General features: G+C 43.1%; 3 protein-coding genes and 1 pseudogene across 3 annotated transcripts; 1 reads left to right on the top strand and 3 right to left on the bottom strand.

The window, feature by feature from the left end:
* Positions 1-37,354: 37,354 nt before the first annotated feature.
* Positions 37,355-39,063, bottom strand: LOC100768774 (annotated as a pseudogene).
* Positions 39,064-39,315: 252 nt separating this feature from the next.
* LOC100768480 (60S ribosomal protein L12) lies at positions 39,316-95,519 on the bottom strand. The gene is made up of 2 exons (XM_035448082.1): positions 95,513-95,519; positions 39,316-39,936 (listed from the first exon to the last, which is right to left on the bottom strand). The coding sequence occupies exons 1-2, from the start codon at positions 95,517-95,519 to the stop codon at positions 39,350-39,352; spliced, it is 594 nt and encodes a 197-aa protein (XP_035303973.1). The 3' UTR covers positions 39,316-39,349.
* Positions 95,520-98,247: 2,728 nt separating this feature from the next.
* On the top strand, positions 98,248-127,854 carry C7H16orf72 (chromosome 7 C16orf72 homolog). The gene is made up of 4 exons (XM_027423918.2): positions 98,248-98,772; positions 99,409-99,489; positions 109,836-110,111; positions 125,476-127,854. Exons 1-4 carry the CDS (start codon positions 98,547-98,549, stop codon positions 125,718-125,720), a joined length of 828 nt encoding a protein of 275 aa, XP_027279719.1. The 5' UTR covers positions 98,248-98,546; the 3' UTR covers positions 125,721-127,854.
* Positions 103,090-103,245, bottom strand: LOC118239144 (60S ribosomal protein L39-like; the record flags this gene model as incomplete). The annotated part of the gene is made up of 1 exon (XM_035447568.1): positions 103,090-103,245. A coding segment is annotated over one exon (156 nt), but the record flags the coding sequence as incomplete, so codon positions are not given.
* Positions 127,855-130,533: the final 2,679 nt, after the last annotated feature.

Genomic DNA, 130,533 nt, shown 5'->3' with positions numbered 1-130,533 from the left:
TACACTCCGTTGCACTGTGTGGTGTTATACAACAGAACTAAGCTCCAACACCACTGCTACATAGCCAGGCTTGGGTGCAGCTCTACAAAAGAGCACTTGCTTAGCTTGGGTGAGGCCTTGGGTTCAATCCCCAGCAGTGCAAATATAAATTACATAGCAGGAAGGATTGAGTTACTGTCACTGCAGTTAATAAATTGGCTTTAAGAAAGGATTACTCATCAGTCTTACCCAGCTGTATGCAACCCTGTGAACTATATAACTACTGGTCTGGCAGGACGCACCCCCTGGTGCCGTAGTGATGAATATTATAGGAGTAATCGACTGGTCTGATTGGATTTAAAGGTCCACAAGACAGGACTTGTGCCTGGCACTGTTAACTGGGCCCTGAAGTTGTGGCTGGCTAGGTGATAGATCCTAGGGAGAACCCAGTACCCTTTTTCTGCTAAATGGACATAATAAAACTGTCTCCCCACACCCACCCAACTGAATGCTTATCTTTATACCCATAGATTAGTACGCTGCTCAAAGAAGCTTATTTCGGCAGTAGATGGTGATTGGTACAGAAATCTGTGACTGGTCAGCATGCAGAGAACAAGAGACTCTATGCTCAGCTCTAAAAGACAAACCTATAGCACACTCCTTCCCTCCAGGCAGTGACAAGGCTAAGGAGAGAAGACAGGAGCAAACACCTGTGTGAAATCGTATCTGTGACATGACAGGGTTTGCTCCACACATGAAATCACAGCAGCTGAAACGGCACGCACACACAATCTAGCCCCCCCAAAAGCCCAACCAAAGCTTGGGTCGGAAGGGCCTCAAGAAGATCTAGCTCTGATATTGGCAATTGATGGCTGTCTGGGGAGGGAGGGTGGGCTAGTATTCCTCCAAGGTGTAAGCCCTGAGAGACTTGTTCCAAGATGATTCCATAACATCATGAACATATAGACATATAGGCACTACTAAATGGACTCATTGTGTTAAAAATAAATAAATAAGCATGAAATTGAGAAGGGAAAGGTCATGGGTGGTAAGAAAATATGGGAAGGTAGACTTAGTCAAAACATTCTATGCATGTGTGAAATTCTCAAAAATACCGAATAGTGACTTTAAAAAACAAAGAAAGGAAGGTTAAACCAGAATAAGTGCCCCTCCCCTTTAATCCCAATATTCCAGAGGCAGGTGGATTGCTATGAGTTCAAGGGCAGCCTGTTCTACAGTGAGACCATTGCCAAAAATAAACCACATGAAAAAAGGCTAATCCAGTTAAGTCTCTCATAATTATATTGGCCTTTAAGCAGATCCCTAGGACTGGGTATGTAACTCAGTTGAACTGCCCAGCATGTCTCCACATTGAATCAAAAGAACAACACCTAACCCCTGCAAAAGAACTAGAGAAAACAAACTCCAGGTCTGAATCACACAAACAGCCCAGTGAGATGGCCTCCATATGAGCACCCATCCCTGGCTTGTGCTTTGTGAAACCCTTTAAAGAGAGAAAGCGCTAGAGTCCATGAAGATTCTGGTCCACAGGACTAGAGCTAAAGATGCTAAATTTATACCAATTTATTATTGGGGCTGGAGCAATGGCTCAAGGGGTGATGGCACCTGCCACCAGGTCTCATGGTCAGGGGTTTGGGTGTGGTAGAAATAGAGACCATACTCCCCTAAGTTGTCCTTTGGCCTCTGTACCCACACTGTAGCACACATGTGCACATACATATACCCTCTACCAAAAACTGTAATAAAAAGTAATTTTTAAAATCTTGTGAGGCAGCCAGGACAGCACTAAAGTGGATCTGTAAGTTTGAGGCCAGCCGGGTCTACAGAACAAGTTCCAGAACATCCAAGGCTATACAGAGAAACCCTGTCTCATTAAAGCAAAGCAAAACAAACAAGAAAAAACAAAACAAAACAAAAACAAAAACAAAAAAAACACCAAACTACTGGCTGCTCAAGATGGCCCAGGTTTGATTCACAACACCCACATGGTAGCTCATACCTGTCTATAACTCTGACACCCTATTCTTTCCTCCCCAAGGACTGTACATACATGTGGTAAACAGACAAGCATGCAGGCAAACATCCATACACATAACATATACACACCTAAGTACCCTGAGAAGAGAAACTTGCTCGAAGCTGTTCTTAGTCCCAGCACACAGTAGTGTGAAATCTACATTACTTCCTCACAGCTAATGTTTACTGTTGGCTGGAAGCTAGGAGCTCCCAGAGATACAATGGTGAGAACACAGGTGCCTGCAGCCTGGGCAGGCCTCATACCACAGCACTTCCTTGCTTTTTCCTGTCAGGTCCGTTCATCCCCTTCAGATGTTGGCTGCAGATGCAGATCTATTTCCAGGCCACCCTAGCTTCTAGAAAAGCAGTACTATGGGCAGGAAATACAGCTCTGTGAGTACAGAGCTCACCTGACATGGGCTGGGAGTATACTTAAGTTAGTGGAATGCTTATGTAATACACACAAAGTCCTGAATTCAGTCCCAGCTCTGCATAAACCGGGTGTGGTGACAGAACCTTGAAGGTGGGTCTGGTGTGGTAGCTCATGTCTGTAATGCCATCACTTGGTGGCAAACGCCAGCCTGAGCCTCAGAGTGAGATCCTGTCTGAAATAGAAAAGAAATTGAGGAAAAATGATAAAAAGGAAAAGAAGATCATACCAACACCACTGGAGACCAAAAACCCAAGCCCAGATCCAACAACTCTGGACCACACTTCTGGCCTGGTGTCAGTATTGGCTAGCTAGAATTCTAAGTCCATTATGTGCAAAGCCCATTTGCACACTAAGGGATATGTGGAAGGATGTTGGGCCTCCTTGGAGCTTTAATGATAAGATGCCTCCAAAGATCTGGGAAAACTCTGGAAGGAGAGGACTAGGGCTCCATTCCTGACCACTGCTAATTTTTTAAAAATTAATAACCTTTACGCTAGTTCAACAACTGAGGCCTGAAGAGGCAGAACACCCAGGAGATAGGAACCATGGGAGATGCTGACTTGTCATTAGAGCCACTAAGTGCAGGGAGGGGCTACCCTATCATTAGGCTGTGGGCAAAACACATTTTGTAGCTCCTGGGATGGTGCCATGATTCAGCATAAATATCGGGCAGGGTTTTCTTCTACAGAACCAAAATATTTACCTACCTAGAAGCCATGTTGATAAGAGGTGTCAGAGTAGAAATGGGTCTGACAGGACTTGTTTCTTTTACCCACCCCAAATAACGAAATTCTCCAGTATCCACAAGGAAGCAAGACCTAACCCCATACCCAAGATTAGGGATGAGGTTTAGTCTTAGGAGCTAAGTGGTATGGCCAAGGTCAAGACATATGGACTCCATAGAAAGACTGAAAGTGAATTGGGAGAAGTTTTGTGTATTTTTCTTGGGTCTTGCCAAGCCCTGCCTGGCCTGGAAATCACCATGTAGCCCAGGCTGGCCTCTGCTTCCTAAGTGGTGGGAGCACCGAGTGAGCCACCATATGAGATCCAAACTCAAGATTCTGCTCATGGGAATGGGGAGGAAAGTTTGTATATGAAATGGTAAGAGGTGGAACTCTTCCATGTCCAGGTTTCAGTAACACCCTTGTTCCTTAGCTCAAGCATCTCCTTCAATTCTCTGTGTAGACTTAATGTGTACTGGAAGATAAGTAAAATGACAACTCTGCCAAGCATGTCAATGCATGCTTGCATTCCTAGCACTTGGGAGCTGCAGGAAAGATGGTCTGAGTTCATAGCCAACCTAGGCTACATGTAAATTTGAGGCCATTCTAGACTGCATGAGACCCAGGCTCAAAACAAAAACAAGCAAAGTCACCAGATGGCTCGAAAGCCTGTGATCCTACTGTGGTGTTGGGGATGCTGAGGCAAAGAAGGGTATGAACTCTGAAGACAGCCTGGGCTATATAGAACAAGACATGGCTGGGAATACAATTCAGTGGTAGAATGTATGTTTATCCCAAACGAGTTTCTGGGTTTATCAGCGCCAACCCTAAATAAAAACCCACACAAGAAAGCCAGGTCATTCAGCAGGCAGAGTCAAGCAGATCTCTTGTGGCTGCCAACCCATACAGGTGGTAAAATTGAGTGAAATCCTGTGACTAACATTCTTTCAGGATGTTGGGAAAGTACGACACCAAATGATAGATTAGCCAGGTGTGTGGAGAGGCTAAGTTGCTATTTCCTTTGCCATTTAATTATTTTTAAATTTCTCTGTAGCTCTACAGATGGAAACCAGGACCTTATCCATTTCAGGGACAAGAGCTCCATGAAAAAGAGCCACCCCCAACCTCAGAGTTTTACATTTTTTAAACAGCTTGCAAAAAATGGTTCAGGACAGTAATCCCACTGAACCAAATCGGAGCAAAGATGCCAATAATAAAAGGTAATAAAAATGTGGGTGGCAGGAGCCCTACTATATACAGACGATAAATGGACTGAGAAAGAAATCAGAGAAACATCACCCTTTTTCAATAGTCAAACATAAAATATCTTGGGGTAATGCTAACCAAACAAGTGAAACTCCTGTATAACAAGAGCTTTGCGTCTTTAAAGAAAGAAACTAAAGAATATACCAGAAAATGAAAAGATCTCCCATACTCTTGGATAGGTAGGATCAACACAGTAGAAATATCAATCTTGCCAAAAGCAACCTACAGATTCAAGGCAAAATACCAGCACAATTCTTCACAGACCTTGAAAGAACAACACTCACCTTTATATAGAAAAACAAAAAACCCAGGATAGCCAGAACAACCCTGTACAATAAAGGAACTTCTGGAGGCATCACCATCCCTGACTTCAAGCTCTACTATAGAGCTATAGTAATGAAAACAGCTTGGTATTGGCACAAAAACAGACTGGTAGACCAATGGAATCAAATTGAAGACCCTGATAGTAACCCACACACCTATGAACACCTGATTTTTGACAAAGAAGCTAAAACTATACAATGGAAAAAAGAAAGCATCTTCAAACAAATGGGTGCTGTCATGTAGAAGACTGCAGATAGATTCACATCTATCGCCATGCACAAAACTTAAGTCCAAATGGATCAAAGACCTCAACATAAATCCAGCCATACTGAACCTCTTAGAAGAAAAAGTGTGAGGTACTCTTGAATAAATTGGTACAGGAGACCACTTCCTGAACATCACACCAGTAGCATGGACACTTAGACAGACAATTAATAAATGGAACCTCCTGAAAGTGAGAAGCTTCTGTAAGGCAAAGGACATAGTCAACAAGAAAAAATGGCAGCCCACAGAATGGGAAAAAGATCTTCACCAATCCCACATCTGACAGAGGAATGATTTCCAAAATATACAAAGAACTCAAGAAGCTAGTCACCAAAACACCAAACAATTCAATTAAAAAGTGAGGTTCAAGCCAGGCAGTGGGGGCGTATGCCTTTAGTCCCAGCACTCGGGAGGCAGAGGCAGGTGGATCTCTAAGTTTGAGACCAGCCTGGTCTACAAGAGCTAGTTCCAAGACAGCCTCCAAAGCCACAGAGAAACCCTGTCTCAAAAAAAAAAGAAGAGAAAAAAAAAAAAAAAAAAGAAAAAAGAAAAACAAAAAAAATAAAAAGAAAATCGATTTTTTAGGACAACAGAGGCCTAGAGATGTGTTCTAGGTCCTTTTATTAAATTTTCTGTAATGAAAAAAAAAAAAGAACACACAGGAGAGGAGGATGCACTGGACATGTTGGCATCACACACTGTCTATTTCTCTGAATAAAATTCAATGTTTTCGCCGGGCATTGGTGGCACACGCCTTTAATCCCAGCACTCGGGAGGCAGAGGCAGGCGGATCTCTGAGTTCGAGGCCAGCCTGGTCTCCAGAGAGAGTGGCAGGATAGGCTCCAAAGCTATACAGAGAAACCCTGTCTCGAAAAACAAAAAACAAACAAATCAATGTTTTCTTTTTAATGTAAATCTTCATTTATTATTACATTTGATTAGTGTGTTTGTGTGTGCATGCATACACTGTGGTGTACATGCAGAGGAGAGGACAATTATGCAGAAGTTTTCTCCTTTCATGTGGGTCCCAGGAATCAAACTGGGGTCATCAGGTCATCAGACAGCATGGGACTTTTACCCATTCAGTTTAGGCCTGAGATATTTAAAATTTGTGTATGTTTGGAACAAACAAACAAACAGCAACAACAACAACAACACACACACACACACACACCTTAAATATTTTTTGAGCAACAACAAAAGCAATGGGAATTTAGCTTTTTGGTTTTCTGTGTTCAAGTGCTGGGGAAGGAAACCAGGCTTTCCTAGGGCCTGGCATCCCTCTACCCCTAGAAATCACTGTGGTGGGAAAAGCAGAGGTTTCTGTTTTGCTCTGCTTTGTGATGCTGAGGGTGGAACCAAGGACCTTTCTCATGCAAAGCAAGCACTCCACTCTCCAGGTTGGGTTTAGAACTGGGAGCAGGATGACATCTACGCTAGGACATTGAAACTGGGTTGACGGGTTGAAGTTTTGCCTTGAAGACAGAAAGCAGGTTTTTGTAGCTATTAACAGATAGGAATGAAGATGGAAATGGAGAAATCAGGGGAAGTGTGGCAGCTCCACCAATAATCACAGCATTCAGAGGACTGAGGCAGGAGAACCGCTATAAATTGCAGACCAGCCTCCGGCTATATAGTGAACACTCGTCTCAAGCTGAGAGATCATATAAAATTATATGTAGGTTACTGGGGTGTGGGACTGACTGCCCAAGATGACTGATACCCTCTCTCTATCTCCCTCTAGACTTGTGACCTATGACGTTCACTCTCGTGAACTGTGCGATCACTAAAAAAAGGGGGGTGTGTGACACCCCAACCCCACGAGCAGTACATGCACATGATACAGACATGTATGCAAGTAAAACAGTCACACATAGAAAATAAAAATAAATCTTTTAAAACAACAGGGACCTGAAGTTGTGGCTGAGTGACAGTTTAGATTTTGTGCTTGGCCACATTCATAGCTATATCCTGGTCCACAAGCAACCCATTCCTCTTGGGTTGGACACTCCTGCCTGTGACTGTGGTTTCGAGGGGTTTTGTTTGTTCTTGAGATAAGATCTTACTTTGTAATCCTGGATGATCTGGAACCCATTACTTAGAACAGCAGAGTCTAGAACTCAGAGATCCACCTTTGAGAGCAGGAATTAAAGGTTTGTGCTACTATGCCTAGCCAGGGGTTGGGTGTTTAGCTTGGTGGTATAAAACTTGCCTATCAGGAGTGAGACCCTGGTTGGGCTCCATCCTCAGCAACAAAAAGATGAAACAAGACAACATTAAGCTTAACAAAGAACCTGGACACAAAAGATCACACACTACAGGATACAATGGTACATGTCTATAATCCCAGGCATGAAGATTGCATGTTCCAGACCATCTTCAACTACACAGTAAGACCCTGGTATCCCTGTAGTACACCACCTGCCTAGGATATGTAACGCCCTGGTGCCACAAGACAAAGTGAAAGATCACATATTGCTCAATTCAGTTTGTATGAGACACCCAGAATAGGCCAGGCCATAGAAATTCATGGCTGCTGGTGGCTGGTGGAGAAAGGAATGGGGAGTGAGAAATGTGGCTATGGTATCTCAGGGGGGGGTGAGGAAAATGCAGGCAAAACAGCTCAGCTTTTAACTTCTAGGCCTGGTGACCTGAATTCAAACCCCAGAACCCATTCAAATTTTATGGATGTTCTTTTTTTTTTTTAAGATTTTATTTATTTATTTATTATGTATGCAAAATACTGCTTCCATGTATATCTGCACACCAGAAGAGGGCACCATTCTCATAACGGATGGTTGTGAGCCACCATGTAGTTGCTGGGAATTAAACTCAGGACCTCTGGAAGAGCAGTCAGTGCTCTTAACCTCTGAGCCATCTCTCCAGCCCCCTTATGGATTTTCTTTAATCCTTATTTTTATTGTCCCAACTACTTTTTCAGGTATTTTTACAAAATGATGAAAGTGTACCATACTTTAAACAATTTCTTCTCTTCATATATATCATAAATACATAAATTAATTATAACCATGTTAAAAATAAAGGAAAAGGATCTCAATGGTGGATGAATGCAAATAGCATGAATTAATATAAAAGGGGGAAGAGAGAAACAACTCAAAAGCTATCCTTTGACCTCCACATATGCATCATGGCAGTATTTCTAAAATTATTATTATTATTAATTGAGGGGAGGGGCTCCAGACAGGATTTCACTGTGTAGCCCTGGTTGTCTTGGAACTCAGATCTACCTGCCTCTGCCTCCCCAATGCTGGGATTAAAGGTGTACAACACAACTGCCTGGCTGCTTGTTTTTGTGACAGGACCTCACTCTGTAGCCACAACTGGCCTTGAGCTCACTATGTAGACCAGGCTGGCCTTGAACTCAGAGATCTTCCTTTCTGCCCCTGAGTGTAGAAGTTAAAGGCATGTGCTACTTTATCTGGCCTACAAGTCCAATTTTTAGTGTTAATTTAAGTAATTTCATTTGGTGCCATCTTTGGACATAAAAGACATTTATTTGGGGCCCATGTATGAAGACATCGCTAAAACAGCTACTTCAATAGTACTCAAAATAAATAGATCTGTTTCTACCTGGAAAAGACTTGGGATGCAAGATTACAGAGTAAACCTTTGAGTTACAAGATTACCGTGTGAGGCTTGAGGCCAGTTTGAGACACACTGAGTACCAAGCCAGCCAGGACTACCAGCTCAGACCACATAACAATGGAAAACCTATCTCAAAGGAACAACAAAGACCTCAAAGTGACTGAGGGAAATGTCAAGATTAAACATCAGTCCTGAGGCCTTCAACTCATCTTACTAAAATTGAGAACAGAGCACCCTGCATCGCTGCCTACCTTAGTTAACCCTCTGCTCACTATATGTTCAAAACTCTAACCTTATTCTCAGGATCTGAAATGACTGCAGCCAACACTGTCCAACTCAGTGAAAGGTACAAAGACAGAACACAGTTTCAACTCAAATGTCCATTTGTAAATGACATGTGTTTTTACAACTAATACTCTCAAGGGGGAAAAAAAAAAGCCAGAGAAATAATTTTTTAAGGTGGCCAATAGCAGCATTTGCAAGCTTTTTTTGTTTTTGTTTTTTTGAGACAGGGTTTCTCTGTGTAGCTTTGGAGCCTATCCTGGGACTCTGGAGACTCTGGAGACTCTTGAACTCACAGAGATCAGCCTGTCTCCATCTCACAAGTGCTGGGATTAAAGGCGTGCGCCGTCACCAAAGCCGGGCTAGCATTTGCAAGCTTTAGGAACCAGTGATAAAAAGTGGAGAAATATGCTGGGCATTGGTGGCATATACCTTTAATCCCAGCACTCAGAAGGCTAGCCTGTTCTACAGAGCGAGTTCCAGGACAGCCAGGACTACATAGAGAAATGTAGTCTTAGAAAAAATAGAAGACGAAAGACATTGGTAGTACACGCTTTAATCCCAGCACTTGGGAGGTTGGGAGGCATGGTCTACAGAGTGAATTCCAGGACAGAGGAAACCCTGTCTTGAAAAACCCAGAGAGAGAGAGAGAGAGAGAGAGAGAGAGAGAGAGAGAGAGAGGGAAGGTGATGGTTCATGCCTTTAATCCAGCACTTGGAAGGCAGAGGCAAGTGGATCTCCGTGAGTTTGAGGTTAGCCTGGTCTACAAGAGCTAGTTCCAGGACAGCCTCCAAAGCCACAGAGAACCCCTGTCTTGAAACCCCCCCCCAAAAAAAAATTTGTTAATCCTGACACTGTAATTCAGTAATCTGGGAGACTGAGGCAAGCGAATTCCTTAAACTTAGGACTTGAAGACCCACCTAGGCAAAATAAGGAGACCCCCCACCTCAAAAAATTCATACCTTGTTTTTTGCTGTTTTCATTCAGTAGAACTCTGGATATGAAGCTGGTGGTGGGGACATTTGGGGAAATATACCTCAGGCACCTGGGGAGAAAAGGGATTGTATACCGAGCAGGCTTCTTCCTTGAAGATGACCTTGATCGTGAAGTGGAAGATGCCATCAAAATGGTTCTCCAAGGTTTCCCCAGGCTTCTTTGGCTTGCTCAGTCAGTACATGCTAGCAAAGAGAAGAAAGCAGCCTCAAACCTGTGCCTCGTCCCTCCAGACTTTTATACTCTGCCCACATTTCCCCACCCATCAATCCCACCCAGTAGGTTAAAAAGCTGAATCTAGAATCCCTCCTCTTTTGCATATTCTTAAAACTTAATCTAGGCAAGGTCAAAAGAAAAGACTATACCAAATTAATTCCCAGGTCCCCGCCTTTCTCAAAGCAGAGCACAGGAATCCCTCTTGCATTCAAGACACACTAATTGGGCATGGTGGCTTCTATGTACTCAGAGGCTGAGCATGGTGGTGAATTTCAGGCCAGCTTGGGCTACAAAGTGAGATATGATCTCAAAAAGAGGGAGGGCAGCTGGGCGTTGGTGGCACAGGCCTTTAATCCTAGCACTCGGAAGGCAGAGGCAGGCAAATCTCTTCAAAGCTAGCCTGGTCTCCAGAGCAAGTGCCAGGATAGGCTCCAAAGCTACACAGAGAAACCCTGTCTCCAAAAACCAAAAAAAAAAAAAAAAAGAGGGAGGGCTAGTAAGGAGCCCAGTAAGTAAGGGTGGTTGCTGCCAAGCCTGTCAACCTGAGTTCAATACCCACAACTCACAGTAGAAGCAAAGAACTGGCCCGGTGTTGGTGGCACATGCCTTTAATCCCAGAGCTAGGGAGGCAGAAGCAGGCGGATCTCTGTGAGTTCGAGACCAGCCTGGTCTACAAGAGCTAGTTCCAGGACAGCCTCCAAAGCGACAGAGAAACCCTGTCTCAAAAAACCAATAAATAAATAAATAAAGCAAAGAACTAACTCCCACAAATTGTCCTCCAGCTTTCACTAGTGTGTTATGGCAGTTGTGCACACACAAACATACATACATACAATAAAATAAATGTTGAAAAATTAAAATGAAAGAATGGTGGAAGGTGGTAGCCTAGCAAGGCAGGAGGAGCAGTGCCAGCCACACAGGGAGGTAGAAGGCAGCAGGAATACATGAGACATTGTCATAGAAAAACCAATCCAAGCATCAAGCTCGCCAAATACTACTTCTGACATTTCAATGATTGACTAACCAAATGTATTAGTGATGAATAAGTACGTAATAAATGTAGCAAGTGTATGAATAAGTATCATTTAAATATTGTAAAATATGAAGGGTGGTGGCATACATCTTTAATCCTAGCACGTAGTAGGCAGAGGCAGGTGGAGCTCTGTGAGTTTGAAGACAGCCTGATCAATATAGCAAGCTTCAGGCTACATAATGAGACCCAGCCTCAAAACAAAGCAAAAAAGGAATTGCAGACAGAGATGTGGCTCACTGGTAGGTAGACCATGTATGAAGAGGTAGTAGGATCAGTCCCCAGCAGGGCAAAAGATAAGTAAATGTAAATTTTGTCCTGTGCATTTTTAAAGTGCAGGTTTAGCCTTCTTGGGTGTCTTGAAGGCTACCGGGTTAGGACAGATCCACTGGCTTTTATTGTTTTGTTTTTATAGGAGGCCTCACTATGTAACTCTGGCTGGCTTGGAACTCACAGCCTTGGCTTCCTGATTGCTGTGATTAAAACTACAATATACTACAGCTGGGCATGGTGGCACACATCTTTAATCCAAATGCTCAGAAGTCAGAGGCAAGTGGGTCTGAGTTGAAGGCTAGCCAGGTCTACAAAGTGAATTCCAGAACACCCAGGACTACACAGAAAAAGCCTGTCTCAATAAACAAGCAACAAAAAAAGATGTGTCCTACTATACCCTGCTTCAGATCCAGTTTTATAGGCATGATAAGACATGACTACAAAAGTCGGGCATGCTGGTGCACACCTCTAGTCCCAGCTCTTGGGAGGCAGAGGCAGACAGATCTTAGTGAGTTCAAGGCCAGGCTGGTCTACAAAGTGACTTCCAGGACAGCCAGGACTGTTACACAGAGAAACCCTGTCTCGAAAAACAAAAACAAAAAAAAAGACATAACTACAAAACATTGACAGCTGTGGGGGCTGTGGGATCCCCTCTATTACCCAGCATCTTTAGAGTAGCCTGTATATCACCAGCCATGAAATAGATCAAAATCCAAGATTCAGTGCTGGTGAGATGGCTCAGCAGTTACATGCCTACCTGTTTTTCCAGAGGACTTAGGTTCAATTCCCAGCATCCATATGGCAGATCACAACCATCTCTCACTCCAGCCAGGTCCAGGAGCCATGCCCTCTTATGGCCTCCATGGGCACTGACACATACAAGGTACACAAACATGCATGCAGACAAAACAACACCCATATGCATAATAAAGTAAAATAAAAATCCAGGATTCAACTGGGCATAGTGGTGCATACTTTTAATCCCAGCACTTGGGAGGTAGAGGCAGGTAGATCTTTGTGAGTTTGAGACCAGCCTGGTCTACAGAGCGAGTTCCAGGACAGCCTCCAAAGCCACAGAGAAACCCTGTCTCCAAAAACCAACCAACCAACCAAACAAACAAACAAACAAAAAAGATGTTAATAAGTTAAAAAAAATAGGCTGAGGATATAACACAGTGGCAGAATATATGTCCACTGTGCCTAAGAATCTAGGTTCAGTCTCCAGAATTGAAAAATAAAAAAAGACTTTAGTTATCACCCATCTAATGTTGTCCACCACACCTGCCTCAAACCATCAGCATTCCAGATGGATGTTTAATATTTTCTTATTTTTGAGACAGGGTTTCATGTACCCAGGCTGGGCTCCAATTCACTATATAATTCTAGTTGGACTAGAACTCCTGAGTCTCCTGCCTCCGCCAACGTTCTGTGATTCTAGACCTTCACTGCCACACTTGGGTTAGAATGTTTTTCTCTTCTCTCCTCCTATCGATCCTGCTTCCTCTTCCTTCCTCAGGTCTTTGGGTTGAACCTAGGGTTTTACATAGTGCAAAGTCTCTACTGAATTATTCCCCAAGCCCCCTTAAGAATATTTTCATGAGACTGGAGAGATGATTCAGCAGTTAAGCGCACTGGCTGCTTTTCCTGAGGTCCTGAGTTCAATTCCCAGCAACTACATGGTGACTCACAACCATCTATAGTGGGATCTGTTCCCCTCTGCTGGCATAAAGACATACATGCAGATAGAGCACTCATGCATAAAATAAATCTTTAGAAAGAATATTTTCATAGTTTGGTGGATATGGCTCAGCTGAAAGAATGTTTGCCTAGCCTACTCAAGCCCTGAGTTCAATCCCAGGCATATGGGAAAATGGATGTTGTGCAACATACCCTATAATCCTAGGGTTTTTATTTTACTTTATGTATATCTGTGTACGACTGAGTGACATGTGAATTACCTGTGTCCAGGAGCCCGTGGAGGCCAGAAGAGGGTGTGATGCCTAGAACTAGAGTTCTAGGAGATTATGACCCACCCAGTGAGCTCTGGAAACCAAACTTGTTTTGTTGAGACAGTGTCTTGAACTGTCAGCAGTTCTCAACCTATGGGTCTTGAGCCCTTTGGGAGTCTAATGACCCTTTCACAGAGGTTGACTAAGACAATTGGAAAACACAATCATAAATTCACACTATGATTCATAACAGTAGCAAAATCACAGTTATGAAGTAGCAATGAAATAATTTTATGGTTGGGGTCACCACAATTTGAAGAACTGTTTTAAAGGGTCACAGCATTAGGAAGGTTGATAATCACTGACTACTCCTGGTTGTCCTGAACTCACGCTGTAGACCAAGCTGGACTAGAACTTGGAGGAGATCCACCTGTCTCTCTTCCCGGAGCTGGGATTAATGGCATCTGCAACCACACCTAGTCAATTCTTTTTTTGTTTTGCTTTGTTTTTACAGAGCCCTGTGTAGCCCTGGTTGTCCTTGAACTCACAAAGATCTACTGACCTCTGCCTCCTGAGTGATGGGATTAAGGTGTGATCCACCACTGCCCAGCTTTTTGTTTTTCCTTAAGATTTCTTTTACTTTTATGTATTGTATGTGGGTGACGTGTCTTTGGAGGCCAGAGGCACTAGATCTCACTGGAAACTGGGGTCACAGGCTGTAGTGAGGCATCCAGTGTGGGTGCTAAGACCTGAGCTTGGTTGCAAGAGCTGTAGGCATTCTTTTTTTTCCCCAGATTTTTTAAAATTTGAATTAGAAACAAGATTGTTTTACATGACAATCCCAGTTCCCTTCTCCCCCCCCCTCCTCTCCTACTCTCCTACCACTCCCCCACAACTAAAACCCTACCTATCACATATCCTTTCTTCTCCCCCTGGATGGTGAGGCCTTCCATAGGGTGTCCTCAGAGTCTGTCGTATCATTTGGGAAAGGGCTTAGCCGCCCGCCCCCCCCCCCCCCCGTGTGTCTTGGTTCAGGGAGTATTCCTCTATGTGGAATGGGCTCCCAAAGCCCACACCTATGCTGGGATAAGTATTGAACTACTACAGCAGGTCTCGTAGATTTCTGAGGTTTCCTCACTGAAACCCATGTTTCTGGGGTCTGGTTCAGTCCCATGCTGGTATCCCAGCTATCAGTCTGGGAAGCTAGAGTTCCCTGATGTTTAGGTCAGCTGTTTCTGTGGGTTTCGCCTGGTCTGGACCCCTTTGCTCTTCACTCGTCCTTCTCTGTATCTGAATTCCAGTTCAGTTCAGTGATTAGTTGTGGGTGTCTGCTTCTACTTCCACTAGCTGCTGGATGAAGGCTATAAAATGGCATATAAGTCAGTCATCAATCTCATTATCAGGAGAGGGCATTTAAGGTAGCCTTTCCTCTGTTGCTTAGATTGTTAGCTGGTGTCATCTTTGTAGATCTCCAGACATTTCCCTAGTGCCTGATTTTTCTGTAAACCTAAAATGTTTCCCTCTATTATGGTATCTCCATTCTTTTTTTTTTTTTCTTTTCAGTTTTTTGTTTTATTTGAATTAGAAACAAGATTGTTTTACATGACAATCCCAGTTCCCTTCTCCCTCCCGTCCTCCCCTGTCACCCCCCACCCCCAACTAAAACCCTACCTATCACATATCCTTTCTTCTATTCTTCCCCTGACTCAAGCTTTCTGCTCCCTCATGACCTGGAGCAGTAGGCATTCTTAACAGCTGAGACATCTTCTCCCCATTCCCGTGAGTTGATTCTTTTTTTTTTTTTTTTTTTTTTTTTTTTTTTTTTTGGTGTTTTGAGACAGGGTTTCTCTGTGGCTTTGGTGGCTGTCCTGGAACTAGCTCTTGTAGACCAGGCTAATCTCCTACTCACAGAGATCTGCCTGCCTCTGCCCCCTGACTGCTGAGATTAAAGACATGTGTTACCACTGCCCAGCTCCATGAGTTGATTCTTACTATCGAAGTCGTCAATGAGGAGACAGGGCTGGCGATGTGGCTCAGTTGCTAGAGAGCAAACCTAGCATGCACAAAGTCCTAGGTTCAACCCCTAGCAGCATGCAACCTGGATGTGGTGGTGTAGACCTCGAATCTCCAGCACTCAGGAGATGGGGCCAAGAATCAGAATGGAGGTCTTGTCAGCTGCATAGCAAGTTTGATGCCATTACAGTCTGGGGTATATGAAACCCTGTCTATAAATAAATAAATAAACAAATAAATAAATAAATAAAATGACTGCCTATACAGTCACCATGCACATTGCATTAGCAATTAACCTTTAGTCCTGAGGAAATTATTAAAAATGAATCGAAGTGGGACTGAAGGAAAGCCTGGCAGTCAAGAGTATTACTCTTCCAGAGAGCCCACATCAGGAGGCTAACAACTTTCTGGGACCCCAACTCCAGAGTATCTGGTGCCTCTGGCCTCCTCAGACACCTATACACAGACACTTAGGGAAGCAGAGGCAGGTAGATCTCTAGGAGTTTGAGGACAACCTGGTCTATGTGGCAAGTTTCAGGTCCACCAGGGCTGCAGAGTGAGACCTGATCTCAAAATCAAAGAAAAAACAAGGCAACTGGCAGCTGAGCAAGCATCCCCACCAGCTCCCCAAAAGGCAAACTGGTTTCAGTTCTTAGCCCGCACCCCCACCTCAAAAGGTGAGCTGGTCTTAGTTCCTACACAGCTTCAGGATCTAAGCAAAGCCTCCCTCTGGCTGTCTCATGTCCTCCCTCCTCCCTCTTCTTGCATATCTCTCGCTCCCACACGTCTCTGAGGACATGACATTTAAGCTGAGCCTTGAAGCCAGATGAAAAGGGAGGGAGGATCAGAGACAGAAACCTGGAGGCAAGGGGAGGGCAAAGGCCACGAGGGCAGCTACTGCTCTGTTGTAGCTGTGACTAACATGTACAAGGCCCAGTTACATTCCCAGCTCCAGAAAAACAAACAAAAAGGAAGAAATACAGATAACAGACCTGAAAGTGGTACTAGTTGCATCTTTGTCAACTAGGATGGGTACCCTAGAACAGTGTGATCATATCTTCAGCTGCTGAGTAGGAGTGGATTACTTGATATTATATATTATTGTGACCAATTACCACACTTCTGGGGTATTCCATCACAGTGGGGAGGCCATCACAACCTGAGTGCAAGGGAGTTGGCTATATAGAACTGTGGTGTTCAGTCCCCCCCTCTCTCAACAGTATTTTGTGTACCCAGGCAAGCCTCCATCTCACTATGTAGCTAAGGCTGGCCTTGAACTCCTGATCCTTCCCCCAGCTCCCAAGTACTGGGATTACAGGTGTGGCACCATGACGGACCACTTTATTCTTTTGAGTCTGGGACTCAAGTATGGTGTTGTGCTCCACCTTTAATCTTTTCTAAAATTCACCCACACACACACCCAGAGGTCTCTTTCCATGGTATTTTAAAATCCTTGAAAGTTGACAAGATTAATTATCAGTGTATGTGCATTTTTTTTTTTGTTACTGTTGTTATTTTGTTGTGCTAGAAAGGGTTTCTCTGTATAGCTCTGGCTGTCTGGGAACTCCTGTAGATCAGGCTGGACTCGAACTCAAAGAGGAGACCAAGAGGCATTGGATCTCCCTGGAGCTGCCTCTGCCTCCCTAGTGCTGGGATTAAAAGGACTGTGCCGACCACCATACTTGGCTTGAGGTGTGTGCACACAAGTGTGTGTGTGTGTGTGTGTGTGTGTGTGTGTGTGTGTGTGTGTGTGTAACTTTTTAAATGGGGTTTCATGTAATCCAAGCTGGCCTCCAACTTACTATGTAGCTGTCAGGTCATCTTTAGGTACAGTTTGCTGGTTTTGTGTGCATGGATGGGCCTGTAGTCCCAGAGCTTTGGAAGCTGAGGCAGGAAGATCAAGAGTTTTGAGGCCAGGCTACATAGTGAGACCCTGTCTGACAAGAAAAGAAAAACAAATGTAATTTCAGCACTTGGAAAGCTGAGACATTAGATGAGGAGTTCCAAGCCACTCTAGGCTAAGTATCAAGGTCAGGACTAACCTGGGCTACATAAGACTCTGCGTGGATTGGGGTGGTGGTGGTGGATATCAGTTAGGCAAAAAACAATCCCTGGGAAGTTTTACACACACAGTTTGCTCACCCCACACTGGTAGGTTCCAATAACTCCTTCCTCTCCCAAGCCTCCCTCAGGGACTGGTCTTAAGCCACCCTTTGAGAAACCCTATGAATGGTTTTATTTATTTATTTATTTATAGATATGGTCTTATAACTGGCCTCCAGCTTACTATGTAGCTGAAAAAGACCATGAACTTTTGAAGCTTCTGCCTCCACGTGTGCCACTTGGCCCATCTTATTTAGCTATGGAGACAGAAGCCAGGGCTTTTCATGTGCTAGGCAAGTACTCTTTCTCTAACTGAACTACAATCCCAGCCACCTCACTCCCCTTTATTCTTAGACTGAGTCTTGCTATACATGAAGCCCCAGCTGGCCTTGAACCTACTGCCCTCCTGCTCCAGGACTCCTGCCTGGATGCTGTGACTGTTGTAGGGGACACAGGGCCTATGCTATACCCTGCCCCCTTGCTTAAGTGAGCTCATTCCTACTCAGCAGATGCCTGAAAGTGAAGGAAGCCTTTCCCTTCAGCCAAAGCTAACAGGGAGGGGGCTCTTGCCAAGCACCTGGGAATTTTGCCCTTTTCACTCAGGTGCTATACTCAGGGGCTGCTGCTGGTGGCTCTGGGTATCCTTGGAGGAAGAGATGAGCCTTGTATTTGGCTCCCTGTAGTTGATGGATGAGGATGTGATACAGCGACACTTCCACCCCCCATTGCAGCTATTCTAGGAGAGTGGTTCTGGTAGCAGGGAGCTTCTTCAACAGAGAGATGGCTCTGAGCCCCTATTAACAACAACAACAGCAAAACAATCCCTTCAATGAGCCCTAAAAGCACCCAGCAACCAGTTTGAGTCCCTGTGATTCCATGCTTGTCAGTGTGGAGGTTTCCTTGCTCTGTAGAGTCTATTAGAAGAGGAGGGGGTATTACCTGTTTCAGGCCCCTGATGTCCTGATACTGACCCACCAGCTTCTTGTGCAGTACATAGGCCAGCACTCAGGAAACTGAGATAGGATCTTGGAAAGTTTAAGGATAGCCTGGGCAACATAACAAATGCCAGGCCAGAAAAGATTACTTGACAAGATCCTATCTCAGAAAAAAAAAAAAAAAAAAAAAAAAGAAGAGAAAAAAGGGAGAGGGTTGTGAACAGTGGGTAGTGCTCGTCTGGTGAGAACCCTTGGCCTTGATGGTCATCCAGCACCACACAGACAGGTTCTAGGTCAGCTTGGGCTATGGTCTCAAAAGGAGAGACCTAGGGAAGGTCTCTGTGCCCAAGCTTCCTCTCCGCCCCTTGCAGGTCCCTCCATTTACTGCCTTAGGAACATTCTGTTACCTGGTTTTGCCGATGGCTTATTTCTGGATGTAACTTTGGATCAAGTTCAACTCTGACACCTGAGTGTACTGGACTAGGACCTCTCTGTCAAGTGTCCATCCACTGCCAATGCTTGAGGAGGCCCACGCTCTATTCCTGTTAATCGCACTGAGAAGGAAACCCAGTCCTCCAGGCACTCACAAGGTCCCTCTTTGGAAACCAATTTAGCTGTAACAGGATTGATTCAATTTATCAGCTTCTGAGCAGCCTGATAGCAGGTGCAAGGCACTGTGCTAATGCGCTCAGGCCTTACTGGTTGAAGCTGCTTGATAACCCACCAACCCTGTGCAGCAGCCCCTGGAACTCCCCACACTACATCTACTCTACAAAGTCTCACTGTGTAGCCCTGTCTTGTCTGGAACTTGCCATATAGACCAGGTCGGCCTTGGACTTGCATCTACCCTTCTTCCTCAGTTTCACCAGTGCTGAGATTACAGGTGTACATGGCACCAGGCTTCCACTCTAAATTTTCTTTTTTTAAGATTTTATTTTATATGTATGAGAATTTTGTTGTTGTTGTTGTTGTTGTTGTTGTTGTTTTGAGACAAGGTTTCTCTGTGTAGCCCTGGTTGCCCCAGAATTTGATCTGTAGAACAGACTGGACTTGAACTCAGATCCACCTGCCTCTGCCTCCCAAGTGCTGGGATGAAAGGCGTGCCCCACCACCACCCAGCTGAGCATTTTTATTTTTATTTTATTTACATCGCTATCTTGCTTGCATGTGTGTTTGTGTGATGGTGTTGGATCACCTGGAACTGGAGTTACAGAAGTTGTGAGCTGCCACATGGGTGCTGGGAATTAAACCCAGGGCCTCTGGAAGAGTCACCAGTGCTCTTAACCACTGAGCCATCTCACCAGCCCCCCTTTTTGTTGTTGGTTTTTGTTTTGTTTTGTTTTGTTTTGTTTTTGAGATAGGGTTCCTCTGTGTAGCCCTGGACATCCTGGGACTAGCTGTTTAGACAGGTTGGTCTTGAACTCACAGAGATCCTCCTGCCTCTGCCTTCCAAATGCTGGGATTAAAGTTGTGCACCACCACAGCCCAGCTCAGCGGAGCATTTTTATTTTTATTTATTAACATTTTTATTTTATCCGTGTGCAACTATGTGTACCACATGTGTGCCTGGCAAGAAAAGAGTGTAGGATTCCCTGGAACTGAATACAGGTAGCTGTGAGTCACTGTGTGGGTGCTGATAACCAAACCTGGGTTCTCTGGAAGAGCAGCAAGTATTCTTAGCTACTGAGACATTTCTCCAACCCCATATTTTTATTTTTTTTAAGGACACTAAATTCTTTGTTTTGAGACAGGGTCTTACCATGTAGCCCTGGCTGGCCTTAAACTCCCAGATCTCTGCCTGCCTCTTCCTCCTGAGTTCTGGGGTTGAAGGTGTGTGCCACAATGCCAGTTTCTTTTTGTATGTGTCTGTGGGGTGCTGGTCCCACAGCATGCATATTAAGTCAGAAGCTGACTTGTGGGAGTCAGTTCTCTCCTCCTACCATGTGGACCTTGGGGGTTGAACTCAAGTCCCCAGGCTTGGCAGCAAGTACCCTCACCTGCTGAGCTATTTCACAGCCTCCCTAGGGGGTAGGTTTTGAGAGACCCATGACTGAGGAGGTGACTCAGTGGTTATGAGCCCATGAGCACACAATTTCAGTCCCTAGCACCCAAGATGAGCCACTCACAACTAACTAGGGAATCTGCAGGCACCTGCACTCGATTGTAGATACTCCTACCAACATACACACAAATAATTAAAAGTAATAAAAAATATTAAAAACATAAAGAATGGCTCTAGCATTCAAGGCAGGCATGGGCGGTGCATTCCTATGACACCAGCACCCCAGAAGCAGAGGCAGGTGGATGTCTACATGGGGAGACCCTGTGGCAAAAAAAGGTTCCATTTCCCTCCTGTAATTGGTTCAGGGAGCAAGCTTAAACTAACCAGCTTTGGGCATTCTGGAGACGCTGAGTTCTCAATATAATCACGGGCTGATGTTTTGATTGGATCAGTTACACTGAGGGAAGGGATTTTATTCCTTCAGCAGAGGAGAACCCTATTATTCATTAGATATAAGCAGAAACAAAGTGGAATTAATTTCCCTGAAAAGACTAGGCAACCGGGAAAAAGCCTTTAGGCCCAAAAGAAGAAATTGCTCACAGAGACACACACCTTTAATCCCAGCACTCAGGAAGCAGATACAGGTGGATCTCTGTGAGTTTGAACTCAACCTGGTCTACATAATGAATTCTGGGCTAGCCAGGGCTATATAATGAGACCCTGTGTCAAACCAAACCAACCAAACTAACCAAAAACAAAGAAAGAACAACAAAAACAAATAAGGGACCTTGGATAGAGCAACAGTGAGTGGCTAGCTCGGTCTTACTACTTCTCTGACATGATTTCCTTTCCCTAAACCTGTTCTCTGTCTCTCCCCATCCCCCCCTGCCTCCCCCCTCCCCCCAGACAGCTCTGGCTGTCCTGGAACTTGCACTGTAGACCAGGCTTGAACTTACTGAGATCTGCCTGCCTCTGCCTCCCAAGTGCTGGAATTAAAGGCGTACACCACCATGCCTGCCCCAAACATTCAGATGATGCATGTGTCCCCTCAACTCAAACTTGAGAAGAGTGACTCCAAGAACTTACATAATATCAATGAATCACCAAGCCAGTAAGTGCCAGAGCAGAGTCTGTTTGGCTTCTATGCTAATGCTCCTCCTAATCATAGCAGCTTGAGGATCCATGCCCCACCACCATTTCTGCAAAGTGAATATTAGTCAATAATAACAATGACTGCAATAATCACGCTGGCTACAAGCAGGTCTGATATGTCAGGCCAGTGTTTCTTCCTTTTTAAAAATATCTTATTGTTTATTATTATTATTATTTGTGTGTGTGTGCCAGGTTGCTTGTGTCAAGGTCAGAGGGCAGCTTTCCAAAGTTGATTTCACCTTTATTTGGGCTCTAGGGATTGAACTCTAGTCATCTCCGAGTGCTTTAGCCTACTGAGCCATTTCACTGGCCCTTCTCTCGCTCCTCTTTTTCTCTTTCTTTCCCTCCTTTTCTCTTTAGGAGATTTATCTTATTTTTAATTCTGAGTATATATTTGTGTATGTGTGTGTGTGTGTGTGTGTGTGTGTGTGGTGTGTGTGTGAGTGCAGATTCCCTTCATGGTTCAGAATTGGGGCTCAGATCACTGGAGCTAGAGTTACAGGTGGCTATGAGCCACTCCGTGTGGGTTCTGGGAATTGAACCTAGGTCCTTTGGAAGAATAGCAAGTGCTTTTAACTACTTTGCCATTTCTCCAGCCCTCCCTTCTTGCTTCTTTTCTGTCATGTTTTTCATTTGTTTTCTAAACTCCTTTTGAATTAATTTTTATGTGCATTGGTGTTTTACCTGCATGTAAATCTGTGTGAGGGTGTCAGACCTTGGAGTTACAGACAGTTGTGAGCTGCCCTGTGGTTGCTGGGAATTGAACCCGGGTCCTCTGGAAGAGCAGTTGGTGTTTGTAATCTCTGAGCTGTATCTCCAGCCCCTCTGGCATGTTTGTTGTGACAGGATCTTGCTTAGTTGACTAGGCTGGCCTGAAACTACTGTATAACCCAGGCTGGCCTCCAAGTCACATCCTCCAGAGTACTTGAGTATCTACTAGCATTCCTTCTTTAATAGTTACCATTATCCCTAATTAACAAACGGGGAAACCAACACACAACAGATTTACGCAACGAGTGTGAGGTCCCTCGGCCAACAAGGCTACATTGTAAATGCCCCTGTTCTGTGCAGAAGGCAGCTCAGATAGTGTGCTATTACTTTGCATAACCAACCACCTCCGGCTGTCATTTGAGATTCCTTCCCTGGGTGTGGTGGCACACACCTGTAACCCCAGCTAGGGAGGAAGGAGGATCTTGACTACCAAACCAAACCAGCCCGGGCCACAGAGTTACAGAATGAGGCCCATGTCAAAAAAAAAAAAAAAAAAAAAAAAAGCAAACCGACATTTGACTCTGGACCTCGGTGCATAGCAAGGAGGGAAAATATGGAGGCCATTGTTTCTCTATGTCTGTGCCCGTTCATTTTCTGGTTTCCTTTCTTTGGTGGCTAAATTTTCTAGTTTGCTTTTCTATCTGCACTGCCACCCACTTCCTTATGCTAAGACTTTAAAATGAATTACATTCTGGGCACATTTGCTTCCCTTCATCTCTCTGCTTTCTGAAGCTCAGGAAACCCAGCTGGAAGCAAACAGGCTTATCTTTAATTTTTTAAAGTTACATTTATTTATTATTTGGTGTGTGTGTGTGTGTGTGTGTGTGTAGGTGTGTGAACACATTCAATGACCTTGGAATTCAGAAGACAATTTGTGGAAGTTGGTGGTTCTCTGGGTATGAACACATGTCATTATGTTTGAATACAGGTTCCTTCACTTTTTTGTTGTTTTGTTTTGTTTTTCGAAGCAGGGTTTCTCTGTGTAACAACAACCTTAGCTGTCCTGGATCTTGATCTATAGAGCAGGCTGGCCTTGAACTCACAAAGATCTGTCAGCCTTTGCCTATGGAGAGTTGGGATTAAAGGTGTGCACCACCTCACCATACTAAAGTGCCTTTACTTGTGGAGACATCTTGCCAGTCCATCATACATTTGTTTTTTGTTTCGTTTTTCAAGACAGGGTTTCTCTGTGTAGCTTTGGAGCCTATCCTGAAACTTGCTTTGTGAACCAGGCTGGCCTTGAACTTGTGGCATATACCACACTGTACAGATCTTCTGGTGTTGGGGATGGAGCCATTCCATGTTCAAGAGGAATAAATTGAGAAGGGAAGGATTAGAATGCAGGTGGATGGCAGCTGGGTCCTAACCAGGTCTGCAGGCCCTTGGCATTTACAGGGCTATTGCCCTACCAGGCTCATTACATCTTCTCTGGGATACCCTGTTTGTGCCAGCCAATGACTGGCTACCATTGAGCCTACTCTAATTGCTTGCTTTGTTTTTGTTTGTTTGTTTGTTTTTTGAGACAGGGTTTCTCTAGGTAGAAATGACTGGCTACCATTGAGCCTAATCTAGTTGCTTGCTTTGTTTTTGTTTTTTTTTTTTTTTTTGTTTGTTTTTTGAGACAGGGTTTCTCTATGTAGCCCTTACTGTCCTGGAACTTGCTCTGTAGACTAGGCAGGCCCCGAACTCTAAATTCTGCCTGCCTTTGCCTCTGCAATGCTGGGATTAAAGGCTTGCACCACCACCACCTGTGCTGCTGCTTTAAGGAAATTCCAGCTCTCCCTCTTCCTCCTTTCACTCTTGTGGCTCATTGGAGAAGCAGGATTGTTTACAGTAAATGGAAACCAACCTTGTCCAGGAAGCGCTGCCTGATGCTTTACAAAGTTATTCTAGCCTGTAATGTACCTACCTTCGGGCTTTCAGATATAGCCAGGATATCTGGAGAAGAGCCCCCCGAGGGTCTCAATCTGTATTTTGGGGTCAGGGCTAGAGAATGCAGAACCCAGGGTACTCTTATGGTCCCCCTGGAACTTGTAACCGTGTATGCACCAAGACAACTGACTGGCTTAGAAGTTATGAGGCGCTGGGGTGTGGGGACAGTTACCTGAAGACTTAGGTTTCCCAAGGTTTGATAGGGCCTTCACTGCTGTATTTCCAAAAGTTCTGGTACCTACTCCCAGGGCTAGACCAGAATTTAACCTGAGCTCACCATCCGTGCGCCCTCTCGTGGTCATTGGAGAAAGTAGTAGCTCAGGGGAGATGGGGGAATCAGGTCTCCTACTTGGACATTACCGGGTAAAAACAGAGAGCAGATGAGAATGGAAAGCTCCCGATCAGGCACCTCATTCCAAAGAGGTGTTCTAAATAAAACACTGGTGTCTTCCAGGAGCGGTGGTGAGCGCTTAGTCTCAGCTGCATGAAGCAAGCCAACTTAAGCAACGTAGCAGAACCCCTGACTCAGACACACTCCCATCACACACAATTTTTAAAAAGGGAGCAGCAGGGAAACCCGGCGTAGTGGCAGTGGCTTTTGCCTTTAATCTGAGCACTCGGGAATCAGAAAGCATGAGGGTCTGTGTAAGTTCAGGCTAGCCTGGTGTACATAGTGAGTTCCAGGGCAACCAGAGCTACATAGCGGGACCCTGTCTCTAAATAAACAAACAAGAAAAAAGGAAAGAAGAGAAGAGGACAGGAGAGGAGAGGAGAAGGGAGGAGAGGAGAGGGGAGGGGAGGAGGGGAGAGAAAAAGAGAGAAGAGAAGAGAAGAGAAGAGAAGAGAAGAGAAGAGAAGAGAAGAGAAGAGAAGAGAAGAGAAAAGAAAGGGAGGGCTTGTAGAGATGCCTCAGTGGTTAAGATCATTTGCTAGCTGAGCGGTGGTGGCACTCGGGAGGTGGAGGCAGGTGGATTTCTGTGGGTTAGAGCACAGCATGGTCTATAGAGCGAGTGCCAGGACAGCCAGGGCTACACAGAAAAACCCTGTCTTGGAAAAAAAAAAACAAGAAAGAGAAAGAAGGAAGGAAGGAAGAGAGAGAGAGAGAGAGAGAGAGAGAGAGAGAGAGAGAGAGAGACTGAGAGCACACTTCTCTGCCCTTGCAGAGGACCTTGGTTCAGTTCCAGCCCTCACATCGCTCAAAACCCTCTGCAACTCCATTTCTTGGGAATGCAACTTACTCTGGTCTTTGGCATCTTCATGTGTGAACATGATGCACATACTTATTGCAGTCAAACATCCATATACATCAAAATAAAACAGACCAGTCCTTTTTAGAGATTTATTTGTTCACTTTTTATTTATGTATGTGTCTGCATGAATTTATGTACACCACATCCGTGCAGGTCCCGGAGAAAGCCAGAGGATTTCTGATTCTTTGGAATTGGAGATGTGAGCCACCTGATGTAGGTGCTGGGAATGAAACCCAGGTGAAAAAGCAGCAAATGTACTTAATCACTAAGTCATCTCTCCCGTCTCAAATAAATAAACCATAAAGAGAAAGAAAGAAAACAAGTGCCTGACCTTTTCAAACAAATGAGCCCTCTCCATGTTAGTGGTACAGGAATCTTCTCTGGCAGACAGACCACCAGAGGAATGCTGCCCCTGCTTGAAGATGGGATGCCTTTGTCCAGTCATGAAGACTTCAGCCACATCTCTTGTTAGCATCTTTGGGTTTCAACTGACAATCCAGCAGAGATGGATCCTGTGAAATGCAACACAATCCAAAGCTGGAATCTTGCTCATTGTGTTCCAATAACCTCCTTCAGGCCTCTCCGGGGTCCAAAATGCAGCCACCAAGGGCAGATGGGACTGTCATTCTGGATGGGACCACTACTGCCTGTCTCTAAGAGACAGAGAGCCAATTCCATTGCATCCCTTTCTGTCCAAAGAGGCTTCTGTCCAGTGGGTGCTAGGATTCTTTAGCTAATTAATTTGTGTATTATTGAACTGGCAGTGGAGCCTAGAGCCTCACACATGCCAGACAATCAATCTGCCCCTGCGTCACAGCTCTAGTTCTCTCTCTCTCTCTTTTAACCATTTATTTTGAGAAAAGGTCTCTCCCTAAGTTGTCCAGGCTGACCTTCAACTTGTTTTGTAGCTGAGGCAGGGTGTGGACTCCCAATCTTCATGCCTCAGCCCTGAAAGTGGCTGGGACTATAGACTTGTACCATCAGGCCTGGTTTAGGTGTCTGCATTCTAAACAAACTCTTTGGAGATACCATGTGAGAACTACTGATTGGGGAGGGGTCTCAGGATCTTGTACCAAAGGTGAAAGTGGATCTTTGTTCAAGATGGGATACATCAAACCCACCATGAAGCTTCTGTTACTGTGGCTGTGTGGTGCTGCAACTCTGCTCCACTGCTGAGTTTTATTCCCCGGGGCCTAGAGCATCCAAGGCAAGTACTCCACCATGGAACTATTTCCTCTGCCCCATCACAAAGTCTTACATTCATCAGACCCTTTCAGGAAGGAAGGCGGTGAGGAATATTTATTTATTTATTTATTTATTTATTTATTTATTTATTTATAGAGAGAGAGTCTCTCGTAGCCCAGGCTGGCTTTGAACTTGTTATGTAACCAAAGATAACCTTGAATGTTAGGTCCTTGTTCCTACACCTCCTCAGTGCTAGGATTATAGGTCAAAAACCTCTTTAAAATAGTGTGGTCTCAGCCAATGGTGGTGGTGCATGCCTTTTATTCCAGCATTCAGGAGGCAGAGGCAGGTGAATCTCTGAAGCCAGTCTGGTCTACAGAGTGAGTTCCAGGACAGCCAGGGCTACAGAGAAAAATCCTGTCTTGAAAAGCAAACAAACACACAAACAAACAAAAAAAGATTGTGTGGTCTCATTCTCTCTCTCTTCTTTCTCCCTCTCTCTCATCTCTCTTTCCTTTCTCCCCTCTGTCCTCTGTCTCTCTCTCTCTCTCTCTCTCTCTCTCTCTCTCTCTCTCTCTCTTCTCTCTGGTATTAGGGATTAAACCACATACATGACAGCACGGTACCACTGAGCTACATATCCCAACTCTGGTATTTGCTACCCCACCCCAAGCATCATTTCCAATCTAAGGACTCTCCTGTGTAGAAGAAGCTTTGCCCCTGCTGGGCTTTGTCCAGGTGTCATCAATACTAGGCTGTGGCATATGGAATTACCATTATATAGCTGTTTTTCATCTAATACATATAGTTCAGCATAAATTTCAGTTACTCTCATCCACAGAGGAATTCATAGAGGTTCCTTTCTGAAATATGATGACCCAAAGCATATCAAAAACATAAGGGAAAAAAAATCACTTCAAATCATTTAAAAGGAGGGCAGAAGGGATGCTAAGCTAGTTCAGCAGGTAAATAGGCTTTCTGTTTGAGCCTGAGGACCTGAGTTCGATCCTCAGCACCCACTCAAGGTGGACATAGACAGAGAGAATCGATAGTCTACAAAGTTATTCATTGACCTCCACACTTACAACAGAGCATACATATCCTCCTCCACACTAATAATAAATAGAATTTTTTTTAAACATGAAAAGGGCCTGGAGAGATGGCTCATCTCTTAAGAGCACTGGCTCTTTTTTCAGAGGACTGGGGTTCCATTCCTAACACCCCCATGATGGCTCAACAATGGTCCTTAACTCCAGTTCAATGGGATCAGTCTTCTTTGGCCTCTGCTGGCAAAAGGCATACACATGCACACAGTGCAGACAAAACACCTAAACACTTATGAAGATCTTTTGAGGCCAGGAGTGGTGGTGTGCACCTTTAGTCCCAGCACTCTGGAGGCAGAGACAGTCAGATCACTGTGAGTTTGAGGCCAGCCTGGTCTCCAGGACAGGCTCTAAAGCTACACAGAGAAACTCTGTCTCAAACAAACAAAAACCAAAAACCAAACCAAACCAAAACAAACAACAACAAAAAAGATCTTTTGAAAAGATAAAATTATAAAGGAAGATGAGATGAGCAATCCAGGTGCCAAGGCGGCCTGCATTTGAATGTGGTTAGTGGTTCCCAGGGCTGGGATGATGATGGAAATGAGAGGGTGTTAGTCACTTCTGTCAGAAAGGAGCCATGCTGAGAAAGGTAGCCAGATGATAGGCAGCCTGATGTCAGGCAGCCTTGGAAAGAAGGCAGTCCTTAACTCCAGCTCTGAGGAAATCACATTTGTCTTTAAATTGGAGGAGGTCAGAGTGGTTTTGAGTTTCGGCAGGTGATTGCCACAGCCAAAGGCAATTATTACATCAAAGCAACAATTTAATGCATTTTTGTAAGTAACTAATTTGTTACAGGCTGGACAATCAAACACAGGCTTCCATGATGGTGTTAACAACACTCAGCCAGGAGAGAAAATTAAAATAATAATAATTTTTCATATGGATTTGCTTTTGTTTTTATGAGTACGGATGATTTGCCTGTATTCGTGTCTGTGTAACACACCCACATATCTGGTGCCAGAGGAGGTCAGAAGAAGGCATCAGATCCCCTGGAACTGGAGCCACCAATAGTTCTGAGCCCCATGTGGGTGCTGGGAATTGAATCTAGGTCTTCTACAGACAGCAAGTACTCTTAACCACTGAGCCATCTTCCTTCCTTCCTTCCTTCCTTCCTTCCTTCCTTCCTTCCTTCCTTCCTTCCTTCCTTCCTCCCTCCCTCCCTTTCTTTCTTTCTTTCCTCCCTCCCTCTTTCTTTCTTTCTTTCTTTCTTTCTTTCTTCTCTCTTCTTTCTTTTTCTTTTTTTTTTTTTTTTGGGTTTTTTGAGACAGGGTTTCTCTGTGTAGCTTTGGAGCCTATCCTGGCACTCGCTCTGGAGACCAGGCTGACCTGGAAACTCACAGAGATCGGCCTGCCTCTGCCTCCTGAGTGCTGGAATTAAAGGTGTGTACCACCACCACCAGGCCTAATCTGCATTTCTTTTTTTTTTAAGATTTTATTTATTTATTATGTATACAACATTCTGCTTCCATATATATCTGCATACCAGAAGAGGGCACCAGATCTCATAACGGATGGTTGTGAGCTACCATGTGGTTGCTGAGAATTGAACTCAGGACCTCTGGAAGAGCAGCCGGTGCTCTTAACCTCTGAGCCATCTCTCCAGCCCCCTAATTTCTTAATTATCCTAAACAGTTTGCTTTCAAGCTCTAGAACTTTATATTGCATTTTTGATTCAGCTGTGTAGATATAGTATAAGATTAGAAACATATATATATAGTATTGCAAAAACAACCTTAAATTTGTATCAATATATAAAACTCCATACCAATGTAAAATATTTGAGATGAATAGTTGTCTTTTTATCCTATATTCCTATATCCCTACCAAATGATGACAAACGTCCATAACCCATCAAATGACCAAAACCCACCCACCCCACCTCTTGGGAATGTGGGTGTTGTGTTCTCTTGACTTCTTTCTGCTCTCTGGGGACCCTGAGAAAATTAAGATAACGCTCAAATCCTAAAAAAAAGCCTGTAACATTTGTTGTCCAGTCCCTGTGCAATGGTAAAGTGTAAGGCTTTTTTGTAATCCTGGCTAGAATAGTCTGTGGACCATCTCAGCCAGCAGCCTTGAAGCTGTTCTGGATACAGAGCTCTGAGGAAACTGCAACAGAGGCACCCTGAGAGGCTGAATCACCCGAGCCACCCATTTTCATTGGTGTTTGACCCCTTGCTCAGAAAACACACAAGCTTTCAAAAGTAACATACATATTTGTATTAACACAAGTATGGACTGTGCGTTGGTTGTACACAAGCCAGCTAAGGATGATTTTTTGGTCTTGTGTTTGAGCCAGGAGGTGGTGGAGCATGCCTTTATTTCCAGCACTCCAGAGGCAGAGAAAGGAGGATTTCTGTGAGTTTAAGGCCAGCCTGGTCTATAGAGTGAGTTTCAGGACAGACTCCAAAAGCTACAGAGAAATCCTGTCTCAAAAAACAAAAATAAAACAATGGTTTTATGTTTGAGCAGGTAAAAGACATCTGTCAACTTTATAAGCTTGTTTGCTTGTTTTTTTGGGGGGGTATTTTTTTGTTTTTTGAGACAGGGTTTCTCTATTTAATAGAGAACAGACAGGCCCTGGCTGTCCTGGAACTCATTCTGTAGATCAGGCTGGGCTTGAATTCACAGTGATCTGCCTGCCTCTGCCTCCTGAGTGCTGAGATTAAAGGTGTGTACCACCATCACCCAGCTTCCAAATTTGTTTGGATTGTGTAACCAGACCTCTATCCATGCTGTAAGAATGGATGGCATGAAATAATAAGTCATGAGGACTCTATAACCAACAAGATCTATCATGTCTCATCCAGTCTCAGAGCTGTTCCTATGTCAGGGGATGGAACATATACATAACCTGTCTTGTAATTCTTCTAGGTTTATTTCTTTATGTCTGTAGTCAAGATTCTCAGGGGATCTCCCCCAATAAAATGTGATCCCATGAATTTTGAAGGACTCCGTAGCCTTTCATTTCATATGGAAACAAAAGAGTAACCTCTCCCCCAACACAATACAGTTTCTGAATTCCATTTTAAAGTTAAGACATCCCTAAAGTATCTAGGCTGCTTTAATGCAGCAGTTCCTGTTTCAAGCCCATGTCTCTCGCAGTTAGAATAGAGACAGGTGTCTCTCATGTCTGTCGTTCACTCATTAGCATTTAAAAATTCAAAGTCGACCAAGCCACCACATAGGATCCAGACTCCTTGTGTATTTCCCTCCCATCTTTACTTTTTCTTTAAAGACTTTACTTAATTATTTTAAGCTATTTTTTTCTGTAACCGTCTATACCCATTTTCTTTCCTTTCTTAAGCACCTACTCACACTGTAACCTGTTTAAAGGTGTCTTTGGTCTGCATCTGTTTTACTGTAGACCTGTAGCATTCTCTGTATGAGCTAACTCTTAAACTGCTATGTGGCAGCTAGGTCCTCTGCCAAATGGCTGTAGTGGTTGGCTCCACCCCCTCCTCGGGTCCCTAAGAGCCCAGCCTTAAGCCCACAGGCCTGGCTGAGACTTGCATTTACTAGGGAGCTGCATTTAACCACCCCAGCTCTAGGAAGTTGGTGCCTGTACTGTGGCAGGTGTTTTTTACATAGCTTGCTCTTTCTACTTAGCTTGCTGGCTGTTCATGTGCTCTGCTGCACAACAGTGCCTCTTAAAGGAGCTGTATCCTCTTTTTTTTCCCCCTGCTTTCTCAGGCTCATGAGGAAATTTGGGCCCCATGTTGGGTCCCATTTGTAGCTGGCATTTTCTTTGGGCTGCAGCCAGCTTCCAAATAAAGACATGGAGACTTATTATTAATTATGAATGCTCAGCCTTAGCTTAGGCTTGTCACTCTCTCTGGAGACCAGGCTGGCCTCGAACTCAGAGAGATCCGCCTGCCTCTGCCTCCTGAGTTCTGGGATTAAAGGCATGTGCCACCAACGCCCTCTGCCTCCCGAGTGCTGGGATTAAAGGCATGTGCCACCAACATCTGGCTCCATTCAGCTTTTTATTAGACCAATCAGGTTCCTTAGGCAGGCAAGGTAAAAACAGCAAACATTTTTGCATAGTTAAAAAATGCAGCACATCTTTGCATAGTTAAACAAATATTCTGTAACATTCCTCAATCTATTTGTATTTTATTTATTTATATATTGTATCTTATTTTTTTAACATGGCGTCTCTCACAGAGCCTGGACTAACTGGCCATTGAGCTCTGGTGAGCCACCTATTTCTGCCCCCAACCCAATCCTCTGGCACTAGGGTCATATGTAACATACTGCCATGTAGAAGGCTTTTTCTTTTGAGCCACCAACCAGATCCCAGTCAAGACATGGAGACTTCTTATTAGTTATGAATGCTCAGCCTTATCTTAGCTCTTATTCTTGCTAGCTCTTATAACTTAAATTATCCTGTTTCTCTTCATCTATGTTTTGCTTCAGGGCTATTTTTTAATCTTTCTTTCTTTCTTTCTTTCTTTCTTTCTTTCTTTCTTTCTTTCTTTCTTTCTTTCTTTCTTTCTGCATGTCCTGCTTTCATTGCTTCACATGTCTGTGTATCTGGCAGCTGCCTGGCTTTTAGCTTGGAGTGTGTCCCTCCTTTTCTCCTTCATTTTCCTCTCCTCCTTCTCTCTCTAGCCTATATTTCTCTTCCTACTTATTTTCTCTTCCCACCAGCCTCACCCTTCTCCTGCCTAGCTACTGGATGTTTAGTTTTGTGTGTGTGTGTGTGTGTGTGTGTGTGTGTGTGTGTGTGTGTGTCTGTGTGTGTGTGTGTGTATGTGTAACCCTGGCTGTCCTGAGACTCGCTTTGTAGACCATGCTGGCCTTGAACTCACAGAGGTCCACCAGCTTTTGCCTCTCCAGTGCTGGGATTAAAGGCATATGCTACCACTGCTCAGTGGCTGTTCATCTTTGTATTGGACCAACCAGGTAGGTGCTGTAGGCAGTCAAGGTGAAACAAATTCAACACATTTTTACATAATTAAACAAATGTAGCATAAACAAAGGTAATACGTCCTTACATCATCTTTACAGAGTTAAAATAATGCTCTACAATACTGTCACTCCTGGCTTAAGAGGGTTCTGGGATTTAAACTCAAGTCCTCCTGCTTACCTACAGACACTTTAGCAATGCCTCCCAACTCCCAGCCACCCTCTCCCTACTTTTCTTTTAAGAGAGGGTCTTCTGTAGACCAGACTAGTATTGAACTCCTGATCATTCTGCTTCCACTTCCTAAGTAGTAAGGATTTAGTATGTAACTACCTCATTTAGCAAAGTGGTACACTTTAAATTAAAAAAAAAATCTCTTGATGCATTGGTGGCACACACCTTTAATCCCAGCATTTAAGAGGCAGAGGCAGGAGGATCTCTGAGAGTTTAAGGCCAGCCTGGTCTACATGGCAAGTTCCAGGAAAGCCAGAACTACATAGAAAAACTTTGTCTCAAAACAAAAATGTGCGTGTAGTCTTCCTACCTTCCCTGCCTCCCCCCAGTTCCTCAACTTGTGATGTTCTTGTGCTCTTGATGCTTTTTTTTTTTTTTTTTTTTTTTTTTTTGAGACTGTTTCTCTGTGTAGCCCTGGCTGTCCTGGAACTCAGTCTGTAGACCAGGCTGGCCCTCGAACTCACTGAGATCTGCCTGTCTCTGCCTCCCAAGTGCTGGGATTAGAGGCTTGTGCTTTGTGCTGCCACCACCACCACTGTAACTTTTTTTTTTTTTTTTTACTGCTGTTACTGTTACACTGTTACTTGGTCCTTCCAGAGAGTATTTATATATTTATTCTATATATTCTATATATTCTCCTCCTTCCCACATACACACTTTTAAATATTTTCTTAAGAAAATTTTCTAGCAGAAGCCAAAGTAGAGAGACTGGTGAAAAGAACAGAACTAATGACCCACCCCTGGTGCTATCATCAGGCCTCAGCCACTGTCCACTCCTTAGGTTGGCCTCTCTGCCCCACCAACTTCCTGCTGATAGTAAAAACATAGCACACACCTGAAGGGATATAAAAGATAGTTTACTCTGGAACTGAATAGGAATGACCAGGAACACTGGTTTAGGTTCCCCAACTCCCGTGTTCTAATGTGGAAAGCATTCTATCAAGTTTTACAGTGTTGGAACAAAGAAAAGTCACAACTCAAGATTCTTTCAAATATGTTGGTGGGCACATCTGGAAGGCAGGTTACAGCTAACCATAGAAACTTTAGCTACAAGCACTAGATTCCACCTCATGACATTCTTAACTTTAGGATTGGCGGATGCTAGGGATCAGCTAAATCGACTCATTCCAAAGAGTTCAGCTTAGCATCACAAGATGTGAGGTCAAACACAGAGGTGACCTAAGCCATTGGGGAGGAGAGGGCTAAAGACAGCCTAAGACAGTGATTCTCAACCTGTGGGTCATGACGTCTTTGGGGTTGGAATGATCCTTTCACGGGGGTCATATATCAGATATCCTGCATATCATATCTGCATGTCAGATACTACATTATGATTCATAACAGTAGCAAAATGACAGTTATGAAGTAGCAACAAAATAATTTTATGGTTGGGGTCATCATAACATGAGGAACTGTATTAAAGCATTAGGAAGACTGAGAGCCACTGGCCTAAGATCAACTGTGAGTAGGCTCCGGACCTGCAACATTCCCACCTCTCCACAACCACTGGTTTGAATCTGTCAATCAGCCTGAGAAGAACACTTAGTGGAAGAAGGTTCAGCTTTTTTCTGGGAACTTTTCTTTGCTCTGCTCTCACTGGGTTTGCTGAAATCTCAGATAACTTTATTTTTTTCATCTTTTTATGGTGATTTTTATTCAATTTTTATATAAAAAAGACATCGATACTCATTAGATAAAGATCAGGATTCAAATTAATCACCTGTTGGGGGTGAGATGAGCTTTGTCGTTTGATCTGTATAACTGGTCCATCCTCATGCACTGAAAACTGGGCAACGTCAAGATGGGCAGAAACTCCTGATAAACAATAACTGGTCCCTCAAACCTGTGGGGACTCAGAAAACTTTATCATTCCAACAAAATATCTCAGGCTGGACTTAGAACACATAAAATTAAAGTATAACCACAGGCTGGAGAGATGGGTCTGATACTAATGTCCTCATCACTCAACATGAGCACCTAAGTTCAGACTTCCCAGCATCACACAACAGCTAGGCATGATGCCAACCCAGGGCTGACAAAGAGAAGGGGCACAGAGACTGGCAGATCCCTGGATTTCAATGCCTAATCAATCTAGCCAGTCATCGAGTTCCAGTCTTAGAAAACAAGGAGCACATGGCTCAGTGGTATTTGCTCCCAAGCATGTTGACCTGAGGTAACTCTCCCGAACTCACAAGGTAGAAGCAGATAACCAGCTCAGGAAGTTGTCCTGACCTCCACACCCTTCACATGCATGCTGTGGCAATAAGGAAATGTAACAAAAACAAGACAGAGAGTCCCCCCAGCCTGTTACTTGTGATACTAGTATTGTTGCTATGATTTCTCTCTCTCTCTCTCTCTCTCTCTCTCTCTCTCTCTCTCTCTCTCTCTGTGTGTGTGTGTGTGTGTGTTTTGTTGTTGTTTGAGACAGGGTTTCTTTGGAGCCTATCCTGGCACTGACTCTGGAGACCAGGCTGTCCTCGAACCACCTGCCTCTGCCTTCCGAGTGCTGGGATTAAAGGCATGTGCCACCAACGCCCGGCTTGTGTGAGTGTGTGTGTTTGAGACAGGGTCTTACTATGTAGCCTGGACTGAGCTGGAATTTAGTATATAGACTGGGCTGGCCTCAAACTCATAGAGATCTTTCTACTTCTGTCTCTAAGGGTGCCTGGGTTAGGTTGGGACATAAAGATGGTAAACAGAGCAGTGCACACAGGAGAAAAGTGGAACCAGAGACACTGAGGACAGTTTTGGGAGTGTGGCCACTCTGGACAAAGGTGTGGCTGCTCTTGGCCACCACTAAGTCTGAGTATCGGGCAAAAGCCTGGAGATTTGGATGAACGACAAGATACCTGGTCCACTTTCTGAGATAATGTTTCTCACCTTTATTGTGGAACAGCCTTATATACAAACTTACAAAAACCCCAGGTGAAGGGTTCACAGCAGGATATTTATGCTAGTGGGGTGAGGTCAGGAAAACAGGAGGTACCTGTGGTTATGCTGGAAAACAACTCTTAGAGATCCCGTGAGGGCTGGGTCTCAACATCTCCTCCTCTTCCTCCTCCTCCTCCTCCTCCTCCTCCTCCTCCTCCTCCTCCTCCTTCTTCTTTTTTTCGAGACAGGGTTTCCCTGTATTGCTTTGGAGCCTATCCTGGCACTCGCTCTAGAGACCAGGCCAGCCTTGAATTTACAGAGATCTGCCTGCCTCTGCCTCCTGAGTGCTGGGATTAAAGGTGTGCGCCACCAACGCCTGGCCCCTTCTTTATATATAACAAAACAGTTATCAAGTAAGAACTATAAGATTTCAACCATTCTATCTTAGTGCATTACTATAACTATCTATCTTCAATTCCATCAAAGACCATAGAAGGATAATATATAAACTCTAGAACTGACAGAGACATCTTGCTTCCTAGACAGTCACCCAAAGTCTCTTGGTAACTTTGGTGCATCCATTTTTAGCCTATAGGCCACAATGTGTCTGGCAGACTTCTCAGCAAAGCAGGAAATTCTAAACTGTCCACTTGCGTTGGCAGTTTGTCTGTCACCTCTTTTCTGTGTCCTATAGAATGTCTGGCAGACTGTTTTCATGAAGCAAGAACCCTTTAGGACTTTCCATCTTGTTTTAGCAGTCACTTTCCTGTGGGTCCTGCATGTCCAGTTTATAAAGCAACAGTCAAACAGTTCAGGCAAGAGTAGCTTCTTGCCCAAATGGCTAGTCTTGCCATGTCAAAGGCAAACTCTATAATGAGTTTCTTGGATGCCCATCTTCCTCTCAGATGTAATTGGTGGGCCAGGAGCAGTTGTGTCTCACTGTCAAGAAAAGCCCTAAACCATTTAAATGCGATATATTCTGTAGGTCTTTGAAAGGTTTGAAAAATATCTATATATCTAGAAAAGCTAACTAATATCAACAAATGAAGATCCATTCCAATATAAAGTATCAACAAATGAGGATCCATTCCAATACCAAGTATCATTTCTATATCATATTCCTCCTTTTTCCTTTATAAAGTGATTGACTGTGACCACTACCATTTCTAACCAACCAAATTTAAATGAAAACAAATATTCGGATCACCTAGGACACTGCTTCAGGGGCTCTTGCCCCATCAAACCACACCAGTCTGGAAGGAATCCACAGCTCTTCACCCTCTGTGAAAACAAAGGCAGAAATTCCCCTACCAAGTAACCTGTACTTTAACAACTGTTGTTCCTTCCCCAGCAATTAAACAATTTAAAGACAACACAATAGCATTCTTTTGTTAACAGTCACACATTTATGATCACACTTCATATACACATGTGTGGCCACACCATGCATACATACATCTTTTGAACAAAACTCACAAAGGAGAGGAGGTGTGGGGAGATGGCCATCCTTACCATAGCTTGGCATCTTTGGAAGGTCTTGAGGACTGCCACATCTTTGTCCATTCCTGTATGGTCTTTTGTAGGGCCTGAGTCTTTTCTTTATCTATTTGGACATATTCTACTTTATCATCCAATGTGACAGATGATGTGGATGGCTTGTGGTGAGGGCTCAGGGAGAGTGGCTGGAAGTCCAGGGCTATGTAATTCACAATGCCAGTACTCTTTTTTGGAGCTTGGTTGTTAGTGCCACTGGGTACAGGGGATGAAGACATTGGGTTCTGCATAGGGACATAGTTCTCCTCGCTGTCTCTGGAGTCTGTGTTGGTGATGCTTTGTGTGGAGATGGAATGGCAGTACTGGGGGGACAAAGACTTGGTGACAGGTGACTTGAAACGAAGCTCACTTCTCAGGTCAAGGGGTGCTGGCTTTGCCTTTCGGCTAGGCTTGAGGTTGCGATTGACCGGGGGTGGCTGGATATCACTTCCTCTGCTGGAGCTTCTATGAGTAGGAAAGGCTGTGGATGGGTAGCCTAGTGGGTCAAAGTGATGTGTGTTCATGGGGATGTCAGAACCTGGGTTTATGGGCACATAGTTGTCATCAGATCTGGCACTGTCTGATCGACCCACGATAATCCTTTCTGGGGATTTAGCAGACCAGCAGGTGGTTTCTATGCTTCGTGTTGGGTACTTGTAGTTACTGAGTGGAGATCTTTATTGAGGGCTGCCCCACCGAGGTGTCTTTGTCTGACTTGGCATGGGGTGCTGTGGTGGGGGTGCTATGGCTGAGTCCACTAGGAGGTCTCCAAATTCCCGACATAGGGTGTTGCTGTGTGTCTTGAAGGTGTACACATCCTCACTATCTGCCTCAGATCCTGAGAAGCTGCCCTTGGTGTGGCTGTGTGAAGCCAGGCTACTAGGGAGGTCAAAAGCAAGGTCTTTGAATTCTGTATTGTGTCTGCTTGGCTTGGGAAGGCTATAGAAGCCGTGGACCTGACTGCTGATTCTGTTGATACAGTGTCTATTGCCCTGGGCAAGTTTTTGTGCGGCTGTATCACTCTCCTGTTGGGTGCTCTGAGAGAAGCTGGCTTTCCTTGAATTTTCTGTCCTTTGGCTTATGCATTGGTGTAAGTGTTGATACTCAACATCCGGACAAGGCAGGCCGGATGTGGCTTTACTTGAGGGGCTGGGTAGAATGTGAAGGAGCAGAAGACTTCCTTGCTCGGAGCAGGTGCTGACTGGAGTTGCTGAACTCAGCTGGAGAAGAGTGGAGACTGTGATTGACTGAAGAAAGGTTTCTTAGAGAGTCTGTGCTCTCTTTAGTCTGACTGAAGCCGCAGATCTGGCAGATGCTCTGGACCCACCTGTTCATGTCAGCCTCTGTCTCAGGCACCAGGTAGAAGGTGGGCTAATTGGTCTTTTTTTTTGTTTTCAGGGTTTCTCTGTGTGTAGCTTTGGAGCCTATTCTGACACTCGCTCTGGAGACCAGGCTGGTCTCGAACTCACAGAGATCTGCCTGCCTTTGCCTCCTGAATGCTGGGATTAAAGGCGTGTGCCACCAATGCCCGGCTCTCGTTGGTCTTGATATCAAACATAAAACTCTTTTGGAGCTCTTTTTTGTTGAAGTTCAGGCCTACATCCAACTGCTTACAGAAGTTTAATTTGATGATCTGTAGGGGTTTCTTGGAGTGTTTATTCTTATAGTATTCTAGAACATCTGGATCACCATTCATCTGACCGCTCTGCAGGATAAAACAGCGTTTATTCCAAGCATAGCACCCCAACGTTTCTCAGGAGGCAATTTCTCCAGCCAGCCTGTGCACACCACATCTTTGCCTGCTGACTGGAGCCCTCTTCGGGCTCGAATGGACAAGGGCCTGGGCTGCTGGGTCAGCTGGCTGCTGGTGTACAGCTCATGGGGGAGGGATTCCTCAGTGGAGGATTTCCCAGATTTTTTTTTCTTTTTTCTTTTTCTGGTTGTCACATGTTTTTTATTGAAATATTTTCTCTTGTTGCTTCTTAACTAGCTGGGCATTCCACTACAGCACTGTTGATATCATCAATGATGTCACGAGGGTGGCGGCCATCCACATTATAGCCCACAGACTGTGCAGTACCCAGGATCTCTTTAATAGTACCAGAAAGTTCTCTGGCTAAAGTCCAGTGCCTCATCTGATGGGCAATGCTGACAATCTCATCGAAAGTGATATTTCCATTGTGTTTAATGTTCTTCTGCTTCTTCCTGTCTCTTGGCAGCTCCTTGAGGGCTTTAATGATCAGGGCGGAGGCAGAGGGCACCACCTCAATCTGGGCCTGTCTGTTATGGATGGTCAGTTTCACTGTAATCCTCAGACCTTTCCAGTCACCTGTTGCCTTGGCAATGTCATCACCAACTTTCTTTGGAGACAGACCCCGGGGACCGATCTTGGGGACTAAGGAGGACGTGGCACCAACCTCACCTCCGGTGCACCTCAAGTACACGACTTTGATCTCGTTGGGCAGCATGGTGGAGGCGGCTGGTGTCGGATGAACCCGGATCCAGGAGGACCGAAGAGAGTTGCTGCACTGTAGCCTCCTCTGAGCCGAAAGACGGAAAGCCCAGATTTCTTTAATAATTTTCTTAGCATTATTACTTAATCCAAAGTTAAAATGAAATCTTACCAGTACCTTGTCTCTTTAAACTTTCTCTGTGTGATTGACTGTGATCTCTATTCTAATCCAACTCTCTTAGGAGTTGAGGCACCCCTTTTCCAGTGCCTTACAATCCAACTCTCTTTGGAGTTGAGGTATCTATTTTCCAGTACCTTTTCCCAATCCAACTCTCTTAAGAGTTGAGTTACCTATTTTCTAGTATCTTTTGCCAACCCAACTCTATCAGGAATTAAGGTAGCTATTTTGTAGTACCTTTTGCAATTCACCCTTACAACTCCATACTTGCTGGCCAGCCTTCTGAGAGTGATCTCTCAGGGTCCCCTTTCTTTCCTAATCTCAGTGGAACCTCCAGTTGCGGCTGCTCTTGGCCACCACTAAGTCTGAGAATCCGGAGAAAGCCTGGAGATTTGGATGAACGACAGGATGCCTGGTCTCTCTCTTTCTGAGAGAATGTCTCTCACCTTTATTGTGGAGCAGCCTTATATACAAACTTATAAAAACCCCAGGTCAAAGGGTTCACAACAGGATATTGATCCTAGTGGGGTGAGGTCAGGAAAACAGGAGGTACCTGTGGTTATGCTGGAAAACAACTCTTAGAGACTCCATGCTGGCTGGGTCCCAACACAAAGGAGCCCAGTAGAGTCAGTCCTTGGGCTGCCTGGAGGCTCAGGCCACCACCAGGTCCACCTTGTCCCTTCAACATCCGCTGGGATGGTGCCACTGCTAGGCTCGACTCCCATCAATCTCTATCATCCATCAAGCTGGTGTGCTGTGGTGTCGCAATGCTACCTCAAGCACACTAAGCAAGTACTTCATGACAGAGCCACTTCCCCAGCCCCAAACTGGTTGATGTTGCTAAACCCTGTTTATATTCTCTTCCATGTGTCTTTCCCTTTGTAAGATTTTGTTGGTGTGAAGGGACCAGCTCCCCATTTCGGCAGCCATAAGAGCTGAACACATGCTTGCCTGACTTTGCCTTGGTCACTAGGAGGTCAGATGCCTGCCTCGTGGCAAGGAACCAATTAGAAGTTAGCTGGTGGTGCTATGCTTTATGACTCTGGGTGTGTTTTACGGACAAGTGCACAGCAATGACGTGCAGAGCATAGCAACTGCCCTGGGAGGGCTTATGGGCCATAACAACCAGTTGACTATTCAGCACAGGGCAAGCCCTCCAAGGCTGGAGGCACACCAATCCTGAGCCTGTGCATACCCCTAGACACTCCCCTTATGCTGCCCTACAAGATCTCTATGCCGTGGTTTCTGGGGGGTCTTTCCCAGCCATCCGCCATGGTGGATGGATGAAAGGCCTGAGATAACATGGGGTTAGCTTGTTAAATAACTGCAATAAAACCTCTTGCTGTTTGCATCAAGTTTTCGACTCTGCCTGGTGATTGGGTTACTGTGGTCCTCGGGGCCTGAGCCTCCGGGGGTCTTTCAGGTGCAATTCTCACCTGTGTCATTTCAGATGCTCTTCAGTTTCCTGTCTTTCTTATATGCATTTTATTTAACTTTATTTTATGTGCATCTGTATGAAGGTGTCAGCTCTCCTGGAACTGGAGTTACAGACAGTTGTGAGCTGCCATGTGGATGCTGGGAATTGAACCTGGGTTCTCTGGAAGAGCAGCTAATGCTCTAACTGCTGAGCCATCTCTCCAGCCCCGAGTTGCCTGCCTTTCTATGGCATTGATTCTTTTTTTTAAATTTATTTATTAGTTCTAGTTAGGGAACAAGCTTGTTTCAAGTCCCTTCTCCCTCTCCCTCCTCTCACCCCCAACTCTTCTCCCCCACCCTCAGCCCACCCCCACCCCATCCACCCACCACTCCCCAGGCAGGGTAGGGCCCTCAACGGGGGCTCTGCAAAGTCCACCAAATCTTCCTGTGCTGGTCCTGGGCCCTTCCCCATGTGTCCAGGGCCAGAGTGTAACCCTTCACGTGGGATGGGCTCTCAAAGTCCCTTCTTGCACCAGGGAAAAATACTAATCCACCATCAGAGGCTCCCTGGAGTGCAGAGGCCTCCTTATTGACATCCATGTTCAGGGGTCTGGATCAGTCTTGTACTGGCCTCCCCGACAGCATCTGGGGTCCATGTGCTCTCCCTTGTTCAGGTCAACTGTTCCTGTGGGTTTCTCCAACCTGGTACAGACCCCTTTGTTCTTCATTCCTCCCTCTCTTCAACTAAATTCCTGATTTCAGCTCAGTGTATATCTGTGGATGATATACACTTGCCACAGATGGAGCCACTGGGTGAGGGCTCTAGGATGGCATAAAGAGAAGTCATCAATCTCATTTTAGGGGAAGGGCTTTTAGGTTATCCTCTCCACCATTTCCTGGATTGTCAGATCGTGTCATCCTTGTAGGTCTCTGGAGATCTCCCTGGTTCCAGATCTCTTCTCAGACTTATAGTGGCTCCCTCTGCTATGGTATCTCTCATCCTGCTCTTTTTCCTCTATCATTCCCCCAACTCAATATTTCTGCCCCTCCATTTCCTCTCCTCTACTCCTCTTCTCTTGCTCTTATTGTAGCAGCTCCTTCCCCCCCTACCCTCATGCCCCCAATTAGTTCAGGAGTTCATGCCACTTCCATTCCTGGGGACCATTTATCCCTTAGAGTCAGTCCTTCATGTTTCCTACTTTCTTTGGTGAAGAGCATTATAGGCTGGTAATCCTTTGCTCTATGTCTAAAATTCATATATCAGTGAGTACATACCATGTTTGTCTTTTTGTGACTGGGTTACCTCACTCAGGATGGTTTCCTCTAGTTCCATCCATTTGCCTGCGAATTTCAAGATTCCATTGCTTTTTTCTGCTGAGTAGTACTCCATTGTATAAATGTACCACATTTTCTCAATCCATTCTTCAGTTGAGGGGCATCTAGGTTGCTTCCAGGTTCTGGCTATTACAAACAATGCTGCTATGAACATGGTTGAACATATGTCCTTGTTGTATGAACATGCACTATTTGGGTATATACCCAAGAGAGGAATGGCTGGATCTTGAGGTAGATTGATTCCCATTTTTCTGAGCAAACGCCATACTGATTTCCAGAGCGGTCTTACAAGTTCTCACTCCCACCAGCAATGGAGGAGTGTTCCTTTTTCTCCGCATTCTCTCCAGCATAGATTTTCATTGGTATTTTTTATTTTAGCCATTCTGACAGGCGTGAGGTGGTATCTCAGAGTTGTTTTGAGTTGCATTTCTCTGATGGACAATAATTTTGAGCACTTTCTTAAGTGTCTTTCAGCCATTTCAGATCCTCTGTTGAGAATTCTCTATTTAGTTCTGCACCCCACTTTTTAATTTCATTGTTTGGTGTTTTGGTGGCTAGCTTCTTGAGCTCCTTATATATTTTGGAAATCAGTCCTCTGTCAGATGTGGGATCGGTGAAGATCTTTTCCCATTCTGTGGGTGGTCGTTTTGTCCTACTGACTGTTTCCTTTGCCTTGCAGAAGCTTCTCAGTTTCAGGAGGTCCCATTTATTAATTGCAGACCTCAGTGTCTGTGCTACTGGTGTAATGTTCAGGAAGTGGTCTCCTGTGCCAATTTGTTCAAGGGTAATTCCCACTTTCTCTTCTAGAAGATTCAGTGTGGCTGGATTTATGCTGAGATCTTTGATCCATTTGCACTTAAGTTTTGTGCATGGTGACAGGTATGGATCTATCTGCAATTTTCTGCATGTCTGAATCCAATTGTACCAGCACCATTTGTTGAAGATGCTATCTTTTTTCCATTGTATAGATTTAGCACCTTTGTCAAAAATAAGGTATCCATAGGTGCGTGGGTCAATATCAGGGTTTTCAATTCGATTCCATTGGTCTATCTGTCTATTTTTGTGCCAATACCAAGCTGTTTTCAGAACTATGGCTCTATAGTAGAGCTTGAAGTCGGGCATGGTGATGCCTCCAGAAGATCCTTTATTGTAAAGAGTTGTTTTGGCTATCCTGGGCTTTTTATTTTTCCATATAAAGTTGAGTATTGTTCTTTCAATGTCTGTGAAAAACTGTGTTGGGATTTTGATGGGGATTGCATTGAATCTGTAGATTGCTTTTGGCAGGATTGCCATTTTTACTATGTTAATTCTACCTATCTTAGAGCATGGGAGATCTTTCCATTTTCTGTATCTTCTTTAATTTCTTTCTTTAAAGTCTCAAAGTTCTTATTGTACAGGTCTTTCACTTTTTTGGTTAGTGTTACCCCAAGATATTTTATGTTGCTTGTGGATATTGTGAAAAGTGATGTTTCCCTGCTTTCTTTCTCATTGGATCTATCATCTGTATATAGTAGGGCTACTGATTTTTTTGAGTTAATTTTGTATCCTGCTACCTTGCTGAAGGTGTTTATCAGCTGTAGGAGTTCCCTGGTAGAGTTTTTCGGGTCACTAATGTAGACTATCATGTCGTCTGCAAATAGTGAAAGTTTGACTTCATCCTTTCCAATTTGTATCCCTTTGATCCCCTTTTCTTGTCTTATTGCTATAGCCAGAACTTCAAGTACAATATTGAAGAGATATGGAGAGAGTGGACAGCCTTGTCTTGTTCTTGATTTTAGAGGAAACGCTTTGAGTTTCTCTCCATTTAGTTTGATGTTGGCTATTGGTTTGGTGTATATTGCGTTTATCATGTTTAGATATGTTCCTGTTATTCCTGTTCTCTCCAAGATTTTTATCATGAAGGGATGTTGGATTTTGTCAAAGGCTTTTTCAGCAACTAGTGAGATGATCATGTGGATTACATTGATGGATTTTCATATGTTGAACCATCCTTGCATCCCTGGGATGAAGCCTACTTGATCATGGTGGATGATTTTCCTGATGTGTTCTTGGATTTGGTTGGCCAATATTTTATTGAGTATTTTAGCATCGATGTTCATGAGGGATATCAGTCTGTAGTTCTCTTTCTTAGTCATATCTTTGTGTGGCTTGGGTATCAAAGTGATTGTAGCCTCGTAGAAAGAGTTTGGCAATATCCCATCTGCTTCTATTGTGCGGAACAGTTTGAGGAGTACTGGAATTAGCTCTTGTTTGAATTTCTGGTAGAATTCTGCAGTGAAGCCATCTGGCCCTGGGCTTTTTTTGGTTGGTAGGCTTTTGATAACTGCTTCTATTTCATTAGGGGTTATAGGTCGATTTAAACTGTTTATCTGATCTTGATTTAATTTTGGTAAGTGACATTTTTCCAGAAAGCTGTCCATTTCCTTTAGATTTTCCAATTTTGTGGAATACAGGTTTTCAAAGTATGACCTAAAGATTCTCTGGATTTCCTCGGTGTCCGTTGTTATATCCCCCTTTTCATTTCTGATTTTGTTTATTAGCATGCTCTCTCTCTGCCTTTTGGTTAGTTTGGCTAGAGGTTTGTCTATCTTATTGATCTTCTCAAAGAACCAACTCTTTGTTTCATTAATTCTTTGTACTAATTTCCTAGTTTCTACTTTGTTGATTTCGGCTCTCAGGTTGATTATTTCCTGGCATCTACTCCTCCTTGGTGTGTTTGCTTCTTTTTGCTCTAAAGCTTTCAGTTGTTCTGTCAATTCTCTAATGTGACTTTCCTCCAGTTTCTTCATGTGGCCACTTAGTGCTATGAACTTCCCTCTTAGCATTGCTTTCAGAGTGTCCCAATAAGTTCGGGTATGTTGTGTCTTTATTCTCATTAAATTCTAGGAAGACTTTAATTTCTTTTTTTATTTCTTCCTCAACCCAGGAATGGTGCAATTGGGTGTTATTCATTTTCCACGCAAATGTAGGTTTTCTGCAATTTGTATTGCTGTTGAATTCTAGCTTTAATGCATGGTGGTCTGATAAGATACAGGGGGTTATTTCAATTCTTTTGTAACTGTGGAGGTTTGCTTTGCTGCCAACTATGTGGTCAATTTTTGAGAAGGTTCCATGTGGCGCTGAGAAGAAGGTATATTCTTTTGTGTTTGGATGGAATGTTCTATAGATATCTGTTAAACCCAGTTGTGTCATAACTTCTGTCAGATCCTTTGTTTCTTTGTTAAGTTTCTGTCTAGTGGTTCTGTCCAGTGGTGTAAGGGGGGTGTTGAAGTCTCCTACTATAAGTGTGTGTGGTTTTATGTGTAGTTTGAGCTTTAGTAATGTTTCTTTTACAAATGTGGGTGCTTTCGTATTAGGGGCATAGACGTTCAGGATTGAGACTTCATCTTGATGGACTTTTCCTGTGATGAGTATGAAATGCCTTTCTTCATCTCTTTTGATTGCTTTCAGTTTAAAGTCTAATTTGTTAGATATTGGGATTGCTACCCTAGCTTGTTTCTTGAGCCTATTTGATTGGAAAATTTTTTCCCATCCTTTTACTCTGAGGTATCGCCTGTCTTTGAAATTGAGGTGTGTTTCTTGTAAACAGCAGAAGGATGGATTCTGTCTTCGTATCCATTCTGTTAGCCTATATCTTTTTATGGGTAAGTTAAGACCATTGACATTTAGGGATATTAATGTCCATTGTTCATTGGTTCTTCTTTGTTTTGGATTTATTGTTGGTGGTGTCATTGCGTGTGGGTTTTGCCCTCCTGTTTCTTTTTGTGTTTGGTAAAATTAGATTATCTATTGCCAGTGTTTTTGTGAGTGTAGTTATGTTTGTTGGGTTGGAGTTTTCCTTCCAGAGCCTTCTGTAGTGCTGGATTTGTGGATATGTATTGTTTAAATCTGTTTTGGCCGTGGAATATCTTGTTTTCTCCATCTATAGTGATTGAAAGTTTTGTTGGGTACAGTAGTCTGGGTTGACATCCATGCTCCCTTAGTGCTTGTAGGTTATCTATCCAAGACCTTCTGGCTTTCAGAGTTTCCATTGAGAAGTCGGGTGTGATTCTGATTGGTTTGCCTTTATATGTTACTTGGCCTTTTTCCTTTGCTGCTCTTAATATTTTCTCTTTATTCTGTAGATTTGGTGTTTTGATTATTATGTGTCGGGGGGACTTCTTTTTGTGGTCCAGTCTGTTTGGTGTCCTGTAAGCTTCTTGTACTTTCATAGGCATATCCTTCTGTAGGTTGGGGAAGTTTTCTTCTATGATTTTGTTGAATATGTTTTCTGTACCTTTGAGCAGTGTTTCTTCACCTTCTTCTACACTTATTATTCTTAGGTTTGGCCTTTTTACAGTGTCCCATATTTCCTGGATATTTTGTGTTAGGGATTTGTTGGACTTGAGGTTTTCTTTGGTTGATGAATGTATATCCTCTAGCGAGTCTTCAGTAGCTGAGATTCTCTCTTCCATCTCTTGAATTCTATTGGTTAAACTTACATCTTTAGTTCCTGATTGTTTATCCAGCCTTTCCATTTCCAGCATGGTCTCATTCTGTGTTTTCTTTATTGTGTCTATTTCAGCTTTCGTGCTTTGAACTGTTTCAAGAGCTTCCTTCACTTGTTTGGATGTTTTTTCTTTGCTTTCTTTAGATTCTTTAAGAGATTTATTTATTTCTTGAATTTTTTGGTTTGTCTTTTCCTCCATTTCGTTTAATTTTTTGTTTGCTTTTTCTTCAATTTCTTTAAGGGATTTTCTTGTTTCCTCTTTAAAGTTCTCTATAATCTTGCTGAGATAATTTTTGAGGTCCATCTCATCTTCATCCTCTATGTTGGGCTTTTTAGATCTTGCTAGAGTGGAGTCCCTAGATTCTGGTGGTGTCATATTGGTCTTTCTGTTGTTGAGTGAAATCTTATTCTGTCTTCTCCCCATATCTTCTTTTAGTGGGTGCAGGTGGGGTCTCTCTATCTCCTCTTGTGACCCAGTGGTGTGTGGGGGCCAGGAATTCAATGTCCACAACTCTGGATGGTCTTGACTCTCCTGGTAGTCTCCTCACTAGTTCCTGGGTCAGTCGGTGGAATAGAAGGGTGGGGTGCTAGCAGATTCGGGGTGCAGGGAGCTCCTCCCTGCCTGGGCATGTCTACCCCAAGCCCTTAGGCACAGGCAGGGGTGGGGGAGTGGGGGTGGTCGGGGTGGATGATGTTTTGGGCGGGAGTCAGGAAAGGGCAGAGACTCACTCACCTAGTTCCTGGGTCGGTCGACGGAATGGAAGGGTGGGGTGCTAGCAGATTCAGGGCGCAGGGAGCTCCTCCGGCATTGATTCTTAAGGTCTAATTTATGCTGGTCTGGAGCACCTCTGTAATCCCAGCACTCAGGAAGCAGGAACAGGAACCATCCCTGCATGGTTCATGCCTGTAATCTTAGCACTTGGGAGCCTGAGGCATATAGATGACTGCAAATTCAAAACTATCTTGGTCTGTATATCAAATTCTAGGTCAGTCAGACTACATAACAAGACCCTATCTCAAAAAACTAAACCACCCCTCCCACCAAAAACAGCAGCAAAATCAAAACCAACTAAAAACATCAAAGGACGCTGGACGGTAGTGGCACATGCCTTTAGTCCCAGCACTCGGGAGGCAGAGGCAGGCAGATCTTTGAGTTTGAGACCAGCTTGGTCTGCAAGAGTTAGTTCCAGGACAGCCTCCAAAGCCACAGAGAAACCCTGTCTTGAAAAACAAACAAACAAAAAAAAAAAAAGAAAAGAAAAAGGAAAGAAACAAAGGTCTGAATAGATGGCTCATTGGTTAGAGCGCTCTCTTCTGGCTTCTGTAGACATCAGACACACATGTGAATCCCAGATATACATGTATGAAAATCACCCATACATATAAATTAATCACTTTTTTTTAGAATAAGAAACAAAACAGAACCAACTTGAGTGAGAAGGTTCCACTCTGAGCATCGACTTGTCCCAGATCATTCAGACTCAGATACAAAAGTGCTGTCCTGGAACTCACTCTATAGACCAGGCTGGCCTTGAACTCAGAGATCTGCCTTCTGAATGGTGGGTTTTGTGTGCCACCACTGCCCCAGCTTATCTTTGTTCTTTGAGACAAAGTCTTGCTATGTAGCCAAACTGACTTCAGAGCCAAATTCTGCCTCAACTTCTTGAGTTCAGAGATTATAGGCATTCTGCTACAGACCTGGAAGTCTCCATATGTTGAGTATATTCCTCTTTCTTTTCTTTTCCATTAATTAACTTGTATTTGTGCTGGCCATGGTGAGCAGGTGGAGGTCAGAGGACAGTTTTGAGAGTCAGTTCTGCTCTATCACTGTGGGTTCTAGGGTCAAATTCAGGTCATCAGACTTTGTGACAAGAGCCTTTACCCAATGAGCCAACTCCACAGCCAGAGAGACAAGAGTTTATTACATCCAACTTGATATCTTCCTGCATCAGCCTTTTTGGGTAGTGGGATCATGGGTATGCCCTGCTATGCCTGGGCTCTCAGAATCTGATAGCTACTGTGATAGTTCCTTCTTTTTTAGTTTTTAAAAAATATTTTTTGTGTATGAATGTTTTGCTTTCATATTTGTATGTACACCACATGTGTGCCTATTTGCCCGTAGACATCAGAAGAAGACATTGGATCCCCTGGAACTGGAGTTACAGACAACTGTAAGTTTCCAAATGGATGCTGGGGAAAGGAATCCTGTCCTCTGTAAGAGCAAGGCATGCTCTTAACTGTTTAGCCAACTCCAGCCCCTTCTGTTACAGTTTAGATCTTGAGTGTCCCTAAAGGTCATGTGTTCAAGGTTTGATTTCCTGTTTAGTTTTATTGGTATGTTGGAGGTCAAAATAACAAAACAAAAATCCAAATAATACCCTCTCATTAATAAAATGAACAAACACCTGATCAGAGACTTAGTGGCTATTGTATATCAGTTTCCTGAGATTAAAACATTCCAACATGCAAGGGAGCTTGGGTTGTTTGTTTGTTTTTCCAAGACAGGATTTCAATGTGATGCTCTGGCTGTCCTGGAACTCACTTTGTAGACTAGGCTGGACTCAAACTCACAGAGATCACCTGTCTCTACCTCTGGAGTGCTGGGATTAAATGTGTGTCTGACATCATCTCCTTTAGTAGAGCTTCTTTCCTTTAAAAAACAAAAAACAAAAAAACACCCAAAATGGAACATTTATTATTTTTTTAACTCAAAGCAGTATTAAGTAGATAGGGTAAGAAATTAAATATAAACACAATTTATGTAAGGCAGCATAACCAAATGGACTCATGGAGAGACCACGTAGGCAACAGAGAATCTATCAATGATGTCTCCAGTCTGGACTCCTGCCTGGTCTTCAGCCACCCTCTTCTCTTCCCTTTGGTGGACCCTGAATAAAACACCAGTCGACACTGATTGGCTGTCGCATCAAATCTTGACCATTGAGTCCCTCCATGGCAGCCTGAGCCTCTTTGTATGCTTCATACTCAACTAGAGTATATCCCTTCAAGTATCCTATAGGCCTGTCCAAGTTAAGGTGGATATTATTTATTTCCCCATATTCAGAGAATTTGTCATGGATATCTTCTTCAGTGGCTTTTTCGTCGACTCCAGTGACAAAGAGAATTCAACTTTCAACAGACTGTTGTGGTCCAGGTTCATTGCCATCCTGCTCCACACTGTCATAATCCTTTCGCATCTGCTCTCGGGACCCCTTGGAGCCAAAGCCACTTTTTCTTTTAGTTTATGGGTGCTCTCATCCCCATCCTCATCCTAGACTAAACCACACCCCCTCCCCCCTGCCCTTAAGCAGGGAGGCAAACTGGTTACAAGAATTCCCTGGAACTGACTGGTTCACTAGGCCTCTCCCTGCCAGGGTAGCAGAGCCCAGCTGCTTGGAATAGGTTTAGGAGAGAGGCATCTGGAGAGGTCACTCTCCACCCTGATGAGCTTCCTGCAGGCTGTGAAGTGTGCTCCTGGTTTCCCAGCTCTTGTCAGCTGTCATGCTGGAGTAGAACTTGGTGAGGCAGCCATCTTTGGGTCTTTTCTGCTCCTGTAAGTAATCCCAATAAAACTCCTTGGCTCACCGAGTTGGACTTCGGTGATACCGTACTTTGGTCTGTTGTGGGCTCCCTCTCTGGGGTGAGTAGACAAGTGTGTTTTGTCTCCTTAGGAAAGGTTTTGTCACACAGCAATGGCTCACACCTATATTCCCAGTCCAGAGGAGGCTGAGGAGAGCCATTTAGGCCCCAGAACTCAAGAGAAGACTATGCAAGCTAGTAAGGTTCCATAGCAATAAGTTGAGATAAAACAGAGTCCAGCACAAGGAAACTCTAGTATGTGAGTGTGGTGGGGGTGGGGGGGGAGGAGGATCAGGAGTAAATACTATCCTTAGCTACCTTTTGAGTTCAAAAGTGGCCAGGGCTAGAGAGTGAAACCCTGTCTCAAAAAACCATTTGTGAATCAGCCATGGTGGCAACTTTAGTCAAACCACTCAGGAGGCAGAGGCAAGCACATCTCTGTGAATTCAAGGTCAGCCTAGTCTACAGAATGAGTTTCAGGACAGTCATGGCTTTCTAGTGAGGCCCTGTCAAAAAATAATAAAATATTATTTCTTTATATCAAATATAAAGAAAACTAGTGGGGCGTTGGTGGTGCATGCCTTTAATCGCAGCACTCGGGAGGCAGAGGCAGGTGGATCTCTGTGAGGGCGAGGCCAGCCTGGTCTCCAGAGCGAGTGCCAGGATAGGCTTCAAAGCTACACAGAGAAACCCTGTCTTGAAAAACCAATATATATATATATATATATACATATATATATATATATATATATATATATATATATATATATAATATCCAGTTATAGAGTATCATGCCTTTAATCCCAGCACTCAGGATGCAGAGGCAGTTGGATCTCTGAGTTTGAGGCCAGCCTGGTCTACAGAGCAAGTTCCAGGACAGCTAGGGCTATACAGAGAAACTCTGTCTAGAAACGACAACAATTTCCAGGTGTTGGTGGCATATACCTTTAAATCCCAGCATTTGGGAGGCAGAGGCAGGTGGATCTCTGTGAGTTCCAGGCCAGTCTGGTCTACAGAGTGAGTTCCAGGTCAGTCTCCAAACCTACAGAGAAACCCTGTCACAAATAAAGAACAACAACAACAACAACAAAAACCAGCAGCAGCAAAAACAAAACAAAACAAACAAACAAACAAACAAAAAGAACAAAAAGAAAAAGAAAGAAAAACCACACACCACACACACATAAACCCAAGCAAACAGAAACCAGAAAGATACCTTTGTGTTTGGTATATGTTAATGTGTGTGCACATGTGTGTTCGTGCATGTGGAGGCCAGAAATTAACATTGATTCTTTTTCTCAATTGCTTTCACCTTAGTTTTTTGAGACAAGTTCTCTCATTGAAAACTGGAGTTCTCCAAGACTGGCTGCTCGCCAAGCCCCAGGGATCCATGGGTCTCTGTCTTGCCAGAACATGTATGTGGTCATACCCAATTTCCTCTCCTCCCTCCCTTCCTCCCTCCCTCTCTTTCTCCCTCCCTCCCTTCCTTTCTCTCTTTCCTGACAGGTTTCACTATGTAGCTAGCTTCTGATACAGGCTAGTCCAAGTCTCATGGAGCTCTATGTGCCTCTGTTTCCTGAATGTTGGAATTGAAAGTACGTGTGTCACCCTGCTTGGCCTCCAGCTTTCTTTTTTGTTTGTTTGTTTTTTCTTTGGTTTTTCGAGACAGGGTTTCCCTGTGGCTTTGGAGACTTTCCTGGAACTAGCTCTTGTAGACCAGGCTGGCCTCGAACTCACAGAGATCCTCCTGCCTCTGCCTCCCGAGTGCTGGGATTAAAGGCGTGCGCCGCCGCCGCCGCCGCCGCCGCCGCCACCACCCAGCGGCCTCCAGCTTTCTTTCCCTGATCTTCTCTTTCTCCTCTTTCTTCTGTTTTTGGTAGTGTTGGGATTCAAACCCAAGATTTCTTGCCTACTGGGCAAGTGTCCACCACTGAGTTACAATCCAGTCAAAATGCACAATTATTTCTTTTTAGAAAGAGAGAGAAACACATTTGATTATGTAGTTGCATCCTACTGCACATTGCTGAAAAATTCCTTCTTTTGTCTCCATACGGAACATGCTTGTTCATCCAACTTCTGCTTCCCAGTGCCTCACAGGACTCTATTCGGTCCATGTCATATCAACAATTTGAGCTGCATCCTAGAAGCTCTAGCTGTCTCCATTATCATGCCCCAATTGAACCCTCACCTTCCCCGTCTTGTCAGCTTCTGACAGGTTTCTTTGTGCATTTAGAGTTCATAAAGTCAAGTTCAAGGAATTAAGTCGTGCCAGGGAGGCTTGAATAGTCTCTCTCTGCATAATATAGTGTATAAGCTACTGCTGAAAGGCCAAAAAGCCTCTCTCTCTCTCTCTCTCTCTCTCTCTCTCTCTCTCTCTCTCTCTCTCTCTCTCTGTGTGTGTGTGTGTGTGTGTGTGTGTGTGTGTGTGTGTTATTTTATATTGAGAAATAGCACTTTGCTGAAAGCAATAGCTAAAATACTCTGGTAAGAGTGCTTCAATTTTATTGTAAACATTGCTGGTGCCTATTAAGGAGTGGTGATAACTGTGGCAAATTGTAAACTCCAGGCTGGCCTCAATCTCTCAATGGAGCTGAGGATGAGCTTAACTTTTGGTGTTCCTGCATCTACCTCATGGGGGCTGGGCTTATAGGGATCTGCCAGCGTGCCTGTTTAATACAGTACTGGATTGAACCTGTGGCTTTGTGCTTGCAAGGCAAACACTTGACTGGATGATCTTTCTCCTCAGCCTCTTTGCCCCATTTTCTGTAAATATTTTTAGTTTATTAATTATTATTAGAGTGTGCTTTTGGACATGCACATGCCACAGCACGAGTGCAGAGTTCACAGGACAACTCTCAGGAGTCAGTTTTCTCCTTTCACATTGGGTTCCAGAATCAAGTCCAGGTCATCAGGCTTGCATAACAAGTGTTTTTACCCCCATGGACCTGTTTTGTTGGCCAATATTAGCAATGTTACAGTGAATAATTCAGGATGTGGCTCAATCTAAGGTAATACAGTCTAACTCAGTGGGGGGAAGGCCTGGCACGGAGCACAGGGCAGCCGTTGTGTTTACATTTCAGTAGGCCAGGAAGCAAAGGGAAGAGCTAGAAGCAGAGCCATGTGGTAACCCTCAAGGCTTGACTCACTTCCTCCAGTCAAGCTGGCCTCTTAAAGGTTCCATGCCACCCTGAGAACTCCACCAGCCAGGTACCAAGTGTTCAAACATGTGGGCCTATGGGAGATATTTTACACCCAAACGAAGATGCAAGGTTTGGCCATATAGGCCAGGCTGGCCTGGAACCTGCTATTCATCTGCCTCAATCTCCTGAATGCTGGGATTACAGCCTGTGTCACCACAGCCAATTGGCTCTCTAGAATTCTTAGACTTTCCCCATTTCCTCAATATCTTCAGGTACCTGTTCAGCAAGGGGAAGTGAGGTGATGTTGCAAAGCATCCTAGGGATGGCCTAACAGCTATCGAAGGATTGATAGGGTTTTTATTTGTTTGGTTTTGGTTTTTTGAGACAAGAGTTTCTCTATGTAGCCCTGGCTGTCCTGGAACTTGCTTTATAGACCATGCTGGCCTTCAACTCAGACTGCCTCTGCCTCCTGAGTGCTGGAATAAGAGGTGTGCACTACCAATGCACAACATAATAGGATTGTTTTGATTATTTCTTTAAGGCATAAAATAAGTTTTTAAAAACAATTTTTTGTGAGAGAGTGATGGTGACATATGTGGATGTCAGAGGACAAGTCCCAGGAATAGGTTCTGGAACCTGCTATTCCAGAACCTACTGGAATGAAAAGCATAAAATGAGTTTTTTTTTAAAGAGAGAGAGAGAGAGAGAGAGAGAGAGAGAGAGAGAGAGAGAGAGAGAGAGCCTGCATTATGCACATGTGTATGTCAGAGGACAAGTCCCAGGTATAGGTTGTAGATCCTGGGGTGCTCACTTTGGCAGCAAGCATCTTTACCTTCTGATCCATCTTACCAACTCATGGTTAGTTTTTTTTGTTTGTTTGTTTTCTGAGTCAGGGTTTCCTCTGTGGCTTTGGAGGCTGTCCTGGACCTAACTCTTGTAGACCAGGCTGGTCTTGAACTCACAGAGATCCACCTGCCTCTGCCTTCCAAGTGCTGGGACTAAAGGCATGCGCCACCACTGCCTGGCAAGTTTTCATTTTTAACCTGAGCAATCTAGAGTCACTTGGGAAGAGGGCCACAATGAGGGGTTGTCTACATCAGGTTAGTCTGTAAACTGTTTTATTTCAGTTGGGATGGGATGAGCCACCCACTATGGGTGGCACCATTCCCTTGGGCTTGAGATAAATGGGAGAGAGCTAGTAGAGCACTAACATGCATGAATTCAATCTTTCTCTGCTTATTTATTTATACACTTTTTTTCCTGAAATGAAATTTCTGTATATAGCCTTGGCTGCCCTGGGACTTGCTATATATACCAGGATGGTCTTGAATGCACAGCGATCCTCCTGCCTCTGCCTCTCAAGTGCTGGGACTAAAGGTGTACACCACCATACTTGGTTTCTTTTCTTTACCTTTCTCTCTTTTTCAACAGAATCTCATGTAGTCCAAGATAGCCTTGAATTCACTATGTAGCCAAGGAGAGCCATGAGCTTCTGATCTTCCTTTCTCTGTTACCATGCAGCACTGGGTATTGAACTCAGAGCTTTGTATATTATGTTAGGCAAGCACTCAATCTATTGAGCTACATCTCTAGCCTCTTCTTGTTGAGATAGGGCCTCATATATCACAGATTGGCTTCAAACTTAAGTTATTACTGGAACTACAGATGTGTGCTACACATCCAGATGTGTGTGTGTGTGTGTGTGTGTGTGTGTGTGTGTGTGTGTGTGTGTGTGTGTGTGTGTGTAGCTGGGGACTGAAACCAGCACCTCATAATTGCTAGGCAAGTGCTCTCCCATAAAGCTAAATCCTCACTTCTTTTCTTTCTTTCTTTCTTTCTTTCTTCCTTCCTTCCTTCCTTCCTTCCTTCCTTCCTTCCTCTCTCTCTCTCTCTCTCTCTCTCTCTCTCTCTCTCTCTCTCTCCCTTCCTTCCTTCCTTCCTTTCTTTCTTTCTTTCTTTCTTTCTTTCTTTCTTTCTTTCTTTCTTTCTAAGATGGTGGGGTTTCAGGGGGCTGGAGAGATGGCTCAGAGGTTAAGAGCACCGACTACTCTTCCAGAGGTACTGAATTCAATTCCCAGCAACCACATGGTGGCTCACAACCATCCATTATGAGATCCGGTGCCCTCTTCTGGTGTGCGGATATACATGGAAGCAGAATGTTGTATACATAATAAATAAATAAATAAATAAATAAATAAATAAATAAATCTTAAAAAAAAAAGGATGGTGGGGTTTCAGGCAGTGGTGGCTCATGACTTTAATCCCAGCACTCAGGAAGCAGAGGTAGGTGTATCTCTAAGAGTTCAAGACCAGCCTGGTCTACAGACTGAGTTCCAGCACAGCCAGGGCTGTTACACAGAAAAACTCTGTCTCGAAAAACAAAACAAAAAGGCAGGGTTTCACTAAGTTGCCTAGGCTGGCCTTGAACTTGCTCTGCAGTCCAGGCAGTCCTTGAATTTGCTGTCCTCCTGCCTCAGTTTACCTAGTAGTTGGAGTTACAGGGATGAGCACCATGCCTCATTTAAAAAATAGTGGTGGTAGAGGCAGGGGGATCAGGAGTTCCAGGTCTTCCTTAGCTATATAGCAAGTTTAAAGCCAGCCTGGGCTACATGGGACTCTATGAGCTAGGCTTTGCATGTTGGACTTATTTCATACCTTCTTGCCTAGGGGAAAGTCTCTGATGATGAGCAGAAAGTGCTGTGTGTACATGGGGTCAGGGTGGGGGCAGATGTAACAGGTATGAGGTCCTTGTGCTCACAGTTAGCACTAAGGAAACCAAGAATGTTAAACACGCAGGCTAGTCTCTTCAACAGAAAGGATGTATACCTGTTCCCACCTAGAATGGACATAGTTAGTAACCTGGTGATCTTTGCTATCAGTAGCACCAGGCCTCACCAGAATCCCCCAGACTATGATGTATAACATGATAAATAAAAGACCCAGTAATGATGTTTACCCAAGACTCTTCCTCCCACGACCTTCATCCTGAGTTTTGTTTCTCAGTCAGTGCATCACCCCCCTCCCCCAGCTCCTTTTTTTTCTTTTTTGAGACCAAGTTTCTCTATGCAGCTTTGGCTGTCCTGAATTCACTATGTAGACCTCTGTCTCCTGGCTTAGTACTCATTCTTATGGGAGAGTTCACATGTGCTTTATAAGAGTTTTCTTTGTTTTTCAAAGGGTTTATTAGGCTTATACTTAAAAAATTAATTTATTTGTATTATGTTTGAGTGCTGCATTTGCATGTACAATTTTATGTCAGAAGAGGGCATCAGATACCACTGTAGATGGATATGAGCCATCATTTGGTTGCTGAGAATTGAACTCATAACCTCTGGAAAAGCAGCCAATGCTCTAAACCACTGAGCCATCTCTCCAGCCCCTGAAAAAGAGTTTTGATATAGTCACACCATAAACATTATTGCCATAATTGCCACCAGGAACCTTTCCCCAAAGTTGTAGTGTGTTTAAATAAATATGTCAAAAATAAACTCCCTGGGGAAGTTTGAACCAACACTGACTACTGAGTCATGTTGAACCAGATTTCCTTCTTGCATCATGAAGATTGACAGCAGTGGCATTTGTAGGGACTCCCCACAAGTAGACTTTCCCGGATAGTCATTGTTGCTAAGATTCAGTCTCTTCCCGTCAAGACCTGGACTTCTTCCACGTCAGCTCTCCTGGTAATAACGCACACAGACGGTGTGACATCGAGTGCATCAACTACACAGGGCTTCTTCCCAGCACTGCTGGTTTTTTTTTTTTTTGTTTGTTTGTTTGTTTCTGGAAGAAAAAAAGAAAGAAAGAACATAAAGTTGGCTGGGTAGGGAGGTGGGGAAGATCTGGGAGGAATTAGAGGAAATATATGATCAAAATATATTGTCTGAAAGTAAAAACAACCCCCCCAATCTGTGATGGGGGCAGAAGAGATTTCTCAGCAATTAAGAGCACTGAATACTCTTCCAGATGCCCAGGTTGGATTTCCAGCACCTTCATAGTAGCTCACAATTATCTCTAGCTCACAATTATCTCTAACTCCAGTTTCTGGGGATTCAACACCCTCTTTTTTTTTTTTTTAAAGATTTTATTTATTATGTATACAACATTCTGCTTCCATGTATATCTGCACACCAGAAGAGGGCACAAGGTCTCATAACGGATGTTTGTGAGCCACCATGTGGTTGCTGAGAATTGAACTCAGGACCTCTGGAAGAGCAGCCAGTGCTGTTAACCTCTGAGCCATCTCTCCAGCCCTCAACACCCTCTTTTGGCTTCCAAAAACACTGCACATATGTTGAGTACAGACACACATGCTGGAAAAACACCCATAAACATAAAACTAAAATAATAATAATAAAGTGTGCATCCAGGATACATAAAAATCTGTGACTCCTTTCTCCAAAGATAAGTGCTACTATTAAGGTGTATTTATTCCAGTCTTCTTTTCTCTCTTTATAATGTAACAGCAGATACACTGTATACATTTTTCTATAACTGAAATGGTAGCATACTGTATACAGATGTTAGTAATGGGGCCGATGAGACAGTTCAGTAGGTTAAGTGTTTGCTGTGCAAACATGAGGACCTGAGTTCTGATCCCTAGAACATAAGATAAAAAAGTTTGATTCAGTGGCTTTAACCCTAGTGTGCCTATCACCATAGCCTTAAAGGGCACAGTGAGATGCATAAGCTAGATTTTGTTAGCCAGCCGATAGAGCTGAAATGGTGAGCTTCCGGTTGCATAGACACTGTTTTTAAAAATTAGGTAGAAAACAATAAAGGCACCTGGCATGAGCCTCCAGCTTCAACAAGTGAAAGAAAGTTCAAATGCACATCCAATACACATGTACACATACACACACACACACACACACACAAACATACACACACACACACACACACACACACACACACACACACACACACATTATTTATGGCCACTGTGATGGCACATGCCTATAATCCCAGCACTTGAGAGTCATTGGCAGTAGGATCATTTTAAGTCCAAAGCAAGCCTGGACTACATCGTGAAACTCTGTCTCAAAAACAGAACAAACAACAACAAAAAAACAAATGCCAAAACAAACAAACACACCTTTAGTCCCTGCACTTGGGAGGCAGAAGCAGGCAGATTCTGGTGAGCTAAAGGCCAGCCTGGCCTACAGAGTGAATTCCAGGACAGCCAGAGCTACACAGAGAAACTCTTATCTCAAACAAAAAAATCAATGTGTGCCCCCAAAAGAAAAAAACTGTCAAGTCTTCCTCACCTCTCTCTCTTTTTTGATAGATTCCCACTCTATCTCCGGCTGGGGCAGTCCTGCCTAGAATTCTCTATGTAGACCAGGATGACCCCAAACTCACAGACATCCACCTGCCTCTATCCCCACTACACACAGCTCATCAGATATCCATCTATGTCCGGTCTGAAGTCTTTCTCAGGAACTGGCTGCATAGGAAATTAGGAAATACATTGGGCTTTCACAGGCCATCTGGCATCTGCAGTATGCAGCAGTCACACATTAGACATCCATGAATGAACATAGCTGTATTCCAGTATAAGTTTAAATTGGACTTTCAGATCATTCCATAGGTCTTTTTGATTTTCCAACCATTTCAAAAATATCAAATTATTCTTGGCTCCCAAACTGGACAGGAAGCAGGCCATATTTTGTCTGCAGGCTGCAGTTTCCCAACCTGACCCTACATACAATGTTTTTCCTGGCTGCCTTGAGTTGCGCTGCATAGATGTGTCATTGCTGACTCAAATGCTACCCGTTTTGCAAGATAATTGGATTGGATTAACTGTTTTGGATTTCTGGAAACCTAGGACAAGCACCTTTGTGGTTAAGCCTTATAAGATGCATTTGAGTTATTTCCTAGATAGAAATTCCTGCATGGGGAATAACCAATTCAAAGAGTAAACACAACTTACCATTTTGTGAGTGTGTGTGTGTGTGTGTGTGTGTGTGTGTGTGTGTGTCGCATGTGTGCCTGAGCCACATACTACAACATGGCTACGGAGGTCAAAGGACAACTTTCTGGAGTTGGTTCTTTCCTTCCACCATGGTGATCTTGGGGATCAAACTCAGTTTGTCAGTCAGGCTTGGCAGGTCAATTTATAGTATTTTGATGCCATTGTACAATCTCATGTCTGGGACAGGCATCATGAAGATGAGCTGAATGAATCTGGTCTGGTAGTACAGACTCGTGACCTAGCTACTTGAGAGACTGAGGCAGGAGGATCAAACGTTCAAGGCATGCTATGCAATTGAATGAGATCTTTCAATACAAAAAGTAAAAAGAAAGCTAAGGATGAACCACAAAGTCCTGGGGTCTATCCCAGCACTGCATAAGCCCATCATGGCGATGCCCTCTTGTAGTCCCAGCTCTCAGGAGGTGGAGGCAGAAGGTTCAGAAATTCAAGGCCTTTCCTAGCTATATAGCAAGTCTGAAGTTAGGAGAGGTGACAATAGGCCCTGCCCCCGCCCCCCCAAAAAAAACAGAAAAAAGCAAAATGGGACTTTTGAGACAGGATTTCTCTGTGTAGCCCTGACTGTCCTGGAACTCTCTTTGTACACCAGGCTGGCCTTGAACTGGGAGATCTGCCTGCCTCTGCCTCCGAGTGCTGGGAGAGACCTTTTCTTTTCAATAAAGGCTGGGATATAGCTCAGTGGTACAGTACTTGCCTAGGATGAATGTGACCCTAGGTTCAGTTCTCAGCACCTCAGAGGGGAAAAAAAATTGAAGTCTAAAAATGAGTAAAGGGCTAGACTTCCAGAACACTGAAGATGTAAAGCTAGAACTGCTAGTTTAAAATAAACTTCTTTTGGTCCCGTGGGTCCTGCCTCTAGCGCCCTCTAGAGTCCACTTGCACATCAACTGTCTCTCTTTGGGTTCCAGGTGAATTGCACATCTATTAGAGTGGGATAAGGACGGCAGCCACATCCTTGTTGCCCATCTCAGGGGCTCTGCTGTGGCCTAAGGATGGACAGTCCAGCAGAGATGCACCCTCGATCCCCGTCTCCGAGATATATCAGAAGCCAAAACCAGATTCCTTCTAGTTTGGAGCTAAGTGCTGATTGCTCATGTATTGCAACCCACCACCTAGAGGACTCACTGGAGTCTAAAATGCAGCTGCAGAGGGCTAATGGACCTATCCTCTTAGAGCCCACCATTGGCTGCCTTCAGCCAATGGTGGTGGTGGCAAAGGGAATGCATGCTTCAAAAATGTTTGGCGGAGGAAGTGTCTGCCCTTGGACAGGGGTTCTGACAACTGTATGAGTACCTACTTGGTCTTGCTTTTCTCTGATTCTCGACTCGTATTTACTGCGCCCCAGGCACCGTTCAGGGGAGGAAGTTACTACCTACAGGGTCCTCCTCTTGGAGGCACTGTTGAGCATACTGAATAAGCAAGTGGGTAGTGGGGAGCCAACGAGGGGAGAGGTAGGGAAGTGACAGAAGAACAGCGTTTAAACACCCACCGTGAACCAAGCACACCATCACCAATGTTTGGATGCGGTGGAGCTAGGGACATAGTTCAGTTGATAGAGTGCTTGCCTAAAATGTATGAGGCGCTGGGTTTGATTCACAGTACCACATAAAACTGGTTGTGGTGCCACGTGTCTGTCATCCCGGTAGGGTCTTATATAACCCAGGGGGGCCTGAAACTCACAGCAATCCTCTTGAATGCTGGGATACAGGCATGCATCATCATGCCTGGTTGGCACTTTACATTAGTAAAGTGCCAGAGTCTTATTTATAAATGGAATAGTAGAGTTTTTTGGGGGGGTTGATTTTTCGAGACAGGAGTTCTCTGTGTAACAGTCCTGGCTGTCCTAGAACTCTCTCTGTAGATCAGGCTGGCCTAGACCTCACAAAGATCTACCTGCCTCTGCCTCCCGAGTGCTGGGACTAAAGGCATGCACCACCACCTGGCTAAATGCTTTCTTTTATAGTGGCCTTGGTGAAGGTGTTTTGTAACAGCAATTGAAAAGTAACTAAGATGGACCCTGTCTCAAAACACGGGAAGAGCAGCAAGTGCTGGTAAGACCTGATCCATCTTTCCAGCCATGAGATCCTGTCTTCCAACACTGTTGGGGGGGCGGGGGCAGCTCACTGGCAAAGTGTTTGTCCAATCTGTGGGAAGGCTTGGGTTTTAAGTTTTTTTTTTTTTTTTTTAAAGATTTATTTATTTTATTTTATGTGCATGAGTGTTTTCTCTGTGTACCTTGTGCTTGCCCCTATACCATCGGCGGTCAGAAGAGGGCATTGCACCTTCTGGAGCTGGAGTTACAGATATTTGTGAGCCACAATGTGGATACTGAGCATCAAACACAGATCCTCTCCAAGAACAAGTCATTTTAACCATTGAGCCATCTCTTAGCCTGGAAACCTTAGATTTAATGCCTTGTAGTGAAAAAAAAATGAAAACCAAGTGTTGGTGAAGAACATCCCTATAACGTAAATATCATAGTGCCCAAAACATAATAGGGCCTCAATAAAAACCAGACGCAGCTTCAAGGTAAGAGATCCTTGGTTTTCAGACTGGACAAAATAGATCTCAGCTCCCTGAGGAGACATAGGCAGCCAGCTCCCAAACAGGGTTGTAATATGGGCCAGCATTCCCAGGTGTAGGAGGACTTTCTCTGTCCCACCAGTCAGCTCTGTTCCACCAACTGGCTCCCAAATAGCCACAAAGAGGATTATTAATTATAAATGCTCCACTGATAGCTTAGGCTTGTTACTAACTAGCTCTCACATCTTATTTTTTTTTTTCTTCAAGACAGGGTTTCTCTGTGGCTTTGGAGACTGTCCTGGAACTAGCTCTTGTAGACCACGCTGGTCTTGAACTCACAGAGATCCGCCTGCCTCTGCCTCCCAAGTGCTGGGATTAAAGGCGTGTGCCACCAATGCCCGGCAGCTCTCACATCTTAAATTAACTCATGCTTCTTATCTATGCTCCACAGGTGGCAGTGACTTTCCTTCAATGCTGAATGTGCATCTCCTGCTTCCTCTGCAGCTGGCCGGTGACCCTGCCCCTGTTCTTCCCCGTGCCCTTTTTGTCTGTTAAGTCCTGCCAAACCTCTATCTGTCTAGCTATGGGCATTTAGCCCTTTTATTAAATCAATGGTAGCAACAAATATCCACAGTGTACAAAAAAAGAGATTGTTCCACAGTATTTTCCCCATTTTCTCTAATTAAAAAAGGAAGGTTTTGCCAGGCGGAGGTGGTGCACACCTTTAATCCCAGCACTCCGGAGGCAGAGGCAGGTAGGTCTCTGTCCATTCCAGGACAGGCTCCAAAGCTCAAAAAAGCAAAAGCAAAACCAAACCAAACCAAAAGCCCCCCAAAACAAAACAAAACAATAAAGGAAGATTTTACCTTTAATGTAGTAAAATTATATACGACAAAAACATTTATCAAGTAAGAATTACAATATCGAGTCCATTTGTACTTGGCAAATTTAGAGAAAAATACCCTATTATCTGTCTTATCTTTATGAGTCTAAAGTTTTATACCTAATTTTTTATCATAACTAAAGAAAACTATGAGTTTAACTATTTAGTCTTTAACTTCACAAAAAGACCCCAGAAGGAGTGAATATTTCCTAACAACAGGAACATCTGGCTGCTTGGGCAGTCACCCAAAGTACCTCTACATCATTGGCTTATAGGTCTGGTATATCTGACAGACATTTCTAAGAAGCAGGGAATTTTGAAGGACTGTCCTACATTGTCTTGGCAAGCTTTGGCAGTTGCTTTCTTTTGCATCCTGCTGGTCCAGTTTGGACAGTACACTGTCAGCAATTGAGTCAAGGGCAGTTTCTTTGCCCAGTGGCTAGCTTTTGCAAAGAAAGCAAATTCAATATGGAGGTTTTTCAATGCCCATCATCTTCTCTGAAGTAAATTGGTACTGTGAGGAGCAGATGTGTCTCACTGTCAAGAAAAGCCTTATGTTATTAAAACATTTTAAATGCCATTTCTGAAGGTCTTTGAAGTGTTTGAAGATCACTTACCTATCTAAACATATCTGTTTAACCTTGGAAACATACATAATATGACCATAAGTTTGATTTTTATAGATTAGATGACTAACTACTAACCTGTATTTCTTAACTAAACACTATATTTTAAAATAAGATACATAAGCACAATACCCCAAACAAGAATAGAAACAGATGGGCTGGGGAGATAGCTCAGAGGTTAAGAGCACTGAATACTCTTCCAAAGGACCTGAGTTCAATTCCCAGCAATCACATGGTAGCTCATGACCATCTGTAATGACATCTGGTACTCTCTTCTGGTGTTCAGGAATACATGGAGGTAGAATGTTACATACATAATAAATAAAGTCTTTTTAAAAAATCAATTATTTTTTAAAAAAAGAATAGAAACATACATACAGTATAAAAAAACTTCAAATGTGTATCAGTAGTCTAAAATCTATACCCATATAAAATATTTTGAGATTAATAGTTGTTTTTTGGATTTAAGTAGATTTAATAATCTACCTTTTTTATATCATCCCCAATCCCCCTTTTCTTCAGAAAGAGATCCTTGAATCTCTTTTATTTAGCTTTTTTTTAACCATGACCAATAACAACTTGTAACCAGCCCCCCTAAATAATGACAAACATCTATAACTCATCTTTTGGGAATGTGGGCATTGTTTTCTCTAGAAGCTGTTCTGGATGCAGAATTCTGAGGAAACTGCAACAGAAGTGCTGTGAGATGTTAGATCACCTGGGCCATCTATTTTTATTGGTGTCTGGTCCCCTTTCCCTGAAAATACATGAACTTTTAAAGGTTAACACACATACCTGCATTAATACAAATATAGACTGTGTGTTGTACACAAGTTAGCCAAAGAACATTTTTTGCTTTATGTTTGAGTAGGTAATATATATATATATATATATATATATATATATATATATATTATATGTCTTGTAGTTTTTCTGGGTTTATTTATTTTTTTTATTTTATTTTATATTTTGGGGGGGGGTTTCGAGACAGGGTTTCTCTGTAGCTTTGGAGGCTGTCCTGAAACTAACTCTTGTAGACAAGGCTGGTCTCAAACTCACAGAGATCCACCTGCCTCTTCCTCTCGAGTTCTGGGATTAAAGGCATTTGCCACCACTGCCTGGCTTCTAGGTTTATTTATTTATGTTTGTAGACAAGATTTTCAGGGAGTTTTCCCTGATCAAATCTAATCATCTTTAACCTTGCATGAATCATTGTCTTTCATTTTATGTGGGAACAAAAGTATAACCTTTTTTCTAAAGCAACATATCTTTTGACTCCCATTTTGCAGTCACAACATTTTTTTTTTTTTAATTCATAGTGTTCTGCCTGCATGTATGTCTGTAGGCCAGAAGAGGGCACCAGATGTCTTTATAGGTTGTTGTGAGCCACCATGTGGTTGCTGGGAATTGAATTCAGGACCTCTTGAGGAGCAGTCAGTTCTCCTAACCACTGAGTCATTATCGCTCCAGCCTGAAGTCACAACATTTTAATATATAGGTTGCTTTAATCCGGAAGTCTTCATAATCCAATGGCAATTATCAGCTACCATTTGTTCATGTGGAATCAAAAAATTGAAAGATAATACAATAACATACAGGATCTAGACTTCCTGTGTATTTCTATCTTTACATGACTTTTTACTTTTATATTAGTTGACTCCATTTTTGTTTGTTTGTTTTGTTTTGTTTTGTTTTTCAAGACAGGGTTTCTCTGTGTAGCTTTGGAGGCTGTCCTGGAACTAGCTCTTGTAGATCAGGCTGGCCTGGAACTCACAGAGATCCACCTGCCTCTGCCTTCTGAGTGCTGGGATTAAAGGTGTGCGCCACCAACACCCGGCTCACAGAGACTTATTATTAATTATAAATGCTCAGCTGATAGCTTAGGCTTAATATTAACTGGTTCTTACAACTTAAATTAACCCATACTCATATATTTTTATATATAATATATATATTTATCTATGCTCTACCATGTGGCAGTACCTTTTTTTTCTTTTTTTTTTTTTTTTTTTTTGCGGTGGCATGTTTGTCTCCTCTGCATCTGGTTGGTGACTTCATCCCTCTTCTTTCCCGTGCTCTCTTTTTGTCCACAAGTCCTGCCTAACCTCTACCTGCCTAGCTATTGGCCATTTAGCCCTTTATTAAACCAATGAGAGCAACAAATATTCACAGTGTACAAAAGGATTGTTCCACAGCCCCCAGATTCATTAGGATAATGGAAAAGACACACATACACACACACACACACACACACACACACACACACACACACACCATCACTTTATAACCCAGTTTAGACTCAAACTCACTTTCTATCCCAGGCTGATATGGAGCTTACAACCCTCCTGCCTGAGCCTCCCAAGTTATGGGATTACATGCACACCACCACACTTGGCTTCATACATATTTTATATAATATTTGTTTCACTTTGAGTTTTTTAGAGACAGCGTCTCATAGAGCTCAGGCTGGCCCCCATCTCACTATATACCTGAGGATGACTTTGAATTGCTGGTCCTCCTGATTCCACTTCCCAAGGGCTGTGGTTACAGAACAAGTGTGTGCCTCTATGCCTGGGCTTCTCCTTCTTCTTTTCCTCCTCCTGCTCCTTTTCACCCTTCCTCCCCTGATAGTAGGGATTGGATCTAAGGACTCACACCTGCTAAGCAAATGCTCTACCACTGAGCTACATTGCCATATTCTTGCTTTCATTTTGACATAGGGTCTCACTAAGTTATCCTGGCCAGTTCTGAACTTGAGATCCTTCTTCCTCAGCTTCTGCAGTGGTTGAGATTATAAGCCTGCACCACCATGCCTAGCTTCCATTCCCTTTTTTGTAGCCCATGCTAATCTACCATATGAATACATATTATCCGTGGCTATTCCTTCATCACTTAAGGTTCCTCCTGAATTTTGACACTTTTTTCTTGATTCCCTGTTTGTTGCCATTGAAATACTCCACTCAATCAGGCACTTCTAATGGTTCCATCTTCCCCATCAAACAAACAGAAGAGGCAAAGATGACTGTCCAGGAAGCCAGTATTTGCTGAAACTATAAGAGATGGCCTTTGGGGCTAGAGACATGGCTCAGTGGTTAAGAGCGCTTTACTGCTCTTAACCTGGGTTTGGTTCCCAGCACCCATATGGTGGCTAAAAACCATCTGTAACCTTAGCTCCAAAGGCGTGCATGTGGTACATATACACTTATATATGTACCAATAAACCAAATAAATCTTTTAAAAATGATGCCAGACATTGGTGGCATACACCTTTAATCCCAGCACTTGGGAGGCAGAGGCAGGTGGATCTCTGTGAGTTTGAGGCCAGCCTGGTCTACATTGAATTCCAGCACAATGAGGGCTATACAGAGAAACCTGGTCTTGAAAAACAAAGAAGCAAACAAACAAAAACTAAGTCAAACCATACAACAGCACCCCTCACCAAAAAGAAACAAAACAAAACAGCAAAAAAAAAAAAAAAACCAAACAACAAAACAAAAAAACCAAACTTCCAGACCACTGAGATGGCTCAGCAAATAAAGGCACTGGTTAATAGATTTTCTTTAACTCAATAATAGGTTTTTGCTGGGCATTGGTGGCACACACCTTTAATCCCAGCACTCAGAAGGCAGAGGCAGGCAGATCTCTGTGAGTTCGAGGCCAGCCTGGTCTCCAGAGCGAGTGCCAGGATAGGCTCCAAAGCTATACAGAGAAACCCTGTCTCAAAAAACCAATAATAATAATAATAATAATAATAATAATAATAATAATAATAGGTTTTTCTGCCTATGCAGTAAGCAGATCAAGCTGAGCTGAAAAAGTAAAAGAACAGGTTTATTTGAGCAAAGCAACTCCATGGTGAGTTCTCCAACTCCAGAGATGGAGGAAGGAGAAGAGGCAGGAGAAGCCATGAACCTGAATTAAAGCATGGAAGTTATAGACCCTGTAGTAAAGGGTTGATGATGAGTCCTCCACAAGATGGGTATGTGCCCAAATATAGTCAAAAGCTGACAGCTTTAGGTGGGATCTTGGGTGACTGGCAACTTCAGGCAAGGAGCTGTAGCAGCTGCCAAAAATGCGGAACTCAGCTTTTTGGTCCCTTTTCTTTGTTGGACATTCTCTGAGAGGGTGGGGTTGGGGAGAGAGAGAGAGAGAGAGAGAGAGAGAGAGAGAGAGAGAGAGAGAGAGAGAGATTAAGGAATGGGGCTTTCTGGATCAAGCAGGAGAGAGCTGGAAGTTCCAGCCAAACAGTAGCCACCAAAGCCCAATAATTTGAGTTTGATTTGCAGGACCACATGGTAGGAGGAGAGACTGGGCATCAATAAATTGTCCTGTGACTTCCACACATAGAGTAACATACACATCCCCTTCTAAAGATAAATAAATATATATAAAAAATAAAAACAAAAGTAAAACCCTTTAACATCAGTAAGTTTTCTACTACCTGTTCCTTTTTGCTGTTGCTGGTAGTGAGACAACATCTCCAGCCCAGGACTTAGACTCTCTATGTGGCAAAGGATAACCTTGAACTTCTATCCTCCCTAGTACTGGTTTCACATATTTGCACCACCACACCCAGTTTATACTGGTGCTGTGCACCAGACCCAGGATTTCATGTGCACTAGGCCACTGAGCTACAATTCCAGCTCCACTTCTGCCCAAAGTGTCCTTCTCTTGTGGCTCATTTCTGGGGATCCCTCGCCCCTGTGTGTGTGTGAGTGACTGAGGATTAAATCCAGGGGTTAAGCATGTATATTAGTTACCTTTTCTTTCTGTGATAAATACCAAGACCAAAAGCAACTTACAGAAGAGTTAGTTTTGGCCAGCAGTTCCAGAGGGCTAGATGCCCATAACGGTGAGGAAGCTACGGCAACAGGTGGCCAGTCAATCTGACAGATCACATCTCAACTACACAAAGAAAGCAGAGAGAGTGAACTAGAAGTGGGGCAACGCTATAAATGCTCAGAGCCCACCCTACATACTCCAGCAAGGCTCCACGCCCTAAAGGTGACATATACTGTCTAAGCAGTGTCACCAATGGGGGAACAAGTGTTCAAATAGAAGAGCTTATGGGATACAGTTCTCATTTGAAGCACCACAGCAGGCTAGGCAAGATTCCTACCTTTGAGCTGAAGGGACCAGACCCTCACCCAGCCCCCTGCTTTAGCAGTCATGACCAGCTACAGAAAAGACCCAGCAAGATGTAGGCCTCTGATTCAGCACTTCTGATCTTGCTGGACCTTTCCCAGTCACCAGGAAGCCTCCACGTGGCAAGAAACCAATCAGACATTAGCTGGTAGGCTCCGGCCAGTGCTTTCCGGGCTCTGGATGTGTCTTATGATAACAATGGTGTAGCAGTGGCTTGCAGAGCATAGCAACCACCCTGGGAGGGCCTATTGGCCATAGCAACCAGTTGACCAATCAACACAGGACAGGTCACCCAAGCCTGGAAGTGTACCAGTCCTGAGACTGTTGCATATCTCTAGACACTCCCCTTGCTCACCCCAATATATTCCCTGCCTCTCAGCCCCTCTAGGTCTTTCTCACTGCACCCACAGTGTGGGATGGACAGAGATAATACAGTTAGCTTGTTAATAATAAAAGACTCTTTGCTTTTGCATTGGAATGGGTTTCTTCATGATTTTGGGCTTCAGAATTTGGGCACTACAGAGCTACATCCCCAGGCAAGGGGCTATGTCTCCTCAGAAGCCTTCTGTGACTATTACTTCAAAAGCAGCTGTGGTGGCAGGTAGGGGTGGAGAGATGACTCAGGTTAAGAGTACTGGTTGCTCTTCCAGAGGTCCTGAATTCAATTCTCAGCAACCACATGGCGGCTAACAACCATCTATAATGAGAACTGGCGTGTAGGCATATATGCAGGCAGAACACTGTATACATAATAAATAAATAAATCTTTTTTAAAAAAGGTGATGGTGGTACACACCTTTAATCCCAGCACTTGGTGAACTCGAGACCAGCTTGGTCTACAAAACAAGTTCCAGAACAGCCAAGGTTACAAAGAGAAACCCTGTCTCAAAAAGCAAACTCCTGCATCAGAATGTAGCTTAACAAATATTAAGTATGCCTGGAGTTGTAGTTGACTAATTTAATTAATTAACTCTACATCTCAAACGCATTGATGTCATGTTTCAGAAGGCTAGACATATACAAATTAGGCTATTTTCCAAACATTAATTAACAGCGCTCCTGTGATTTCCCTGAGGGATTGTGTGAGGGTGCATTCTACATTAGGTTCCAAGACACAAATAGAGCAAAATGATACATGCTGGGTCACTGGTGACTCAGTGTCTGGGAATAGGAGCACTGCATAACCTTTGCTCTGATTAGTTCACACTCAATAACAAGACAGCCATGACCTCAGCTATCTGGCATCTCTGGAATTGAAAACCTGGACTAATTTTGCTTTAATGACAGTATTTACTATGGTTTGGCTCAATCCACACAAAGCCTTTTACTTTTTCTCTGTGTGTTTTCATGTGTATGTACATTTGTGAGTGTGCGTATAGATGTATGTAGGTATATGTGTAGATGTATGCTCCTGTGTAATGGGTTGTTTTTACTTTTTGCTCTTTACTTTTTGCTCTTTTGTGGCCTGACATCCAGCTCTCAAATAAATAACATGGAGGTTTATTTTTTATTATGAATGCCCAGCCTTAGCTTGACTTGTTTCTAGCCAGTTTTTCTTAAATTATCCCATCTACCTTTTACTCTGGGCTTCTCTCTCTCTCTCTCTCTCTCTCTCTCTCTCTTTCTCTCTCTCTCTCTCTCTCTCTCTCTCTCTCTCTCTCTCTCTCTGTGTTTTTTCAAGACAGGGTTCTCTGTGTAATAGTCCTTGTTATGATAAATCTTTCCACCAAAAGCTGCACAAGCCCTACCACATGGGCGGTCTCTGCCAGCCACCTGAGTTCTGCCCGCACGTGGATGGACAAAATTATACAGAGACTTATATTATGTACAAATGCTGCTTGGCCGATGACTAGGATTTCTCATCTGCTAGTTCAGTCTTAATTATCATAAATCTATATATTTTATAAGACTTATCTTATTGGACACCTTTCATTGGCGTCCTCCCTTGCTGGTGGATCATATGGCGCCGCTGGAGGATGCGAAGGGGAAAAAGGGACCACTTCCTGTTTGTCCTTGCTCAAATATGAGTCAAATATGACATATGCTATGTCACTTCCTGCCTGGATTACCACTTTTCTACTACATTTCCCAGAATCCTCTTTGACTCCTAGTCCTGTCTAACTTGCTGCCTCATTGGCCAAACAGTACTTTATTCAACAATCAGTAAGATGAACATACACAGAAGTACATTCCCCCAACAAGTCCTGGATGTCCTGGAACTCATTTTGTAGGACCAGGCTGGCCTTTGAACTCACAGAGCTCTGCCTACCTCTGCCTCCCAAATTGGGGGGATTAAAGGCATGTACCACCACTGCCCAGCTTTCTTTACTTCTTACTCCGGGGCTGACTGTGTAACCCGGTGGCTGACCCCTGGAGTCCTTCTCTCCTTCTCCTTGATCTTTAAACTGCTCCTCCCAAACTTCTCTTCCTATTTATTCTCTCTCCCTGACAGCCCTGCCTATCCTTTCTCCTGACTTGCTTTTAACTCTTATTAGACCAATCAGGTATTTTAGACAGGCAAAGTAACACAGTTTCACAGAGTTAAACAATTGCAACATAAAATATTCCACAATATAAATGAAGGTAACACATCTCAAAATAAAATTCCACAACAAGAACAGACTCCTGAAAGTTGTCCTCTGCTCTCACTCTTGTGCTGTGCTACACACACACACACACACACACACACACACACACACACACACACACACACACTGAGCACTTGCTGTTCTTCCAGGGGACCTGGGTTCAGTTCTTAGCACCTATGTGGTGGGTCTCAATCATCTATAACTCCAATTTCAGGGGATCAGATGCCCTACTCTGGCCTCGGAAGGTACCAGGCACACAAGTGATGTACTGACATGCATGTAGGCTAAACACCTAAATGCATATAAGATAATTAAAAATAATTTTTGGGAGGGAGTTTCAAGACAGGGTTTCTCTGTGGCTTTGGAGGCTATCCTGTAACTAGCTCTTGTAGGCCAGGCTGGTCTCAAACTCACAGAGATCTGCCTGCCTCTGCCTTCTAAGTGCTGGGATCAAAGGTGAGTGCTACCATTGCCTGGCATTAAAAATAATTTTAAGTGAAATTAATTAATTTTAGTCCATGATGGCCTCAACCTCACCTCCTAGCTGAGGATTATCTTGAACTCCTAATCTTCCTGCTTCCACATCCCAAGTGCTAGGATTACAGGCGAGCACATCTCACATGACTTATATGGTGTTGAAGATGGAACTCAAGACTTGTGCATGTGAGTGAATCCCTTCACCAGCTAAGCTCCAGCCAGAAAGGCTTTTAAATAGTTATTGCCCTTTGATGTTCCCATTGTATTTAGACTAAAGTTTAGGGGTTGGTCTCTTTGTCACAGTGTTACTTCTTCCTCCCTGCTCCCCATCCCCTCCTCTTTTGCTGTACCCTCCTATCCCTCTCCCTGTCTAAACCGTTTCCTTGGTACTGGAGATACAACCCAGGGCCATTATGCACATGCTAGGGAAGCCTACTATCACTGAGTGATGTGCCTAGCCCTATACAATTGTTAAAATGCTGATTTGGAGGGCTGGGGATACAGCTCCATGGTAGAGCATGTTTCTAGTATGATCCAGGTCCAGAGTTTGATTACCAGTATTGGCTGGCACAAGTGAGGACCTGAGTTCAATCCCTGGGTTTATTTTCACCAAATGAAAGTACAAACAAAAAGTGCTGGAAAGATGATGGTTCAGCAGTGAAACTTCTCTAGCAGATCTCCTGAGCTCCAGGGGATCCAATGCCCTTGTCTAGCCTCCTTGGACATCTTCAAACACGTGAACATACACATAGATGCATATACATACATATTAAATATATGAAATCTTTGGAGCCTGAACTGGATCTAGCTCTTGTAGACCAGGATGGTCTCAAAATCACAGAGATCTGCCTGCCTCTTCCTCCCGAGTGCTGGCATTAAAGGCGTGTGCCACCACCATCACCACCACCACCACCACCACCACCACCACCACCACCACCACCTGGCAATTATATGAAATCTTAAAGATAATTTTGCTTTTTAAGTTTTGAGCTTGGGACACAGCTCAGTTGATAGAATGCTTGCCTAGCATGCACACTGGGTGAGTTCAGCCCTCACATCTGCAGAAAGTCCTCCATAGTGGTGCTCCTCTACAAGAACAAGTTCAGAGACTCTGAGCCATCCTGCTGCCCCCATGGCAGTGTATAGGGGAAATGTTAGCCATGCCCTCTTGGGGGCTGGCACAGGTGATGAAGACCACACTTGGGCGTGGCCAGAGTGACGTAGCAAGAACTTAAATATGAGGGTTGCACGCATGCAGGTCTCTCTCGGTTCCCTGACCTGCCTAGTGGTACAAAACTGACTCTGTCAAATGAGTACTTTTCTAATAAACACCTGCTCATCAAACTTGCTCTGACTCCATCTTGATCCACATTTATTGCGTTTCACTTTAGCAGTGCTTTTTCAGAGATTCAAGAAAAGCTGATTTTTTACTTCACTGCAGAAAGGAGTCAAGGGGCAGCCTACACAGAGCAGGATGGAGTCTGTTAAGACATTTTCAACAGATTTTACTGAGAAGCTACTAGAAAGAAAAAAGGTGCCCAGGGAAGCAGTAAGGCAAGCCTGAGAGTGTGGGTATGGGCTTCTCAAAGGACAGAGAGGGCTAAGTGTTTGCAATGGACTTGTGTTCTGCTTTGGTGGATTCTGTTTTGTCTCCTGGGGTTGCTGAGGGATCATTTTCTGGGGGATATAAATGAGATCACAGGGCAATGCCTGATAGTTCAAGGGAAATCTCCCTTTTGTTGTTCTTTGTCTTATTAATAAAAGAATTTAAGAATGGTCTCAGCCGGGCATTGGTGGCACATGCCTTTAATCCCAACACTTGGGAGGCAGAGGCAGGCAGATCTCTGTGAGTTTGAGGTCAGCCTGATCTACAGAGCAAGTGCCAGGACAGGCTCCAAAGCTACACAGAGAAACTCTTGTCTTGAAAAACCAAACCAAACCAAAACATAAAAACCCAAAACAAAAAACCAAAAAGCAGAATAGTCTCAAATGGGCACATGAGGACAATTGCATTAGTGTTTAAAAGAAAAACCTCAGGGCAGGCCAACTATAAACCTCAGTTGCTGCCCAAAAAGAGGGATGGAGGAGAGGAGGGAAAAGCCAGGAATTGCGGCTGGCTTGAGGACAGACACATGGCAGGGAGGGAAGCATTAGTGAGAGGAAGGAAACCCAAAATTCTGGGGGCAAAGTCCAAAATGTTAAGAAAAGCACGCTCAGAAAAGAGATGGGGCAATGAAAAGAGAGTCACACTTTCTGAATAACCAAGGAAAGCAGGCACTTATGATCCTATATGGCTACTGTAGAGGCAGAGGTCCTGGGGAGGAACAGTACATGTCTCATTAAAAGACTAATTAATCCACTTATCTTACTGGCATGGCCTAAAGTGAGCCCACTTTCCAGGGGTGGACCCTTAGCAGAGTGATGGAGCCAGCGTAGCTGGAGGGTGAGGTCTCTACTCAGTCCAGAGGTTCCATTTTCTTACCCGATCTCTCTTCTAACACAGAGAGTACTTGATGGGATTTCAGCTGATGAGGTAAGCAGAGGTCACAGGGGTAATAGTGGAAGAGAAGATGTGTCTACATCCTTGGAGAGATGTGAGAAAGAAGAAAAGTCACACTTGAAGGTGAAACATGCTTAAGCTTCCAACATGACTTACTGCTATTGAAAATATCTCTATGAAAAGAAGATACTTTCTCTGTGGGGCAACTTCACAGCAAATATTAATTGTGCTAGACTTTTTAAAAGATTAATTTATTTTTATTTTATGTCTAGTGGGTGTTTTGCCTGCATGCTGTTTGCGCACATGTCCGAAGTGCTCCCAGAGGTCAGAAGAAGGTAGTGGGTATCCTGGAACTGTATTTACAGAGGGTTGTTAGCTGTTGTGTGGGTTCTGGGAATTGAATCCAGGTCCTTTGGAAGAGCAGCAAGTGCTCTTATCTTTGGAGCCATCTCTCAATCTCCCTTCCTGTTTTTTAGTCTCACTAAATGTCTGTGAGTGGTCCTGTTTCAACCTAACTAGTTAGGATAATAAACCTGAGGCCAAGGACCTGACTTGAAGCCTTTAACTGTAAGTCAAGTGAGTTCCTCAGTTCCTCAGATGCTTTAGAAAATCTGCTTTAAACCCTGAGGAGGGGATTGTGAGAATCTCCAATTTACTCATGGTCAATCAGAAACACAAAAGGCTTTGCTTTACAATAGCATCTAAACTGTGGACAGAGGTGTGGGACTGATCCCTCAGTCTAGGAGTTTTGATGCTATATTTTGGCTGTTCTTATGGGGAATAAGCAGTGAATAAATGTTGGGTAAAATCCTAGAGTGTTGTGAAGTTGTGAGTTGGGGGACAGAGGTTAGAGGAAAGAAATAGAAGAGTACTGTTTAATTGTATTGCAATAGAAAACCCTAGGAAAAGCTGGTGGTGGTGGTGGTGGTGTACACCTTTAATCCCAGCACTAGAGAGGAATATAAGATAGGAGCTCAGGGTCTCAGTCTGTATTCAGTTTGCAGTCATACTGAGGACAGCATCGTCCCAGCCTTGGTAGAGGTAAGAACTTTCTAGTGGTTAGCTGCTTTGCTTTTCTGATCTTCAGTTTGAACACCAATATCTATATCTGGGTTTTTATTATTTATGCTACAGTTTTGGTGTCAAGATATAGTCACTAGTAGATCATTTTGTTTGTGGGATGTTGTTGTAAATAATAAAAATCTGCAAAAATTCTTCCAGTAACTAAATATTTAATAAGTTTAATTAGTTGGGGGTTGTTTTTATTTTTGACTCTAGGTAGGTGGTGTCAGAACTGATTGATGACACACCCCAGTGGTGTCCTGAGCCATGGACATTTCTTTGCCAGTATAGCAAAAATCTCACACATTTGGTATCAGAAGGGTTCCGTGGCTAAAAACAGATATGAGGCATTTTTGTGAAACATGGCATCAGGTAACAAATGGTAACAAATATAGTGCCCTAAAAACAATTAGCCCAGTTGGTTTTGGTGACACATACTTGTAACCCAAGCCTCAGTGAGACCCAGGTAAGACGATTGTGAAGTCTGATGGCAGCTTGGGATACATAGTAAGATCTTGTCTCACAAAACTAAACACAACAGCCTGGTCTATAGGGCAAGTTCCAGGACATCCAGGGCTACACAGAGAAACCCTGTCTTGAAAAACAAACAAATTTGATTAAACCAAACAAACAAATAAAAACGAAACACACAGGGCTAGAGAGACAACTCAGTGGTGAAGAGGATGTGAGTTCAATTCCCAGCACCCACATCAGGTAACTCACAACCACCTGTAGCTCCAGCTGGAGTCCAGCTGGTGTCTTTTGTTCTCTGTCATCATCCCTCCACACAGCACACACTCACAACACATACATTATTAATAAAATAAAAATAAATACTAGAGAATAAAATATAAAAACAAATGCTGTGGAATATTCCTTTATACTTTACACTGTGTGAATACAAGACGCTGTGATTGGTTTAATAAAGAAGTTGAACAGAATAAGTTTATGCAGGAGAGCCAGACTAGAAGAAGGCTGGGAGAAGGAAGAGTAGAGTCTGGGGTTGCTAGCTAGACACAGAGAGAGCAGGAGATGAATGCGCCATGTTAATAAAGGTGTCACCACTTGGCAGAGCATAAATAAGGAATATATAGGTTAACTTAAAACATAAGAGGTAGTTAATAATAAGCCTGAGCTATTGGCTGAGCATTTATAACTAATGTAAACCTCAGTGTGTTTATTTGGATGCAGGACAGAAAACCTACAAATGATGCTCAACATGAGGCATGAATCCATGACCCTGAGATTAAAATCTCATGCTCTACCAACTGAGCTAACACATACAGAGAAAAGCAAAGTATTGGGGTGGGAGGTGGCTAATCAGTAAAGTACTTGTGAAAACATGAGCGCCTGAGTTGATCCCCAGAATCTGTGTAAAAAAGTCAAGCCAAGTGAAAGACAGCTTGGCTATTGTGAGCACTGGCTGCTCATAACGATTTCAGAGGATCAGGATTTGATGCTCAGCAGCCACTCGTGGTTCACAGCCACAAGTAGGCTCAGTTCCCAGGAATCTGATGCCCCCTTCTGGTTTCCACAGATACCACTCACACACACGCTGCATATACACACAAGCAGGCAAAACATACACATACACTAAAAACAAATACAAAAACCGAAACAAAGTGTGGTGGCATGTGTTTTGTAATCTTTACATTATGGAGGTGGAAACAGGTGACCAGCTAGCACAGCGTACTTGGAGAGCTCCAGGCCAATAAGAGACACTGACTCATAAAAAAATAAAAGGTAAATGGTACCCGAGGAATGACATCCAAGGTGGTCCTTAGGCCTCCATACATATGCACACCTACATATATACATGGCCCACACACACATGAATATGCACACACACATACACATATTCAAGAAATCAATATAACAAAACAAAAAATTGAGTGTACTAGAAAGATTAAATATCAAGTGAGACCCACCATGATCTAACATGTAGAATTAATTGTATTTGTGGCAGCATGGGGACATTTTGCTGAAATGTTATTGTTCAGCAGAAGGTGGTGGCTCAAGCCTGGCAGTGGTATCAAGAGCATTTAATCCCAGAACTTGTGAGGCAGAATCAGGTAGATCTCTTTGAGTTTGAGGCCAGACAGGTCTACAGAGTGAGTTCAAGGATAGACAAAGCAGGGCTGGAGAGATGGCTCAGAGGTTAAGAGCATTGACTGATCTTCCAGAGGTCCTGAGTTCAATTCCCAGCAACCACATGGTGGCTCACATAACCATCCGTTATGAGATCTGGTGTCCTCTTCTGGTGTGCAGATATATATGGAAGTAGAATGTTGTATACATAATAAGTAAATAATTTTTTTTTAAAAAAAGGACAGACAAAGCTGTTACATGGAGAAACCCGTCTCAAAAAACGGAAAAAATTAAGTTATTGTTCAGTGCTTGTAGTGAAACCCTAAGAGCCTCTGTACTTATGTCTGAAAATGCCTATAACCCAGCTCAAGAGGGATCCAAAGCACTGGCTTGATCTCACATATGCACAGGTATGGTGTGTGACAAAATATCCAGATGAAAACAACTAAAGGGGATAGGGTTACTTCCCCAAACAGTTAAAGGGAGCAGCCCATCGTGGTGGGGAAGTGAAAGCTTTAGGAGCTTGAAGTAGCTGGTTACAATTAGGAAGCAGGGGTGAAGGTGCTGCTCACCCCTCTTCCTCCATCATGCAGTTCAGGATCCCAGCACAAGTAATGACATCACCCACAGTGGTCAGTGATATGTAAAGATATCCCCTGGCAGTGGATAACTCTGTCGATTTAATAAGCCAATCATGCTGAATTAAAGTCCAGGTTTTAATTTAAGCAAAGCATTTCCAGGTGGTCCCAGGGGAAGAGGAGAAACCATGAGGGAAAACCACCAGGGGAAGTTCACGCGCCAGTCCTTAAATACCATCCGGGGGTGGGGGCTGGAACCGCTACTTGGCCAGCTTGCTTTTGCACAGTCTGGAGAGGGCAGCTATGAGGGCAGAGTTTGGAAAGGGCTGCTCCAGGGGAGAACCCCAACAGTCAGATCCTCCCACCTCACCTAACCTAACAAGATAATCTCCCATAGACATGGCCAAGACCTACCCCTCATATGACCCTAGATCCTGTCAAGTGGACAGTTAACTGTAACAACTAAAGAAACAAAAGGGAAATGGAAAAGAAACTTATTTGGAGTTACCAATAGGGGGATTGTAATTCTAGGAATCAGGAAGCTAAGTCCAGAGAAGGGCCATAAATTCAAGTCCAACCAGAGCTACATAACGAGTTACAGGCTAGCCTGACCTACAGTGTGAGACCCTATCTTAAAACAAAAACAAAAGCAAAAAACAAAAAAAAAAAACATTCCAAGCCAGGCATGGGGTACATGCCTATAATCTCAGCACCAAGAAGGCAGATGCAAGAAGATCAAGAGTTCAAGGTCACTCTGAGTTATTGGTGGTACAGCTACATTTCCTGGAGGTGCTACATGAGACCCCCTCAAAAAATATTCATCAGGGGGATAGGGGGAGGGAGAGCATGCCTTTAATCCCAGCATTTGGGAGGTAGAGGCAGGTAGATCTCTGAGTTCCAGGCTAGCCTGGAATACATATTGAGTTTCAGGCCAGCCACTGCATCATTTACTTAAAAAAAAAAAGAAAGAAAGAAAGAAAAAAGAAAACAGATAAAAGGAAGAAAAAAACAAAGGAAAATATAATAAAAAAATAAATTTAGCCAGACGTGGTGGTTCTCAATGTAGTCTCAGAGGGCTCAGAATTTCAGGTCATCCTTTACTACAAAGTGAGGTAGAAGGCAGCGTAAGTGACAGAAAACCCTATCTCAAAAACAAAGGGGCTGGGGGATGACCGGTGAGATGGCTCAGCATTTTAGAACACTTGTTGCTCTTATAGAGATCTGGGTTCTGTGCCCAGCACCAAATGGTCACTTACAATCTTATGTATCTCTTGTTCCAGGGATTCTGATGTCCTGCTCTGACCTACTCAGCTGCATGTGGTACACAGATATATATAACCGCAGGCAAAACATTCATACACATAAAATAAGTAAATCTAAATTAAAAATAAAATAAAGGGGGCTATAAGTAGTATAATTATATTTCATTTACTGTCGTTGCATATTATTATGTGCCATGATGTGTGTGTGGATATGCCTGTGCCGTGGAGCACAGGTGGAGGCCAGAGGACAATTTTGTGGAGTTGGTTTTTCTTTCCACGTTTTTGTTGCTACTGGGGATTGAACCCAGGTCATCAAGCTGTGCTGCAAGCTCTTCACCTGCTACACCATCTTGTTGACCCTTCTAATATACCTTTGTGATGTGGACCCAAAGAAACAGAAAGCTGAAAGCTGAATGTCTTATGCTTTGGAAAGATGAAGAATGAACTCTCTAGCAGAAGTGTGGTTGCTACAGGGGTATGGCCAATGGTAATAAGTTTGGGGTACTTGTCAGCCTGTGCACAGGTATGGACGCTCCTTTCCTCAGAGTATAGGTTGATCACTGCTCTATATAACCTTTGTTCAAGGATGTCAGAGAGCCGGGCATTGGTGGCTCATGACTTTAATCCCAGCACTCAGGAGGCAGAGGCAGGTGGATTTCTGTGAGTTCGAGGCCAGCCTGGTCTACAGAGTGAGTCCCAGAACAGCCTCCAAAGCCACAGAGAAACCCTGTCTTGAAAAACCACACAAAAAAAAGGATGTCAGAGAACTTCCTATACTTTCTGATTTGCTCTAAAGCAACCTGCTGGTTGCAGCCCCCTAAGACCATCTGCAAATCAGATATTTACATTGCAATTCATAACAGTAGCAAAATTATAGTTATAAAGTAGCAACAAAGTTAATTGTGTGGTTGGGAGGATACACAACAAGAGGAACTGTATTAAAGGGTCACGGCATTGAAGGTTGAGACTCACTGTTCTGGAGAAAAGGGCAAGGGGAAGCTGTGTTAGATTGTCACTGCTGAGACAAAATATCTGCAAGGAGCTATTGAAGGAAGGCTTCTTCTTGCTTAGTTTCAGGGGGTTCAGACTGTGGTTGGTGAAGCAAAGCTGGAACGTCATAGTGAGGTGTACATGGTGACACTAAAGCAAAAGGATCTTTAGAGGTGTGCCCCAGTAAACCACTTCCTATCACCAGCCCTACCTCCTAATAGCCCATTAACAGATGAACTTTTGGTATTGGGTTTGAGACAAGGTTTCTCTGTGTTGCTTTAACTGTCCTGGAACTCACTCTATAGACCAGGCTGACCTTGAACTCACAGAGACCTGCCTGCCTCTGCTTCCCCAATGCTAGGATTAAAAGTGTATGCCACCACTGCCTGGCTCAGATGACTTTATTAACTGATGAAGCACGTGCCCTTCTGCTGCTCAGTCAACACTTAATAGCACCACCAGAGGGGACCAAACCTTTTGGGGGGCACATTTCCTATACAGACCATTAAAGAAGGGAAAAGCGACATTTCTGCTTCTACTGTCATCTCAGAAGACAAGAAGTCATATTTGGGGGACAGGGACAGGGCTTGAGGTAGGGTAAAAACTATGAACCCATTTTTTGTTTTTTTGTTTTTTTTTTTTTTTTTTTCTGGAGCGAGGGTCTCACTTTGTGGCCTTGGCTGACCCTAGAACTCCATAGGTAAAAGGACTGGCCTTGAACTCACAGAGATCCATCTTCCTCTGCCATCCTCTGTTTAGTGCCACCACAACTGTCATGAGTTTATATTCTGAATGGAATGCATATTAGCTTTGGTGTCAGTGGTAACGCTTGCCTTGGCCTGCCAATCCTCCCCCTGCCCCCACCCCAGGCTTTTTTTGTTTAAGGAAGCAGTGTTTCCATGCAGCAGTGAACCACAAGGTGGTGGTTATGGTGAGGTCAGGTGACCTGTTAGTTTCCTATTCTTAACTCTGGCCCAGAGCCTCTCTCTGTGATAAAAATAAGCCGTGTATGGTAATCCAGTGCTACTTAAGGAGAGAGAGCACCTGACCCAGCTAATTTGCCCTGATCACCTGCGGCTGTAGAATAGCTTGTGGGGAAGCCTCACTGTGAAGCCACAGCCCCACACTGCAGGACTTTGCCAGTCTCACACAGGACTTTGATTTTTACCGTTCTCTTTTCAAGCCTCTGGTACTGTGTGCTCAAATTGAAAGCCTGCATCCGTGTCCCAGGGGGGCTTGTGTCATCCCTGGAGAGTCTGGCTCCGTGCACAGGTACTTGGGAGCTTTCCTGTCTTCTTTCCTGGACTCCACAGAGTGCTCTGTCACTGACCCATGCTCTCTTGTTTGTTGTCTTTCTTTTGAGAAGGGTCACTCTAAGTTGACTGACCAGGCTGACCTTGAACTCACTCTCTAGCCCAGGCTGGCTTTGAACTTGTAATTCAAATTCCTGTCTTAGCCTCCCAACTAGCTGGGATTCCAGGCCTGTACCATCAGGCCTGGCTGAGAGTTTTCATTATTTTACGAGTGTGTGTGTGTGTGTGTGTGTGTGTGAGAGAGAGAGAGAGAGAGAGAGAGAGAGAGAGAGAGAGAGAGAGAGAGATGTATGTACATGTGTGTGGAGTTGCATGCCCAGCAGGACATCAGGTGTCCTGCTCTATCACCCTCTACCTCATTGCCTTGAGAAAGGGCTTCTCACAAGTGCTTGTGTTAGACACAGCCAGCTTGCTTTTTTGTTGTTTTCTTTGTTTTTCAAGACAGCATTTCTGTGTTATAGCACAGGGTCAGTGACGTCCAAAGGGCTTGTGACCCACAAGAGAACCACTACACAAATTACTACACTAGTTGGGAAGAAGTGGGAGGGGACAAAAAAAAGTGAGAGGGTGAAGGGGTTTGCTCCTCATGGTGGTAAATGTCTTGAGGCAGAGACAGGTGGGTTTCTGTGAGTTCAAAGACAGTCTAGTCTATATAATGAGTTCCAGGATAACAGGGTTGTGTGGAGAGACCATGTTTCAAAAAAAAAAAAAAGTGAGGGGGTACAATTGAAATGGATTCTATACATGTGTGAAAATGTCATAATGAATGAAGTTCAAGGGTGGAGGTGTAACTCAGTAATAGAGAAGTTGCCTGGTATATGCAAGGCCCTGGGTTCTACTCCAGCATTGTGGAAACTCATTATGTATAATTAGTATATATATATATATATATATATATATATATATATATATATTAGTATAATTAATATATCCTACTTAAAAGAACCAAAAAGGAAGAATAAATGTTTTGATGGGAATTTAACCTAATTCATTATTTTTCCTGGGTTGTTTCTAAGTCTACATATCAAAAATTTCCTTTTATTCTTTATACAAATCGGTTGTTTTGTAAAAATAAAGAAAATGGAAGGCCAGGAGTGGGGGGTGAGTTGGGGGTGTGTGGTTCATGTCTTTAATCCCTGTCTCAAGAACAAACCAAAAGAAACAAAGGAAGAAAGAAAAAAAGGAAGGAAGGAAGAAAATGGACAAAGCACCCCTCCCCAAACAAACAAATAAATTAAAGAGAGGCCAGGCAGTGGTTGTGCACACCTTTGATTCCAGCACTCGGGAGACAGAGGTAGGCAGGGATAACTGAGTTCAAGGCCAGCATGGTCTACAGAGGGAGTTCCAGGACAGCCAGAGCTCCAGAGAAACACTGAATAAATGAAAACCAAAGGAAATAAAGACAAAAAAGTAAACAAAACAAAGCCAAAACCTTGAGGAATCTGGATATGGGGGTAAAAGCCTACAGTCCTGGCATTTGGAAAGCTGAGACATGTCCAGTTCAAGGACAGCTTGGACTATATAGTAAGAATCTGTTCCAAAATGACAGAATAATTGGGTATGGTGGCACAGGTATGTAATCCCAGGACATGGAAGGTGGAATAAGCAGGGAAGAATTCAAGGCCCAAAATCAGCTATTTAATGAACTCAAGGCCAACTGGGTGACAATCAGCTTTGTCTTAAACACCAAAACCAACTAAGCAACCAACAGACAAAACAACTATCATCACTAAAAACAACTAAACCTTGGGAAATGTTCATGATATAATGTAGCAAAGAAAGCTCATTCAGGGGCCTAGAGAGATGGTTCAGCACTCTCTGGGACAGCTGGAGTTCAGTTTTCAGTACCAGGTGGGGAGGCTTGAAGCTATTGGTAATCCAACTCCAGGAACACCCTGTTTTGGCTGGTGAGGGTACTAAGATACATGTTAGTGCATGGGAGTGTGCGCTAATGCACACATCACACACACACACACACACACACACACACACACACACACACACAAAATGTTTTTTTGAAAACTGCATTCCAGTAAACATCTGTTTCATAGAATTTACTTCACATTTCATCACTTGTTTGTTTTGTTTTCTTGTGTGTGTAGTTTTTTGAGACAGGGTTTCTCTGTATTGCTTTGGAGCCTGTCCTGGCACTCACTCTGTAGACCAGGCTGGCTTTGAATTCACAGAGATCTGCCTACCTCTGCCTCCTGTGTGCTGGGATTAAAGGCGTGCGCCACCAACGCCGGGCACATTTCGTCACTTGTAATCATTGTGTTTATATGTTTACTTATATAATATGTCTGCATTTACAAGGAAGAAGCTTCCAATAAGCTGCTGGCAGGCAAGTGGAGGGGAAACCTGATGTCTCCGCAAGCAAACCTTTCATGTACTAGTAATTTTTTTTTTTAAGAGTCTTGTGATGGTTAACCCTGGTTGCCAGGTACTTGATATGTAGCTCAGGTTGGCCTTGAACTCCTGGCATTTAGTCTACCTCTGGTTAGTGCTAGGATTTGGAGTATGTGTTTATTTCCATACTGTAAATATTTGTTTGGTGGCTGAGGATGCTCGAGATGTCCCTGGAGGGGTAGCAGGGTACAGGTATGTAAGTGGCTATTGAGACTCAAATACACAAAGGCTATGTAGTTCTCATATACTACTGAACACCCTTTGTTCATATAAAAGACTGGAAGGAGAAGCAATGAAAAGCTAAAAGTTGAATGGGGTGGTACTTTTGTCAGACACCACTCAGACAGATGAGGTGGCATGGGACCACACAGACAGATTTGGTGACATGGGACCACTCAGACAGATGAGGTGGCATGGGACTACTCAGACAAGTTTGGTGGCATGGGACCACTCAGACAGGTTTGGTGCCATGGGGCCACTCAGACAAGTTTGGTGGCATGGGACCACTCAGACAGGTTTGGTGCCATGGGGCCACTCAGTCAGGTGTAAGGTGCAGGCTGTAATCCCAGCATTTAGGATGCTGAAGCAGAAGTTAAATATGAGGCCAGGTGCAGGGCATTGGTGGTGCACGCCTTTAATCCTGGCACTCAGAGGCAGAGGCAGGCGGATCTCTGTGAGTTCCAGGACAGGCTCCAAAAGCAATACAGAGAAACCCTGTCTCAAAAAACCAAAAAGAGGCCAGTGAAAGTAATACTAAAATGAAAGCACTGATTTCCAGATTCGTGAGAAATGACTTGGAGAAAATAACTGTTCACATTCTCTGAAGAATAGAGTAGAGTGGGTGTTGAGCAAATCAGAGTAGAAAAATAAAAGTTTCTTTCAGCTCTTTGGGTAGGGCGGAGATTCTAACCAGGAAGCTGGAAAAAAAGAAAAGAAAAAGTTAAAAGAGCAAAAGGCACATTACACCAGCAAATCCTGTAAGGAAGCAGAGGCCCAGGCTCAATCTGTAGAGTGCCTGCCCAGCATGTGAGAAGCCCAGGGTTCAATTCCCAGCACAAATAAACCAGGTGTGGTACTGCATGTCTGCAATACCAACACTCCTGAGGTAGAGGCAGGAGAATCAGAAATTTGAGGCTATCCTTGGCTAAACAGTATGGGGCCAGCCTGGGATATAAATTTGAGCCTGGCTCAAATTTTGAAAGGATTTGGGAGTGGGATGGAGGGAAGGCTGGAGATGTGACTCAGTAGTCACTGGTTAAGAGTGATCGTTTCACAATCATGAAGACTAGGGTTTGGACCACCTCACCCATCTAACAAGTTGCATGTGACCCCAGGTTTAAAAATTAAAACAACAACAGCAAAAAAAAAAAAAAAAAAAAAACCGATGAGACTGAGAACTTTGGCATCTTCCAAACAGAGCAGAGCAGAGCTAATATAACATGTTTCTGACTGGGGAAATGTCAGTGTTTGGGGCTTAAAAGGGAAAGCACTGATATTAGAAAATATTGGATAGAATCTAAGGTGAAATGAAACCATAAAGGAGCTGTGTTTCTTTAAATCCTAAGCAATAGAGTATGCTGAAGAACAGGTTTCTGACACTGATATTGGATGTAGAATCACCATGGCAACATACCCCCCCTCTGTGTTTGTGTGTGTGTGTGTGTGTGTGTGTGTGTGTGTGTGTGTGTGTCTCACACCCACAAGCGTCCGTCTAGATTGGTTTAATTGAGATGAAAATACTCATCCTAATAAAAATGGTACCATTCCATGCCCTAGGGGACTGGCCTGCATAAAAAGCAGAAAGCTGCAGGGCAGCATTCATCCTGTCTGTCCTGACTATGGAGACAATGTGACCAGCTGCCTCACCTCCTCCTGCCATGGCTTTCCTGCCTGGCATACTGCAACTGCAAACTGTGAGCCAGAAGAAAACCCTTCTTTATTAAATCGATTTTCTCTGTTACTTCGTAACAATTGCAAAGTAACTAATACAATGTAACAAACATTAAGACGACCGTTAAATCTGAGTGTTGTGAAGCCTAGGTAGTGTTTTTGTTTTCATTTGTCTTTTTTTTCTCTGCTTTTGTTTTCCAAATGTTGTTTTCCAAGATGTTCTATATTTAGACTGCAGAACAATTTGTAAAATGAGTACTTAAAATTATTATTATTGTGTGAATGATGTGTGTGTGAGTTCAAGCCAGTCCATGCCAGTAGATGTGTGTAGTTCTCTCTTTCTCTTTGAACTCCATGATCTGACTCAGGTTCACACCTGCTGAAACATCTTGCCAACCCAAGACAAATGCTTTTTAAAATGTACTGTAACTAACCAGCTGTGATGGCACCTCTCTCTCTCTCTCTCTCTCTCTCTCTCTCTCTCTCTCTCTCTCATTAATCTCAGCACTTGACAAGCAGAGGCAGGTTGACCTCAAAGTTTCAGGTCAGCCTTGTCTACATAGTGAGTTGCAGGCTAGCCAGAATTACATAGTGAGAGCCTGTTTCAAAAAACAATGTGCTAAACAGAAAGAAGAAAAAGAAAGAGGAATAGAAGAATAAACTGGTCATTAGCCTAATGAAACCCTCCATCCCAATGTTCATCTAAATCCCCAGCTCCTGATGGGGAGAATTGACTGCAGGGTTGCATGCAATCATCGGCGAAATGACAAGCATAAGCATTCTTGTATGAGCCCCTGGGTGAGAGCTGTTCAGGCTGTGTGAATTGTGGGAAGATGGGGCCATCCACATCACAGACAGATTTGAGGCAAATGAATGGATTGCATAAGGTTCCAGAGGTTATGGAGTCTGTTCCCCAGGGTTCTGAGGAAATGGGAAAATTCTTTCCTTTATACATACATAGCCAGCACACACATACATGTACACACATGTGACATCTGCTGACCCCTGGTTTCTCTGAGCATGAGTTCTGTACCACTTCCACTGTCTCCATTTCTAAAGCTGGCATGTTTCTTCCCCTGGGGAGGGCATCCTGTGAAAGTCAGGTACAACTTTAAATGGAGGACAGTCTCTACATCATAGCCCTTAGCTGAGGCTGCTGTCTCTGTGGCCTTAGGAACATACTAATGTAATCAATTTAAGAAATCATTTGGGATCAGAGCCTGACACAGACCTGTCATCCCAGCATTTAGGAAGCAAATGCAGAGTGGCTACAAGTTTGAGGCTAGACTAGTCTACATAGTGAGTTCTAGTCTAGTCAGGGCTGGAGTAAGCTGGTGTTCAAAGCAATCACCTGTCTGTGACAGCTAACAACTGTCTGTAACTCTAGTTCCAAGGGATATGACACCTTCACACCAATACACATAAAATAAGTTTAAAAGGAAAAAAAAACTTGAGTGACAAGCAACATAATTTCAAAAAACAAAAAAATAGTATTTTCCCTCATTAGAAAGCTAACATTTTGGGCTGGAGAGATGACACACACACAAGCATCAGGACCTGAGTGCTGTCACCAGCATCCACACAAATCCCGGTACAGCAGCATGTCTGGAATCCCAGGGCTCTACAGTGAGGTGAGACAAGACAGAACCATTATTAAGTCCTTGTCTGCCATTAATTTCCCTGTGCTGGTATCAAGAAAAGCATAATTCTTCCAGGTGGGCAAGATGAACCTGGGTAACAACTATTTGAAAGGAGCAATACTGGTGTACTTAAAATAATTCTGGCATTATGCAATACCTTTGCCTTGTCAATATCCCATCTTCCTAAGCAGCCAGACTTGTAATCTCTTTTCTGTTTAAAACATAGGAAGTATAATCTGGATCTGGGACCTGAAAGAGATCTAAGGATGATAATGTTTGTGCAACACATAAGCCTAACTTGTATATCCATTAATAAAATCTATACTTGAGGCTGACTTTTACTCGTCATTAGCCACAGTTGGCCATGGACTTCAGTAAAAAGCTTTACTCCTTCTCTAAGCGTGTGGAGACTTCTCACTGGGAAACAGTTATATTTCTATAACAATGTAAGAGTAATAAAGTTTGAGACCAGACCATGTTACATAACAAAATCTGTCTTTTTTTTTTTCCCTTGAGACAAGGTTTCTCTGTAGCTTTTTTGGAACCTGTCCTGGAACTAGCTTTGTAGACCAGGCTGGCCTTGAACTCCCAGAGATTCACTTGTCTCTGCCTCCCAAGTGCTGGGATTAAACTGCCTGGCTAAAATCTGTCTTTTTAAGAAAAACATGGGAGCTGGATGTGGTGGTGCACATCTTTAATCCCAGCACATGGGAGGCAGAAGCAGACTTATTTCTGAGTTTGAGGCCAGTCTGGTCTATATATCAAGTTCCAGGCCAGCAAAAGCACATAGTGAGACCCTCTCTCAAAAACAACTAACTAGCCAGGCAGTGGTGGCACAAGTCTTTAATCCCATCACTCGGGAGTCAGAGGCAGGGGGATCTCTGTGAGTTCAAGACCAGGCTGCTCTACAAGAGCTAGTTCCAGGACAGCCTCGAAAGCCACAGAGAAACCCTGTCTCAAAAAAAAGGGGGGGGGGCTGGAGAGATGGCTCAGAGGTTAAGGTCACTTATTGCTCTTCCAGAGGTCCTGAGTTCAATTCTCAGCAACCACATGATGGCTCACAACCATCCATAATGAGATTTTGTTCCCTCTTCTGGCCTGCAAGGATACATGCAGACAGAACACTACAAAAATAAAAAAATAAATTAAAAAACCTAAGTAAAATACATTTTTTCAGACTCATAGATAACAAAATGAGCAAAATCCAGAGCCTTTCAAGCATGCTAATAATGTTCCCTGCCACTGAGCTGCACCCCAACCCCGAGACAGGAAACCCCTGACCTTACATGGGAAATGGAAAGACTGCTCAGCTGTGAAGAGTTCCCACCCCTCTGGAGTTTGGTTTACATTGCCAGCAACAGGCAACTTAATTCTAACTTAGCTGCAGAGGTTCCAGTGACCTCTTTTGGTCTCTGCAGGCACTGCATTCATGTGCATACTGTTAAATTTTTGAAGAAAAAGAGGAGGCGCAAGATGAGACATATTAACCAGTTTATTATAAGCCCGGCAGAGTAGGGAGACTAAGAGAGAAGAGAAACATTGTTAATGGCTGACCGCCATGGCTGGTCGCCATAGACAGGGAGAGAAGAGAAGTAGAAGCAGAGAGAGTGAGTGTAGAGAGAGAAAAGAGAAGCAGAGAAGTTGGAACTTTTAAAGGGAAGACTGAGCATGTGCACTGAGGTTCCGTGCATGCCCAGAGGCCTCATGCAGGCTGTAAATGTGTGGTGGGCACGTCCCTGTGTGTGCTCTGACTGTTGTGAGGGGCCGGGGTGTCTCTTAAAGAGGTAGAGCCGATCAGCATTAAAGCCTGAACCTTTCACATACTGCCTACCTCAGATATACATTAAACAGAGAATTTTTAAAAAAGATATTTTCATAAAGATTAATGGGCTAGGTGAGGCTGGTAGACCTTTGTGAGTTCAAGGTCAGCTGAGTCTATAAAGAAGTTCCAGGTTAGCCAGGGCTAGCTACACAGTGAAACTCTGCCCCAGAATAAAAAAAGAAAGAGACAGTAATGGATTGTTTAGTTACAACATATCCATACTTACTTGTATTTCTGTATTACACAGAGATTTATTTTCATCTATTTAAAAAGTCTCGAGGTAGGTACTCTATGACACCTACAGATTCACTCTCAGAGACTTCTTCCTACTCTATCATGCTTGTACATATTTTCAAACCTACGGGTTACCTCATGTTCAAGCCAGCATATCATGTTTGTGTTCTAGAAAGCAGGAAGGAGGAAAAGGCAGGGGCAAGGGGCCAGGCTAAGGCAGTTCCCTTTAAATAGTTTTCCTGGAAGCCCCACCCAAGCACTTCCTCCTATTATTTCATCATCTTCTATTACCTGCAAGGGAAGCTGGGAAATGTAGTCTTTTAAAAATATAATTTATATTTTGTGTTTTTCCTACATGCATGTGCATATGCTGAAGGGACCAGCTCCCCATTTCGGCAGCCATGACAGTGATACGTGCTCTATGACCTTGTCTTAGTCACTAGAGGTTAGGTACCTGCCTTGTGACAAGGAACCGATCAGAAGTTAGCTGGTGGCGCTATGCTTTACGACCCTTGGTGTACTATAAGGACAAGCACACAGCAATGACGCAGAGCATAGCAACCACCCTGGGAGGGCCTATGGGCCATAACAACCAGTTGGCCAATCAGCACAGGGCAAGCCCTCCAAGGCTGGAGGCACACCGATAGTGAGCCTGTGTGTACCCCTAGACACTCCACTTACGCTGCCCTACAAGATCTGTACTCAGCGGGTTCGAGTTGTCTTTGCTAGCCATCTGCCATGGCAGGTGGGTGAAAGACCCGAGCTAACATGGGGTTAGCTGGTTAAATTACAATAAAGCCTCATGCAGTTTGCAGCAAGCAAGCTCTCGAATCTGCCTGGTGATTGGGGTGACTGTGGTCGTTTTGGCCTGGGACCCCGGATACCTGAGTTTTCCGGGGGGGGGGGTGGTCTAACATTTGGGCTCGTCCGAGATTTGCGACCACCCCTCACCTGAGTGGATTCGATCTTGGAGGTAAGATGATTCGAGTTTGCAACTTATATGTTCAATGTTATATGTTTGCTTGTTTTTGTTGGTTTGGTGCCACTTGAATTTGCTGTTTTGTTGATCTGAGCCTGCGAAGGACTCGTGATTTGTATAATTTGGACCATAGGGAAAGCAGACATGCCCCAGAAATAGACGTGTTTCTGGAACCCTTGTATTCCGCCCTGGACAAAAGTCCAAGGGTTGTTTGTAATTTTGGTTTGGGGCACCATTTCTTTGCCGCGTGGTTTCTCCTGTCTGATGTCTGTCCTGTTTTTGCTGTTTGTCTGTCTCCATACTAACCACCCCATCCCTGGATTCCACCTCAACTGTGATCGGCAGATGTGCCAGGAGGATTACAGATTACTGCTCTTTGAGACAGCTGCCTCCAATGGTAATGGAGAAACTTGGGTGTGGCTAACTGTATATGGACTGGCTTCTGTCACTTTTTAGTAGATTCGGATAAAATATACCCTCCTCAGATCTCTGGAATATTAATGGTTGTCAACTTGGCAGCATTAGACAGTCAGATCCACTATAGACAATAGTCAGCATGTTAGCTGGTAAAATAATGACTATCTACTGTTCAGGCACAAGCTCAAGATTTTTAAGTTTATTTTGGTTGTCATCTAAGTACAAACTTAAAGGACTTTTCATCAGGCCAAAGGCACCTCTGTCCAATCCATACCTGGCTCTCTGGACAGAAGAAAAATGTACATGCTTATAGCCCAAATCTGTAGTTTTTGCTAGGACTCAAAGTTATAAATATGTTCCTGTTGTTTGAACAGATATCCAGATATCTGCTTTTTCTGCACTGTGGGCTTCAGTAAATAAGTTTTAACCTCTGTTCCTAGTTTAAACATGTCTTAAACAGGTTTCTGCTTCTGGCAGACATCTGAGTATCAGTTGCTGACTACAGGCTGTTCTAAGTAGACTGCGAGCCCTGGACTTGCTGTGGATGTGAACCAGTCCAGCTGATATGGACACCCCCTGTCTCTGCAACAAAGTCTGCCAACAGCCCCTGATGGATTCCCCATTGCCTAAATTCCTTTTTTGCTTTTGACTAGCATTTCAACCTTCTGGGGTCCCTAACTTCGTCCCAAAGTCAGCAGGAAGTAGCGTGGGAAAGAATTCGCCGCCCATTTCCCCTGGTTAAAATGCTAAGTCAGGAGGGATTCCGTTGCATGGGGATGCCAATATCTCTCACTTCCTGATGGGGGCGCTAGAGAGACAGCAATTCCATGATTGGAATTTCCAAAAAAGAAAATGGGGGAAATGAAGGGACCAGCTCCCCATTTTGGCAGCCATGACAATGACACGTGCTCTATGACCTTGTCTTAGTCACTAGAGGTTAGGTACCTGCCTTGTGACAAGGAACCGATCAGAAGTTAGCTGGTGGCGCTATGCTTTACGACCCTTGGTGTACTATAAGGACAAGCACACAGCAATGACGCAGAGCATAGCAACCACCCTGGGAGGGCCTATGGGCCATAACAACCAGTTGGCCAATCAGCACAGGGCAAGCCCTCCAAGGCTGGAGGCACACCGATAGTGAGCCTGTGTGTACCCCTAGACACTCCACTTACGCTGCCCTACAAGATCTATACTCAGCGGGTTCGAGTTGTCTTTGCTAGCCATCTGCCATGGCAGGTGGGTGAAAGACCCGAGCTAACATGGGGTTAGCTGGTTAAATTACAATAAAGCCTCATGCAGTTTGCAGCAAGCTCTCGAATCTGCCTGGTGATTGGGGTGACCGTGGTCGTGGCCTGGGACCCCGGATACCTGAGTTTTCCGGGGGTCTAACAATGCCACATGTGTGCCTGGTGCCCCTGGAACCAAAAAAGGAAGTTGGATCTCCTGGAACTGGAGTTAAGGGGAGATGTGAGCCACCATGTGGGTGCTAGGAACTAAACGCAGGTCCTCTACAAGAGTAATAAATGCTCTTATCTGATGATCTATCTGTTTTGCCTAGGAAATGTAGTATTTTTTTTTTAATGTGTTGCCCAGGCTGGCCTCGAACTCGTGATCCTCCTGCCTCTGCCTCCTTCAGCAAATCCTACCGGCGTGCGCCACCACAACCGGCAGAACTAGTTCTTATAGATTAGGATGATCTTGAACTCACAGAGATTTGGGGATTAAAGGCATGTGCCACCTAGTGCTCGGCAGAAATGTAGTGTTGAAATCAAACACATTGCCTGATTTTTAAAATTTTTTTTATCTATCTATCTATCTATCTATCTATCTATCTATCTATCTATCTGGAGACAGGATTCTCTGTGTAACAGCCCTGGCTGTCCAGAATCCACCTGCCTCTTCCCGAAGACCTGGCTTCAATTCCCAGCATTCACATGGCAGCTCACAACTGTCTGTCACTCCAGTTCATGGGATCTGACACCCACACACAGACATACATGCAGGCAAACCATCAATACACTCACACACACAAAAGAGCTGCGTGTGGTAGCACAGACCTTTAATCTCAGCACTCAGGGATGTAGAGGCAGATTGATCTCTGAGTTCGAGGCCAGCCTGCTCTAGAGCTCCAGAACAGCCAGGACTACACAGAGAAACCCTGGGGGTATGGGGAGAAAGAAACTGAGATAGGGTGTCATGGTGAGTTTGTGGAAAAACAAACCAAGAAACCATTTTGAGAGGTGAAAATAAAGGCCTGCTCCTGTTGGCTGAATGTTCAGGTAATAAAACAGACGTCGTCCCATGTTTATTAGAGATCTAGTATTTGTGTAATATAATCACATTCCTTCTTGGGTCTATGACCAAAAATAGATGTCTTTACAAGGAAAGGTCAGGGTCAAACCCCAACTACACTATCATTGAGTCTGAATTATGAGGAGAACAAATAGAGCCTCATTCCTTAAAACCTCAATAGGAGACAGGTGTAGTGGTGTATGCCTTTAATACAGCATTTGGGCAGATCTCTGTGAGTTCAAGGCCAGCTAGTTTAATATTGAGCTCCAGGATAGCCAAAATTGCATAGTTAAACCCTGACTCAGCAAACAAAAACAACTTCCAACATGATCCTGGCATGGTGGTGAATGCCTGGCTGTCTAGCACTGAGGAGGTTGAGGCAAGAGTTTGAGGGCAGCCTGAACTACACAGTGAGCAGGAGGTCAGCCTGGGCTACACAGTGAACAGGAGGCCAGCTGGGAATATGTAGTAATCCCCATCTCTAAAAAGAAATAACAATGAAAACAAAAGTAAACACTAAACTCCAAACCCGATTCTTCAAAGAGGAGGTGGTGTATGATTATCTCACACAGAACATCAGATATAGGCTTTGACTTAAAAACATTTTGTTGTTTGTAGTTTTGGTTGGCCTAGAACTAGGGGTCTACCTGCTTTGCTCCTGAATGCTGGGATTAAAGGCGTGTGTCATCACCGCCTGGCACTTAAGACTTTTGATCCAGCAAAATGGGAAGATCATGTTCTTCCCTCTGTGAAAAGGGCAGGAGCGGCCTGTCTCATAGTCTACTATAACAGGAGAGATATGTGGGACTCTTGGGATTTTGTTTGGCAACACTGGCATTGAACCTGGACAGCTACTGCATTCGAAACAGAGCATCTGTCCCAGTTGGTTTTATGTCAACTTGACATAAGCTTGAGTTATCATAGAGGAGGGAGCCTCAGCTGAGACAATGCATCTGTAAGAACTGGCTGTAAGCCAGGCAGTGGTGGCGACCCAAGAGAGTGTGCACCCACAGCTTCTCTACCTTAAAGGGGTCATGTCCGAACCTGAAACCATGCCAAAAGGGTGTGACCACTACTACAAGTTCACTGGCAAGGCAAGATGGCACTACAGCACCTCTCTTATCTAAATGTTTGTAAACTGGTGTGAAGTCACACACCTGTACCCCAGTACCCAGGAGATTGAGGCAGTACAATTGTTATGCATTCCAGGCCAGCCTGAATGACACTGTGTCTCAGAAAACCAAAACCCAACCTAATTAACCACCACAAACATGCTTGCTTATTTCAAGGTTATTAGAAAGACACTCCCACTTCCCTTGGCTCATTGTGATGACTGAGGAGACCCAAGAATTAGGAGCACCAGTTGGAGGTCAGCCTTGGCTACATAACAAGACACTTTCTCAAAAGAAGGGGTAGGGTGGGTGGGTCTAACGAGCTGGTTCAGTGGGAAAAGGCATTTGCTGTGCAAGCTTGCTGACTTGTTTGAGTCCCAGGATGCATAGTTAATATGATAAGCAGCTTTTGATCTCTACATGTGTGACTTGGCATGTGTGCCTATCATACATCATGCACAAATGTAGATAATAAAAAAAATAAAAAGGGGGAGGGCTGGGAATGCATCTTAGTTTGTAAAGTGCTTGCCTCAAATGCACAAGGTCCTAGGTTCTGTTGCCAGCACCACATAACTTGGCCAATCATAGGGAGGCACGCTTGCAATCCCAGCACTCTGAGGTGTGCATGCAGTGCTGCTCTTCAGCATTTTAAGAGTCCTTGGTTTCTCCACATGAATGATGTCCGAATTGTTATGAGGAAAAGGTTAGAAGAATAGTAACATGTAAATTAATCACCTCACCAGGCATGGTAACACATGCCTGTCATCTCAGCCACTTGAGAGAAAGGGGGATTGCCAGTAGTTCAAGCCCAACCTGGGCAAATAGTGAGTTCTAGGTCAGTCTGAAGTGAGATCCTGTCTCAAAGTCCAAATCAAATGAAAACAAAACAAAACACCCCCCTTTCAATGTATTTCAATTATTATTTTGTGCGTGTGTATTTGGTGTATGTGTGCCACAGTGTGTGTGGAGGTCAGACGGAAACTGTGGAGTTTTGGGTTTACGGTCTGAATACAGATCACCAGGCTGTCATGGCACACTTTTAGGCTGGGTTCAGCTAAGTCAGGGACTCACTCCCTAGGCTGACTTGGAAATTGCTCTGTAGTCTAATATATATATATGATCCTCAAACCTCAGGCTCCAGAGTGCTGCTATTCCAGCTCCCCCTCCCCCCTCCCCCCTGGAGTGAGGACATCCACCTCTAGAACACACACACACACACACACACACACACACACACACACACACACACACACACACACACACACACACACACACACACACACACACCCTGGGCATAATGATTCAGTTCTCAAAGGTTATTTCTTGGGAACAGGACGGCTGGTGAGGATCTAACTGAGATAGGCAGAATGAATGACTTACATTTTTCATTCTATCTTCTCTAGTCCGCTAGGAATTTATCTGTGCTTCACTCCCAAGGCAGAGAAACTACCCCCTTCTGAGTGTCCTGTAATTCCATGATAGGACTTTTTGTGTATCTCCCATATTTGACTTTAGGTTCTGTGGCTTTTGCACAGGCTCCCTCCCTCCCTCCCTCCCTCCCTCCCTCCCTCCCTCCCTCCCTCCCCTCCCTCCCTCTCTCTCTCTCTCTCTCTCTCTCTCTCTTTCTTCCTGAGACAGGGTTTCTCTGTGTAGCTTTGGAGCCTGTCCTGGAACTCACTCTGTGGACCTGGACCTGGCTGGCCTCTAATTTACAGACATTCTCCTGCCTTTGCCTCCTGAGTGCTGGGATTAAAAGTGTGTGCCACTACCTCCCCGACGCTTTTTAAATTAAATTAAATTAAATTAAATTTTCTGAGACTAGTTTTTGCCTATGATGTCCTGGCTGACACGGAACTCAATTTGTGATGATCCTCCTGAGTGCCAGGATTGATTCCAGGTGGGTTCCACCAGGACTCGCTGAAGCATAGGTTGCTTTTTACAGGCTAGTTGTAGGCACCTGAAGAGTCCAGGTGTTGATTTGTGATAATGTTGCTTAGGCTTCTTTGAGGTCAATTTAAGATTTAAAAACAACTAAACAAAAACCCACCATGTGTGGTGGCACACATCTTAACTCCAGCGCTCAGGCGGCATAGGAAGGAGGATCTCATGAGTTCGAGGCAATCTGCTACACATAGCGAGCCCCAGGACAAAAAGCCTGTACAGTACTGTACAAAAGAAAACAAAACAAAACAGGGGGCTGGAGAAACCGCTCAGCGGTTGAGAGCCCTGGCTGGTCTTGCAGATGTCCTGAGTTCAATTCCCAGTTCATGGTGGCTCACAACCATCTGTCATGAGATGTTGCTCCCTCTTCTGTCATGCAGATACACAAGCGGGCAGAACACTGTATACATAACACTGTATACATAACAAATCTTTAAACACACAAAACGCGACACCACGCCCGCGTTTGAGTCTAGAGGAGGAAAAAGAAATATGAACTTTCAAACAGATCACAGACTAGGAGTTGGGGGAAGGCGACAGGTCAGAGTGATTTCGGGAGAAACCAGAGCAGGCAGGGTCAGATCCTGATAGGGCTTTCAGCCTGTGCAGGCGGTGTAGGGACCTCTGTCCAGGCTGTCAGCTCGGAAGCTGAGGTCCTGTCATCGCCACTACCCTCCTCTTCCCAGACCCGGTTCCCTGGACTGCCCACCCGTATGGCGCTGCGCAGGCGCGGGGATGCCAGCAATTGCACCAGGGGCGGGGGAGGGACGCGGCTGTCGCACGTGTCCCGGGAGCGTGCACAGGAGAGGTGCGGGACCGATGTCCAGCTCGGGCCCGTCTCGTTCTCCCGGAAGCCGCGGTGGGCGTCCCTGGGGCGCTCACACCTCGGGAGAATTATCCTTTGGACTCACACGATTTGCCCCACTAAAGTTAGGAACTCTGGCATAAAAACATGGAAAGCGGTTTGGAAACAGACGTAGACTGAATTCTCAGGAACCTGGAGTCAGCACATAAACAGCCGGTGACCGTGGACTTGCAAGCCCCGGAAAGCCCCCCCCCCTCCGCGGGTGCGGTCACCCGGACGGGTCACGTGACTCGAGCTAGACAAGGGACATCAAGCACCGCGCATGCGCAGCTCCCTCTGAGCCGGCGTACATATATTTTTTTTCTGCTTTGGTTGGCTGCATGCAAACACTGTCAACTCCTCCCTGCTGTACGGTCTTCATGTTCCTTGACATTTACTCCTTCCCCCACCTCCGCCCATTGATGACATCAGGTCGACAGGCGGGAGAGCCAATCAGAACGCTGTGTTCAGGGGCCGGCACGAGGAACCCGTTGCAGCGAGCCAATGGGGAAGGCTGACGGCGGACGCGCCCCAACCGCCTCCTCCCGGGGGCGCCGCTGGCCAAGTGGGCGGCGCTTTCCAGTCAGCATGTGGGCGGGAGAGGGCGGGGCCCGGCCGCCGCAGAGGCGTCGACGCCGTCGCCGTCGACGACGTTCTTCAGTCTTCGGGGTGGGCTCGGCGGCGCTAGCCGGCCAGGGAGCGCCGGGCGGAGAGCGGCGGGGGTCGGAGCGAGGACGGGGCGCTGTGGGCGGGCGGTAAAGGGGTGCGGGCGAGGCCAGGGCAGGGTGCGGAGCCTCTGATCGGGGTCAGGTGGGGAGAGGCTCGGGGCTGTTGGCGCGGCGCGGCGCCGGCTCCGCGGGGCTTGCAGCAGAGGCCTGGGCTGGCCGCCGGGCCCCTTGTCCCCGGGCCTGTTGACGACGACGCTCCCGCGGGGGCCCCGCCTGAGGAGGACGCGGCGGCGGCGGCCAGGCCGCGGGAGGCCGCGGAGGATGGAGGAGCGGAAGGAGGAGGGCGAGGCGGAGATTCAGGAGCACGGGCCCGAGCACTGGTTCTCCAAGTGGGAGCGGCAGTGCCTGGCCGAGGCCGAGCAGGACGAACAGCTGTCCCCCGAGCTACAGGAGGAGGCGGCGGCTGCCGCGCAGCCCGAGCACAAGCAGCAGAAGCTATGGCATCTCTTCCAGAACTCGGCCACAGCCGTGGCTCAGCTCTACAAAGGTGAGGCCGCGCCGCCATCTTGGCGCCGCCCCGGCCTGCGGAGCTGCCCTTCCGCCCGGCTCCCGGCTCGATTCCCGGGGTCCGGTCGATCCCCGCATCCTGCGGGGACAGCTCGGCGGCGGGGAGGGGACGGCCGCCCCGCGGACCCCTTGCCTTCCGACTCGCACGACTCCGACGGAGGATCGGCCCTGGGAGGGGGAACTACGATGAAAGATGGGGAGACCCCCCCGATTTGGAGTACCCTGGAAGGTCCCCACATATCGGTCCGGGTGTCCCCGGCCGGATCGAAGGGATAGGGGAGGAGTCCCTGTCACAAAATGGCGAAGGAGGCGGTGGGGCGGCCCTATTGTGCCCCGAGCCGGCCTCGGGGCGGAGACTGCGAGGGGCGCCTCCCTGCTCCTGCCAGGCCGCGTTTGCTGCTCCAGCTTCGCTGATGTCAGGTTCCCCCCTCCTCGACCCAGTAACTCCTGTCTCACGCTCCCTTTGGGATCCCCAAACCCTGAACAAAATGGCGAAACCTAATATGGCCGTTCCGGAGTGACTGACGCCCAAATAACATTCTCTTCTTTCTCTGTGTTCTTGTATGTCTTTTATTCCCACCCCCCATTGTTTTTGTTTTTCCGTTTTTGATTCCAGATCGAGTGTGTCAGCAGCCAGGACTTTCTCTCTGGGTCCCCTTCCAAAACGCAGCCACCGCCGTCACCAACCTCTACAAAGGTAAAGATAACCTTGCTCTGCATTGCCAGGTTAAGGGGGAAGGGAGGAAGGGCAAGCCACTTCGGGTTGGCGGCCGATGTTCTGAGTGTGTTTTCTGCTCTCAAGTCCAGCTTCTGCTAACGTTGAATGCCTTGCAACTTGAGGATATCATTAGTGTTCTAGCTACATATCTCAAGGCGATTTTTGACACTTCTCTGAGGCCTCCTCCCTCGGGGACACTTGGTTGTCATTCCTGAGAGGGGGCTGCTGGTTATTCTGCAGTGCCTGAGACATTCCCAGCTCCTACCCCTTATCAAGGACTTGACTTACCCAGTCTCCAAAGTGCTGAGATTGATTGAGAAGCTCTGCAGTGGAAGACGATGAGCCGTGTTTCTGTTCATAAAATGCAGGCTTCAAGGGAAGAAAAGTGATTTTTTTTTTCTTTTTTCTTTTTTCTTTTTGGTACCACAGAAGGGATCACCCGCCCTTGGAAGATTCTTGAATCTGGGCTCTTGGAGCATGGTAGTTTGATAGCATTGAAGTGCTTAGAACTCTTGCTGATTGGATTGGAATTGTGCATGCTGTCCTGTATATAGCAAATTCATCAGATCTTTTTAAAGAAACTACTTTGTAATTGACTAAATTGTTGGTGTCTGTAATAAGAGTTTTGAATGGATGGCTTTGTGTGGTGCTGTTTTGGAGTTTATTTTCAGATCTGATGACTGAAGACGTACAGGTATACTTAAGGTCTTGGTCATTGTACTCTTGGTAACAATAGGTTTAACTTTGCATTGTTAGAGCTTTGGCAGTTTTCTTGTGATAAAATTAATTTGGATTAATTAATTGACTTTCAAAGTTAATCCAGTAATAATAGAAATTTGTGTAGTTCAGGAAATAACAGTTTAGGTTGAAAGATTATGGTGCATCATTTTGAGTGTCAGATTCTTGATGTCAGCATTTTGTAAGAGGTTTAGAGTACACTTGGCATTTTGAAGTGACAATAATTTTTGAGAACTGTTAACTGAAATGTTAATTTAGAGAATGAGAAACTCATAGTCCAATCTTACCGAAGAAACAAACAGCTTATTTATTGACTTTTTTTTTCTTTTCTTTTGTAAGACAGGGGTCTCTCTTTGTAGCCTAGGCTGGTATAAAACTTGTGATTCTCCAGCCTGTCTCTCCAGTGCTCAGATTATAGGTGTATACCATCATGCCCTGCTAGAAACATAGTTTACATGATTACCAATCAGCTTTGATTTTATTTTTTGGTTGTGAGCCTAGCCTTTAACGGCTGAGCTATCCCTCCAGCCCCAGCTTTGATTTTATACAGCTGGGTTTTTAAGTTTTAGGGGAGGGTGTTGGGGATGGAATCCAGGGGCCTCAAAAATGCCTGGGCAGTTAGATAGCTGCTGAGTCACAACCCTAGCCCAAGTTTGATAAGTTTTGACTACTGAATAAATAGATTTTTTAGTATCTGTTGGTGCTTGGGGGTCTTGAGCAATCTCTTTGGATAGTTCTTAGTTTTATGTAGAAAGAGAATTTAGAAATATACTTAAATTAAAATTTTAACAATTTTAAATTCCTTAGTATATAATTTGCATACAGTAAAATCACCTTGCCAGGAGTTGGTGGCACATGCCTTTAATCCCATCACTTGGGAGTCAGAGATAGGGGGATATCTGTGAGTTCAAGACCAGCCTGGTCTACAAGAGCTAGTTCCAGGACAACCCCCAAAGCCACAGAGAAACCCTGTTACGAAAAACATACATACATACATACATACATACATACATATTCATTCATTCATTCATTCATTCTACTCTAGTTCCTAGCAACCTGATTGCTACATACTTACGAAATGGCTTCATCGAGTTCACATTATAGGTATTAATAGCTCGATGCTTTATTTATTGAGACAGTCTCTCTGTTTAGACTAAGCTGGTCTGGAACTCAGAGATCTGCCTCTCTGCCTCCTGAGTGTTGGGATTAAAGGCAGGCACCTGCCACTACATTCTGCCAAAACTCAGTACTTTATGTTGTAGAGTAATAATTTTGTTGTCTTGATAACTGAGGCTTACCCTTTTTTGCTTTTGCAGTTTTTGTTTCAAAGGGAAGATGGCAAATGTTGAACATTTTTCTGCTTGCTGGGTCCCTAGCCTAAGCCATATTACTTATTGATGTGAATGGCCCATGGTTTGGTACTGGTGCATACTAAAAGAATGAGTCCCTCCAGGATTAATGCTAGAACTTTTCCTTAAAAGATGGGTTAAGCAGGGAGGGAGTGGTGGTGTACACTTTTAACCCCAGCCCCTGGGGAGGCAGAGGCAGGTGGATCTCTTCAGTGAGGCCAGGCTGGTCTACAGAGTGAGTCTGTGTCTTGAAAAACAAAACAAACCACCCCCCCACCCCAATGAAACAAAAGCAAAACCAGCTTGAATTCTGAAGTAATTTTTTTTTTGTTGTTTTTTTTGAGACGGGTTTCTCTGTGTCAGTCCCAGCAGTCCTGGAACTTCCTTTGTACAGACTGGCCTTAACTCACAGAGATCCGCCTTCCTCTGCCTCCCCAGTGCTGGGATTAAAGGCTTTTGCCAGCACCACCAGGCTAAAATAATTAATTGGTTTGATTACTTCATTTGAAATGCTTATTGTTGGATATAGTGGCAAATGCCTATAATCCCAGTACTGGGGAGGTTGAGGTAGGAGGATCATTGAGTTCAAGGCCAGCCTTGGCTATGTAATGAGACCCTGTTTCCAAACTGACAAATTTTCTTTGCTTAGAAAACTTCATGAGGAACATTGCTTTTGTTTGAATAGGAAATGTAGTTCCTGGATTACCAGTGTGAATTGATTCTATTAAGTGTCCTGTTAACTAAAACATACTTTTTACCTTACAGGAATGGGCAAATTTTATATGGGATTAGGTAGTTTCAACTTCTTATTTTTGTTGTAAGTAGGGTGAATAATACTGTACTTTCACACACTCCCACCTTTTAGAGTGTGGCCATTATAGAACAGGCATGCAGTTCTAAGAATATTTTGCTATCCTAAATAGAACTGGTAAAAATTAGTAATGTCACAAGTGAATTCAAAGTCAGATTATTTACAGTTATGATGAACTACTTAACTGTTAGCTGACAGGAAGAAAGACTTTGGTGGCATCCATGTAAGTGGGCAATGCTCTCATGTATTTAATGTAATCAAGCACATGATAAACTAAAAGTAGCTCATTTTGCAGCCAGGAAAGAATGGTGCTCCTTTGTAATTCTTTGAAGTAAGCACACAGGAAGGTTAGAGTTGAGGTAGAACTCTTTTAACAAAGGTGTCTTTGGGGGAAATGCTTATTTGCTTGCTTGCTTATTTATTTGTGAGTGTCTTCTTAAGTAGCCCAAGATGGCCTTGAACTTGAGTGTTGGAATTAGAGATCTACTACCATGCCTGGCCTGTGTCCTCTTTTAAAAAAGAGGTCATCTTTCTGAAAGACTCTGTCTTCTTACTGGACAAACCACACCCCGATTTAAACATAACCAAGTCTCCAGGTTAAAAATGTTGAACTGCATCTGGTAGAGGTGATGGATGACCATGATTCAGACTAAACCCTTAGTCTTGCCATTGTGAGAATCCTTACAGACCCAGCTTCATTCTCCTCCAGTGTTTTCTCTTGAAGTTGTACCTGATTTTATTAGCAGTTTTCATCTGAGTCCATTGAGGAAAAGGACCATTATGTTTGGCCAGGAATTGCTTGATTCTCAAAGTCTTGTGAGAAGACAGGGCCAGAAGCAGAGTTGGGTATGGTGCATCATGGCAGAGGAAAAGAGAAGCAAAAAAATTTTCAAGTTACATTTATTTATTTAGTATGTCTTGCATGTGTGTGCAGAAATCAAAGGACACAATTTTTGGGAGTTGATTCTCTCAAACATGCATCAACTCAGGTTATCAGGCTTGGTGGCAAGAGCATTTATCTGCTGAGCCCATTCGTTGACTCTCAGATCTTTTAATTGCCAGGAAGCTTTTGAAAATTGATCATGCACTTGTGGTTTGGCTGGGATATGGCCAGAAGAATTTGGAAGAGAAAACAAATTGGTTTTGTCTCCTTGTTGAGGATATATTTCATTTGGGCAGGCCCAGGGGATACCTGTTTGTGAATCCTAGTTCCTTGGGATTTTGAGGAAGGAAGGTGGCAAGTTTTCATGTCAGCCTGGGCTACACAGTGAGACTCTGTCTCAAAGAGGTCTGGGAATATATGACTTGTTGATGAGAGACCCTGGACCTTTTATGTCAGAGCTGCTTTTGTGTGTGTTTGGATGGATTCTGGTGGCTGGTTCTTGATGTATGTGATTATTCCAAAGAGAACAGCATCCCTTAAATGTTGTTGGTTCCTTGGCATAGTATGAATTTTGTATCTTCAGCAAAAGGGAGGGAAGAATTCTAGGTAGGTTTGGTGGGTACCTGGGAAATAACACTGCTAAACCTGCAGTTTACTTTTTGGGAGTACTGATGCTACTAAAATTATACAATTCTGGAAAAAAATTTTGTTTTGAGACAATGTTCTTGCTATGTAGCTTAGGCTGGTCTCCAGTATGCAGTGAGTCTGCCTCAGCTTCCCTGCTACTATGGCCATAGACATGCTACCATGTTTCTCTGAATCCCGTCTTCTTGGAGATGCCTAACTCCTTAAGCTTGGACTGGTGGCTGTCATTTAGGACAAGGTTAGCCTGGATAGCCTTATAGGACACGTTGACTAAGGTGGGAGCTCTTAGCTGTTTAGTAAGTAGCCTTTTGGATCCACAGAGTTACTTCACCTGGGACAACAGACTTGTGTTATCAAAGCCAGTTTATTCCATGCTGGGGATCAAACCAAGTTTCTACCTAGTCTACCAGCTGAGCTACATTTTCCAGCCCCTGTTATTTATTAGTTTATTTTTTGAGACATGTCTCAGCATGTAATTTTGCCTGTAATGGAGCTCACTATGTATGTAGCCTTAAACTAAGATCCTTCTGCCTCCATCACCAGAGTGCTGAGATTAAAGGTGTAGGCCACTTTATCTGGCTTTTCCCCCTCTTTCCCTTGGAATTCTGCTTTCCGTTTTTGTTACACTGTCTATGTGGTATGTCACGCTGGGCTGTCTTCAAAATTATATCAAACCTGTCTTGGCCTTCCCTTTTTTTTTTTTTTTTTTTTGAGAGAGTGTTTCTCTGTGGCTGTCCTGGAACTCTTGTAGAACAGGCTGGCCTTGAACTCAGATCCACCTGCCTTGCCTTCCCAGTGCTGGGATTAAATGTGCTCACCACCAGCATCATAACTTCTGGAACTGGAGGTATGAATGATTTTGAGTTAGCATGTGGATTCTGGAAACAAAATCTGGGTCCTTTGTGAGAGCAACAAGTGCTTTAAACACCTAGCCACCACTTTAGGCCCCTTACCTCTACTTTTTGTAAGTGTCTTTGAAGCATGGGTTGGTTACAAGTCTGTCATATGTTGAGAGCTTTCTCTTGATACTGCATATTTTGAGTTCTTGTGTATCTGCTTTAGTAGTACTGAAGACTACAGATAACATACAAGCTTTTAGATTTATGTCTGGCAGTTAGGGAATATTCAAATGTTGATAGGTTTTAACTGTTTAATTGTTTTGAACAGTGGGAAGTGCTTAATATGAAAGGAAGTAATTCTAGTATTTTTTTTAAGACATGGTTTCTCTTGTGTGTAGCCCTGGCTGTCCTGGCACTTGATTTGTAGACCAGTCTGGCCCCACATCACAGAGATACACCTTTCTCTGCCTCCCAAGTGCTGGTGTTAAAGGTGTGTTCCACAGTTGTTCAGTTCATGTTCCTGTTTCTAACAATAATTTCAGTTCAGTGTGGCTGGTTTGGTCTTAACCTGTTACTTGTACTCCAAAGGTGAATGGAACATAATGAAAATCTGGTACAAGTTGAGAATGCCAAAACAATATTTGTAGAAAGTGTGTTCTGCCTAGGGGTAGATGGTAAAGGTTTGGGACTCTTTATTGTAAATAATAGTACCAAGCTTTGAAGCTTTGTGTGTGTGTGTGTGTGTGTGTGTGTGTGTGTGTGTGTGTGTGTGTGTGTGTACTTTTCTTTTTGAGACAAGGTCTTGCTGTTTCTTGTAACTAATCATGCAGCTCAGGCTGGCCTTGAATTTCCTGCCTCAACTTCCCAAGTTCTAGGATTGCAGGCGCTTGCCACCATGCCTAGTTCATTCTGTCTATAATAAACATTATATATTACAAGCATTTTCAGGCCAGTCAGATGATTCAGTTGGTAAAGGTGCTTATTCCCAAGTCTGAGGACCTCAGTTTGATCTCTGGGATCCACAAAGTGGAAATATTAGCTCCTACAGTTGGCCTGACCTCTGAGCATGTGTCCATATACATCTGAGCAAAATCAATAAATATATTAAGTTGGCTTATTGATGTGGACCCATTGGTCTCCTTCTATTTTGCAGGCTGTATGTAGGAGTAACTTGATTTGGTGACCTGCTTTGCATTTCTCTCCTTGTTGCTTGTGTGTGTGGCTTATGTCCATATCTGTTTGTGTTGAGTTTGGTATTAATGTTAGTTCTACTCTGAAACTTAGAAGAGCCCATACTAACTTGCTACATGATTCTTGTCCAGAATTGAATGGCTTAGTTACTGAGAATTAGTACCATAGCTAGGTGTGGGATTATGTAAGTTAGTTTCTAAGTTACATGTTCTGTTCCTACATCAGATGTGGAGAGAACTTTGCTCAACACATGGTTAGTTATCCGAACAACAACTTGGAGTGACTTTAAGAAGGAGAGGCCAAGGAAGAAGGAGAGGCCAAGGATTAGAGGCTAGGGATGCTTATAGTCAGTAAGTAGCTGCTGTGATTCTCTCTTGGTTTCCATCTTTTGTTCTGAGTGAAGAATAGAAAACACATCGGAAGTGAGAAAGAAGTTCTTAGTTACTAATTTCCTAGAGACTACAGGAGAGTTGTGTTCCTAAAATAATTGGAAAAAAGTTTCATTTTTACTTTAACTCCGATCCTTATGCTCTTAATAAAAACATTGCTTTGGAGCTGGTAATGTAGCTCAGTTGTTGAGTGCTTGTCTGGCATGCTCAATGGTCCTGGATCAAATACAGCACCCCATAAACTAGGCATGGTGGCATATGCCAGTAAACTCAGCTCTAGGAGGTGGAGGCAAAGAGATCAGAAGTTCAAGGCCATTGGCTATTGAGACCCTGCCTAAAAAGCATAACCCAAATACCTGTTTTTCCTTGTTGATTAGATTGTAGATGGTTAGTGTAAATTTAACTTTAAATTCCAGTATTTTGTGGTTGTTACTTTCTTTAGAAATGTTACTTTGATTTAGTATTGTGTTTTAGGCTTGTAAAGAAGACTGATTCCCCCCCCCCTTTAATTGAAGAAGTGGGTTTTTTGGTGGTAGAACTGTGTCTCTTTGGTGTTTTCCCCAAACAGGGTTTCTCTGTAGCTTGGAGCCTGTCCCGGAACACACTCTGTAGACCAGGCTGGCCTTGAACTCAGAGATCCACCTGCCTCTGCCTCACAAGTGTTGGAATTAAAGGCATGTACTACCACCACCTGCCTGGAACTCTGCCTCTTAACCTAGCTTTGGATAAGACCCTTCAAGTTCCATTTCCTCAGTTGGGATACCCACTATACTGACGCAAAGTTTTGTATTAAAAAACATTAAAGGACAGATGATGTATTCAGTGGCAGAATATGAATATGGTATGTGCAGGGGTTGAACTCTAGCACCAAAAACAAAAAAAAAACCTGATGAATTTTGACTCTGTGAATTATGTAAGAAGGTACTGCCCAGAATATTTCTAGTGCATGCCACTGCTGTTCTGGGAAAACCAGTTTTTATAATCTATTTTTGAAAAAACATTTTTCAAATAAACATGGACTGGTCACCATGACTCTTGTAAATAAGGGTGTGTCTTGTGGTTAAAGGGTAGGTTGGCAGTTTGATACTCTGAGGCTTCACCTTTCCTTGAGGTTATATAGATCTTACCCAACGATGGCTTTGATTTTGGTAAAATAGTTTTGGACATAAGACTATACAACAGTTTCTGTGCCTTGGTTTTTTGAGCCAGAGATCTGAAGCTCACAAGTGCAGATGTGTTCATCAAAACAGTGTTTTGTTACTGAATTTAATTCACTCTTCGCCATTCTCTTAAGCACAAATCTCTCCAGCTAAGAGTTTGAATAAAAGCACTCCTTTAGGTAGGGTGGGTTTCTTTCTTTTTAAAATGTATTTATATTTTATGTATAGTACTCTGTATGGATACCTGCAGGCCAGAAGAGAGCATCTGATCCTAATATAGATTGGTTGTGAGCCACCATGTGGTTGCTGGGAATTGAACTCAGGACCTCTGGAAAAGCAGCTCTGAATCATGGAGCTATTTCTCCAGCCCTAGCAATGTTTATTTTGTTGTTGTTGTTGTTTTTGTTTGGTTTTTTGAGACAGAAGGCAGGTTTCTAAAAAGCTGATTGCTTGGATTTTGTACTTTTATTTGGTTCCAAGGGATAGGGTTATTGTGTTTAATTCATTTCCTTAACAGACTGCTCAGCTCATTCAGAATCACTAAAGGTCTCGATAGATGAGTGCATCTACTTTTTAAGGATGATTTTCCCATCTTTCTTCTAAGAGTTAGAAAGAACTGTGTGTATAATCTTTATGAATACTGTTTTCTAAGATGGCGTTCAAGTCTGCTCATATTTGAGGAAATGAGTAAGCAGTAGATTTTTGTAGCAATTTGGATTCTAGAAGTGACACTGGAGAAATGATCTCACTATTGCTTTTTTATATCTAAAATAGACTCATCTACTTTCTCAAAGTTATAATGGTTTGAGTTTTTTGGTTTTTAGTTCTGACTGTACTAGATCTTGCTCTGTAGATCAGGATGGCCTTGAACTCAGAGATCCTCTGCCTTTGAGTGTGAGGATGAGTATTTTGGATTACCATGTGGGTGCTGGGAATTGAGCAGAGGTCCTCTGCAAGAGCAGTAAGTTATCTTGTGAGGCATCTCTTTAGCGTGTTTGAACTTAATTTTTAAGAGTCTACTTTTCTTTTTCTTTTTTCTTTTCTCTTCTCTTCTCTTCTCTTCTCTTCTCTTCTCTTCTCTTCTTTTCTTTTCTTTTCTTTTTGACAGGCACTTTGTAGCATTGGTGGCCCTGGGGAACTCATTTTGTAGACCAGACTGACCTCGAAATCACAGATATCTACTTGCCTCTGCCTCCAGAATGCTGTGGTTAAAAGAGTGCACAAGATTTGCCAGTTACTAAGAGAAAGTCTTGTTGCAGAGTTCTGCTTATATAGCCGCACTCTGGGTCACCCTGATTTTGGGGATGAACACTGGGGATTGAGGCCAAGACTTTTGCATGTTAAACTAGTCTTTGCCCTATTTAACTACTATTACTACTTTTTTTTTTTAAATTTTTTACATTCCAAATCCAGTTCCCCCTCCCTCCTTTCTTCTCCCTCCCTCCTCTCCCCCCTCCTCCCAATCTGCTCCTCAGAGAGGGTAAGGCCTCCCATAGGAATACTTTTTTTTTTTTTAATCATATTTATTCAACTTGGGATTTCTGATGTTTAATGATTTGTCTTAGTGGGACAGACCTCTTCATTTATTGTATGATCCTCTCTCCCCCTCCCACTTTTAGAGTCTACTCTGCACTTTGAGACTAACCAGGACTACATAGTGAGACCTTGTCTCCTAAAATAAAAGATAGTCCATGTGTTCTGCTAGCTCAGCAGCTAACTTCAAAAGAAAATTGGGGTGACTTTTAAACTTGGAGATATTGTTTCCAACTAAATAAAACAACTGAATGGCAGGGGATATTTTGCTAAACTGAATTTCATTATGTCCTGGGAGGCTACTCTGGGGAAATTTAAGGTAAAAGAATGGTTATTACTCACAAAAGACTTTTGGCTAGAAGCAGACTGCAAATATATTGAAAGCAGAGAGTGTGGTCTTTTGGTTTACTTGTAGTAAGGGGACAGTAGTACTCATTCAAGGGTAGATAGCTTTTGTTTTCTCAAGTAACACCTAATACCCTGAAATAGGCTAAAGTTTGACAAGTTACATTGCCTGAAGAAAAACAGTCCCTCTATTTGTGTATACAGTGTTTATCTTTTTGTCAGGGATTGGAAGTAAATTTTTAGAATTGAACTCTGAATTAGAAGATTAAATGTTTAATATTTTAAACATGACTAAAGTGCATTTTGGATTATAAAATTACATGTGGACTTAGAATGTTCATAGTGTCTTCATTTTGGTTAATGTACAAAGTGGTTTTCTTGAGGAGCAAATATAGTATGGCTGCAATTCACTGTATATTTCCCTTTTCTTTTTTTTTAATAGAAAGCGTGGATACCCATCAGCGAAGTTTTGATATTGGAATTCAGATTGGCTATCAGCGACGAAATAAGGATGTGCTGGCCTGGGTTAAAAAGCGCAGAAGAACTATTCGTAGAGAAGATTTGATCAGCTTCCTGTGTGGAAAGGTTCCTCCACCACGAAACTCTAGAGCTCCCCCAAGACTGACTGTAGTGTCCCCTAACAGAGCTACTTCAACGGAAACTAGCTCATCTGTAGAGACTGATTTGCAACCCTTCCGGGAAGCCATAGCTCTGCATGGTAAAGCCGTTTAAACCTATTTCTTTGGAAAATGGTTAAGAGTGTGCCTGTGGGCTCCTTTTCATGTTTAGGGTTAGGTTCAGATACATTGTCTGTTTTTGTCTATATAGTAAATACTGGTTCTAGAAGTGTTGAAATAGAACACAAGCTATGAGTATACATTGGTAGCCCATCTGAAAGATTCATTTGAGGTTATTAGTATTACAGTAATTATTTCTGCACCACTGATTAGAGTTCATTGTTTTGCACTCACATATTGTACATGTTTTTTTAGTCTTCTTGAGTTAAAAGGAAGTCCTGTGTCTTAAGAATTTTATTAGTTATAGTTGCTTGGAGTGCTTGGTCCATGATAGTCAAGTAAGACAGGTAATTGTTGAGTTGGTTATCATGGGAACCAAGGACTACCTTTAACACCTTTAGTTATCTAGTATAGAAAATGAGTTGATAGCCCAGGGGTAAGAGGTTGGAGAAGTCATACTCCCTATGCTTGCTGTCTCTCAAACCTTTATTGTTTAGGTGGGTAGGTTTGTGAGAGGTATAGCCAATGGCCAAGTCATCACTATTCCCCAGGCCAGATCTGTCATTCAAATGTGTTCTTGGCTCAGAGGATCTAGTATTCTTGGAGAGACTGGGAAATGTCCTCATTGATAAATCTGTTGTTGCTCTCTACTAAAGACTTCCATATGAAAGAGAGAGGGTTACTTACTGTGTGACATGTTAGACTGTTGTGAAAAACAAAAACAAACAACAGCAACCATGTAAGACTTGCTTGAAACCAAGATGGACACATGATCAAACAGGTGACTAGCCAGGTAGAGAAGAGAAGTAAGTTGATAGGTTATGCATCCTATTAACAGCTAACATTTTTAGAACATACAAACAGTCATGAGTCATCTGAAATAAGGCTAACCTGCTAATAAACAGTGGGATGTGTATAAATGGCTTCTGTATCATGAAAAAAATTTTCTTTTTTCTTTTTATATCATGGAAATTTTAATGTCTGCAGAGACCACGCTCCCATTGGCAGCCATTCCTAGTTTACTTTCTTGTATCCCTAATGAGAAAAGATGGGAGCTGGAAAGGTGTTGCCTCCCTCCACCTTGTTTCAGATTTACTTACAAGTTAAAGCACTTATTTCAAGAAGAAGTTTATATGTGAATTCAATTCCTACGATTGCATACTATTTCTGATACTCAAACTATTCAGAACTTTTGAAACAAGGGCAAAAATTTAGTAGTTTTTTTCCTCCTTTACTGGATTAGTGTGTCACATTTCCTCTTAAATTTGGAAAAACAATTACAAGAGGTGTGTATAATGTGTCAAATTGATGTAGTGAATGGCAGCATGTGATATAGTTTCCTCTCTTAAATATTGTCATTTTCTTCTAGCGTAGTTTATGATTGAATTCATACTTAAAATATTTTTCCTACATACTAGTATCCTGCAGAGACAGTTTTATAAAACAAAAGCCATGCTTGCTGGATAACCATGCCAGGGTATTTTATAAAAAAAGTGCAGCCCAGATTCCATGAGGAAACTGCTCTGTTCCTAAGTGCCAGTGTGTTTTTTCAGATTGAATTTGTTCAACCTGTGATTTATCACTTTTTGAACTTTGAGAGTTTTGTAAAATATAGTTGTAGAAAGGACTATTACTTATGCTTAAGTTATAAGGGCATTAATAAGTGTAAATATAAAACCAGTAAAAATAAATTTTGCCTATGGTGAACTTTACAGTAAAGTAATAATTCAATACATACTTGAGCAGAGTGTACTACAGGTTCGTACCTCTAAAGTCATGTACTTAAACAGTTTTGGGTTAAAGTTTCAGGGCCTCTTCTAAGAATTTCTAGAAACAATTATACTTGAAGGTTGTGTTCTAATGGCTGTCAGTTTACTGAGGAGAATGCTAATCTCATTTAAAGGTTAATCTCATTTTGAGTGTATTTGAGTTAGTAAGAGGGCATTAATGAAATGGTAAGGTAGACAAATGACTATATGGTATTCTTATCTGATTTGTAATGAACTCTAGAAGTGATTAATTTGGAACCATCCTAATTAGGGTAGAGATACCAGAGGGTTTTTTTTTTTTTTTTTTTTTTTTTTTAGAGTACTTCATTGGAGGGTGAGTCAAATTCATGAAATTCTAGAGGAAGAAATGGAAAAGTAATCATATGAGGCAGATTTATTTGTGTTTGCAATGGAAGCAAACATCATGTCCCTCATTTTATGAAAGGGACAACTTCCCTTTAAGTGTATTCATTAGATCCTGGAACCCATCCACCACCAATATGCCTCCACCAAAAAGATCTATCATCACATAAAGTTTGTTGTTATTAGCAGAAAAAAAAGCCGGAGCTATTGAGATGATTGTAGAATGTTTCATATAGATAGGGAGTGCCAAAGAAGACCCTCTGAGGGATAACCTCATTAGCTGGGAACCAGCTTAGTGTGAGATTTGGGTAGTTGAATCAGCTGGATTTTATTTCAACATTTGTTTTTTCTAAAGGAATGGACTAAGAAGATGATTCTGGTGCACAAAAGTATGAGATAGAAAAAAAAAATTGACATAAGCTGTTTTACTAATTGTTTTACAAAACAAACTAGTACAGAGGATGATGCCCTGTATGAAACACAAGGCTGAAGATTCCAGTCTCATGTATTGGGAGCTTTAGGATACAGACCTTGTTAATGGATGGATCACTGGGTATTTGGCAGAGTTCATGCTTTTAACCAGATTTGAACAGAAGAATGGCCACTTGACCCAGGTACAAGTAGGTGAAGTGTTTGGATTCTTGTATAACCACCTAAGGAACAGAGGAACATGCTGCAGTGCCACATGGAGTTATACTTTTTTTTGTCAAATGTTTTGATAAGGGGCATAATATATCCTTTTTCTATGTTAGATTTCTTCAACCCCTGAGTAGTGCACTCTATCAACTCCTGTCTGACAGGTCTGCAGTTTTGGTCTCTGCCTTCCCAGTGTATGTGGTAGAATATGGTCATCATGAGCTGAGGCTGGCCGGTGGCTTAGCTTCTCCTCAGGGAGTGGCTGGTGCTACTCAGGCTGGAAAAAAAAGGAGGTAGCTTAACAGAAGTTGTGGTGCCTATAGCAGTCATTCTCAACCTGTGTGCTGCAGCCCCTACTGTGGGGCACAACTACCCTTTCATAGGGGACACCTAAGACCATTGAAAAATAGCCATATTTATATTGTGATTCACAACAGCAAAATTACAGTTATGAAGTAGCAACAAAATAATCTTATGGTTGGGTTTCACCACAGCATGAGGAATTGTATTAAACGGTTGAAGTGTTTGGGAAAGTATTCTTTGTTTTGTTTTGGGGCAGATCCCTACACAATCCTGCTGGCCAGAAACTCACTATGTAGACCAGGCTGGCCTCAAATTCATAGAGATCCTTTTTTCTCTGCCTCCAGAGTGCTGGGATTAAAGGAGTATGCCACCACTTAGGCTTTTTTTAAAGGGAAGGTCTCATTCCGTAGTCCCCCAAAATACTCCCATTAACGCTCATCAAACAGCTTCAGTCAAAACTAAGTGATGGTGTTTAGCAATGTGTAAGACTTGTAAGACTAACCTGTGCTTTATTTGATCACTTTTCTGTAGCTTGTATTTTATTTTCTGTGTATTGTAGGACTCAGTTATTAGATGTTACATTCACAGAAAATAAAATATATAGGCTCCTGCTAATTGATTTTTTTTTTGTCTTGGTTAATTCTCATCTTAAAATAACATTGAAAATCTACTGATTCTCCCACATTCTCCTTTTTTAAAAATGTTATTTATATTTTATGTATGAGTGCTCTGCATGTATATCTTTGTGCCAGAAGAGGGCATCAGATCACATGGTTTGTGAGCCACCATGTGGTTGCTGGGAGTTGAACTCAGGACCACTGGAAGAATAGCCAATATTTTTTTTTCTTTAATTTTTTTAAAAATTTATTTTATATACCAACCTGTTTCCCCAGCCAGTATTTTTTGTTTGTTTGTTTTTTGTTTTTTGAGACAGGGTTTCTCTGTGTAGCTTTGGAGCCTATCCTGGCACTCGCTCTGGAGACCAGGCTGGCCTCGAACTCACAGAGATCTGCCTGCCTCTGCCTCCCAAGTGCTGGGATTAAAGGCGGGCGCCACCAACGCCTGGCTCCCAGCCAGTATTCTTAACTGCTGAGCCATCTCTTCAGTCTCCCACATTCTCCTTTTTATGTAAATAATAATTCATGTAGACCAAAAATGCCCAGAGTACTTTATTTCTGCTTATCTTTCTCTTCTAGGGTGTTTCATTCTCTTTTGCTACTTGGATCACTGACCCTTTTCTTGGGTTCCATGACTGACTTAGCCTGGCTGCTACTTTCTTCAGTCTCTTTAGGGGGTCTGCTGCTTTTAGCTTCCAGATCTCCACTTTTCATTTAGAACTCTCTAGGCTACCCATCATCTATATGTTTTTGTCTTCTGGTGCACATTCCTCAGGGTGTCCAGTGAGCATTTGTTACAGATGACATTTCCTTTTTTTTCCTTCCGAAGTATTAGAGCTTGAACCTAGGGCCTTGTGCATGCTAGGCAAGTGCTGTACATCAGATGACATTTCACACTAACCTCAGCAAATATATACCATCTCCATATAGCTATTCACCAGTTTGTGTAGTCTCTAGAAATTGATACGTGATGAGTGCTTCCATTTTCTGTTGACAAACAATTAGAAGATTATATTAAGGTCTTGAATGTGGTGTAAAATTTGGCGGGCGGTGGGGGTGGACAAGAAAGGGCTATCTCATAGTTTAGCTTGGCTATGGGCATGCTTGTGGAAGGGTTTCTGGAGGAGGTATGTTTGGGTTTGGGATGATCTGCTGTTGCTGTTATTTCTGACATTTAGGTGTCAGGCTGTGTTTTATAAAACCATCGGAATAATCTTTTTTCTCCCCATCCTCCCAACCTTGTCATTGCCCTGCCTAAGATTTCCCTGTGATCTTGCAAGGGCAAGTAGAAACCCATTGTAGTCTGGTTTTGATTTTTCCATCAGTATTCCAGCCCTAGTGTTAATGTCTTGAATCTCTCATTCTTTTCACAAAACTCCTTATCCATCTGTTTATACTGTAAGGCTGGTCATGTGACTTGTGACACAGCTTTTCTGCATTTCTCTGCCTCCTGAGTACTGGGATTAAAGGTGTGTGCCACCAATGCCTGGCTCTCTGCATTTTCATCATCATTTTTAACACAGGCTGGATTTGAATTTATGACCTTGCTGACTCATTCTCTTGAGTGCTGGGATTACAGATGTACACTACCACATCTAGCCTGCTGTCCTCATTTCTTTTAAATTGTAGGAAAAGGTCTCCTGCTGTCTGGACTGACTTAGAATTCTGATAACTTTCAACTCCTGATCCTAGCCTCCACCTCTCAAGTTCTAGGATTACAGGCATGTGCCATTTTGGGATTTTTTGTTTTTAAATGTAGTTATTGTAGTATTATACTATAATACATTGGTTGGCCTGCAACTCAATATGTAGATATGCAGTAAGACGGCCTTGAGCTCCTGGATGGTCTTCCTGCCTCTGTAGTACTGGGATTGTTAACTGTGTGTCATTGCACTTGGCTTTCCATTCTTAAAGCTTTTCTTGAACCAGAGTCTCACTGTGTTAGGATGCTGTGCTTTTCTGATAATTGAGGTCCTATTGTGCCATTTCTTTTGGCTTTCATAGAACCTAGCAAAGAATATGGTGTAATTGTGCTTCTGAATTTACCATAGGAAAAAATACAGAGGTCTGAGAAGTGACTGTAAACAGCACTTGGGGACTGAGAACCTTTGCAAAGAGTGTACCTGCTTAATTCCTGGGAAGGAATCTCACATTATAACAACTGGGAATTTGCTGGGCCTGAGAATGAAACCATGAAGAGGTAGACTTTTTTTTTTTTTTTTTACATAAACCTTTTTGACAATTTCATACATTAGTGTTTTTGCATCATTTCCACTCCATTTCCTCCCACCAAGTCTTCCCATGTTCCCTCTCTCAAATTTGACTTCTTTAGTTACTGTTTTATATACATGTATAAATAACTATAACCTATTCAGTTCATTTAGTGTTGCTAAATGTACATTACATGTGTTTAAGGCTGACCACTTATTGGGATTAAAGACTTGATTCTCTTTCAACAGCAATCGACTACCTGTAGCTCTTCATTCAGGGTTTTGTTCTTAAGAGATTTCCCTGATGGAACTCGGAATGTCAACTGGTGGTGGTATTGTGCAGGTCCTGTTGAGAGCTAGTTTTTGGTTTATACTTAAAAAAAGATGTCTGTCATTTGAGTCTTGGTCTGACGGTGGAGCCTGGGTTGGTCTGGAGCTTGCTGTGTAGACTAGGCTAGCTTTGAATTTTTAGCTAGTGATCGTCTTTCCTCTGCCTCCCAAGTGCTGGGATTGCAGACCTGGGGCTTTTTAGTATACTGTGTATCATCACCAAGCCCAAAGATTCCTCATTTAATATTCACCTACTCTGTGTTCATTGGTGGAGAAAAGTTAATTTTGTTATGGTAGAGTAGATTAGTAAGTGATAGGATATTTGAGATCCATCTGTCACTAAAATTTGTTCTGCTCACTTGCCACTCTAGTTTTAGGGTCTCTTCCTATCACACATCTCTTCCCTTCTCCCCTGGGCTTACTTTGGTGGGTGGGAAAGATCTTGAGGTAATTTTAGAAAAAAAAAATTCAAGATTTTGTGTGTCAGAGTTTCTCCTATCAGTGAATCTGGGATACGTGTTTTGAAGATGGGTGCTTGGTGGCCAGCTTTAGGAATCCTTGACTTACTGTGGTAGGAAGAGTATATAGTTTTTATGTGTAGGCTTCATGTCCTGTGCAACCTTGGGCAATGTGCTTAAGAGCTCTAATCCCAGTTGTGTGGTGGTGGTGCACACCTTTGATCCCAGCACTCGGAAGGCAGAGGCAGGCAGATCAAGGCCAGCCTGGTCTACAGAGCTAGTTCCAGGACAGCCAGAGTTGTTAAACAGAGAAACCCTGTCTTGTAAAAATGTCTCTAATCCCATCTTTGTAAAGTGATCTCTGTTAGATGGTTGTGTATGAGAATCAGCTACATTGCTTACATGATCCTGTGTAAACATTTTTGTCTCTGACAGCACTTTTTTCTTTACCTGTAGTAAATTACAGGTGTCACTCCACAGAGTTAGTTGGAAGCTTCATTTTTAATTTTTTTTGTAAATATTGCATGTGCTTGTGTTCTGGTGGGCTCTGGTGCACACACGCTCTGCCTGCATGTTCATCTATCTACCATTTGTATGCATTGCCTTCAGAAGCCAGAAGAAGGCATCTGGATCCCATGGAACTGGATTTACAGATGATTGTTAGCTACTATTTGAGTGCTGAGAGTCAAACATGGGTCCTTTGGAAGAGCAGCCAGTGCTCTTAACCTCTGAGCTATCTCTCCAGCCCGTTCTATTACTTTTGTTTTTTTGCCTGTTGATTGCTTGCTAAATTCTTGAGCTTGGTTCCTGTGGACAAGCTAGAGAAGGTGGCTTTGACTTGCCCTGTTGAAGTTAGTGCTGTTTGGGGAGCCTTAAGCTGAAATCTAAGTTTATTTAGATACTTTAGAGTTGTTACCATGGAGATAGGTGCAAGGGTGCAGAGTAGGAAGGCACATACATTTCAGAGGGCAAACTTTGTTATCATTTTCCGTCATCTCATAATATAGACGATCTTTGTAGTTGCTAACTCTGGTCCACACTGAGTCTTAAAACCAAAGATACCTAATCTTTATTCCAAAAATAATTTTGATGACATTCTTGACCTTTGAAATACACTTAAACCCATTGGGCTTAGGTTGTAGGTTGTTCTTCTAAAATATATATATATATATATATATATATATACACTATTTCAGATCCAGGCCTATACAGGAAGAGTCTGGGAGTCTGGTGGTTTGGTTATTTTTTTTTTTTTTTTTTTTTTTTTTTTGACACTGGTGGAAATTAGTTAGGTTTAAGATGCAACCTTATTTTTGTGTTGAAAAAGGCAGTGAGCTTTGAGAGAAGGAAGGTCCTGGGCAAACTCAGACAGTGGAGCCTTTATGATTCATTGTAAAGTTAAAAGGGAGAGACAGAGAATAATCTTTTTGTTGTAATCATTACTGTCTTCCTTCTTTGTTTCCTTTTCTGGAAGACAGGGTCTCACTGTACATACTTGGCTGGCCTGGAATTTGTTGTGTAGATCAGGATGGTCTTGAAGTTTGAACTTCAGGGAGTCTCCTCCCTTACTTAGCCTTCCCAATTGCTGAGACTACAGACACATATTAGTATTTTTTTTTGTGTGTGTGTGCATATGCATGCTGATGATCAAACTCAGGGGCTTTGAGCTCTACCCTTGAGTGATATCCCAGTATTTGGAAAGCTACCTTTAAAAAAGATTACATGGTAAGTTAGGACAAGTCTCCTTAGTGTTGAAAGTTGAAGCCCTTTTAGTTTGAAAACCCTTGGTTTGTGGATTTGTTATGGGTTTTGGTTTCTGCAGTTTAAAATGCATAACTACATAAAGACATACAAATGTGTATATTGCCTTTAGTTTAGCACTTTCAATAGATAACATTGACTTAGAGTGAATACCAGGTGCTATTTTGCAGTTGTAGGAACAGGTGCCTAAAATGATTAATCCCAAGGAATGTTTGGTCTGGTAAAATTAACATCATCCTGATGCATGTAAGCCTAAGGAATTAGTCTGAGGTACACTGTCATGTGTTTGTTCATTTGCTTGGGCCCTGGGGTCGGGTTGGGATGGGAGGATGGTAAAAGTCTGAGCCTTGTGATACTTATTTACTCTTTTTTCCTTGCTCTTTCTGAATGAACTTTGGGCTTTCATGTTTGTGCTAGGCAAGCACTGTAGCACAGAGTTCCATTCTTAGCTACATCCTTAGTCTAAGTCAGTTTTAAGTTCCCTGGCAGCTCCTTGGGTCTAGAGAATCTGGGTGGGGCATGAAGGAAAAAGCAGTCATTGGAATTTGGATTTAGTGGTATAAGGTCTGACAAGAATTCTTACCTAGAACTCCTAATTCATCACAAAACATTAAACAGCTACATTCTTTACCCCAGAAGGAAAAGCATGATGACTTTAGGCATCGTGAACCAATCAGATTTTCTCAGCACTGATTCTACAGTGATCCTTTTGAAACATTCTTTGGCTTATTTGTGGTAAAGTGATTATTAAAGAGACAAATAACTACATTTAGGAGAACTTTGATATTTTGTTTGGTTCACTTCCTTCCTTGCTTTCATTCTATATCCCTTCTGATGCTTTAGCAAAAACATGAAAACTATTTCTTGAGAGCTAAGACAGATACTTTAAAGTTCTTAAAACGATGAGATAGTATAGAAGAAACTACAATTTTATTTCATTTTTTATGTCAGAGGACTGGCTAGAACCAACCTTTGAGGGTTTGTTAATGTCTGTTCATCTTTCACAGCACCCCCCCTCCTTTTTTTTCTCATGAGGAAACAAACACTCCTGGTAGAATATTGTAGTGCTTGTTAAATATTGTAGCCAGGTGCATCTTGTTGAAGTACTTGGAAAACTGTTGATAGCTTTTCAACAGTCTAAAAAACATACTTGGAACTTGGTGTAGGAGATTTCACAACCAAAACAATCTCTTAATCACTTACATTTGATTTTCTTTTTCTTTCTTTTTTCCTCCTCTCTTCTCCCCTCCCCTGTCCTTTCTTCTCCTCTCCCTTCCGCCTCCCCTCCCCTCCCCCCTCTTCTTTTCTTTCTTTCTTTCTTTCTTTCTTTCTTTCTTTCTTTCTTTCTTTCTTTCTTTCTTTCTTTCTTTTTCTTTCTTTCTTTTCTTTCTTCCTTCCTTCCTTCCTTCCTTCCTTCCTTCCTTCCTTCCTTCCTTCCTTTCCTTTCCTTCCTTCCTTCCTTCCTTCCTTCCTTCCTTCCTTCCTTCCTTCCTTCCTTCCTTCCTTCCTTCCTTCCTTCCTTCCTTCCTTCCTTCCTTCCTTCTTTCTTTCTTTCTTTCTTTCTTTCTTTCTTTCTGGGTTTCTGTAATGATCCTGGCTGTGGCTGTCCTGGAACTCGCTCTGTAGACCAGGCTGGTCTTGAACTCACAACTAACAGAGATCCTCTTGCCTCTGCCTCCTGAGTGCTGGGACTAAAGGCATGGGCTATAACTGCCCAGCTGACTGAAGGAAATTTTACATCATTGTCTTTCCTTCAAACCAGTCCCCAAGAAAATCACCAGGGCGCTTATAATCACATTTATTTCAGATGAAAAGTTGATACATTAAGTTGTACATTAAGGATAGATATTAATTAAAAAACCAAAGGTATTGGAGATAGATTAAACTTCCAATATTAGAATTTTCTTGGACTTATATTAACATTTTGTTGGATGGATATTGTAGTAGAAATGTTATAAGGCTCTGTAGGTCTCTAAGCCAGTTTATTTACCTTAGTACTTATTCAGTAATCTGTTGCTAGCTATTAAATAGTTGAATTACCCGAGTTTCATTTTGGAAAATTTCCCAAAATGAAAAGCAAATTTCCCAAATTTCCCAAAAGCAAAGAGGTTCAATATCTTATGATTCCACTCTGTAGAAACAAATACAGCCAAATGATGCATTTTTTCTCCTAGTCTTTTTTTTTCAATGTATAAATATTATTTCACAGTTGAGATCATACTGCATATATGGTACTGTATCTTGCTTTTCTCACTTAATGTCGTGAACCTTTTTTCCTGTGGCATTAAAAACTGTCTTTGAAAAATGGATGTCTGATAAATGGAAAGCCTTTTGGGGTGTCAGTATAACTGAAAATGTTTCCTTGGTGTGACACATGTACTTTTGTAATTGGCTTGATTTAGTGTGCTTTACTTCAATAAAAATTCAGTATTATAATTTACAGGTTGGGGGAGTGGTATCTACTTTAAATGATCAGAACCTTCCCGGTAGATTTTTTTTTTTTTTTTAAGTTTTAATGATTGAACTCTAAAATGCTACATGACATTGACAACTGCAAGTGCTTGCACCCTCACTCAGCACACTGCACAGGGAGAACTCACACTTCAGTGTACAATTTATTTCCAAGGAAGAAGAATGCCAACTTTTTAGGGCTCCCAGGCAGGTTGATACCACTTCCAAGTCTGAGGGATTTCAGACTCCCCCCACCCCCCGCCCCGCCCCCGCCCCCCATAATGCCGGCTGAGCAGTCTGCAGAGGGACCTGAACCTGTGATTCACCATCACCTTGTGCACTCCTAGAGCTGGCTTTCTTCAAAGGGACTGAGGTGCTGAAAGCCAGGAAAGCATAGATGCCAGCCCTAGTCATGCTGTGAGTTCTTGGGTGGGGATTTGCTCTTTCTCTCTGTGTGACTTAATACTGGGAAACTGGAGTTTTATGTAATCGATTATGCAAACAGCATTTCCATATTACAGTAAGCATGAAATGATGAACATGGTTTGAAAATAATAGTGATGTGCTATTTTTAATGATTTCCATGTAACTTGGATTCCTATAACCTGGACTGTAAACTTGTTTCACTCCACTGGGAGTTTTCAATGAATGATTAAATCATCCTGAGCGTAAAAAAAAAATTTACTACACTAATCATTTCAAATGGATGCAGAAACATTAAAACATGAATTTGTTTATGTTAAGCAATTGAGACTTCTCTGTCTAATGCTACCTATTCTACTTTTGTCAAATGATATTTCCATAGTCCTTTTGGTGGAAATTAAGTTGTATGTCCTAAGGACGAACAACTTAGTTTTTTAGTTCTGAAGCATGTTTAGATTTTCTGTATTTGTATGGGCTGATTGTGTTCATGTGGTTTAGCAAGGTTTTCTAAAGCAGCTTGAGTAGCTGTCACTGGTTTTAAAATAAAAGTTTCGGCTGTTTAAAGTGCTTTCCCCCCCTGTGGTTGTAATGTTAATTTTTGTTTTTGACACTTGTGAAAAGTCTTCTTTGGGGAAGAGTAGTGACTCAAACTTATAAAAGATTGTCATAGCTGAGGATAGGTGACCTGCACCACAAAGTTAAATACTAGTACTCTATAGAGAAATGATGATTTTCTGGGTGTTATGGGAACTTTGAGATTGGCCAAATTGCTGCATCATGTATTTTCTTTTTCATGAAGAAGTTGAATCAATAAACATTTGCTGGAAGTGACTAGTCCACTCCTTGATGGAGTGCTTTGAGTCTTTGGTAGTTGTCATTCCACCATGAACATTCATGAAGGACATGGGTTTCCTTTACTGAAATCCCCTTGTAGTTTCATTTCCAAAAGGGATCTTGAATTACTAAAGTAGCCCAGTTTATTGCCTAGCTCTCAGATTTTACAGTATAATTTCTTTAGAACCTCTGTATCCTAGAGCAAGTATTATTGATGTTAATTGTTGTTGTGGTTCTTGACAGTAATTCAACATTTGGGAGGCTGAGGCAGAATTGTTGTGAGGTTTAGGTTAGCCTGAGCTACAGACAGTAGGACCTTGTTTTAAAAAAACAAATACACACACTGGAGAAAAGCTGGGTGTAGTAGTGATCCTTGCATGTCTTCAGTTCCAGTTTACAGGAGGAAGATGCCGGTAGAGTGAGGCCAACCTGATCTACTTACAAAAAGGGCAGGGACAGACAGCTATTGTTGAACTATCGGATACTGTCTAGTAAGATGTTACTAGGATGTTACGGGCTGTAAGGTTAGAAAGAAAAACACAGCTTTCTCAGTAAGTTGTTAATGGTCTGGGTAATAAAAACCTCAGCAACTTGAGTGATGGCATTGATTTAAGTGATCAGCCAGCAGCAACCTGGATGTATTTCCTGAAATAAAGCCCTGGATTTTGGTGAGTTTTGAAATGTGGGGCAGGACTCTGAAGCATTGTTGTTTATCAGAATTCTGTGAGTGTTACATAGCAGGCAGTGTGTTAAGTCCTGCAGGTAGATATGGAAAGCCTGCCCATAGGAAGAGATGATTGATTGTGCTGTATACACCCCAGATTTTGGTTTCCTTGCATTTGTTTCTTTAGGCCTATGTGTTAACAAAGAAGTGTTGTTCTTCATTGGAGCTATTAAGTGTGAGCTATTCAGGAAGCAGTTAGAAATAAGAGTAGGTCTTTGAGGGCAAAGTAGTGATTGCAAGCTAAGGGGTGAAAGGGGCAGAAGGAAAGCCTACACAGGCTTCTAAGGAAGCAGCTGGTAGGCTGGAGGACAGGAAGGAGTGGAAAGTTTCAAGTGGGAGGGAAGCACCATCATGAGGCCAAAAGGGAGAAGTAAAGTTAGTAACCTCAGGAGACTGGTGAGCCTTATGGACTCTGGCTGAGCAAAGTCCAAAAAAACTTAACAGCCCTGACTTCAAAAAGAACCACTAATCATTGATCATTGATATTGGTAATACAATAAGTTATATAGGGTAGGATAAAAAGGGCAGAGTGAGCAGCTGCCAAGATTAGCCTAAGAGGCAGGCTAGTCCTGAATCTTGAAACTACTTAAAAAATTAATTAAGGGTGTGTGTGTGTGTGTGTGAGAGAGAGAGAGAGGAGAGAGAGAGGGGAGGTGGGGGAGAGAAACAGATTTTTGAGAATAGGGTCTTGAACTGGAACTTTTGGGTTTTCAAGACAGAGTTTCTCTGTATAGCTTTGAACCCACTCCTTGTACTCACTCTGTAGGACAAGGTGGCCTCGAACTCACGGAGATCCACCTGCCTCTGCCTCCCGTGTGTGCTACCACTGTCCCGGATTTGACCTGAAACTTAAATGTCAATTCTTCTCTTTGAGCCTCCTATCGATTTTTATATAAGAGGAGGCAGTGTAACAGTTCATTAGTGTGTAAAATTCCCCTTGTCTTCTTCTGATTGATACTCAGCTGTTGCTTACTACCTGATAACCTTGGGTGGGGTGGGGAATACTTTTGTATTGTAGTCTTGGCTTGCAGAATGGAGTTACAGAGCTGTATATCCTCGGGTTACTTTGGGGACTAACACGCCTGTTCTGGGAAGCATGCCAGGATCATTGTCCTCCCATCCCCCCCCCCCAACAACAACAACAAAAAAACTAAACCAAACAAATGCTGGCCTTTGAAAGGTAGAGAGGTAAAGAGGGATGATTTTCGATTTTCCCTAGATCACCATTGTAAAAAAGGGTGCATCCTGATGGGGTTAGAACAGTGAGGGCCTGTTTGGGTGACTGCTGAAAGTCTGAGAAGTGTTTGTGGACGGAGAACATTGTCTACAAGAAGTCTTTGTACACTAAGAACAACTTCAGGATTTGGTAGATTTGATTTGGTAGGTGAATAGTTTTTCCTTTTCTATTTAATCTTCATTTTTCTTTACAGAATTCAAAATAAGGGGTATGACCTTAACTAGATCAAACCTCAAAGTTTGTTGTAAAGGATCAGGTGGAATTCTTACTCTTGGAAACATCAGTGATATTAGATCATTCTCTTTATTCAGGCAGTGGCAAAATTTAAGTGAGGGAGAAATTGATGAGTTGGGAAATGGACTGCCCATGCTAGGATTTAAACTTTAATGTTGTGGGGCTGGAGAGATGGCTCAGAGGTTAAGAGCACTGACTCCTCTTCCAGAGGTCCTGAGTTCAGATCCCAGCAACCACATGGTGGCTCACAACCATCTGTTATGAGATATGGTGCCCTCTTCTGGTTTGCAGATATACATGGAAGCAGAATGTTGTATACATAATAAATAAAATCTTTAAAAAAAACCAAAAAACCTTTAATGTTGTATTGACTTGGGCTCTTATGGTGTCTGCCAGATACATACCAGACTTTTGGATGATGATAGAGCCCTGTTGTGGGGCATACCTATCAGTAGCTCAGTATCATTTTTAACAGTGGTTTTCTTAGGCTTAATAATGGGGTTTGGGATGATACAGTCACCTCATCTAAAAGGATTGTTGGACTAAGAAGTCTACTTAGACCTAGAAATGTTTCCTTGATTTCTCTGCATACATCGGACACAGATACACATCAGAGAGATTGTTAAGAATGCTGACATTGGGCCAAACAAAATGTCCTGCTTTAAGCAAGCACCTTCTGTCCTGGTCTGTAAATTGTATATAGCACTTGCCTAATAGAATAGATGGGAGACTCTCATATCTTTGCATTACTAGCACAGTGCTTGATATATTTAGCCTTCCATCATTGCTATGAATAATGGTTGTAGTGCCAAAAAATGTAGGTCAAAGCCAGATGGTTGGTTCTTGCAGAATAAATTTAACTATTCACTGCTGACCCCATACAAAGAAAACCAGCAGGCACCCTTTGACACTGTGACAACATGGAAAGTATAGTGGGTTGCTTTCAAAAGGGTCAACTAATTGAGCAACTCTAAAACCTCTTTTCTTCTTCCTAGGTCTTAGTGGTGCAATGGCTAGTATAAGCGTGCGTTCGAGTACCCCAGGCTCTCCTACACATGTAAGCAGTGGACCGAATGCTAGTCGAAGGAGAAATGGACTCCATGATGTCGATTTGAACACTTTCATAACAGAAGAAATGGCACTCCACTTGGACAATGGTGGAACTAGAAAGCGTACCTCAGCCCAGTGTGGCGATGTCATTACAGACTCACCAACCCATAAACGCAACAGAATGCTCTAAACTGCAGACATTTTCACACCCACCATGCTGCTTGAAAGCCACTCGATCCTCAACATATACTATTATTGCAAAGGAAACATGAGGCCATCTTCCCTGGTTCACTGTTTAAGACAAGTGAATTCTCTATTGGTTGCCATAAAAGGAAGTTCTAGGTATTTATAGTAGATGCCTCCTGTAACTATGGCTTTCTCAAACTATAATCCTAGCAGAGGACATGAGATAATTGTGTAGTCATTAGCAAGATCATCATAGGCAAACATATATCCGTTCCAAGGCTAAAAGTGACCTTAACTGTATTTATTCTCAAAGGGAAAGGAAATAACAGATGTTTATTTGGTTATAGAATGCTTTCTTATTTTTATTTTTTGGTCCATTTCCTGCTGTGTTGAGTATTTTTGCTTAAACAGTATTGCCAGGTTCTTACAATTGTCTAAAACCTTGATCTGGCTTATAAACCAGATCTGCAGGCTTCCAATTTTGCAGCCACACTGAAACACACACCTGGTTTCCTTAGTGATAGTGTGCAATTTCTGATTATCAGATTATGCCCAGTTTTCAGTTTTCAAAACAGTCCTAACTCTGGTGATTGTGAGATGTAAAGAGGTGCTATGATGGTCATGCAAGTAATACTTAATACTGAATCAATACACAGAACTTTATTGGATTCACTTTGTGTGTGTTAGTGCTCTGAAAATAGCAATATTATTAACCTGTCCCCAGAATAACCCTGTAGGCTTCAGATATTCAGTTTTAAAACAAGTACTACTTCCTATGCCGGGTACTTTACTTACAGTTAAACACAAACTGCATTTAAAGTGACCTGAAAAACAGGTCATTATCTTTCAGAGTGGGCTTCCTTTATGGTTTGGTAGTAGTGAGAGGAAATGGATGATGGGAGTAGGTATTTATTCTTTAGTATTTTTTTTTTTTTTGCATTTTTATGGATGCCCAACTGTGTGTAGTTGTCATAGTGGGTGGAAGATGATAAATACGTTTTATCTGCTACTAATGTGAACGTAACTTAAATAGCAAACCCCAACTTTTCCTGTCCCTTCATCCCTCTCAGAAGTGCAGTTTGGAATTTCATTCTGGAAAAGATGAGATCGCATGGAGATTCTCTAGATGTTAGATAGACCCAAATAAAAGCTCTCAGAGTCCTCTTTGGGTAAATATAAGACCTCTTGTAGCTACAACATTTTAGAGCATGTTTCATCTGCATTTTTACTACCTGAACTGAATGGTAGTCTATTTAGAAGACTGATGTCAGCCTGCCAGGCACTGTGATCCATTCTATCCTGTTATATTATATATCAAGTAGGACAGTGAAAATGTTTCTGTGCAAACTTGTAGTCCAGTTCAGTTACTTCTATTTTTATCCTTAATAACCATTGAAAATCAGTGTAAGGGTTTTTCTGATAATTACAGCACTTTGTTAAAAGTTTGCAATTTTGTCAGCCATTTAATAATACCTTTCTGTGAAGAGACCTTGCTAAGTTAACCATTACTGACTGAGTGGGATGCGAGTGGAATGTTAGGAATGTTGTGTGAATTGAAGTTCTGTATTCATTATAGATATAGCCCTTATTTAAAACAGTGAAATCCATATTCAAACTAGGAATGAAAGTAAGGTATTTCTCAATTTTTGCAAAAGTGGAGCTTTCTTTTGTTTATTTGAAAAGCAGGAAGAAATACAGCAATCTGTCATTTTACCTTAAACAGACAAGCCTGTGCATCACAAGTACTTCCAGGCTTCCCTTGGGATATACCAAGACTTGGAGTTCACTTTTGCTTTTCTGTGGTTGTGCATATAGATTCTGGAATTGGGGTTTGATGGTGTGATGGCTGTTGACAAGAAGCCAGAACTCCTATTCCTAAGGGACTTGAGACTGAGGAACACATTTCATCTCTCTTCCTGCCTTGGTTCTGTTTCCTCTGTCCAAGTTGAATAATGATGTTCTTGGTTGTTTGGTTTAAGTTGGTGCTCTGAAGCTGAATCTCAGTGCCCTTTACTCTCAGTTGTCAAATTTTGATAAAACGTGCCATTTTCTTTGGTAAGAGAAAGCAGGTCTAATGTCTGCCAGAACACAATTTATATGCCGAATTATTGGCTCCATTAAACTTTTTAAAAACTTTAGCATTCGTTACTTTTTTCCATTGCATTCAATATCTAGTACCCTCCTCACCTCATTAGCATGTCCCCCTCCCTTCTCTGTCCCTTTGTGTCTAGGTTCTACCAGAATAGAGTAACCCTGAAACCCACCAGCACATAGTGAAGATTTTCTAATCTTAGCAAAGTTAATCTGACATAGTTCAGAAACTTTGGGAAGTTCCCATTTGCCAGTGTAGATGCAGAACATCAAAAAAAGAACATATGTGTATGGTACTTTTTAAAAATGACACTGACTTTTTTGGCTTTCACTCTTTTGGACAGGTCTTTCTGTGTAGTTCAGACTGATCTCAGGCACGTCATCCTCCTGCTGGGGTTTCCTGACATGGTCGTTGCCTGGCCTTTTCAGCTGGTCAAGAACAGAATGGGCTGCTCTTGAAGCCAGGCACTTGAATGTAGGGGAGCTCAGTCTTTGTCATGAGCCAGAGTCTGATTCTTAGACAGTGAGGTTCTGTCACTAACCTGACCTGAATAGTCTGGGTTCATCCCTCCACTGCAGGCTTCTAAATATCGATGAGGGGTTCAAGAACTTTTATTACAGCAGTTAGTATTTTATAGAGTAAAATTAATCCAATATTTGGCTAAATCTAAAGACCATCAATGTAGTTTACTTGACTGAGGTGATATATACCTTAAATCATAAAATGAATAAATCATTGAAAATACTAAAAAGATAGCAGGGGCTTGTCTGCCCTTTTTGTCTTGGTCATCAAGTTCCAGCATCTTTGTAATCACATAAAGTTTAGATATGAGAAGGGATGCTAACTTGTGACCAGAGGTACAAGATCTCAAGGTTTTGAAACCCTCTACTTGGAGATGTGGGCATCCTGGTTGGTTAGTCTTAGGGAAGTACTATAAACAGAGTTATAAAGTTCTGGGTACGATTACTGTCTACATAGAGATATTTATTAGTGATATATTTGTATTAGATTAGTTGTGGCTTTTTTTTTTTTTTTTTTTTTGGAGACAGGGTCTCATGTACCCTATGCTGATCTTGAACTTCTGATCTTCCTGACTTCCTGAAATCTAGTGTGATAGGTCTGTGCCACTATGAGACACACTACTTGAATTTTATAGTTTGGGAATCTTCAGAGCTGATGCTGCTTGGAATTCAGGGAGTCCTGTTTCAAATTAAATGTTCACCTGTTTAGTTAAAGGTGGTTCTGGAAACAAGGGAGATCCAAGTCATACATATAATACCTGTGACTTTTCTTTCTAAAAGCTGTTCAACTTTGATGGTTCAGCTGTCCTAACCTGGAAAAGGGAGCTTCTGGATTGCAATCTAGAGTAGTTGAAGTGTGTGAAGTTTATGTGAGAACATGATTTGAGAGGAGCAGGTTTGAGACTGACGTGTGTGACAAGGTTGGGGCTTTACTTTGTATGATGAGGTCTGCTTGCTTCTTGTGAAATCAGTAGACAGCAGCTTGTACTCAGTGGGTTCCAGCATGGGTGTTGTAGTTTCATGGATCCTTTTCCAAGTTTCTTTTTCTGGTAGCTTTGCTTATGTTGTTTGAGTGCTCAGTAAAGATGAGAAGCTACAGAAATGTACTGTGTAGCTTGTCCTGTGTTATACAGTTTGTTTCCCATCAGAATATGGTGGAAATCTTTTGACTGCATGTTTTTATGCAGGTCCCAGCTTTTCATAATTAGTCATAGTACAGTATTGACTATTTTGGCTGAAGTTGTATAAGAGTTTTTTACAGATGAAATTAATCATGCAGGCCAGGGACAGGCTCAGACCTGTAACCCCAGCATTGGAGAGACTGAGAGGATCACCTTGAATTTGAGGCCAGCCTAATTTATGGTGGTGAGTTTTAGTCTGTTTATAAAGTGAGTCCATGGCTTAATAAAATAAAAACAACCACAAAAGGAAATTACCAACTCATATGAATTCATGTTTAAAATACTGATGACTTCTGCCAGAGTGCCTTCTGCAAAGGTGCAGGTTAATCCTGGTTGACAAGTTCACAGTGTCTGATTTGTGGATTTCAACGCCTAGCTTACCTATAGCTGTTTGCCTTTCCTGGCGGTTTCAACATTTCTAAAATAAGTCTGGGTTAAAAATGTGGTTTTCTCAAGTTCCTTGAATGCTGGGAACATTTATGGCCATGTTTATCTTCTCATTGGTTGGGTGAGCTATTGAATTCTGGAATGTAGCTGAGATAGTTTTTAAATTTTTCCAGTGTGCTACTGATTGCAGTGGGTCATTGAAAAATAAACACATACACGTTTTTTTTGTGTGTGAAGAAAATGTAAATTCCAGACAGTGTAAAGACCTTTTGACTTGTCCTCTCTCTTACCCTCTCCAGAGGTAAAATGAATAGTTTTGAAGAGTAGCTTTCCAAACAATTTTCTATATATTTATAAATCTTCTTAGTTTTGACAGTCTTGCACTGTAGGCTGGCTGGCCTTGAACCCTAGGTGATCTTCATGCCTCAGCCTGTTGAGTGGCATTACAGGCTTGAACTATCACTCCTGGCTTATTTATAAATCACTCTAGGATGCAGCCATGGAGAAAATATTCTGACTGACTGATTGTTGACTTAACTTGTCCCAGGGGCATTTGGAAAGTGGGGGGGGGGGGTATGCAGCAAACAGATGCTATGTGCTGTGGAGTGTTAGTTTTTAGAACAAGGGTTTGTCCAT

This window comes from Cricetulus griseus, chromosome 7 (genome assembly GCF_003668045.3).
Source record: "Cricetulus griseus strain 17A/GY chromosome 7, alternate assembly CriGri-PICRH-1.0, whole genome shotgun sequence".
In the NCBI taxonomy this organism is placed as follows: Eukaryota; Metazoa; Chordata; class Mammalia; order Rodentia; family Cricetidae; genus Cricetulus; species Cricetulus griseus.
Note: the sequence above shows the minus strand (reverse complement) of the source record. Positions and strands in the feature narration are given on the sequence as shown.

Excerpts from the sequence above, each read along its gene's own strand:
- C7H16orf72 (XM_027423918.2), top strand. The coding sequence starts at position 98,547 with ATGGAGGAGCGGAAGGAGGAGGGCGAGGCGGAGATTCAGGAGCACGGG. Across the intron at positions 98,773-99,408 it reads CGTGGCTCAGCTCTACAAAG|ATCGAGTGTGTCAGCAGCCA; the intron begins GTGAGGCCGCGC and ends TTTTGATTCCAG. Across the intron at positions 99,490-109,835 it reads CGTCACCAACCTCTACAAAG|AAAGCGTGGATACCCATCAG; the intron begins GTAAAGATAACC and ends TTTTTTTAATAG.